Source organism: Gymnoscopelus braueri (genome assembly GCF_963280865.1).
Source record: "Gymnoscopelus braueri genome assembly, chromosome: 5".
NCBI lineage: Eukaryota > Metazoa > Chordata > Actinopteri > Myctophiformes > Myctophidae > Gymnoscopelus > Gymnoscopelus braueri.
In genome coordinates this window covers 37,904,896-38,027,128 of record NC_137606.1, presented here as the reverse complement: position 1 = coordinate 38,027,128, position 122,233 = coordinate 37,904,896, and the positions used below count along the sequence as shown (strand labels likewise).

General features: G+C 41.4%; 4 protein-coding genes across 6 annotated transcripts; all 4 read left to right on the top strand.

Annotated features, from left to right (window-relative positions):
* Positions 1-2,115: 2,115 nt before the first annotated feature.
* On the top strand, positions 2,116-42,393 carry vps53 (VPS53 subunit of GARP complex). 2 transcript variants are annotated; one of them, XM_080429045.1, is made up of 22 exons: positions 2,116-2,249; positions 4,120-4,200; positions 7,239-7,288; positions 7,391-7,457; positions 16,000-16,086; positions 16,720-16,835; positions 17,264-17,383; positions 20,620-20,698; positions 20,921-21,064; positions 22,374-22,516; positions 24,294-24,438; positions 25,278-25,373; positions 25,944-26,038; positions 27,537-27,779; positions 30,572-30,719; positions 32,089-32,171; positions 32,341-32,419; positions 33,276-33,424; positions 34,201-34,270; positions 34,456-34,593; positions 40,248-40,352; positions 40,649-42,393. In XM_080429045.1, the coding sequence occupies exons 1-22, from the start codon at positions 2,163-2,165 to the stop codon at positions 40,817-40,819; spliced, it is 2,496 nt and encodes an 831-aa protein (XP_080285171.1). In that variant the 5' UTR covers positions 2,116-2,162; the 3' UTR covers positions 40,820-42,393. The 2 variants fall into 2 exon arrangements, with proteins under 2 accessions (XP_080285171.1, XP_080285170.1); XM_080429044.1 differs by having other exon boundaries at positions 25,275-25,373.
* Positions 42,394-42,486: 93 nt separating this feature from the next.
* Positions 42,487-46,372, top strand: rflnb (refilin B). 2 transcript variants are annotated; one of them, XM_080429060.1, is made up of 3 exons: positions 42,487-43,238; positions 44,803-44,897; positions 45,059-46,372. In XM_080429060.1, exons 1-3 carry the CDS (start codon positions 43,059-43,061, stop codon positions 45,375-45,377), a joined length of 594 nt encoding a protein of 197 aa, XP_080285186.1. In that variant the 5' UTR covers positions 42,487-43,058; the 3' UTR covers positions 45,378-46,372. The 2 variants fall into 2 exon arrangements, with proteins under 2 accessions (XP_080285186.1, XP_080285187.1); XM_080429061.1 differs by having other exon boundaries at positions 42,493-43,238; positions 44,836-44,897.
* A 2,610-nt stretch (positions 46,373-48,982) lies between these two features.
* Positions 48,983-74,945, top strand: dus4l (dihydrouridine synthase 4-like). Its single transcript, XM_080429213.1, has 14 exons — positions 48,983-49,281; positions 49,817-49,938; positions 50,064-50,181; positions 50,851-50,973; positions 51,365-51,591; positions 51,736-51,987; positions 54,169-54,257; positions 65,997-66,103; positions 68,259-68,359; positions 70,122-70,269; positions 70,732-70,867; positions 72,144-72,246; positions 72,484-72,584; positions 73,841-74,945. Exons 1-14 carry the CDS (start codon positions 49,196-49,198, stop codon positions 73,874-73,876), a joined length of 1,749 nt encoding a protein of 582 aa, XP_080285339.1. The 5' UTR covers positions 48,983-49,195; the 3' UTR covers positions 73,877-74,945.
* A 2,719-nt stretch (positions 74,946-77,664) lies between these two features.
* LOC308085897 (alpha-2-macroglobulin-like) lies at positions 77,665-101,472 on the top strand (the record flags this gene model as incomplete). Its single annotated transcript, XM_080429212.1, has 31 exons — positions 77,665-77,697; positions 78,669-78,686; positions 79,124-79,289; positions 80,788-80,861; positions 81,101-81,227; positions 82,561-82,679; positions 85,637-85,693; positions 86,575-86,802; positions 87,281-87,344; positions 87,710-87,855; positions 88,019-88,168; positions 88,382-88,522; positions 88,658-88,751; positions 88,852-89,020; positions 89,898-90,123; positions 90,737-90,863; positions 91,193-91,314; positions 91,450-91,501; positions 92,053-92,136; positions 93,026-93,202; positions 94,567-94,645; positions 94,995-95,151; positions 95,391-95,465; positions 97,025-97,193; positions 97,467-97,657; positions 97,889-98,101; positions 98,235-98,359; positions 98,515-98,605; positions 98,725-98,793; positions 100,435-100,540; positions 101,228-101,472. The coding sequence occupies 31 exons, from the start codon at positions 77,665-77,667 to the stop codon at positions 101,272-101,274; spliced, it is 3,696 nt and encodes a 1,231-aa protein (XP_080285338.1). The 3' UTR covers positions 101,275-101,472.
* Between the last annotated feature and the right edge of the window lie 20,761 nt (positions 101,473-122,233).

Genomic DNA, 122,233 nt, shown 5'->3' with positions numbered 1-122,233 from the left:
ACATCAAATTTCTCTTTTGGGTCTCAAGCTAGAAGGTTTGGGAATCACAGTGTTATAACACCACCATGAGGCTGATTTGTGAACTTTGTGGTGGAGGTTCTTCCTTGGCCTACTGGGAGTGTATTGATTGGTCCAGCAGTGTCCAATATTAGCTGTAGGCCTACACACAGACACACAACACACACACACACACACACACACACGCACACACGCACGCACGCACGCACGCAACGCACGCACGCACGCACGCACGCACGCACGCATGCACGCACGCACGCACGCACGCACGCACGCACGCACGCACGCACGCACACACACATACAACTGATTCCCCTGATATGTAGAAAACAAATCTATCTGGAACTAGTAATCTGTGAATCTGTAATCAGTGTCCATGGTATAAAAAAGGCTAAAGAGCAACTATGTGAGAGTGTCAGATGGCACTGTTGTGCACATAATTAAATAAATGTTTAATTGAACCAAAGTAGTGACTTTACCTTCTTCCACTGTTCATTGATATCATGAGGGTCTGACCATTGTGACCAAGTAGGTTAATGAGAGCACCACCTGTCCTTTTCTTGAAGTAGACTGGAATATTTCAATGGTCTTTGTACGATGTAACTACACTACATCGGCATCCTGTTTTATTTATAAAATAACCCCCTGCATCATAGAATGCTTGTCCTACTCTTAGTGTACTTAATGAACTAAGATCCTACAGTAGGTTTATCAAATACATAAACTCAGGGACAAGAATACCTCAGTGACAAGAATACTGCCTGAAACAAGACTTTTCTATACAGTAGCCTATTGTAGCAACTGTTTAGTATACAGCAAGACAGTTTTAATTCTGTTAAGTGGTATATAGGCTTATTAATTATAACAATGATTTTATAAAACAATTTGATATTGCTCCTGTGTTGACAGACAAACCGAAGGTGGCCTTTTCTGCTGTTTGACTGATTCTGGAACATTTGTTGGACCATTTGTGTCTGCAACTCTGGTCTACACCAAAGCCTTCACTATAGGCAAGACTTACAATCCAATTTACTTTTACAGGGGCCAGTTTCGAATTGCAGCCACCTGTAAGTGCTCTTTTAGAGCGGTTGGATCAGGTTGAAAGCTCTGCTTGACGTCACTGGTTCCTGCTGGCTCTGCAGAGGCTGAGAGAAGTTTTAGTGCTGAAAACATGATGATCCATAAGATCCATAATGGCACAACAAGCTGTCTGCCATGTGCACATACACAAACTTGGTCAGTTAGACTAGGTCATCTCAATCTGCCAGGAACATGTGGAATTTAATACCATCAGTGTTCGGAGTTTTCAACGGATCTATCTCCCATAAGAGGTCATCTGCAGGGACTGCGGTACAGAGGGAATAAAACTTATTTTAATGTAAATTATACAATGTGTTCTATGTTATTTTGAAAATAGTAGATCTACAAGCCACAATGCATCCCAATGCAATGCATTGCTTTGCATTGCGAGCTCGTAGTTTACCTCTGATACCAAAAGTAAAAATACCCATTATGCAGACTGTCCCATTTCAGAGGTTTCAACTGGATAAAAACCTTTTGAAAATAGCAGATCTACAAGCTCACAATGGTCGCGATGTGACACGTTGTGAGCTTGTAGATCTGCTATTTTCAAATATAGGGTTGAAGTGGTTGATGTATGTTTTGTAATAATAATCAAGTTACTAGTAACTAAGGTTTTCTAACAATTGTTGTAGAGTAAAATTACAATATTTACCTCTGAGATGGTAGGCTAGTGGAGTAGAAGTTAAATTATTTAAAATTGGAAATACTCCAGTAAAGTGAAAAAAATACCTAAAAAATGCACTTAAGTACAGTACTTAAGTTACTTTATACCACTGTATAAATACATATGATACACATGATAATACAAAAGAAAACTGTAATTCAACATTTCAACCACCAGATGGCGCACCGTTTCTTTTTGAGTGCAATGTCATTTGATATCCCAGAAGCCTCCTCACCAGGAAGTGGCGTTGCCATGTCTGCTTATTATACGCCACTTTGGGCTTGTTTTTCTAGTTTCCCTAGACCTGGTTGCTTGTTTCTCTCTCAAAACCTGGCAACACCGACCAGGAAGTGGTATCTATGCTGAAGAAGAGGTGGTCGCTCGTTTTGTTTTGAAGATGATGGAGGATGAAGAATTGGAATTAGCTGAGGATCTGGAGGCTATTCTGCATCTGACTCCAGAGGTGCAGCTGGCCATTGAACAGGTATATCTGAGGACATTTACATTCGTGACAGTTAGTTAGCAGCTTATTGGCCATAAAAACAATTAGCCTGACAGACAGACCAGTTATTGCAAATCCACCGACTGGCTGAGAATGGACTACATTATTACACTGTTATTATTATCCACGTATGAAACCATAAACTAGTAATAGCTGCTGGTGGTGTAACGTTATACTTGCTTCACATTCAGAACAAAAGGTCTCATTTCCAGTGGTGGAAAAAGTACTCTAAATTTGTACTTAAGTAAAAGTATCAATACTGCAATGTAGAAATACTCCGTTAAAGTAAAAGTCCAGAATTCAAAATTTACTTGAGTAAAAGTACAAAAGTATTGGTATCAAAATGTACTTAAAGTAGCAAAAGTAGAAAGTACTCATTATGCAGAATGTGCCATTTCAAGTTTTCAAATGTATAAAAATCCTTTGAAAACAATGCTTGTAGATCTTTCATTTTCAAATGGACTAAATGTATATAGGGCTGAAGTGTTTAATGTAGGTTTTGTAATAATAATCAAAATCTACAAAGAATCTAGTAATTAAATGTCAAATAATTGTAGTGGAGTAAAAGTATAATATTTGCCTCTGAGATGAAGTGAAGTAGAAGTGAAAGTTCTGAAAATTGGACTAAAGTTCTGGTAATGTACAAAATACCTCAAAATTGTACTGTAATAAGAAAAATTAAAATTGTATATAAATTGATAAAATTGTACTGTAATAAGTACAGCACTTGAGTAAATGTACTTAGTTACTTTCCACAACTGAAACTAATAATAGCTGCTGTCGGTGTAACATTATACTTCACTTTCAGAAGGTCTCATTTCCGTTTAGTCTTGTGTGATTGTTTTGTGTTTGTTTTGTAATAGAGGTTGTTGGGAGTAATGCAGAGGTGGAAGAAGTATTCAGTCAGACCAACACACGTACCAATATAACAATACCCAATTAAGCATTAACAGCAAAATGTAGCCTACCAACTTATGTATTAATGTAAAGGCAATGGCTTAGTCCCTGCTCTGACTGATAAGAAGTAACTAGTAATTAATTAAAGCTGTCAAATATTATTTTTTTGTAGCAGAAAGTACATTTCCTTCTGAACTGTAGTGGATTGGAAGGATAATGTATTCAAATAAAATGGAAATACTCAAGTGAAGTACCTCAAAATGTACTACACCACTTGAGTAAATGTACTTTAATACTTTCCACCACTGGAGTAATGTCGGATTTGATGTAATACCGGATACTACATGACAATGTAGTGTATTCATTCACTGACAATAATATTGTTTCTTGTAAATAAATGGTAAATACCATGGTGCATTTATATATGTGCCTTTATCTACAATGTGCATTACGTTCACCCATTCACACACACACATTCACACACTGACGGAGGAAACCATGCAAAGCACACAACCTGCTCAGTTCAGTGTCTTGCTCAAGGACACTTCAACACTAACCCAGGGGGAGCCGGGGATCGAACCGGGACCCTTCTGCTGCCCTTGTCTATGTACAACAAGGGTTCCCAAATGTTTCAGGCCACGACCACCCAAAATAATCATATTTTAACTGGGGATCCCCCACCCTGACGAGCACTTGGAATTGTAGGCATTTTACATTCAGTTTGACTCTGTTCCAGATAAATATTGTGAAAATAGCCGAACTACAAGCTCACACTTCGAGGCGTTGTGAGCTTGTAAATCGGCTATTTTCACCCTCCAAAATAATTTGGGGACCCCCCTGGGGGTCCCGACTCCCAGTTTGGGAACCACTGATGTACAAGGTATTGTCAGTTGCTGCTGACACACTTGTTTAAAAGTATGGTATTTTTTCTCTCTCTCTCTCTCTGGGATTACAGGTTTTCCCCAGCCAAGATCCACTGGACAGAGCAGATTTTAATGCTGTGGAATACATCAACACACTGTTCCCCACTGAACAGGTAAGAGAGCAGACAGCCTCTCCTTACTTCCTATCAGTGGTTTTCAACCTTTTTCATATCAAGGACCATTATGTAGTTGGCATTAGAGCCACGGACCATCATTTGATGACATTTAGCCTCTCAGACCCAAAACGTGTTATATTTTGTTATTGTTGGATAAGATTATCTTTATCTCCACAATTCCATCAATGCTGTATTGATGTGGTAGAGAGATAACAGGCAAACGTTGATCAAAGTTACGATTCTTCTATATTCTCTAATTGTATAAACTTCTTAATTAAGTAATGCAGATGTTTAACAATAATTTAACTGTTGAGAGTGTAAAATGAAACCAAATAGACCCGTAAGGGTCCATTTGGTTTAATTTTACAATCTCATCAGTTACAGATCTATAAGGTTCCATTTGGTTCCCTAACTATCCATCTTTTAGCTGGGGACCACCGGGAACCCCCTCAAGGACCACTGCTGGTCCCCGGACCACTGGTTGAAAACCACTGCTTCAGATTACTACTGATTAGGGCCGCAGCAATTAATCGAACAAATCGATTGAATTAATCATAAACAATGATCACCGATTATTGAATACAAACATATTATTAATCGATCCCTACCTTGAGCATGTCATTATAGGAGAAAGGTAAACAATTAAATTCAAAAAGTAATTGATAGAATAATCGCTAAGATGGTGATCAATAGTTGCAGTCCTATGTACTGATTAGTGATTACTATGCCGAATGAACAGAATAAGGCAGTGGTTCTCTTAACCTTTTTCATGTCAAGGACCCCCAAATTGATATGTATTTGGCTGCGTACCCCCATCTGAAAAGGTTTTGTGCCAAGGACCCCCAGAAAAGAAGATTTATTCAAACTTTTCCAAACATTTTCAATATATTTCAAATATTTCCAAAAATTGCAGATGTACAAGCTTGCAGCTTCTAGAGCTGCTATTTTTGAATCGCCAAACATATGGATAAAGTGGTTGAAATGATTGTGATGCTATGTTAACTACTTTAGCTGGGGACCCCCTATTTATTTTTATATAAATGTTTATATTGTAATGTTTTTTTCCTCCTGTTGCATTTAGTGGGTAGCTTGTACAAACAAGACGGTCTAATAACGGCGTGGCTCCCATGTTGTTCTCAGTCAGTCATCTGTGACGCATCTATGATGTATGACTCCAGTTGTCCAATGTTTCAGCCACGATCCGAGCTCCATTGACTTCCATTATAAAATGTAAATATATAAAAATATCAAACATGGAGGTGCTTCGTTGGTCTACTGGCAGTGTTCACAAGACATTTGGCACTGATCAGATGAGCGGAAGATTATTGTCTCTGGACAAACACACCTTCAGGCCTTCTTGTAGACGGCAAGCCTCCTACAGAGCCATGCCGTAAAACAAATCACCAACTCTTTTGGCACTGGTAAAATTGTGATGTGTTTAAGTACTACTTGCTATGGTTCTTACACACCGGGCGTTTGACGAATAAACAATCTGAAAATGCGTTGCCAAACTTTTCACATCAGGCTATTCATTTGGCGATGCCTCATTCATACAGGTCGATGCTTTTATTTGGGGGTGAAAAATCGACCTAATTTAGAAAAAAATATGTTGCTTTATTGCCATTTTCTTTAGGAAGACCATTAGATTAGGACCATCTGGGCAAAATATTTGTTTGAACAACTTGTAAATTTTCTTCATTAGAGAATAGAACACGTTATTTGGTGCAGAAAGGGTTTAGTAATTATTTCCACAATGATTATGAGGTACAGAAAAGATCAGTATCCCTCACTAACACTCAGTACAGGCTTCTACCGCATTACTTACTGGAAGAAAAGTGTACTGTAGTTGTGCTATAACTCCAAGAGAGGGCGCTGTTTACCTTTTTGTTGCACTCATCATTGGTCTCTAGAGTCTAGAAGGGTCACAGTGCATGACTAACTGATGTCTGGTGTATCTGTACTGTATCTATGTAACAATGTGAATAATTCAGCGTTGTTCAGGGCAGGGGCATATATATGACTGAATTAACTCATTTTTTCATTTGTATTGACATATTGTATATTCTTTCTGTGCTCTGTAAGGGAGCATCGTGCTTATTATACTTAGTCGTACAACAAAGTCGCTTGGCAAAAATAGCAGATCTACAAACTCACGCATCGCATTGTGACACATTGTGAGCTTGTAGCTCTAATAATTTCGGTACTCCGTCGTCATACGACAAAGCATAAATGAGGCATTAAGGGATTGACACTAACACCTGCCCGCCTGCCAGGGGCAGGTAAATAAAATGGTAGGGCAGGTGCTATCTGGTTGCCCCACGGGCAGGTGCACATGTTGTCTCTCCAGCTCTTTGTATTAAACAGAAAATGCCTTTTCAAGTCAGGATACCAATTTTATCGAATCAGGACAGAGAACTCAGACAGGATACACATTAAACAAGTGAAATTGGAAGTGATGACACAAAGAAAAGAGCATGTAAAATTGGAACTGGAACATTATAAAAATTAAGCTGATAAATGGGTACTCTCTCCTGATTGGCTGAAATGGTGTCACCTAACTGGACATTTATTTTCTGTCTATCAAAGAGCTGGAGAGACAGAGAGACCCCTGTTACTGAACAAACACTCTATAGCAATGAGTACTATCAGAATATAGAGCTTTAACCCATAACAAAATCCTTTTTGTTTTAACCAAAAAATATCACTTACCCTACCTTCAACCCATAGTCATATTCATAGCTATTTAGATATTTGGCATACATATTGAGGTATGACATTTTTTTATCATGCAGCCCCATAATTCGCAAGTAGAAAGTACAAAAATAAGTGTTTAATTGAATGGTAATTCTAATTTAACCTATAATTTTATAAAGGACGATTTACTTTTCGGGCAAGTGGGCAAGACCTGTGGGCAAGTAGAAAATGACCTGTACTTGCCCGACGGGCAAGCGCCTCTGAGACCTTAGTGTCAACCCTGTAACTTTGGGGGTCATGGGATGTTCACTTACCGACTTTCTTGTTGTGTTTCTCTTCAGTCATTGGCTAATATTGATGACGTGGTGAGCAAGATCCGTATGAAGATTCGGTGAGTAGATGGGTGACTGTCATAGATGCCAGCAATTATTTTCAGCTAATGTGACCAGAACAGTAATTATTCATCATGTCATCGTGTCATCATGTCTGACAGGCGTCTAGATGATAACATCAGGACTGTGGTGAGAGGCCAGACCAATGTGGGCCAGGATGGCAGACAGGTGAGCTGAGCCACTATTCATTACACCATGGATAATGAAATCTTTTTCATTTCAAGGACCCCCCCCCCTCCCCCAGTTTGACATGCTTTAGGCCATGGATCCCCATTTGATACCATTTTTGTTTCTCTGGGACCCCAATCAACACTCGTTTGCAGCCTGGCGGAGATAACAAACTACGCCTACCATACAGTGCTGAAAACATCACGAAAATCATATCACTGTCCCATTATGAACTGACTGTCCTATAGTTTTTTCATTCGTTCTGCAATGTGTGTTTTGTTTTGATTACTGATTGACAAGTACTGATTGCCTCTTGGCAGAGCGGTCAAAATACAAGTGTACCACGCGGGAGACTTGTGTACAAATCCTGAGTAGGACATGAAACTTGATGGATTGCAGCTTAAATGAACACATAATGGCATGCACACAGCAGGAAGGACTTGGTGTGTGGGACTTGACTGCTGTCTGACAGACAACATTAGGACTTATTGATCAACCAGTCAGTGTTAAAAGTGTCATCCTTAAACTTGGATTTGGAGGTATAGTGCTCCTGGATACTCCTGACCCAGACAAGTATGTTCCTCCCCTCATCCTCCTCTTTTCTCCCTCCGTTCTGCTGCCACGGAAAAGGACAGGATGAGTCAGATCCCATCTCCACCATTCAAACTAAACTGCCCTCTTTATGGAAAACGGGGCTGGGAAATGAAATGGATTCCCTTCCCTCAAATGTCGAGGTTCCATTTGAACCTGTGGTTTTGTGTCTTGACATGTTCTCATTTATTTTTTGGTGGAAGCGTGTCAGAAAAGAAAAGCCTTTCCTGATTTTAAGGCAGAGCTTTCGCTCCGTCAGGGGAAGGTGGTTAGACGGAACATGACACCTGATGGGGAGCTGTGTGTGTGTGTGTGTGTGTGTGTGTGTGTGTGTGTGTGTGTGTGTGTGTGTGTGTGTGTGTGTGTGTGTGTGTGTGTGTGTGTGTGTGTGTGTGTGTGTGTGTGTGTGTGTGTGTGTGTGTGTGTGTGTGTGTGTGTGTGTGTGTGTGTGTGTGTGTGTGTGTGTGTGTTCCGACCAGTTTGGCGGATTAGGCGCAAGTTGTCGTCAGTGTGTCTAGTCTGTAGGGCCTTTCTTTTGCAGTCCGCTACTGTTCGGTAGCGGAAACGTTCTAACCCCCTTCCCCCGCGGCTCCACCCCACCTCCAGGCTCATGACATTAAGTGCTCTAACCCTCTTCCCCCGCGGCTCTGCCCCACCTCCAGGCCCATGACATTACACACAATGATATTAAGCTTGCCGTTCCAAATCCCACAGAGCTGGTCCCGACGTTTCTTAAGGGAAAATCCCTCTCTGCAGATGGAAAGGAGGAAATGGATATTCGTCTTTATGAGGAAGACGGCGGCGCAGGATAAGGATGAAAGAGTTCAGTCTACACTACAGCAATTTATCTCGTGTTAACTTATCTTGCTCACTGTGCAAAATCCTCTGGGTAAACCCAGAGATCGGAGCGTGGGTGTGCGCAGAAAATGTGGGTAATAAAAGCTGGTAGACTGGAGAGATAGGAATAAAGAGGTCTGAAGGGATTCCCTGTCGTTTCAGTGTGTTGTGGAGTCTGTCGTCCCACCAGTCATGCTTCAGCAGTGGGCAGGCAGTTCCCACAGAGGAATGCGCTTGTCTGATGTGTGTGGGTAGTGGTAACAGACTGTTGTATTGCGAGTTAAATTGGTTGAACATAAATGTTTCCCCTAGAAATACCAGAATAGACCATGGGTAATGTTTAGTTTGACCTGGGTTTGCTCTTGCTTACATGTACTAGGACCTGTTATTTAGCTACCTCTATGATGATACATGGCCAGATAATGACTTTTCGTTTACTTAAATAATGAGGACTTAAGAAGCCATTGTTGTTGAATTACCTTTTGTTTTTGTTGTAAAAAGTGTATATGGATGGGTGGCTGCAGTGAAAGTATAGGAGAAACGCAGACTACCTGATAGCATCACAGAAAATATATTGAGCACATCTACAGTATACTCATACACACTGCCATCTCTTTGGAGAGAGACCGTTCAATTAACCAGGTATAATGGATAACATTTAAATTTTACACAGTTTATTTGACATCCAGAATGTTACTTTGATCACCCTTTGTCTTAAGTTGTCCTTGTTTTAATTTGGGTGACATTGATGGATTTATGGCATTCTCCTGGTCAAGTTGAGTGTGTTTGGTCCACACACGGTAAATAACTGTGTAGTTAATATGATGACCTTACAAGCAGCTGCCAGTGTACTCTATTCATCCACAGACAAGCCTGTTGTCATAGATACGTGGGTAACACGTCACTCCATGGTACACAGCTGACAGCTCACGGTCATTAAGATCCATAGACTTTAGCCGTAATTTCAGGGTAACAAACACATTTTGAGAAACAACAAGAGAAAACTTGAATAATGGGTTTGCTTCGTGCCTGGTGCTAGTCTGAAAACCACATTTTGGAGGTAAAATTTCATTCATTCTTTAGAGATATGCAGAGTACAAAAAGCCACCAGCATGTTTATGGGTCTTCAAAACCATATAAAACATATTATCCGTCGTTCCAGTCATTCTCTTTCTCTCTGCGCATTGACGCTCCAAAATAAAACCATGCTCTGAAAGTTGCGTCAACAGGTTTTGACGCGTCCACTTGATGCCTCTAGTGTGGCTGCAGCCGTTGTAAACAATGGGTGTGTTTGATGAGTTGACACGCGTCCGTCTCTGACACTTGCTGTGTCAGAGCCTTTACTGTGTTTCACTCCTACTGCTGTTGCTGCTATCTATGAAACCTGAATCAGAGATCAATGAAGGTTTATTTTATCTTAGGCTTATGGTTCATAGCCTACATAGTCTCGTGAGCCAGTCTGTTGCCTGCCACAATTTTCAAATGTTTCCGTCATACAGTCTGGAGCACGGAAGCTCTGAAAACGATGCAAGGATAAAGAGGTAATCTCTCAAGACTTAGGAATGTTCGGAATGTAAACAAAGACATGTGGACCGGAAGTGGAGGGCTGAGGGCGGACCTAACGGCCAACATCCTGTTATCCACATTCTATTGGGAGGTCCCCCCAGAGTCAAATTCAAAAGGAAAAAACAGCAGAGGGCGCTGTTTTTTCCCTTTTTTTTGACTCTGGGTTCCCAGATTGAAGCGGAGGTGGCGCCTTCCCCCCTGCTCCCGTTTCGTCTTAACAGTCACGCAAATGTGATCCTAATATAAATCAAAATGATCCGAAATGGAAATTCTCAAATGAAATTGTAAGATATTTTAAAATATATTTTCGTGAATTGAAATGACGAAGAGCTGACAGCTTCCATTCTCTGCTTTCGGGAGGTGTAAGATCCAGACTATATAGCATTCGGAGATTGTGGAATAATTGTCTGGCTACGCGAGACTACATCCTACACTACAGTATATAGCAGATGGAAAGTGGCATGTAGCATGATTGTACATAAGAAGAATAGCACCAGACATGTTCTCCTCTGGACGATGATCAAATCAAATTGAAAAAATGTTTTTATTTGATTCTGAATCAAAAGTAAATCCTAAATTTGAGAGGAACCAAAACCCATTTATTCTATGGGCGAAAAGTTTTATGAGAGTTTGTTTGAGCTTATAATAGCTTACTACGGAGACAGAATGTCTGTCTCTTGCGTTTAATCCCAAACTGTAAGGTTAGAAACACTAATCTCTCAAGACAAGATTTGAACCAAATGGGTTCCCAGATTGGAAACACTCTGAACACACCATAAAATTTCATTTGCCTTTTGGGAGCTGCAGCAGCACTGTGGTGTGAATGAGTCTGCTAATATGAGGCCATGCCAGGCTTATGCCTGATTTATACTTAGTTGTGCACTGGTGTCATGCACCGGAAATAGCAGATCTGCAAGTTCACAGCGAATTGCATCGTTGTGAGCTTGTAGATCAGCTATTTTTGGTGCGTGACATGGCACGCAAGTATGAATGGGCCATCAGTATGCCTTTCAGTAAAGGGAAGCTCCACCCTTGTTTCTACAATTCTCTAACTGTGTGTGTGTGTGTGTGTGTGTGTGTGTGTGTGTGTGAGTGTGAGAGAACAGATAGCATCTCAAGCATGAGGATGCATGCTGGGCAGTGGTCCCTCGCTGCTGTTCTCAAGGCTAAATGCAGGAAATGAGTGCTAGGAAGCCAGCCATACTGACTTAGCTAGGCCTGCACAAGTGACTGTTTCCTGCCTCTAGTATGAGCACTTTCTTGCACTGAGAGCAATCTCCAAGGTCCTCTGTAAAGATACACAGTCACTCCCTACCTTCCAGGTGTGCTCGGATCAACAAAAAAAAAAACGTTTGGATCGATGAGACCAAGAGGTTGTAATACCTGCCTCCCAAGTTATCCTCTGACACAGCCTTGCCCGATTCTCCAGTTCATCCATTTTCCATCTGTGCAATCAAGTAGAGGTTGTCCAATAATGAACTTGGCATGTTTTTCTTAACCATTCAAATTTGGCTGACAAAATATTATTTCTAAATCAGTCATTCTAAAACTTTTTCATGCCAAGGATCCCCAAAATGATATGTATTTGGCCGCTAAGCCCCCCCCCCCCACCCCCCCATCTGAAAATGCTTTGTGCCAGGGACCCCCAGAAAAGAAGATTGGTGTTAAAAAATTCAAAATTATTCAACATGTTCAAAAACATAAAAAAAATAAGCTGTGAGCTGCTAAGAGCTACTCATAATAGTACGGAGACTACGGACTGACATTTATTTTCCTCTATAGTACGACGGTGTTGCTTGCCATAAAGTACTGATCTACAAGGTAACAACACATCGCATCCCCAACTTGTAGATGAGTTATGTTTGGCAAGCAACACCCTTATGCGATGGAGTATGAATTGATCTTACAACTCCACAGTGCTGCTGTCTCCAAACATATCCTATTGGATGCACGTTTCAGAACAGGGGAAAACGGTGTCAACTGTCCACTAGGCTTGTCACAATTATTACATGATTGCCTAATCGCAATTATTTAGCATAATCATAATCGCTTCCATGTTGAAAATGTTCACATATTTTCAAACATTAAAAAAAAAAATCAAACATTTAAAAAAATGGCTTTTGACAATTAATCGTCAGGTAAAATGTCATAATGGTGACAGCCCTACTGTCCACAATGTATGTTTTTCTGTTCATTTCGCTGTGTACATGGACACATGCTTTTGTGTGTGTGTGCATTTGCTCAGCCGGTGTCCACTTCTGTGTGCTTCTGAGAGGCTTATAAAAGTGGTAAATTCCTGGGGCAGCTGGTGCCGGCTGTTAGCATTCTGTATGAGTGAGTGAGTGAGCAAGAGAAGAAGAAGAACAGGAGAGCCAAACTTATGTCCACACAGCCACCATTTTTGGCCAACTCTTGCCAATTACCGTGGTATGGAAATGTAGTGCCAAAGGTCCTGCTCTGGACCATCAAAGAACAGCTGTGAGAAGATAGGGAAATATTAGAGTAGCACTTAAACTATACAACAATATACTTTGTCGTGCAAAGAATAGTAAAAATAGCAGATTTACAAATTCATGCAGATCAGCTATTTTCCATTTATTTCGCTCATAATGACATGGCCAAAACAGAGACATCAGGTTGAAAGTGGTTAACACTAATAGTGAGAAGGGGTTGTGGTTTAAGGACTTCTACTGTATATGGATAATTGTCTTTATATTTGTGTATACCATATATACGTGCTGTTTTATTACCTTTTAATATTACCAAATATGTTATATGTTATATATGTTATAAGGTATAAACCTGCTAATGAGTCAGCTTTATTGATCCCAGCGACAGCGCTGCTATAGAGCTCAGCCTTGTACTCACTCCATGGCTGTGTCTGACATCTCTCCCTACTCGCTATACAGTGAACTACATAGTGATTACACCATGTTGTAGTATTATACCCTATAGTGGACACATTTTATCCCACAATGCATCTTGAAAAGTATGGTACGACAGATGGGTATGCATTGCGCTGAAATCAGTGGTGTAAAGTAACTAAGTACATTTACTCGAGTACTGTACTTAAGTACAATTTTGAGGTATTTTGACTTTACTGGAGTATTTTCAGTACTTTCACTTATACATCTCAGAGGCAAATATTGTACTTTTACTCCACTACAATTACTTGAAAACTTTAGTTACTAGTTACTTTGCAGATATAAATGATTACATTATGAAACATACATTAACCACTTTAGTCCTATTTTATACAAGCTCACAATGCGTCGCATCAAGACGTGTTGTGAGCTTGTAGATCTGCTATTTTCAAACACTAAAGTACTTTTACTTTTGATACTTTAAGTACATTTTGATGCCAATACTTTTGTACTTTTACTTAAGTAACATTTTGAACACAGACCTTCTACTTGTAACAGAGTATTTTTACATCGCGGTATTGCTACTTTTACTTAAGTAAAATATCTGAGTACTTCTTCCACCACTGGCTGAAATAAAAAAAAGGCAGACATTGAACTGGCATGTTTTAATAGTGCAACAGCAATGAAGTCATGAAATGTGTTTTGTTGAGGTGTTCACTATAGTCTACTACATAGACCTCCCTATAAAGGGAGTAGGGAATGAGTGGGTGATTTCGGACACGCACACAGCACATGTGTCATCTAACAAGCTACCGCTAATCCGCTATCTGATATCTAGCTAGTCTGTCAATTAGTCAGCCAATTAGTTGGAGCTGCTGGTCATGGCTCCCATTCTGGAGCTGAGAATAGGACATTATTGCCGCGGGTCATTTTCCAAATGGTCCCGATGCCAGACGATGAAAACTCGCTCATAATGGAATGTGAGAGTAAACTGTGGGAGAGGTTTCTCATCCCTTGGATCCTTTCAAGGTTTTTGATCGAGTCGTGCTGTGTGATTTCCCACTGCCCTCCGCCCTCTTCTCAGTCTAGGGCTGTCAAAATTGTCAAACAAAATAAGTTAAATGATTCCGTGAACAAGAATTTCAAACATATACCGGACTGGTAGCTAATATTATATGCTGTAAACCTTCATTTAAAGATCTCTCTCTCTCTCTCTGGGACCACGGTTGGTGCTTAGAAACCTGTGTGAGATCAAATTAATAGTACTTTATATCTTATACTGTAGCCTCCTGGGCGTTTATTGGCGTTTTACGGAGAACGGACAATGCATTGCTCCAAGAGAAGTGTTGTGATGGAAACAACCCTTTTCTTTACTTGTAACGAGAAATATAATATTATCTTACCAATCTATTCAGTCAAACTCAGTATAGCCTACAACACTTTTGTAACATTTTTAGTTTAAATAAAATGAAGGTACACAATGTCACGAGAACCTTTTATACTGAGGGACAACTCCATACTGAGTTTTTGATCACTTTCTTCAGTCGAGTCTGGTTGTGAACTTGTCTGCCATCATTACCAAATGGGCATTGCAGCTTGACCTACATTATCATTTTGAATCAATTCGAGCGCTCGGGTGGCGCAGTTTTAAAAGTCCCTGCCCACCACCACGGAGGTTGTGGGTTCAAATCCACGGTGGCATCCGGCTTTGCCGAGCGTCTACACGAACACAATTGGCCCGTGTTCGGGGGAGGGAAGCCGGGCGGGGAGGGTGATGATAATGGTCATTGCACGTACTCCTACGGGCTGGGGCGGCACCTGTCAGTGGGGAGTGTTGGGCGAGAGGAGGATGATGAAGGCTCTATGTCCTCCTGGTGGGGGCTCCTTACTGGCAGGTGAGTCAGTAGGATACGACAGCAGTGACAACACAGAATTGTGTGTGGGGAGGAATACATTGGCATAACGACTAAATTGCGTAGAAAAAGGGGTACAAAATAATTGGCTACTCTAATTTCTTTTTTTAAAGAAGTGATGTGTCATTCATGTGTGCATTATGGATGCCATTGCGTTGTCTGTCTGTCTAACTTGTGCAGTCTGCAAACGGATAGCTCTGTTTCCTCGCAAGGCCAGCTGCTTTGCAAGGTTACAGGGGCCCAGGCCAGGATTGTGCGAAAAGTCGAGGCACAGATTATTTTTGTATTTCTTATTAGAACCTTAATTTTCACATTGGAACGTTCATTGATTTTTTATATTTGATTATATTATGATTGATTATTCATTGACAGTCTTTCTTTTCTCTCTCTCTCTCTCTCTCTCTCTTTCTCTGCTGTTTTTTCAACACTGATAACAACTGGTCACGTTGCTGAGCGGATAGTGTTCATTCATATCAAAGAAAGTAATAGAATTTGGGGCAAAGCAAACAAAGCCGTCCCCATCAATGTGAGGTCGTTCTGTCTGTGTTCTGCTGTGGTGTTCACATTCACAAGAGAGAGACAATATTTCACTTATGAATGCCATCTGGCCTTGTCCTCCTACTCTACTCTTCTCTTTTATCTGTTTCTGTATCATGTTCTCGCCCCTTTTGTCTCTCTCTCTCCCTCTCTCTCTCTCTCGCTCTTGCTCCCTCTCCCTCTCCCTCTCTCTCTTTCTTTATTGGTGTGTACATGTCTGTTTGTTTTGGACAGGCTCTGGAGGAGGCCCAGATAGCCATCCAGCAGCTCTTTGGCAAAATTAAAGACATCAAGGACAAGGCTGAGAAGTCTGAACAAATGGTGAGTGTGCTCAAGTGCATACATCTGTGTATACACACACACACACACACACACACACACACACACACACACACACACACACACACACACACACACACACACACACACACACACACACACACACACACACACACACACACACACACACACACACACACACATCTGCACACACACACACACACCTGCACACACACTACTGTTGCAGTAGGGGGCATTGTTGATTTAAGTTGAGGTAATGCACCTTCCATATGGTGCGTGTGTGAATGGGTGTGTTTGTCTGTTGATAAAGGAAAGAATTTAACAATGCACATTGTTCTCTGCTTTCGTGTGTGTGTGTGAGTTGAGAGCGAGGCAGCAGTAGCACGTGGGCCCCTCCCTCAACAGGCATGCTTGAGCAATTATTTCTCAAACCAATGGGTGTGTTTTTCTCCTATTTCCTTTTCCTCTTTCTCCATCTCTGCCTCCTGTTCATGACTCTGTCTCTCTCTCTTTCCTGTTTATCATCATCTCTCTCGCCTATTCTGTCCGTCCCTCTCCATCTCTTTATCTTTGACCTCCGCCGCCTCCTCCCTTTTGTCCTTTTGACCGCTCACTTTCTCCCCTTTCTCTCCCTGTCTGCGCCTCTCTGGACAGGTCAAGGAGATAACGAGGGACATTAAACAGCTGGACCACGCCAAGCGCCACCTCACCACCTCCATCACCACCCTGAACCACCTGCACATGCTTGCAGGAGGCGTGGACTCCTTAGAGTGGGTACACTTTAGATTAGATTGTCATCTGTGGGGCTAGAGCCCTCTCTGATGCAGGGTTGTGCTTTTAACCACTGAGCTGCATAGGCCGCTTGACCACAACGTGAATTCTTTTGAAGTTATTTTGAAAATAGCTGAGCTAAAAGCTCACATCTCAAGCTTGTAGATCTGCTATTTATGTTTGGCTTATAATGACATGCCCAAAATACAGTGTTGTGATTTAAGTCATACTGTGTAACTTTTTCATATTTTTTTTTTCTTCACAATAACTGTTCCACATAAATTTAGTTTTTTGATTACTTCTCTATTCACGAGTGCCCCCAACACTTGCGCCAAAATGACACAGCCATTGGAAATGTTCTGGAAATGTATTTATTAATACAATTTTAAGTGAAAGCATACCGTTTCTGAAATTGTGTGTATTCCAGGGCCATGACGAGGAAGAGGCAGTATGGTGAGGTTGCCAACCTATTACAGGGAGTGGTGAATGTGCTAGAACACTTCCACAAGTACATGGGCATCCCTCAGATCAGACAGCTCTCTGAGAGGTACAGTAACTAATAAACAACAAAAGCGCCCACACACACACACACACACACACACACACACACACACACACACACACACACACACACACAGGTACTGAAACCACAAAGCCTTTGCGAATGTGGTTACATAACAATCAATCTAAGTTCTATGTCTTACCCGGGATTTGAACCTTGTTCTCCCGAGTGGGAAACCAAGTGGGTTTCCTAAGCATATTTTCTTGTTATAATGTATCAGACAGATTAGTTAAAAAACGATTTATTAATTCAAATAAGTTCCGTATTGCAACATTAAGTGGATTAGTTTACTTGCAGATGATTCCTTCCCATGTCTAATCAGATGCTGCACTAGAGTCCCTGGAGCAGTCGGGGGGGATCAGCGTTTAGCTTAAGGATACTTGAGCAGTTTGCTGGTCATGCTACAGCTACTATTCACAGGCTAGCTTAGCGGCGGCAGTCACACAGCAGCAATATTCTACAACTTGTCATCTGAACAGTGGACAGTTGTATTGGTGCAGTCTTAGACTTATTATATCCTGCATCCTGTTTACACACACACAAATATACTGAATTACGACCTATTTTGCCTTCATATTGTCTGCATTTGTGCAAACATCTCTCTCTCACTCACTCACTCACTCACTCACTCACACACTCACACATTTCTGTGTTAGTGTAAGAAGTATGCAAAAAATGTGCGGTCTTTACAAACCTGTGTGTGCTTGGAACTTGGACTAAAATGCACCAGGTCAGAACACATGCAAGAATCATAACAAAGATTCATATTTAGGGGGTGAGTGTGTCTGAGAGGAAATGCATGTGGTCTGTCCTGGCCTGTGCGTGTGTGTTTGTAACCCTAGGCAGTGGGCAAGAGCATTTGTGTTTACAGCGAATAGAACCTCGCACAAATACTTTGCTTGCAAACATGAACAAAGTGTACTGTTGTATCAGGCTTTCCCACAACTCAAACACCCCCCCCTGCTAATATTTTCCTGATAATACTGGAATCAAATGAGGACAAGCTGGCCAGCTCCATGCGCAGGTTCAGAGCAACTCTGACCCACAAATTCTCCTCTTGTTTTGACTGAGGTGTGGCAGACAGCTCTTTTTTCGAACCACATAACAGCTGCATGGAAGAACTGAGTCCTCTGAAGGAACAGATGATAGGAGAACACGGAACGTTAGGGAGCACAGGGAAGGAAAGCTACGCATGCGACAAGACGGACAGTTGGACAGTAGTTGTAAATATCAAGTATCAAGTGTGTTCAATGAGAAGAAACACGGGGAGGCTGAAACAAATGTATATTTAGTAGGTTGACCTCGATTATTCGAATAGTCGACTAATCAGTCGAGGGGTGTCTGAGTCGACTGCCAATCTCGAATTATGAAGAAAAAAAAATATATATATATATATTTTTTTAATGCATTATTCGACTGAGAGATTGGCCTAGTTTGTTATATTAATTAACTAATAGTTTGCCAAAAATAGGATATACATCATGATTTATTGGGAGAAACCAAGCAAGTATATGTTAAATCAGACACTAAGCACCCCTACAGGCCAAATGGAATGTTCCGCTATTGCATAACATATCTTTTGCATGATTGACTAAGAGATAGATTCAGACTGATTCGACTGCCAATCTCAGTCGAATCATGCAAAAAAAATTGCCATTAGTCGACTAATTGCCAATAGTCGACTGCCAGTCGACTATTGACAATTAGTCGCCAATCAGATTCGACTATACAAATCCTTAGTCGGAGACAGGCCTAATATTTAGTTGCACGCCGTTGTAGCACACCGAAGATATCCGATCTACAAGCTCACAACACGGCGAACGCAGCATGACTATTTTCAGTGCACGACACCGGCACACAACAAAGTATAACTCCGGCTTGACAGCAACATTGCATGGAGACATCAAAAAGCAGACAGAGAGTACAAATAGACAGGCAGACAACAGAGCAGGCAAGATGGAAAAGGTCAGACAGATTGAGTAGACGATTGGAAGGAAGAATGAAAGGTTCAAGGCGAAACCACATTAGAGGGAGAAGGAACAGTAGATAGGGGCAGTAACCTCTGCCAAGCAGTTGGCATCCATCTGCAGAGCTACAGTATCTGCCCGCCCTCTCCTCCTGTTTACTCTGGACACTTCTCCCAGCTCCAGGGACGGGTCCTGGTTTAACCCTGGTCCGGTTGCCAGTTCATGCCTTCATGGGCCTGCAGGCTATAATACTGTAGATACAGTAGGCCTCATCACATGAAAGATATGAGATTGTCGTTGAGTTTTTCTGTCATCTTCAGGGGGTCAGTTGTACGCTTGCTTTCATGCACACAGGAACGCATACGTGCACACTTAAAGAAACACACACACACACACACACACACACACACACACACACGCACACGCACACACACAGATGGTTTCATAGTGAGTGCCATTAATACAGCACCCGGGGAGCAGTTATGTGTTAAGTGTCTTGACACTTTGACACACAGACTTGGGCTGTGGGGGATGAACCAGACGGCCTCTCTGCCCTGCTATGGCTGCCCTCCATGTTTGATTGAGCCCCTTTAAAGCAATCGTTGTTTGTCAGGAGGACCAGTGTTCATTTTGACAGCAGATATCTATTTAGTTTTAGTCATATTTTAGTCATCTGAAATATTTTAGTTTGAGTAATATAATAATAATAAAGATTTTAGTCGTCTAAATCTACAGTTGATTTAGTCAACTAAAATGTATTTTTGGTGGGCCATGATGGCGTCGTGATGCCTGATTTACACTTCGATGTGTGCCGAAAACAGCAGATCTACAAGTTCACGACGCTGTGAGCTTGTAGATCGGCTATTTTCGGAGCGCGACACCTGCACACAACCAAGCATAAAATGACTCGTCTTAGTTCTACTAGATCTCTTCTCCACTAGTCCCTCCCTTACATTTTCGTCTAGTTTGTATTTGTTGACAGAATTGTCAATATAGTTTAGTTTTAATCATTGCTTTAATTTAGTTTTTCAGTCTGTGAAAAAAAGTAGTCGACGAACATTTTCTGTCTGTGTTTATTCGACGAAATTAACATTGGTTCGAACGGCCTAACAAAAATGATCAGTTCTGGATTTGCTTTAATCCTTGAGATCGGCTATTTTTCGCTATAGGTCTTAAAGTGGTCAATTCAGTCTGAGACAACCTAACAGAACCTGTCAGTGAAGGTCAGTCATTTGTTCTCTCTATTCTGTGCAGAGTGAAAGCGGCACAGAGTGAGTTGGGCACTCAAATCCTAGCTGATTTTGAAGAGGCCTTCCCAGCTCAGGGCTCTAAGGTAAATATATCAGACAACAGTGTGATTTCTCTCATGTTTGAAACTTTGATGTTTGTTGGTGTGTTTGAATAAATACACTTCAAATAAAAGACTACAGTACGTCATATGCCATTATAAGCACCATCTAACCAGTGTCGAAACCTCATTTAATCAATTGTGAACGTGGCTTTATTTAACCCATATACCACAGTATTTAACCAGCACAACCTATTACCCCCACAGAGGACAGGTGGTCCCAGTAATGTCCTTAGAGATGCCTGCCTGGTGGCCAACGTGTTGGACCCGCGTATTAAACAAGAGATCGTGAAGAAATTCATCAGGCAGCACCTCTCTGAGTACTTGGTGCTGTTCCAGGAAAACCAGGATGTGAGTGTGGATTGGGAGGGGACACGGCTGCCAGTGTCTAGATCCGTTATGGAGAAAACAGCAGTCGATTATTTTTTTTATCCCACGATTTTGTTACCCCTATTTTTTACACCCAGTGCCAATTGTCTATGTAATATAGGCACTACCTTCCCTCTGCCAACCTAGGGAGGCCAGGGCCGAGCTCATGCCTCCTTCAATGCATGAGAGCCAACTGACCCTCTTGTCACCTGACAGGGGGGAGTTTCCCTGGTTGGACGTAGCGCGTGGAAGGAACACGTTATTCCAACCAGTTCCTTTCCCCTCCATCAGGCGCCTCGGCTGGCCAGGGGGAGGCAGAATTATAGCAGTCGATTATTAACCACATGAACCCTAGCGTCCCTATTCATGTCATGATATGCAGATATTTGGCAAATTTTAGCAGATTTATAAGCTCACAAGATGTCACGGGAAAAAAGGCTATTTTCAGCGAAGAGATTTGGTGTAGAAGGATAAAAGGGAAGGGACCAGAGAAGTATATAGGGTTTAAGTGGTTAATGCAGACACGTTTCCTTCTTGTGATTGCATTTGCTTGTGACCTGTAGTCTATTGATTAATTGAATATATTCATGGAAAGTTGCACATATTTTCAAACTAAGTAAAGTGACTCTACGTGCCACAAGTTTCTTGACTGAAGGTTGTAGTTTCTTTACTGAAGGTCTTGACTGTGTCCTTCCCCTAACCCAGCATGGGTTTGATTTCAGGTAGATGAATAAACTTGATATTATATCAATATCATGATGAGACTAGATATAGTTTTTGGATATCGTTATATGGCTTTTAAATTCATTACAGGGAAATGATGCAACTTTCTGAACTGTCCTTTCTGTTTTAGGTATTATTTTGCCTCATTTACCCCAAATGTTTTGGTCGAGAATATTATATTTATTTATTTTTATTTAATTTTTGATGCAGTTCTGTTCTGTAGCATGTTGATTGTGGTAATCACTGCCATAATACCTGCCTTTATCATAGTAGATATCAAAATTATCGACGCATTGTAAGCTTGTAGATAGGCTATCTTTGCATGACACCTTTGTATGAGGAAGTATAAAACAGGGCTGAAATTGTTATTCAGACTAATAGATTTATCAAAACATCACATTGATATATAAATAATTTAAACTATATAAAAAGAAGCGCTTCTCAATTGTTCGAAAAATTCAAAGAGTAATAATCGAGAAAATAATTGACCGTTGCAGCCCTACTTCATCCTTACTGTTGTGTGCATGAGCTCCATTTGTCTCTTGTGTTGGCCTGCTGTGTTGTCTAGGTGGCGTGGCTGGATAAGATCGATCGTCGCTATGCCTGGATCAAGCGGCAGCTGGTGGATTACGAGGAGAAGTACGGACGTATGTTCCCTGAAGAGTGGTACATGACGGAACGCATTGCTGTGGAGTTCTGCCACATCACCAGGTGCACTCCTCTACAAAGACACGCCTATATTCACTTTTATTCCTAGATATACACAGTGGGTCCCAGTATGATCATTGAGTTTTGTTTCCAAACCCCTTTTTGGATCCCAGCTTTCTGGCCATAGAAGTGTTGTTATTTGGAATTGGAAGTGTTGTCATTTGCCAATAGTGATTAGGCATTCTTTTTTCTAAACCATCTAAATACCATCTAAAGATGGTATTTTTTCTCCCTGTAACATTTTGTATAGATGTAAGTTAATCTAACGGTCTCCTTTTTGCAGTGGTTTACTGCAAGTGGCAAGCTTGCTTGAAACACACATACTGACGGTATAGGAAAAGGGTTTTGTCAATTTGCTTCTTTATGTATTTATTTATTTGGGGGGCAGGCTTGTGCACCCGCTTTTGCCACCAGGCTTGGGCAGACGGCTGTGTTGTTGAAGGACAACGGACGAGCGCTTATGAGAAACAACAAAAATAAAACCTGGCGAAAACAGTTGCGTGCATTAGCGCTTTTGAGGATAAAGGAATTCGCCAGTCTAAATGTCTAGTTTGCTAATTCACAACTACTACTACTACTTTTGTTTTTCTAAATATAAACTTTCACGACAGCCCAAGTACAAATATCATTCAGGAAAAGGCTACTACAGTGAACTGAAGTCAGATTTTGTACAAATGTTCCTATATAAGCGGATTTTCATTATTTCCAAAAAGAACACAAACAGCCAATAGCATATTAAAAGTTATTTAATCTTGAACCTAAACGACGCAGTGACTAGGGGCGTCGCCAAGTTTAAGTTACTACGATCAGGTGGAAAAGCAGGTGTCGCGGCAGGTATGCTTTATTTAGATAGGGTAGCAGAGAGATGGGCGACTTGGGGCAGAGAGAAGGACCAGCCAGGATTGAACCAGGGACATTGCGATTATGAGGTCAATGAACGGCCAGCTACCAGTGCGCCCTGAAAATATGCTGATTGTTTTGCAAGCGAACCGAACTGGCATTGCATACCTGGCATGAGTGTTTGTTCTGTTGCCAACTTTCAATCACCGTTGACCTCCATGAGCAATGACCATGTCTCTGTCTGGTGCCTGCTTTTGTGTGTATTGTATGTGTGAATGCTTTTGTATTTTCAGCATTTGAGAAGAACTTGCTGTCAGATTTTGCTCAGTGACAGGCAAGGCTCTGTGTGCATGTATTTCACACAGCTGTCAATAAAATAAGATTAAAGGATAAGAAGAAGAAAGTCCGCACACTGTTCTCAAGTTCCAAAAAAACTCACTTTTTATTTATGCAACGTTTCGACCTTCTAGGTCTTCATCAGGCAAAATATCAGGAAAATATCATATTTGCCTGATGAAGACCTAGAAGGTCGAAACGTTACGTAAATAAAAAGTGAGTTTTTTTGGAGCTTGAGAACAGTGTGCAGACTTTCTTCTTCTTATCCTTGATTCTTCCCTTGATGTCCAGCACCTGGCCTAAATGCAGGCGTGGGATGTGCACACAATCTTCTCTGTGAATAAAATAAGATTAGAAATGACATAATTTTGTATAATTTCTGTGGCTGTTTCACACACATTTCACCTGCATATCAAGGAACTATTGGAGCATTTTTGGTTAAGTGGACTTCTAACAATATTATAAAATGTACTATGTGGCAATATTCACATTATGTCAAAACTAGCAGCATCAGATTCTGGTGTCACTGTCTTACTGTCTTAAACTTCTGTATGTGTTGTGGTTTTTGCATTTGTATGTGTGTGTGCATGTGTGTATACCTTAGGGTGGAGCTAGCCAAAGTGATGCGGACACGAGCTAAAGAGATTGAGGTGAAGCTGCTTCTTTTTGCCATTCAGAGGACCACAAATTTTGAAGGTCTACTGGCCAAGCGCTTCTCAGGACGCACCCTGAACTCAGACGGACCTGGAGTAAGACACACACACACACACACACACACACACACACACACACACACACACACACACACACACACACACACACACACACACACACGCACACACGCACACACGCTTAAAGTGCAACATGTTTTCTATTTTAAATCCTCAAAACAGTTTCAAGTCTGAAGACCGAACTGAAGTTTCATCATGGAGAATAGTGATAGTGATGAAAGCTGTCCCTGTTAACGGCTTCAGCCTCAGAGCAAAATAGGTCCTTTAGGGTCAGCATGACATACATTTTTGTTGTTATTTTTTTTTTTGGGCAGGGGGGTGATACTTTTACTCTTACTTACGCTTTTTAAAAGCTCTTTGGATGTATTATTTTCTTTTTTATTATTTGTCTATCACCATTACTTTATATTTATACCACATCATGTCCCTCTGTGTCCCTCTCAAAGAGATGGTTGATTTGCAGGCCACAAAAGAATTCGACATGGCTGGTAGTGGCACAAACACGAGCATGGCCATACACATATGCAACACAATGTGCTGTCATAGACAAACTGACATAACAATGTGCATGATGCACATGTAGACATTCAGTCATTGATTTGTTTGATTGGTTTGTTTTACTTGGAGCCAAAACTCCGTCAGAGCCTCCCGAGAAATGTTTCCCATGAACGTAGGGCAGTAGAAAGTAGTGCAACCACAGTTCAACAGAGAACAATGTCATAATGGAAGACAATTTGAAATAACTCGTGGTTCCAAGACTGAGAATTATTTCATTAGTACTGATCCCTCCTGGCGGGAATTTAACTCCTAACCATGGCTGATGATTCCATGCTCTTTCTGTTTTGATTCTTTAGCAGAAGAGGCCGGAGAGCCCTCTAGAATCCACCAACCCCTTCCAGGAAGAGGATCCAGGAGAGGACGCAGGCTCTGAGAAAGATGAGGATCTGGACAGAGTGAGTCATGTAACCTTTGACCTCTGAAACATAAAGGGTCTTTTTAGATCCTGCTTCCTCTCACATGACATGACATCACATGACCTGGTTCAACCTTGGATTGGGAAGATCTCACTGCCAGTGTTGATTGATATTGTTAGATACCAGAATCTCACTGCCAGCGTTGATTCCTATTGATTGATATCAGAATATCTCACTGGCAACGTTGATTCCTATTGGTTGATACCAGAGCAGTGAACTGGTCCATTACTTGGACAATATGCAGTAGACTTTGATTTAGTTTGAGATCATTTGGCACAACAATTGCCATAGAGATTAACATCTTGTTGGTATGGAAAAGCAGGGGTTGGTGTCCTCACTTACTATCGTTTGGCATGCGATTTCCAAGACTCCCTTTTGGTATCGGCTCGTTATCCCTGATCATAATTATAGCGCCGTATGTCGATTTCTGAAAAATAGCACTGTTAACCTATGCACGCAACCTGAACGAGCAATAAATATAATAATATATAGTAACCACTAATAAATACCAGTTGTTTCATTAATTGCTATTTTCCTCCATTTTCCCAGCCCAAGAAGCCCAAAGCTCCAGACAACCCTTTCCACGGCATTGTGTCCAAGTGCTTTGAACCTCACTTATATGTCTACATAGAATCCCAGGATAAGTGAGTAACGCACATGACACGCACACGCACAAACACACACACACACACACACAGACGCACGTGCGCGCACACAGAATATTGAGATAAGTAGAGGTAGACCCCAAATTAAGTGCAGGTTGTGTGTTTAAAGCTGGCATGTACAAGCCCTTTTTCCAGTGCCCCTGCAACAAACCCCCTTCCATTCTCCTTCATTGGCTTTTCTGTGTTTCCATCTCTGTGTGTGTGTGTGTGTGTGTGTGTGTGTGTGTGTGTGTGTGTGTGTGTGTGTGTGCGTGTGTGCGCCTCTGTCTCTCTCCACTGAGGCAGAAATGTTTCCCATTAGCTGCATGACCACAGACGCTGAGAAAGAGGGATAGAAAAATTGCCGTCACAGCAGATCTACGACCCCCCCCACACACAAACACACACACAAATACTCTTTACTCGTTTTGTGCCCTTTCACTTTCTGTCTGTGGTTTTGTTTCATTCCTCTTAACTCCTTGCTTTCATTTACTCGGATTCTGTCTTTTCTTTTATCTCTTGTCCCGTTTGTCCTATCACTTTCTCCTCTTTTCTTCTTTCCCTCTCCCTCATTGCATGCCCTGCTTTTCCTCTTCGTCCCCCGAGTCATCACGGTGGTCTCCCCAGAAATGGTGCGCCACTCTGGGACTGCTCTCTTTTCCATGAAACCTCGGTGTTTGGATCACTGGAGCGTTGACTGTTGTTTATGTGTCCAGGGGCAACAGCAGAGTGGCCGGTTCTTGGGCCCCGACCTCCATTTCAGTTTAGAGACCTTAAAAGAACTCGGGCCAGATCTGCTTGTCCCCAACGGAACAGAACTGAAGAGAACAGTGGCCTGCTTGTTTAGCCTTGGCTGCGGTTCCTAGAGCAGTAGCATTTCAGGCCTGTTGGTACATGAACAACTGACCTGTTGAGTACAGCAGTGATTCTCGATCGTTTCAATTTCAAGGACCCCCACTTTGATATGCATCAGGCCACGGGTTCCCAAACCTTTCAGGCCGCGACCCCCCAAAATAATCAAATGTGAACTGGGGACCCCCCCCCACCCTGACAAGCACTTGGAATAGATTTTTTGATGGTTAGATAATATGATTTGTTCTGATATACATATGATGACATATGACAACTGAATGTCTCTCGGGATTAATCAAGTTTTTCTATCTATGATATTCATTTGGAGGTGCATTGTAGGTCTAGAGATAACAGTGAAACTCTGAAAGAAATAGCCATTCTTGTATGCTCTCTACAGTCTCTAGTTGTATTTACTTGTATATGTAAAATGGTAGCGATTAACTATCAATCATTTAGCTCATTCACCCCCTGGTACCCCCTCAAGGTTCCCTGGGTGTCCCCGAACCCCACATTGGGAACCACTGGACTAGAGTACTGGTTATTACGATGCTTGTTATGATGTAAACATCACCTCTTGTTGCAGCACTGACTGAATCTCTAACCCTAACTTGTGTGCAACCTCTCATGCTCGCCTCTGCTCCTTCAGAAATTTGGGCGAGCTGATTGACCGCTTCGTGGCCGACTTCAGAGCGCAGGGCCCCCCGAAGGCCGGCACGGAGGAGGGCGGCGCGGTCCTGCCCAGCTGTGCCGACCTCTTCGTCTATTACAAGAAGTGCATGGTGCAGTGTTCCCAGCTGAGCACCGGAGAGCCCATGATCGCCCTCACAACCATCTTCCAGAAGTACCTTAGAGAATATGCCTGGAAGATCCTCTCTGGGAACCTTCCCAAGTAAGAAATCATCTATGACAATGGTTCCCAATCATTATCATGTCAAGGCTTATATCGATATTTGGCCACGGACCCCCATTTGAAAAGATTTTGTGCCAGGGACCCCCATGAGAGAAGATTTGTCAAAATCTTTCAAAAATAGCTGGAAAATAAAATAGGGCTTAAGTGTTCCTGTTTCTCATTTTGTGGTGTACCCCCTGGAATGGGGGTTCCAGACCCCACTCTGAGAACCAGCGATCTAGAAGAAGAAATCTAGTGTAGTGCTTATAGTGACTGGTCTTGGTTATTGAGTACCGAAGCTTGATGTCAACTCAAAAACCACTCCTCCTGGGTCACAGAAGTGTTTTCCCATTAACACATTAACTGCCAAGACCGTAGTCCTACGGGCCGTTAAATCCAACTGTTAAGCGCCGAGACCGTAGCCCTACGGGCTGCGGTCTTTTCGCGCATGCGCGGTCCGGGTGCACTTTCGGAATTTTTTTGATCCACTTCCGTTTCCGGTTTGATGACAGGAAATAGAATTATTTGGGATCCGGTTTTGACGCTCACGCCCGCTCCCATTCTACAGACGAAACTGAAACTCAATTCTCTTCCTGTAGTTTTTTCTCCTCGCATTTCACTGTTTAACGTAATCCGCTCTAACTCAAACATGGATGCCCCGTTTGACACGTGGTTTTCACTGGGAGATACAGGGAGATCGCGCGGATGTAAACAGACCGTGTAGCGCTCAATCTTAAGGATTTTAACAAGATCTATGGCGACATGAAAAAAACAAAAAAACAACAAAAACACCTTGGCACTGGTGAGTACATTATGAGATTAGCCCTTGGCAGTGGATGTGTTAAAGAAAATCACATTTTTAAGTCACTTAATATAAAAAGCACACTTAATATAAGAACTGTGTTCCAAAACAAAAAGAAAAGAAAAAGAAAAGTATTCATTTATCCAAAGAGTAAGAAAATAAAGGGCCGCCTACAAATCGACTACAATTTCAGGCATAGAAATGACCTAACGACTACATCTTCCATCACAGATGCCGCCGCCCCCCGGCACCACCAACGTACATTATCAGAGTCACGTCGAGTTGCATTGGATTTTTTCTTTCTGTAGGAGAGTAGCATTGTCAGTTCTCAGTTGTTTCATCAAACACACTAAATAACACATACCAAATAACAAATGTCACAAAATCGAAGGAATCTCAGGAATGTTTTTGACAGAGCGTGACATGCTTCAGTGGGGACAGTGAATTACGTGATTTCCTAATGTACTTTTTCTATGATACTTCCGGGGTCACGGCTGAATTAATTCAATTTTCACCAAACACAGACTGTATCAACTGTATTTATTTATTATTAGTTATTTTTTTGGAACAGTTCTTATGATCATCAAAACGTTGATGGGATTTTTGAATCTGAAACACTTCTGTGTGGGCTTGGTTTTGACATCAGGACTTTGGTACTCCATTATCCAGTTGAGCATCAGCAATTTCCACCAAATTGTCACGTATTCAGGACACTAGAGACTTATTACTAGCATTTTCAGCATTCCTTATGTGGGTGCTGCTAGCAGAAAATTAGTCCATTAACTTGCAGTGAGCAGGACCAGTTGATTTTAGTGATTAAGTGACAAGCCACTTTCAGCTGCTGGAACTCATTCCCTAAATGACACAAAATACTATAATAGTGTAAACTTGTATTTCTACATGGATGAGGATGGTGAGACTTTACAGTACATTTGGATAAATGTAAGCTTTCAAAACAAAAACATATATTGGTGGAAAATGATTAAAAAGCAAGATGATGGAAGAGAAAGGGAAACAAGTCAGAACCGGCATAGAAATTATTTCTCGCTACCCTTCATTCAAGCTCAGCCGCTGGGCTTTTCCAAGAAATCATTTGATAAACGCTTACTCGATAACAGTCCCTGTAAATATTCTGCTGTCCATCAAAACTAGTTTGTTTTCTCTGGAATGGCCATTTATTCTCCAATTGACTTTTGACAAACGAGCAGCACACTGCACCCACATGTTTTTACTCTCCTCCGTGGAGATGGATGTTTTATTTGGATCTGGAGATGTTTACGATGCATAATACCAATAGCACACATCTCTGTCCCATCAGCCACACGAGAAGCCCTGACTGTGATGTGGGTGTATATACTGTCTCACATGCACATGCTGGAAGATCACATGCATGTCAGGTGGAAACCTTTCATGTCCAAAACCTTAGAAATGGGAAAAATCAATGTAGTTATTATTTAGTCAGAATACTTTTCAATGGTTAAATATTCATAAAACCCACAGAAAGACTTTCACAACCTTCAAAAGTAGCGAACATTGCCAATCTACAAGTATCCAACGCCAATGTGGCGCGTTGTGAGCTTTTGCGCGATACTTGTGTATGACGACGAAGCTCACAACACATTGCACGTCTTTTCACCGCAAGACACATGATGTTGAAAATGGGGCTTGAGGGCTTAATGATGATACGTTGGCACAGCAATCTCAGTCTCCTGTCTGCTTGTTGCCTGGTTGTCTTAATTATGTGCAAATAGATTGATGTCTCACAGTTTAAATGGGTAGTAGTTATCAGTTGGGAGACTGGCAAAAGGAAGGGGTTGTGCTTCTAGAGCACAGTGCCAGTATCTGCATATCTTGTCTGCATCCCAACACCACCTCCAATTATTGTTCCTCATCTTCTCGCTCTTCCTCTTTCTCACACTCTTGTCTTTCTTGCTTTCTTTTTTATTTCGTCCTCCTCTCTCTCTCTCACTTTGTCTCTCACTCTCTCTAGGACCAGTTGTAACAGTGGAGGTCTTACCATCAGCAGTCTTCTGAAGGAGAAGGAAGGCTCTGAAGCAGCCAAGTTCACCGTGGATGAGCTGTGTCTCATCTGTAGCATCCTCAGCACTGCTGAGTACTGTCTGGCCACCACGCAACAGGCACGTGCGCACACACAGACACACACACACACACACACACACACAGACAGACACAGACACACACACACACACACACACACACACACACATACACTCACACGCACACATACGTCACACATGCATGTATGCACGCAATCATGCAAGGGTTTTTACTGAATATTTCATTATTCAACTATTGGACTATTTAAACCACTATTTGACACTGTACATCAACGACAAATATTATAATATATATTATTGATAAATCAGTGGCAATATATCTACAGCAGATATGCAGCAGCGGGCTATTAATTTAAATCCAATTAGAGATTAATGAACACTCAGGATGTTGCAGTGGATGCACCAGATGCCTGTTAGACATCTCAAAGTGATACTTTCACATTGTGATATGAGGTCTGTTATTTATCTTGGCAAAATGTTTATTTTGGCCAATGATTGCGAACGCGGAAGGAGGCGCGGCAAAGCCGCGCCTCCGCCCAAGTGCAGCTTACTATGAAACCCTGCTCGGCTTGTGTGTGTCTCTGTCCGTGTGTGTCGTCTCTGTGGTGCACTGCCTGTGTGCAGCCGCGCCCCCATGTGACTCACGCTCTCATTGGCTCGCGCCCCCATGTGACTCGAAACTCTGTGCATAGGAGAACCATATCCCCCCCATTAACTTCAATACGAGGCAAAGGCAGTCACGTGACTTTCTCTCTACGCTCTCCCCATCACGGTGAAATAACACGGATTACAAGTCCGTAAATACACAACATAACAATTTAAAAAAGACAAACAAAATAAATAGGGCTGCGTTCGCTTCCCGCGTTCACGCGTCTTACTTGTGATAATAATTAAGCTTCAGTGTGGAAAATAAAATAAAAAATACCAAGGGGAGAAGACCCTCCTTTTATTAAGAAAATGTGAACTGTGTTTAGACTCCATCAAACCCAAAGAGATGAATCTTACTTTACAAAGAATAAATCTATAACTCTGTGACCGCTGCAGTTTATGCACAGGAAGATAATAGTAGTTATCTGTCATGCTACACATAGTTGTGAGTAAATAGTTTATTTTCAAGGTGGAGGAAGTGGAATGTTTGGTCAGTGTGTTTCATCAGAATGTTTTGTAACTCACAATGACGTGTTAGATGATTTCAACACTGAACAAACACACACACACACACACACCCCCACACACACACACACACACAAGCAAACAAGCAAAAAAACAAACAAACAAACAAACAAACAATGCCTTAGTCATGACAACTAGGATAATTCAAAGCACAAATGACTATAGCGCTGCACTGAACTCTCAGTGTTTTTTCAACTGTTATAAAATATTCCATAAGAAAATAAATCTGATATGTGTGTATGTATGTGTTTCATAGCTGGAAGAGAAGCTGAGAGAGAAGGTAGATAAAGTCCTGGTGGAGAGAATCAATCTCACTGGGGAGATGGATACATTCAGCACGTAAGCCACACTCAATTAAGTACCGAAAGGAAAATCACCCATGTATTTATATATATAGTTTACTGCTTTCCTGGACTTTGCCAAGTTGGCTGAAGGGTTTACACACTAATATGAAAACCTGAAGTCTTGTAGTAATGTCTGCACTGGATGTATATCTTGTTGCTTTCAGTGTGATTTCCAACAGTATCCAGCTACTGGTTCATGATCTGGACGCTGCTTGCGACCCTGCTCTTACTGCTATGAGCAAGGTAGGAGACACACACACACACACACACACACACACACACACACACACACACACACACACACACACACACACACACACACACACACACACACACACACACAAATGGTTGTTCCAAACCTTTTCAACATTATGGGTCTGATAATGTTGCCAGTATTGCGGACAAATAAAAGCTAGATGGTTTATTTGTCAAATATGTCTGCCTACAAAGGTGTTTGTAATGGTTGTATGAACGATTGAACATTATGTTCTCTAGGAGTCATTGTGATACAGAGACGGCAGCTCCACTGCTGTTAAATGCTCTCATCTCTCATAAGTCAAAGTAATGGGTTTTGTAGGTAATTATCTCAAAATGATTTGGTGATATCAGTTGACATCAGATATTTCTATTAGTCATAACACGCACACACACATTATTACGCCTAAAAAGACATAATAGGGTTTAATAGAGAAGTGTGGCTTTCCTGTGGATCTCTCATGTCAGTTTGTTGACGTCCTGTCCTTTTTCGATGCGCTTGACCCCTGGGAGATGGATTGCTGAGGTGGAGTGCAACACCTACCATTGGCTCCCAGTACTTACTGCACAACCAAGGTGTGCTACTCATAAGCTGAGTTGGCAATGCCCGGGATCAAACCCAAATCCTTGAAGTCCAAAGGCGAGCTCTACCGACTGAGCTAACCGGCACAAATAGTTTGCGAGTTATTCTCCGACACCTTTTTGGATTGTTTATTCGTCGCACTTCATCAGGACCTTTTTAAATGATTAACTTGAATTGTTACATTCAGGGTTAAATAAACTCTGAGGGTTTTGCTGTATATGCTGCAGTGTGTAATGTTTGGTCTTTGCGGTGTACATCCAGATGCCGTGGCAGAGTGTGGAACACGTGGGCGACCAGAGTCCATACGTCACATCGGTCATCATGCACATTAAGCAGAATGTGCCCATCATCAGGGACAACCTGGCCTCCACGCGCAAATACTTCACTCAGTTCTGCATCAAATTTACAAAGTACGAACGTGCACACACACACACACACACACACACACACACACACACACACACACACACACACACACACACACACACTGTATACAGGAATACATGTACTTGTATTGCATCAGGAGTTTAATCCACTTAATTTTATGCTTTGTCATACAATGGTGTTGCACAGAAATAGCAGATCTACAAACCCCATGTGTGGAAACTCATTAGAAAAGACATTACACACAAACTAGGACTGGGTGATATTGACTAAATAAAATGTAATTTGACCGATTACATTGATCAGAATAATGTGAGGATATTTTATCAAACACAAATAAATAATCATAATAATATAATAGTGGTCTGTCTCAGTAAATTTGCACATACGTTAAATGTATTCTCTGCATTTAACCCATCCTAACTATTTGGAGCCAAGCACAGTTAGGGGTTAAGTAGTCTCGTGTGGCCAGACTGTTGCCGAGAGTTGTAGTTCCAGACTCTATAGCATTCAGAGATTGTGGAATAATTGTCTGGCTACGCGAGACTAGGGGTTAAGTGTCTTCCTCAGGGACACTTGAACAGATAGACTGGGGCTTGGGGGGGCTGAACCGAGGGCCGTTTCTCAGACAGCCTCAGTCTCTACCCATTCAGCTATGGCCACCCACCAACATCACAATAGTTGAATGACCGGTATATTGATCAATCCCTCGAGGCCTAATACAAACTACAAACACACTCGCATACACACTGTGTAAAGTGCATGAAGCTGATGGTGTCTCTCTTTCTCTCTCTCCCACTAGCTCCTTCATTCCTAAATTCATCAACCACTTGTTTAGATGTAAGCCTATCAGCATGGTAGGAGCTGAACAGGTAAGATCGGTTTCTGTTCATCATCCTTCAGAGGTTGACATACTGTATGTGCAGCGTTAATATCACATTCTGCACTCAGAACATGTATATGGTATTCTCATGATGCCTTACTAAACCTTAACCAACATCATGCCAAGGCAAAGCATTAATGGAGTTCTTGTTGTTGTGTGTCCAACCTCAACCAGCTCCTCCTAGACACCCACTCCCTGAAGACAGTCCTGCTGGACCTGCCTTCTATAGGTTCCCAGGTGCTCCGCAAGGCGCCCGCCAGCTATACCAAGATAGTGGTGAAAGGCATGACCCGTGCAGAGATGATCCTCAAGGTCAGAACCACCCCAGTAGACTGTGGTTGAACCCAATGTTACTTTTGTCGACTAAAACTATGACGAAGAATGTTCGTCAACTACATTTTTTCACTGACTAAAACTACATAAAAACTAAGCTATGATGACTAAAACTATGACTAAATATACGGACAACTCCGTCCAAAAATAAAAGCTAGACTAAAATGTTAGGGAAGGACTAGTGGAGAAGAGATCCAGTATAACTAAGACAAGTAATGTTATGCTTGGTTGCGTGCGGGTGTCGCGCTTTGAAAATAGCAGATCTACAAGCTCACAACGTGCCGCAGCTAAGATAAATCGGGCATTACAACACCATCAAGGCCTGCCCAAAATACATTGTAGTCGACTAAATCAACTGTAGATTTAGTTGACTAAAATCTTATATTTAATCAACTAAAACTAGACTAAAACTAAAATATTTCAGATGACTGAAATTGTACTAAAACTAAATTGTATTCAGAAGACTATGACTAAAACTAAAAATGTGTTTTCAAAATGAACACTGGTTGAACCAAGAACCTCCATGTCATAAATTGATATCATCGCTGTTAGTGTAGGGTGGAAATCTGTCCAAAACGGTTACTTTTCAGGAAATGGGAAAATAAAGTTTTGATAGTTTATTTCGATACTGTTATCTAACTTTTTTTGCTGGTTCATCGTTTAGGCTGAAGCGCAAAGCTTATTTAAAAAGAACCTGTGTTCCATGATGTAGTTATTATTTAGTCACAAGCTCCTGTTAATGCATTTCATTGGTTAAATATTTATAAAACACACAGAAACACTTAACTACTTTCAACCTGGCATGTCATTACAGATCTTCAAGCTCACAACACATTGTGAGCCTGAAGATCGTCTATTTTCACAGCTTTTTCACAACTGACTGTCATATTATGACAATGTATAAAATATAGGGCATGAATTTATGGGGGGGGGAAATATCTGACATATAGAGACATACAAAGCCCCTGTTACTCGGTCATTATGTTACTTCCTTTACCCCTAGAATAAGGGTCGTAACAGCCCGACAGTAACTATATACATGTGAGGCAGGGTGTGGCTGTTCAAGAGCAAGCGTGTGTCTGTGTGTGTGTGTGTGTGTGTGTGTGTGTGTGTGTGTGTGTGTGTGTATGTGTCTGTCATTGTGTGTCATCAAGTCAACCGTCTTTGGTTAGATGAAAAGAAAAAACAATTTTAACTCACTCTCTGGCCTCTAGTTTGAGGGTAGTTAACTGGCACGCTCTGCCCATAACTACCCGGTATAGTGTTTTCTCTGAGTTCCATACAGGCGCTAAGAAAATCTCCCATCAGCGCAAAGAAGTAGCTATTATGAGCCTAAACCGTTGCTGTGGATGTATGTGGCTTTCCTGATGTGGGTGTGTCAGCAATATTCCACTGATAATGTGAAACTTTGACTAATGACAGCTTTATCTTACCAGCAAACAAATATTATGACCCTCTTCCCCATTTTTGGAGCATCGCGTTCGTAGATACGATAAAATGTAGATATACTACTACTCGTATATTAAAAAAAAACAGTAAAAGTGTTATTTTGGTGAATTGTCTTGTTTTAGTAGGCCCTATTTTTAGTTGTTAGCAGCTGTTAGCTGTAACAATTCTGCTGCTATGTGACTTAAGAACCCATGAATTGCACTGCTGATAAACATATTTTTACTACCATAATTTATTTTCAGGTTCCTTTTCAAATATCACTCCTTAATTATGTATATGTAGATGGTTAAATAGTGGGAAACCAAGTGCAAATCTGAAATAGAATTAACCTAAACTAATTTCATTTTCAGAACTTCCAAGCAATTGTTAAAATACTGTGGATAGAACAGGTTATCATTTTAATTCATTTTGGGGAAGAGTAATCTTTTAATTGGTCCTTAACCTCACTGAGAATAGCATTTTATGTTCCTATAAACAAATACACCTCACATTAGGAAAGGTCTGGAAAATGAGTTGAGGTTAAGCACCTACGCAGTAAAACCCTCAGTGTTCATTTAGTCATTTGTAACTGAGTGAATCAGTTTGTACACTTGCAGAGTTAAACTTGCACTGAGGATTTTACTGTGTATTTGATTTAAATGAGTGAGTCAGGACAAGGAAGAACATGCACACGTTCTCATGCACAGCGAGTGGTCCAGCTTCAGTGGGAAGGTGTGAGGGGGAAGGGGATGCAGCCATCTATTCACAGTTATGTACCCATACAAACCGTAGGAAACATTAGCGTGCGTCGCTTATCTGTGTTTGGCCTCGTTTGTTGTTTGTTCATTAAAGAAGGGAAACAGAATTTGAATGCAGCCTTGCCCTAGGTTTACCCCATGGGACGCTAGTGGATAGTGGTATGTGGCTGCCATAGCTTAACCCCACCCTGATCACCCCTCCCTGGAGCTTATACTGTACAGATGCTTGTATGGAAACACACATATATATATAGATAGACAGACAGACTCACACAGCACACACCCGCCTGTCTTTGGCTTGTCCTTAGGTTCCCTGTAGTGTAGAGTCCTCCTCCTTTCCTTTTCCTGTTTTTTGTTGTGAGGCAGCCTTGATGTTAGTAGCGGCATAACCTTTTTGAGAGGTAGCCCATAGTTTTCACTGAACAGGCCCTATAGTCTTTACCGCTAGGCGTCGGTGAGTGCCTTTTCCTTCAGAAATGGCTGGGAGTTTAAAGATGCTGAAATAGTATTGGCATGAATTTTCAGTTGAGTGGTTACGTATCAATCCAGTACTTTTAACTTATTGAAGTTCAAGTCATTGTGCACTCAATAAGTCACTCTCGCAGTCAGATCTGTTCTGATCATGATGCTACCCCTGCCCTGCCTCCACTACCAAATGTAACTCCATACTCGATGGATCAGGAATTGTATCCTCATCTCTATTTAGTAATGAAAGATTCAAGTGGAGAAGAGATGGTTAAAGGAATTTTCAAATCATTGCTGCAGAGGCTTGGAGCTCATTTCTTGATGCTAGACCACTTGAGTTTCGTTGGTTGTATGGCTGAGATAAAATAAAGCCATCGCTGTTGTCCGATGTAAATACTACGTAATAATTCTTTATATAGCAAGTTCTAGTTGAGTTTTCTAGATGCATAATTTAGACTTGCTGCCATTCTCATATATTTGTTAAATACAGGACAGAATGAAAAATGTCACAAGAAGAAAAGACGTATATTAAGCTTCATTATTTAAGAAATATATGTAATTGTACCATGACTATAATTATACAATGAACAAGCAAACAAGTAAATATAAAACACACATAAACTGAATCTACAAACTCTTCAATTAGAGCTTGTAGCTATTTTTGAAATAAAAAAAATCGGCTGCATAATTGCCAATACCAAACATAATAATAATAATACAAATAATGTCCCCTGGAGGAATGCCTTCAATGAATTTGCAAGCTTTCCCTTTGGCCTGCCATACATTGAAGGGAACTTCACTTTGTACAATACATCAGCGCCAGCCCACTGATTCTGAATACAAACGCCAAGTGATCGTCTCTGCTGGGATGTTCTCAGTGCCGAACTGGCTACTACTACACAAACGCGATTGACACAGGATTCCAAGGCATGAAGCTTGTCATGAACTTGAACAGTTTCACAGCTCACACATAAGCACGGCCCATTAAGCTTTAAAATAAAACATAAGTGACATTATTGCTTTTGGATATCGCTCCTACAGATTTTGTCCAAACCTCACGCAAATCGGTACACAGTATCTATATAGTCATGTGATCAACACGGATCTGTCCGATTCTCTATATTCTATCCTGATTGGCTAAGATTGGCTTCCAAAGTTTGCAGGATTGGTTCGTTTTGAACAAAATCTTGTTTTACTATCAGTCTTTAGACAGGCTTTTTTTTTAAATTAAATGCATGTTATACAATTAACTCAATATATTTCACACCACAGCAAAATATAGCTAATGGGATGAAATTCCTGCTCTTTGGGATTTTGAATGGTAGTTTTCCCTTGCAGTTAGTTGCCACACACTGTTGGTTAAATTTAGTAAAATTTATGCATTGTTGATATATTGTCATCATATGTCCCTTTTCCACAAATGTACTCATGCATTATGATTTTACAACTAATTATGTCTTTACATTTCATGTTACTCTGTATCTAAGGAAAATGTGCTTGTTTTTCAAGTCTGAGATACTTACTGACAACATTTTGAGTTTTCCTAATAAGTGAGATACTCCGAATGTTTATATCCATGCAGTTGTCATCAAAAGGCCTAGTTTGGATGATAAACACAGTAATGAGCTGTCTCCTGTACGATCAAAAGCATAGATGTGTTCAGGGTGCATAGGTTTGTTTCTGTCTGTCTGATTACAGGGTCATTTAGACTGCCTCGCATGACCCCTGCGACAAGTGACGAAATGCAGAATTTTTGACAAGTAAAAGAGTTGTGCGATGAAGCATAAATTAGCCTTAAGGAGGCCTCTCTTGGCCAGTGTGAGGCCCGTGAGACGTGGCTGTTTTCCACGCTCTCCCAGCCCTGCCCACCACAGCCCCAGCCCTCTCCCACCTCTGAAGCTCTCTCTTCTTAGGACTGTTGGAAAGGCAACCTATTCCCCACCCTTGGTTCAGCCTGCACATTTTTTCCCCCTCGAGCTGCTCTTTCTGTCTCTGCTCTTGTGTTTTCTTGCTTTCCCTCTCTTTCTCTCTCATTTTTAAGCCTATCTCATTCTTTAGTTCTCCCCCCTTTCTGTCCCCTTTTTTTTTTTTTTTTTTTTTACGAGGCAGCTAACTACAACAAGGTCTCCCTGCAGGCCTTTCCCCTTGGCCTTGCTCCAGGACAGTTGCTAAGTAAATCACTCAGTCGACAGCAATAGGAAGGAACCAAAGAATTCCACACAATCCTGAGCCTTCCCTCTCCTCTCCCTGTGGTCTTTACTCCTTATTCATAGTTTCTCGTCCCCCTCTGTCCCTATGCTGTACAATCTGAAGTATCATTTTAACCCTGAGAGTGTAAAAATTGACCCGTAAGGGTCCTCCGCATTTGTAGTGCAAAAAGAGAGTAGTATGATCCATCCCACAACATGGGGGTGGTTCCAACATCTTTCCACCTCCAACGGTATCTGTCAACCATGTGTTGGTTTGTCTGCTTTGTTGCGGCTGGGAGCTCTCTCTCCACTCTGTGCTACCCGATCCACGTTTTCCACATTTCACTCTGTTCTTGCGGTGGGGGGTGGGGGGTTGTTCCACATTTCTAACTTTCTTGTCTGGTCTCAACTAAGGTCATTTTTTGCCCAGACTCTCTCATTATAGACCCAAAAGAATTACCGGTGAGGCTAATTCTTATCCACTCATGCATGGAGTAATTGACTTGTAAAAAAAGAATAAGGGGGTCCTAAATATAGCTCCATAGTCTTGGCTTTTTGTTTTCAGCTTTAACCACTTGCACACTGTATGTTATACCTCCATGCTCTCCCACCCCCTCTTCCTATTTGGTCCTTGCCTCAGCCCCATGTGGGATCATTTAAAGATCTCTTTGGTCGTCCCATGATGGTTCACAGGAAGGGTGGGGGGCTTATGGTTGCTCACATTAAACCCAAGTATTAGAAAATGTTCATGTATTAGGCATACTGATGTATTGGTTTCTTGTTCCTTTTTCAGGTGGTGATGGCCCCACATGAACCTCCGGTGGTGTTTGTTGATAACTACATCAAGCTTCTGGCCGATGGTAACCCTGAGACCTTCCAGAAGATCCTGGACATGAAGGTTAGTTGGTTTGGTTAGATATTCTTTCTCGCTCCTGCTCTCTACAATGTTTAGTGATGTTTTCCAGTCCCTCTGTGTATGTATTACGTAGCTGCCTATCATTGTGTTATACTTGTGTAACTTTTTGTGCAAGTTACTTATTGTCGATTGATTTTATCAGTGGCTTGTTGCACCTCTTAACTGGATGTTTCATGAACTTCTTTAGTAATGTTAGTTCTGCAAATGTTTTATGTTGCAACTGTGTGTGTGCGTGTGTGTGTGTGTGTGTGTGTGTGTGTGTGTGTGTGTGTGTGTAGGGTTTGAAGCGCAGTGAACAGAGCAGCATGCTGGACCTGTTCAGACAGAGGCTACCCACCCCTCCGTCCGGGGCCGATGGCGGCCCCTCTCTTTCGTTCAGCACCCCGACCCCTGAGCAAGAGTCCTCGCGCATCCGCAAACTAGAGAAGCTAATCAAGAAAAGACTTTGAACAACCACACAGTGAACAGAAAGCTCAGTGGCCGCAAGCTGGAACAGTCCTTCCTCTGTCTGGCTCCAGTTATTCATCACCAAAGCTTTGTGCCACCCCGTTCAGAGTATTGTATAAAGAGGAAAAATATGTCATCTTTCTTACCAATATTCATATGAACCCTAGTCACAGTTGGAACAAACATGAAGGAACTTCCTTATCTGAAACATGCTGTTGGTACTTGTGTAATTTATCACCTTTCTTTTTCATGACACTAATGCCTTTGCCCCTTATCAGTACTTCTGAGCAGTCATATCTGCTCTGCTCATATACTGAAGAACAGAACCTAGCTCTGAAGCCAGATTTATACTTCACAACGAGTCGCAGACTCGCAGCGCAACGTGTTATGAGCTTGTAGATCTGCGTGCGATGAAGTATATCAAGCCCTTGAAGTACTGTACAGGACAGCTAAAGCCTGAGCTTTTGTCACATTGTAAAATCTGCTGTACTTCATGCATTCAATACATTGCAGCACAAAGCATTTGCACTTGGAAGACTGAATGAAGAGCAATCTAAATATGGTTCTTCTGAGAGCTCGTCTGGCCCATATCCCAGTAAGAATGATGACAGAAGACAGAGTTGACCTTAATGAAGGTGAATGTGCTCTGAATCTCCCCGTGAGTCTCTATCTATGGTTACTTTGGTCTCTCTTTGCTATGTTTATGTCAAGGAAGGACATACAGTTTGCATGTCAATCTACATCATTAAAGGTGGACATATTCCATAGGAGTGGGTAGTGGGTGAATGATGTTCCACAATGCAACTCTGTCTCCTGGTCCATGGTTCCAAGCCCCTGGGTCTGGGACCAGAAGGATCTATGGATTTCCTGCCTGCTCAGTTAGACATGATGACATTATTTTGTCTTGGCTTTTGAAACTCCCCCAGGTTGATTTAGAAATTAGAACCATCCAGCCAAAGTCTTTTAACTTGGGCCCTTTCTTATGAATGACATGTATCTGTGTTTGTTTTGTGTCTGTATCTCGCAAGTATTGCCAGATAATCTGTAATGACATCTTAATGGTTTGCTGTATCTTAAATTGATGGGCAGGGGCCTCCTTGTTTCATTGTTTTTAAAAAAAGGAAGAGGTATACCTGTCTTGTTGCTATATTTAATCAACCCTGCTGATGTGGCGCACCTTCAGAATTCACTGTAATTTGATTAAGATCATCTGGTTTGGTCAAGAAATTAAATAAGTAGGCCTATAAAGAAGTCACAGAAAAACATGATGGGCCTAATAGGTTATATCTTGTAGCTTGTCTGGCCAGTTTATCAAGCTTTTCCTGTGCCTTCAATGTGAGGCAGGATGGTGTCATTTTGTCATCATACTTGATGTTTTTAAGGATTGCGTGGTTCTGTAGCTTGGAGTGCCTCTTACTTTTTTAAGTCGATTTATCAAATTAATATATAATGCTATAATTGCATTCGATGTACACATTCCTGCTATCGGCTGAAATATTAAGTAACATGTGTTTCTTTTCTTTTCTGAATGTGGCAATTGCTGAGAAACACTATTAAAGTTTTGCTGTATGTCGTCTCTGGTGCGCCGCCGATTTTATTGTATTTGTTTACTTGGTAGTTGCGCACGTTTTCTAAAATGACATGAATGTAGGCTATTTAAACGGAGGCTGGGACAATTCCTTTGTTGTGATCTCCCCCCACCCCAATCAGCTGCGAGGAAAGGACTTTAAAGGCGTTCCTTCTCCCATTTTTCCTGCAAAACAATGAGACCTTTTCAGGGAGGAGAAATGTGAAGACAAGCAGCAGGCGGGACAACCTCAGATGCCTTCTCCGATGACACGCCTACAGAATTAATGAACGTTGGCATCTTCAGAGCTGCAGTCCTCGCTCTCAGCTCCGTGTTGATGTGATTTCAGTGCAGCATATTACCGCTGCTGGAGGTTTGATGAGACTGAAGCACGTGGTTTTGGTGTTTAAATGTTTTGCAGAAACTGGATTATTAGTGACAGCTGGAAATAACGTTGCAAACCGGTGTGGGTGAAGTTAGCTCGTCGTTGCAGAATAGCTGCAGTGCGTGGTCTTGTGGCGTTAGCGCGACCGATAGGGCCCCGTGGGACCCCCGTATGCGCAGAACCAAAACTAAACCAGTTTTAAAGTGCAGCCTGCGGGAGGAAATTGCAAACATTTCGAAATCCAAGGCTTGTGTTGGTTTGGCAACTTTCCGCCTCTTTTTAAATAGAAATGGTGGGCAGGTTAAACTTGCCAAATGTATGCGAAGACGACCCGCTGGACATGAGCTGCAAAGCCGAGCGGTTACTGGACAGCCCGGACTCCGGACTGCCTCCCAGCCCCAGTCCCAGCGCCTCATCCTGGCTGCTGCCTGTGGGCCAAACGGAGAGGGACGATCCAAGGGCTTCCCTGGTAGGTCATCGCGGTTCTGACTACATTGTGATAAAGCAAACACGAGAACGTGTTTCTCTGTATCTCTTATGGTGAGTTGGGGTATAGCGTAGCCCCATTTGGAACCTCTCCCTCCGCGATGATGTTCCGTGGCGTAGGGTGCAGGCAGAGTGCGACACCGGCGAAAATTGGCCAATTATTGTTGATTCTTAATTTTACGCACATCGTATCCAAAAGGTAAAGGTATCCCCCTTGCTCTCAGATGTTATACATTTTAGCGGTCAAGAAATGTTTTACCGACGGATTGAAACGAGCGTTTAAATTGCTTTTTTAGTCGGCATGTGCCATGTTTTCCCAATGCAACCTTAACGGAAGCAGTACTGCGCATGCGGACAGGGATTGACTGACTAAAAAACGATTTAAACGCTTGTTTCAACCCGTTGGTAAAACTTTCTTGACCGCTAAAATGTAAAACATCTGAGAGCAGGGGGTATGACCTTTTTACTTTTTGGATACGATGAGCGGAAAAAGGTAAGAATCAACCATATTGGCCGGTGTCGCACTCTGCTGCCACCCGACGCAGTGGGAACCTCATCTCAATCGCCAGAGGCGAACGGCCTTTTTGCATGTAGTTGAAGCGCAAGGGGGCGGGGGGGAGAGAGTCAGCGCACTGAAGTCAAGGCACAGACTACTGTGTTGTTGACAGACAACGGATGCACGCTTATGAGAAACAACACAAATAAAACCTGGCAAAACAGTTGCGTGCATTAGCGCAAGATGAGGGTAAAGGAAACATTCAGTCTAAATGTCCAGTAATTCGCACGCGAAAAGGAAACATTAATGTCCAGTTTGCTAATCCACAACTACTGTGCCAGATAATCACCAAGAGAGTTAAAAAAGAAAAAACGTTTCAGTCCGACTCCGACTTCACTGTAGCCTAGTAGCCTTTTCATAAATTATATTTGTATTAGGCTATCCTGAGAGTTTATAATATTTAGAGAAATGTAAAGTTTCAAATACAAAAGTATTGGTAGTAGTTGCTGGACATTTAGACTGAATGTTTCATTTATCCTCATCTTGCGCTATTATGCACGCAACTGTTTTGTCAGGTTTTATTTGTGTTGTTTCTCATAAGCGTGCATCCGTTGTCCGTCAACAACACAGTAGTCTGTGCCTTGACTTCAGTGCGCTGACTCTCTCCCCACCTGCCCCCCGCCCCCTTGCGCTTCAACTACATGCAAAAAGGCCGTTCGCATCTCGATAGAGAGGGAGAGGTTCTGACTACATTGTGATAAAGCAAACACGAGAACGTGTTTGTCTCTGTATCTCTTCTGCAGAGTTGGCGTATATAGCGTTACAACGCTATGATATGATAGTATAGTGTGATGTGTTTTGCTGATTTGCAGAGGCAAAGTTAGATAATGATGTTAAACGTGTTAGAACTTTTGTGAGATGGGCTGCTATGGTAAACACTACAGCGTAGTCTACTACTGTACGTGTGGTCACGTGACGTCAGTGGCTACTATACCATTTCGGTCCAATTAAGTTGCAGCTCTTGTGACTGTGGGCTGACTTTGCATGGCAGGTTACAATTGTACCTATCGGATCTTCCCCCCAGCTGCACCCGTTGTCCTATGGAGAGGGTATAGCACTGGATCCATTACCTCCCAAGGAAATAAGGTAGGTCTGGTTTTTATTAGCCTACTGACCTGGATGATGAACAAGGTTGTTGTATTGCATAATATGATATCATACTGGCAGCACCCAGTGTCACTGTTTTTCTTTCACATGGGCTATGACAACTAAAATTGGGGCTTATATCTCCTCCCCACCCCCTGCAGATATACCTCTTCAGTGCACTATGACTCAAAGCGCCATTTCATCCAAGATGTGACCCTGCAACCAAGAGGCCAGAGCCTGGAGCACTGCAGCCAGACTGTAATGACCCTGCCTCACAGCACCTGGCGCCGCTACAAGACACAGCTGGTCTTCCAGCCCTGTCAGCGGGCCCAGCGCTTTCAAAGTACCACCATTGTCTATCCCAAGCAAACCCGAGCCGCCTTCACCACAGAGCTGAGCTACGACTGCCGCCGGCTAGCCAAACGTTTCCTCTCCAGTGTGGAGCTAGAAACGGCCAAATGCACGAACCTACCTCAGTGAAGGAACATGGACGGGTTATTGCAGGGATTCCCATGGCTCCTAATGACCCCTAAGGTGAACTGCCATGGACAAGTGTTGTGGTTTTTTTTATTTTTAGAGCCATGTTGCTTTTTTTATCCTTTATGTTCCAAGAGACGGGGAGACAGACCTTCAGTGCTTGGATTTAAAATTACATCAATGAGTCAGTCATCAAATCTCAATTTGTAACTGGTTGCAATGGCTTTTAGATGTGTCCATGTTGGATTTGTTGTAATAACATAATGACAGTATGTAGATTGAACTCAAGGATGGGTAGGCGGAAATCCTTAGACTTTATGCAAATTGCAAAATCCCTCCACTTTAGTAGTAAATGTCACCTAATGAATCAATGATTTATAATAATAATAATAATGAATGCTGAATGGCTGAGACACAATCTCAGTTCATGCTATGTAGAAGTGGAAGACAGATAGTGGTTTATGTAGGATATAATGTAACTAGTATGTAAGGGCACAGAAGAATGATGTTGACTGATGTTTTAGAGGTTAGTTGTGATGCCAACCTAGTTTTCATAAAGTGAGTTAGGTTTGCTATACATCTTAGCCACAAAATGGCTCATCCCAAATCACATGGTGTTTTCTGTTACATTCATGGAAGCTATTTCTCTCCTTAACTTAATTCTTATTATTCATTGTTAAAGGGTTACAGACTGAAGTGAAATGTTTATACATACCCTGTACGTTGGTAGATTACCCCAATTCTACTGCTTGAATGTTTAAATTGTCATAAACTCAATTAGACAGAACATGATACTGATAACTAGATTGTAATTTAAGCGTATCAATGAGATGTCTTATTGAAGACAACAGGCTCCAACATGCTATCACCACATTTAAATTGACTTGATATAGTTACATTTGATATATTTATTGTCTGTCTTTTGTTATGCCTTAGTGTGGTTTTTACTTTATTTACAAATTTTAGTACCAGTTGGAAATAAACTATTTGCAATATTATGTGACTTGTTTTTTTTTTTTTTTATGTGCAGCATTCGTGGTCTTATGTTAGAACATTAATTAACCATGTAATTCAGGTAATACATTTGTCAATGGGAAGTAATTGGTTTACTGAAAACTAAATTGTGGCCATTTATTGAGTTGACAAAAGACAGGGAGCAGCACTGTTCTTTTAGTAAACCGTAATAATGTAAGTGGCTATAATTTGTCTAACCTATGCTTTTATATGGTCTCAAAATCCTGAATGGTGTTTAGCTAATGGTGTGTGTGTGTGTGTTGCCATTGTAAATCAACGCTGTGCAACCCTAGCTTGTGTCTCCATCTACTGTCCACAGGTGGAGAACTACAAGTGAGGCTGAGGAGAAAATGTCATTGGAGACTGGAGTAAGGTCTTATTGGATGCTGCTGCTTTTTGTAATGTTACTACCTCAGTTTTCTTCTTGATTATGTAAGCATCGGCCCCACATTTTTATTCCGATGTAATGCAATAGTTCATATTTCAGATAAAAGTTTAAAACGTGTTAATTGCTGTAATTATCAACCGCCAGCCTAAAGATTACAGACGACATGACATCATCCTCGAAGATGAGAAGGTCTACAGAGAACAGGTCTGGTATGAACTACACAGGATACTCTTTAAAGGTAGGGTAAGTGATATTTTTGGGTTAAAACAAAAAGTATTTTGTTAAAAGGTTAAAATACTATATTCTGATTGTAATCATTGCTATAGAGTGTTTTTTCAGTAACAGATGTCTCCCTGTCTCTCCAGCTCTTTAATAAACAGAAAATACATTTTTCGGTAGGTGTCAAAATCTCAGCCAATCAGGAGAAAGTACCCATTTTTAAGCTTAATTTGTGTGTTCCAGTTCCAATTTTGCATGCTCATTTCTTATTGTCATCACTTCCAATTTCACTTGTTTAATCTGTATCCTGATTGAGTTCTCTGTCCTGGTTGGATAAAATTGGAAATGAAACTGAAACTGAAACGAAAATGCATTTTCTGTTTAATAAAGAGGTGGAGAGACAAGTAGACTCCTAATACTGAACAAACACTCTATAGCAATGAGTACTATCAGAATATAGAGCCATTTAACGATTATTTTAACCAACGCAAATCACTTACCCTACCTTTAACTTCTGCAGGTGCACCATCCTGACTGGCTCGCTGCATCACTGCCTGATGGGATGGAAGATGCTCAAAATAAAGGGTCGACAGAGAGCGGTTCAAACTACACCCAGAGGAGTAGGGTGAAGTTGAAGACCCGTCATTTTAGGGGCAAGGCTACTTGTAAAGCTTTTGAGGGTACAAAGGCCAAATGCCAGGGCAGGAAGGCCAATACATAACTATCAGTGAAATAACTAAATCATTTTTTTTCCCACAAAATAATGTATTTGTGTTTAAATTGCCAAGTCAAAAGTTCACATCGCTCAGCCCTGGACTAATCAGCCTCCGGACTTGAGGATGGGGAGAATAATACAAAAATAAACCCATTAATACCGGGAAATCATCCGTGTCGTTTTAGATTTTAGTGTTGGCTATTAAAAAATAGTAGATCTACAAGCTAACAGCTTGTCACTTTGTGCTATGCTGCTATTTTTGAACATTTTTGGAAAATCTTGAAAGTGTTTGATCATTTTGAATGTTCAATACTTTTGAATTAAGAAAAAGTGTGAGCTCTACTGTAACTATGCTATAAGGCATTTGTAGAATCTGCCTCAGGTCTTAATGGGTAAAAAAAAAGACTGGTCTAAAACATAAAAAGGTAGAGCAGAAAATAGTAAAGTCAGTTGGGGACAGTGCAGGTCCCAAATGCAGTGCATGGCCTCGGGCCATATTTTTCAAAGGACAAACTGATGGGCCACGGCAGCAATGACCTTCATGGTCAGTCTGCATTTGAAAATAAATGGAAGTTTAAGTAAACTATTTCAACACAGGAACTTGTGGAAACCGGAAGCGGATGTGAGGCTACTTCCTGTGTCCGTAGACCAAATGGTTCCGGTACTTCCTGTACAGCGCAATGTCTGCATCCTGCTGGAACCGGCTGGAACACGTCTTCCAGCGTTGCCAATCGCCATGTCTGCTTATTATAAGCAACTTTGGGCTTCTTTTTCTGTAAAGTTGCTTGTAATATTCGTGGTTGCGGTTTTTTGGGCTTGTTTTCCTAATTTTGTTAAACCAGCGGTTCTTAAACATTTTAGATTTTGTGACAGGGACCCCCCCCCATGCAAGATTTGTGTTGTTAAAATGTTTCCAAAATGTTCTAAAATAACACATTTTCCCCCCTTTTTTTAAAAGTTTTTTTAGTAGCAGATCTACAGACGCTATTTTCAAATAGTCGATGTATGTATGTATGTATGTATGTATGTATATATATATATATATATATATATATATATATATATATATATATATATATATATATATATATATATATATATATATATATTAGGTTTAAAGTGCCCTAGCCATGGTTCACATGACGCTTGTATACAAGCATGACAGTATGTTTCAGGGCTAAAAGTGCCCATGCTTCTTTTGGGCTTGTTTTCATCTGGGTGCTTGTTTCTTTCTCTAAACCTGGCAACACTGCACACATCACCCACCACGTTTAGTCGTCCTCATGTCCATACCGCAGGTTCCTTGAAGTTTGTTTCACACAGATTGTTTTTATTTGCATCCTGTGTGTCCTCACCTATCAAGCCATGAAACAGTATAAAACGGTACATACCCTGAAAACAACAGAACCCCCTAAATAAAACGGACATCTAGATTCTAAAGGTAGTTAGCACTTTGAGCTAACTGTTAGCCAACACTGTAGTAAAATGAACACATCCAGTAGTAGCATCATGGACATGTTCGACACGGGAAAAGTCCTTAAAATATGTGCTCCAATGGTACGATATTCAAAGTAAGTATGGTTCTAATCTTAACCTTTTGATAGTATTAACTAAACGAGTACATTACAGTACAAAACAATTCATTATTATTAATTTGACAGGAAATACTCAGTGGTGGAAAAGGTACTGACATTTTGTACTTAAGTAAAAGTATCAATACTGCAATGTAGAAATATTCTGTTACAAGTGAAAGTCCTGAATTCTAAATTAACTTCAAAATATACTCCAAGTACCACAACTAAAAGTATTAGTTATGCAGAATGTCCCGTCTGAAATGTGTGAAAGTCTTTTGAAGATAGTAGATACAAGCTCAAATAGCTTGTATATATATTATTTTTTTTCATCTAAGTTTTCAAATAATTAGTGGAGTAAAAGTATAATATTTGTCTCTGAGATGTAGTGCAGTAGAAGTAAACGTATAGAACATTCCTCAAATTTGTACTCTTAAGTACAGTACTTGAGTACATGTACTTAGTTACCTTACACCCCTGAAATACTGTACGTGAATGCAAGTTGTAGTTTATGGTGCCTCTGTTTTGTCCTCAGGTTGGCATTCAGATCCTTGGTGAGGAAATATGATTGTGACATTTGCTTCACTCCAATGATAGTGGCTGCAGATTTTATGCGATCTGTCAAAGCCAGGGACAGTGAATTCACCACCAATGAAGGTAAGGCATTGCAGCTCATGAGATTTATGTATGTATTGTTGAGGTTTTGCCCCATTGCAACAATTCTGTGCAATGTTCTATCCATCCATAATGTTGACCCCTCCTCTTCCTGTCTCTGACATCAGCTGACCGGCCCCTGATAGTGCAGTTTGCTTCCAGTGATGCCCAGACCCTGGCTGATGCAGCCTGTGTGGTTGCACCTTTCTCAGATGGAGTTGACCTCAACTGTGGCTGTCCCCAGAGGTGCACCTATAATCATAAGTCCTGATCTGCTGTGGCCTCCAATATTGGATTATTTTATTTATTTTACATTTGAAGAATGCTTAAACCATGTGGATCTCGAGATCCACATGCGAATAGAGTTAGACTATCTATGACATCAGTCATCTATGAAATGTCTATGACGTATGACTCATAATTTGGGCAAGGTTTCAGCCCAATCAGTGCCCTAAATATAAGAGCTAAATATTTCCAAAAAATAATTAAGGTACTTTTGTGGCCTACCGGCAGTGTGCATGATAAATTTGGTGCTGATCTATCCAGCTGTTTACAAGATTAGCTCTGGACAGACGGACCCTAACCTGACACCGTCAAATGGAAGAAGCTTGCGACACACATTTGTTTCACAGCCTACTTCCCATCTGAGACTTCGGTCGCAGAATCGATGACAGACAGTTTTTCTTTTTTTCAAGCTACTAGGCAGCTGATTGGATGATCCCGCCCCTAGCAGCCGCTGATTGGTTCGGACACACAGTGTTCGGGCATGCTTACTCCCTGCGCAATCCCAGACCTCCCTGAAATCAAATGCAAATGAGATTTCCGGAGGGAGGGGGTTTACCAGGCTAGACGGACCCCAGATGGATTAAAATGTCATGGGCCCATAAATGATGTATGTTTTTTTTTAATGTTTAGGTGGGCCATGTCAGAGGGATATGGTGCATGCCTTATAAACAAGCCTGAATTGGTGAAAGACATGGTCAGACTGGTCCGAAACCAAGTGGACAATCCCAACTATACAGCTTCCATCAAAATAAGGTACAGTATAGAGTGGAAAACAGTCCCCACATTTGCTCATTTGGCTGAATCACTGTTATATAATTCCACGTTGCTTCTGTGTCAGCTCTGGCAGAATATACCATAGTACAGCCTTCTTGGTGACAATACTTAAATGAATAAAATGTTATTTTAAAAGTAGGGTATGTGAATAAAATAACACATCTGCAGTGGTTGGTGGTGGTCTAGACATGCATACCCTGGTGTCATGTAGGACACCCCTGGTCAAGCAGGGATTGTCTGAGTGGTAGAAATTTGGTCTCATGCCATGCGAGAGACTGGGGTTTGAATCCCAGTATGCCAATATGTCACCAGTAGGACATACAAGTTACATATTGCAGCTTTAAAATATCTCTCAAAAACTCATTCACAGAATTCACAAGGACTTGAGACAAACAGTCGATCTGTGCCAGAAGGCAGAGGCAGCTGGTGTGTCCTGGATCACAGTGCATGGCCGCACGGCAGACGAACGCCACCAGCCTGTCCACCACGATGCCATAAAGACCATTAAAGACAGCATATCCGTCCCTGTGATCGCCAACGGAGATATCAAGTTCCTCCGTGACGTAGAGTCTATCCACAAGCTCACAGGTGTCGATGGTAAGTGTGTGAGTTTGTGATGCTTTTATCAGTTTAATCAGTTTCATGTCTTACTATGATGTTTGCAGTAGAAAAACAACACATTGAAAATGTTGTCTTCTTCGTATCTCTCCTCTTGCTTTTGTTGGATGGGTTGCTTTCAAGGTGTAATGGCTGCACGGGGCTTACTATCAAACCCTGCGATGTTTTCGGGGTATGAAGAAACACCTTTGGAGTGTGTGTGGGACTGGGTGGACTTTGCTTTGGAGCAGGGCACCCCCTTCACCTGCTTCCACCAACATCTTATCTACATGCTGGAAAGAGTTAGCTCTCAGCCTGAGAGAAAAGTTTTCAATTCCCTGTCCAGTACCGCGGCTGTCATTAACTATCTCCACAACACATATGGATCTTTAGAGAGTTTACGCACATGAATGTATAATAGTGTTTTTTTGTGTTGAGTTTTTTATCATGTGTATATACTGTATTTTGAAGGTAAATTAAATGGGGTTATTTTCCATACAATTGCTTGTCTTTATATTCATTCCTCTTGATTTTCTCCCCATAAGATGTGTGTGACTTAAGCAGTTAGTTGTACGAGCCCTTGTCTTATTGGATCTTGTTTATTAGATACACTTATTTGTTTAAGCTCTTGCTCATTCGATTTTCCTATTTATCTCATCTGTTTAAGAAAGTTAGTAGGTAGCTGATATATTGCACTTTTGCACTTTTTTTTACATATAATGCACTTATTGTGAGTCACTTTGGATAAAAGTATCTGCTAAATGACTGTAATGTAATGTAATAAGATGCCTGTGACAATCAAAACACTGAAACACCTGTAATTCATCAAGCTTATTTTGTTGCTGTCGGGCAACAACCTTGTACATCCAAAACCATTACTTCAGAAAATAGAAAAAGAACCTGTGTTCCAATAGTCACAAGTTCTTGTTCATACTTTTGATTGTTACATCTTCATAAAGACAGACACCACCTCTATTCATTATAGTTAAATTGTTTAGAAAATTATGAAAATGAATCTACAAGCTCACAATGCATCATGTGTTGTGAGCTTGTAGATCAGCTATTTTCACTAGTCCTCAGCATTCTTGATTAACCTGTCTCTCTTCCAGTTTCCTAGCAACAAAGAATAGACCTGCTTCTACTAACCAGTCAATGGTACACTTGGTAAACAGCTGGTTCCAAAATAGGTAGATTAGCAGCCACGATAATATAAAATGTGCATACCGGTATACAAAATACACAATCCAACGCAATCTAGCAAGAAGGATCTGGTCAAACATACAGTAATTTATGTGTAGTCTCTTCCTCATTGATATTTATGTATACAGTCATCAAATGGTGCTTATACATGTCGACAAAGTCAATTGCGCGTTGTACTAGTGATACCAGTAAATATATGTAGATCGGCTATTTTAGTTCCTTTTTTTTATATGGCTTAAGTGGTTAATTTTTGATGCAAGTTTGGGGCCCAGAATGTCAAGCTATTTCTCCTTTTGACTTGTTCCAACGTTTCTCAGTCGAAGGACCCCCTTGCTGAGAGAGAGATGAAGCAGGGACCCCCACTACATATTGAATTAGATTGTGTTGCAGATTATATTTTTTCTTAGATTTCATTGATACTGTAGGTTCATAGACTTGTTCCAATATGTTGGATTCATGTTAATCATGTATTTTTAGACGGGTAACCTTTGAAACCCTCAATATTTAGTCAACTTGACCGTTGGCTTTTTCTTTTTCCCTCTACACCAATTCTCCGGAAATAGCCGATCTACAAGCTCACAACGCCTATAGCAGCGCGAGGCATTGTGAGTTGTGGATCTGCTATTTTTGTCTAATGTTCCCCATCACACAAAGATTTGGTGGACCCCCTGTAGTTACTCTGAGGACCCCCTTTTGAAGACCCATGGCCATGGCTTAGGCTTAGGCTATACACACAGTGTGGGAACCCCTGCATGGCCTGCAATTTGTATCATAACTGTGGTTGACCACGAGGTGGCAGTAGAGACGAGCCAATGATTTGATTTGCCAGCCAAGAAGCAGGAAGAAGTACTGGTCTAGGGCGGAAATTAGTGTTGCCATGTCCGCTTATTATAAGCGACTTTGGACTTGTTTTTCTGTACAGTTGCGGGTTGCGGTTTTTGGGCTAGTTTGGGCTTGCTTATTAGTGTAGTTGCTTATTTGGGCTTGTTTCAAACTTTTTTTTTTTAAACCAGTGATTCTCAAATATTTTCATGTCAAGGACCCCCATTTGAAAACATTTTGTGCCAGGGACCCCCATAGGCCTACACAGGCCGCCTACAACATTGTGGTGTTAAAATGTTTCAAAAAATATTCAAAATGTTAAGTTTTTTTTGTTGTTGAAAATAGCAAATATACAAGTTGTGAACTTGTAGATCGTCTATTTTCAAATAGTCGATGCTATGTTTAAACTGCAAGGGGATTTTCCTCCGAGGTGGAAAGACTGGTGACGCGAGGTTACCTTTGGGCTAACCTCGCATCACCAGTCTTTCCACCATCTACCTTTGGGCTTGTTTTCATAGAGCTGGTTGCTTGTTTCTCTCGCAAAACCTGGCAATACTGGCGGAAATAGGAAGAGTCAAACTTTAACGTTTCAATCAACTTTTGCTGCTGCGGTCCAATTCATCTTTAAAGCTCCTTTACTGAAGGTAACATTTACACATATTAGTTATTATTATTATTATACATTATTAACATTTACATATATAACATTAACATTTATATATTTAACATTTACACATCTCACTGTAAAGTAGCGCTTTCGTCTGTCTTTGTGCACGAATTAACTTCATATTTGGACAGCTTAATTTAAAGTATGGGAGCTGTTTAGCCTGTGGTGGAAGAAGTACTGATGTTTTTTACTTAAGTAAAAGTATCAATACCGCAGTGCAGAAATACTCCGTTACAAGTACAAGTCTGGCGTTCAGAATGTATACTTGTGTAAAAGTACAAATTAAGTATTATTGGTATCAAAATGTACCAAAAGTAAAAGATCTAAATCTTCAAAGTAACTAGTAAATTAAGTTTTCAAATAATTGTAGTGGAGCAAAAGTATAATATTTCGATCTGAGATCAAGTAAAGTACAAATACCTCATAATTGTACTTAAGTAAATCTGTACTTGGTTACTTTCCACCGCTGATGCTAGGCTAGCTTTAACATGGGGCTAACGTTGAATGGCACTCATACCCTCGTTTTAACTGCAGTGTTTGGGTTTGAAGATGATAAACAATGTGAACTGACATTATTCACATTGTTATAAGGTTGTATTCTATGAATGTAGGGCTTCATGTTGTCACGTTTACTGTGATGGCCATGATGTCACAGTAACGTTGTCTAATTTATTTAGAAAAATATACATGATTCATGGCTTAAAGCAGGGGTCTTCAACGTTCAGGTCAAGGACCCCTTAGCTGAGAGAGGGATGAAGCAGGGGCCAGTACATATTGTATAAAACTGTGTTGCAGATTAAGCTTTTTTTAATAGATTTCATCCGTGTTTATTGGATTCATGTTAATGTGTATTTTCAGACATTTAACCACTTAAACCCTCAATGCTTAGAAAACTTGACCTTTCACTCTGTACTTCGTCTAGTCTGGTCTTGTTTTTCCCTCTACAGTCTACACACCAAACCCCTTTGCCGAAAATAGCCGATCTACAAGCTCACAAAGCCTCACATGTGAGCTTGTAGATCTGCTATTTTTGGCTCAAGTTCCCCTCAGAATAGGTAGTTTCAGAATAAGTAGTTAATGAAAAAATAATAACAATCATATCACTCAAAGATTTGGTGACCCCCCTGTAGTAACCACCCTAGGGGTCCCTGACCCCCTGTTGAAGACCCCCGACTTAAATGTATAATTTAGTAAAGTAAATACTTCAGGCTTTATACTCTGTAGTAAGGCAGTGTGGCTAGCTGATTTTTCAAGCCCAACATTCAAGAGGTTTTATTCGTCACAAGCTCAGACATGTAGGCTATGTGCAGTGAACAACATGAAAGTAATACAACATAAGTAAGGTATTACAAGTTAGGCTATAATGCAAATAAGCCTTGACGCTAACTAGAAATAAACTGAACAATTTAAATAACCTGATGGGAATATAGGCCTATATACTGTACAATCTGCATCTTTGGATATATCTATTTTTCAGCCAAAAATAAACTATACAGAATATTGATTGAATATAGAAAATAGAATTATGATAATGATAAATAAATTGGCAATGAATGATATAGAGTTAATGCAGCATAAGAATGATCAAAGTATATACATAATGCTAATAGCAGTAAATATTATGTGGTCAACTATAACAAGTATAGGTTTTAGACTTTATTGTCCTCAGGGGGAAAGTCCTTTCCACGTCACACAATAACACAATAAAAGTGATACAGCAATAATAACAACATACAATGACAGACAGAAGTTACACATTGAGGTTCTTGTTCATAGATCTGATAAGTAGGGTTGTCACGATTATGAAATTGTGCTTGACGATTGCATTTAACAATTTAACCCAATAAGACCTGAGGCCGATTCTACAAATCGATGGCCAAAACGCAACATCTGAAAAATTAACATTGTTGGGAAAATGAAAAAGAAAACTACAAAATGTTGTATCTTTTTTGCACAATGCTATCTTTTTATGATACCCATCACATAATTCACAGTTTCTGGATTTCTGGATTATATTACAATATGATATGTTAATTACACTGATCTCATATTGCAAATGCAGATGGGAGGTTTTTCCCCACTTTTCCTGGATAATTCTGCAGATAGGAGCTTTTGCACTGTGATGTTAAGTGATTGCATAACTAAATAATGATAAATAGTACAGGCTGTAAATACATACATTTACAGCTGCAAACAGTTGCATCAGTGGTGGGGTCTAGGTTTGTTTTCTGAGGTATACAATAATCATTCCCTGCACGAGATGCGCCTGGTCGTGGGTATACGCTAGCGCATTTTCAATGGATGAAATGGTTAGTAGACTATACTTTTTCCAAAAACAACAACAATTAGGTGGACTACAAAACAACTGGCCCAGGCACCCCTCGACAGAATCCCCCCATACCCTCAACTCCACCACCTGAAATACCCCCCCACTCCCACAACCCCAATTCCCCCCAACCAGCACAACACACACCCCAAACCCCACCCACCCAAACCCTCATGCCCTCCAACTGCCCTAACTCATACAACTGGATCACCAACCTTGTGTCCGGTGTGGATAGTGGAATAGTATGCCCCCAGTAATTGCATCCTTTCTCCCCAAAAGTCTGACTTTGCATTTTCAACATTAGCAGTTGTTTTTTTCTCTTTTCTGCAGCCTACATTGTAAAATCCTCATTGTTGATTTAACTCTAATAAGTGTTCTGTACACATGACATGATGGGTCCATTTGGTTCCATTTGTACACTCATTTGAATCAAATTAACACTATGACTTTTACTGTGTATGAATTCATAACTTACAGACTAAATGCAAGTACAAGTATTTTAACTCGATTGAGTTGAAATTTATTTTTTGGGGGTAATAGAGGGGGGTGGGGGGCGAAAAATCTCGCCTGCCCAAAATGTAAATCCTGGGGACGCCACTGACATGAGTTGCAGGAGATTTTTAGTAGGCCTATTGCACAACCGCTCACAGCATGTTGTTAGCTTGTAGATCAGTAATTTTCTTAATGACATGCCCAAAATTGGGATGTCAGGGTTAAAGTGGTAGCTATACTTTCAAAAACCTGGAGACTGGGAAGTTATCCACTGTATACTGGCAGGTGGCATTCCTGAGACAGGCATTAAATGTGGCATGGTCCGACCGTCCAAGTATATTCCATGTTTGGGATTTCAATAATTGGGTCTTATCAGTACAGAGCTTTAGCACAGTACAGTGCTTTCATCTTACATCGCAGAAACAAAAAGGCCATACTTGAGGACAAGAAGAGATTACGTTCTTCCAGCTAAACTAGTTTTTTGTGTGTCAACTTTAAGAGTTGTGGTTTCCATTAAGGTGAACAGGTACTGTACTAGCTAACTTGATGACAAAGTCATGAAGGGCATGGCAGGATTGAAAGGAATGCAGTGTCATAATAGTTTGATGCAAAGGTGCCTAACTTTGATCAGAGGTGAGGAGGTCTGATGGTGAGGCTCTGGATCAAGGGTTTCCATGGATTATGATTGTGGAGTGTTACTACGGTTATTATTAGCATTATTGGACACTTTGAAACGCTTTCTCTCAACTGACATAAATGAACTTTACTTGTCCAGTTCTGCCCTTCTTTGCCTCGGTGCTCCTTCTCAACTTCTGTTTTTGCTCTTTTCCTGCACAATTTTTCACATGTGGTCACTCACATTACCGTTGACTTTAATTGTTTCATTGTCTGGGAGACTGGCACACCTCACACACTCTATTAATCCATTGTCTTCAAAAATATAAATACTAGTATCCCACAAGGATTGAACGGATGTTTTGACATTTTCAGGGAATCTTGTTGTCTTGTTGTCCTCATATGATGCAATCAAGTACGGGTACAACATACAATACCACAAGTCTCGTGCAACATATTAATGAGAATGTCATCCTGAGTCACCAACATTATTTAAAAAAAAAAATTAAGATTCATTTGTGTATTTTAGAATATGTTTTTACATTATAATGAAACATATGTAGGCTATATATAGTTTTCTTTAAAAACAAAACGGGAAAAAAGAGTGCCATGGACATAGACAAGTCTTGCCACGGACATGTTTGTCTATGTACGGATATGTTGATGATCCTGCAAACTTTGGAAGCCAACCTTAGCCAATCAGGATGGAATATGGGAAATCGGACAGATCCGTGTTGATCACATGACTATAGAGATACTGTGTACCGATTTGAATGACGTTTGGATAAAATCTGTAGGAATAATGTGGGTTTTGCACAAATCGGCTTCCAGTTCCTGGTGGCGCTATAACAGGCCCATGTGAAAAATTTGGGGCAGAGGTTCTGAATTGGCATCGAGGGACTGTGTGTGCACAGTTTCGCAGCGAGCGGGCCAACGGTCACACGGACAGGACACACACACTGACGGACACACGGACGGACACACGGACGGAAGGACGGACAGGGGGTAAAACATACTCTCTCGCCATGCCTTTCGGCCTGGCGGAGACGATAACACTCCACAATCATAATCCATGGTAACCCTCCATCCACAGCCTAGGATCTCCTCCAACCTAAAAGTTAGCTCACGTCTGATCAAAGTTAGGTGCCTTCGCATTAAACTATTGTGACACTGCATTCAATTACAATCCTGGCATGCCCTTCATTAATCACTCATCATGTAGGCCTACATATCTTTTTTGTCTTTCAAGTTTCCTTGTTCCTTGTTGGCATTTTATCCTTGATGTTTCCGTGAGAAGCATTTAACATGTAATTATTATGTCTAATAAAATCAAAAACCAATCAAGTGTAGCGTAGGGTGTGTCTTTTTCCATTGTACATGTGCATGCCTTGGACATTCTTATCAACAGAGAATACCTGATCACCTTAATGGAATCCATTAGCTACCATACCTTGCCAAACCGAAAGCTGGTAGAACTTGATCTCCTTCTGTCCTCAAGTAACACTGTCTTTTGAAAAGCCAGCAATCTCTATATTAGCTATATGATGTATAATACGCACCCACTCACCTTTGAAGCTAAGTGGCCCTTTTGAGCTTGAAGCACTGTCTGTACTGATGAGACTCAACTATTATTATCCAAAATAATTTGGATTTCATTTGTTGGTCGTTAAGTGGCTCAGTAGTTAATGCAGACATACTATTGTTTTAAAATGTGCAGCACATTGGAATAGACCCTATGACGCATTAGGAGTCCATTAGTATACATTTAGGGCTAAGCCACTGTGTTTTTGGTAAGATGATTATTTTGCATGTCCGTGGCAAAAATGAAATATTAATGAAAATGTCCATCACAAGCTGCCATGGTGATGACCCCTGCTCCCACCTCGTTATCCTTGCAGCTGCAAACAACTTTATTTGAGACAGGCAGCAAGCATGTTGCTCTTTCATTGCCACACTTATTTCAGACTGTGTCGTCCCAGTGCCAGGAAAAAGGTGCATTTTTCCTCCGTTTGTTTTTTAACATTGAAGTGAATGGAGCAGTAATGTTTTGGATAGCGTTATCTCCTAGTTCCTTTGAGATAAACAATTTTTTTTATTTAAAAAATAAATTTGAAGCTGAAGCTGTCTAATGAAATTAGTTGCTTTACCCTCATCTTAAAGTTAACGTGTTAGGCTGTTTGTGGTATGATGCAAGGTTAACAGGATAGCTGGGCACCTTGATGTATAATTGGTTATTTTGTCCAACATGTTAAAAAATAAAATATTTGGAAAATGTTTTAAAGTAAAGTGTACATGATTAAAATATGCTTAAACATTCGGCAATTAAGGTCTAATATTTCTACAATTGCTACAAATTGCTACAAAACCTGTATCCAGTCATTTTGGGGCATAAACAAGAAGTTAAAATTAAAATTAAGTCTGATAATGATGTACCATGCATGTTCACATCATGTATACTGTACATTACTTAAGACCATTTTTCAAATATGTATATATTAAAAATGTTGGACAAAATAGCCAATTTTACATCGAGGTGCCCATACAGTATGTCCCTAGTGCCCACCTATCCTGCATCCAATGCAGGAGGCAGAGGAGAGGGTAATGGCAGTAATGACATGGGCCATGTTATTGTGGAACATCTTGCTCCATTAGGATAAGACATCCAACATACTACGTTTCTGGTGTGAAATAGCATGAGGGACACCCACAAAAAGACCACCCCAAAAATTGGCGTGCGCATATGTGCCCTTTCGTGGACATTTTGAGCACCTGCCCCTTCAGCACTCTGCACGGCGCTGCAATGGACCAAAAACAACACAGGATCAAATAAACACACTCAAGCCCAGAGTACCACCAAGGCTTGTGAAAAAAAAGTAATAACTTACTTTTGGAAAAAAGTAAAAGTAATATTATTACTCAAAACGTGAAAGTAATTAGTTACTTTACTAGTTACTGGAAAAAAGTAATAATATTACTTTAAGTTACATATTACTTTAGTTACTTTCCAACACTGTAAGCAAGGAGGAAAGACGGATGCCTTGACCCTAGAATCACCACAGCCAGGGAGGAGATGAGCGCAGCACACAGGGACTTTGTCGCTGACCAAAAAGGAGAGGGTCTGAGGGACGAATATAAGCGGAGGAAGGAGGAGCTATATCAAGTGTATGCAACTGGAACAACGGGAGCTGACCCAAAAGATCAGGGACATTAAAGAGGTGCATGTTAACCAGAAACATGGCAAGAGCTGGAAGCTCATCAATGACATTTCTGGCAGAAGCTCTTCTCAGACTTCCAAGATCTGGGGAGAAAGTGCAGAGGAACGAGTTGAAACATGGTACCAGCACTTCAAAACACTCCTAGGAAATCCTCCTTCAACCGAAGAAGAGGATGATCCGATGCTCCTGTCTTCCATGACCTTCCCAAACCAGACGGTTCACCATGGATGAGTACCAGAGGGCCAAGGCTACTATCAAGTGAGGCAAAAGCTGCGGGGAAGATGGAGTGACAGCAGAGGTTCTGATGTATGTGCCCATAGACAACGTTGTGTTGGATTTTATCAAGCACAAACGTCTAGCAAGCTGCCGAAGCTGTGGAGCAAAATGATCATCAATCCAGTACCAAAGTCAGGCGAACTCACCAAGGCATTAGCCTGAGCTCACAAGTTGCCAAGACGGCTAACAGGAAGATCCTCAACCGTCTTAGACCCATCTTAGACCCTGTAATGAGAAACTCGGGCAAATACTGGTGCTGAGGAGGATACTGGAAGGAGTAAGGAGCGGAATCTTTCAGTGGTGAGATCCCCTTCATGACTTCCAAAAGGCTTTTGGCACCATCCACCGGGGGAATCTGATGAACATTCTCAGGGCCTATGGAGTTCCTGAGAAGATGGTTCAGATGATGGAGACAAGCTAATTGAGGCAGTCCAGGACTTCTAATAACCTGGGCCTGGACTGCTTCAATGGAACAGGACCTGAAGGTCCGGGGGGCACTTGACTGGAATGCCTTGCATGGGATGAGGAGAGTGTGGAAATCAGACATGGGAGAATACCTCAAGAGGCGGCTGTTCGTATAGCTACAGTGGAGTCAGTACTGCTGTATGGGGCTGAGACATGGACCGTCACAGCACAACAGGAAAGGGCCTTGGATGGAGTCTACACAAGAATGCTATGAATGGCACTAGGAGTCACATGGACGGACCACATCAAAAATGTGGTCCTCTACAGGAACCTACCATGGGTCACAAACAAAGTCAGAGAGAGAAGGATGAGGCAGGGCACTGCGTCAGCGACCCATAACTAGTGGCAAGCAAACTAACACTATGAGAGCCAACCCAGGGCAAAGCCAGGAGAGACAAGAAGTGCACCACCTACGTTAGGGATGGGTATTGGCAACAATCTCACGATACGATACGTATCACGATACTTGGGTCACGATACGATTATATTGCGATACGCATCACGATACTTGGGTCGTATCACGATATTGCGATATATTGCGATATATTGTGATATATTGCGATATATTGCGATATATTGCGATATATACATAAATCACAACTACATATTGTTTATATATACACTACATATTGAGTAGCTGCAGATCTGTGATAGGTTCTTTGAATGTTTTTCATAAAGCCTGTATCTGAAAAAGCAAAAAAAAAAAAAAAAAAAAAAAAAAAGTTTTTTTTATTTTTTATTTTTTTATCGCGATATCGATACTGGAGTATCGATACAGTATCGCGAAATAAAATATCGCGATATATCGTGATATCGATAATATTGCCCATCCCTAACCTACGTAGATGCACTTCAGCGTAACAGCTTAGCCAACAATACTGTAGAGCTCAATACCCTGATGCTAGATAGGAGAGTGTGGAGGGCAGCGATTCAGGAGTCCCAAGTTGGTGTTGGCTAGACCACACTCACACATCGCATCGCAAAGACCATATTCTATATGATCTGGCCTAACTGACCCATGCCCCCCTCAACATAATCCCCCCCATACACTCTACCCCCAACTCGACCACCTGCAATACTCCCCCACTCCCACAACCCGCATCGCAAAGAAAAATAAATAAATGAAGCATAGCGTTAGTTCATACAGGACACGGACGTCGTGCACGCCAAAGCTGTAACCAGCTTTCTATTCCCCATTCATTACGTCACACACTCATTATCCAATCACAGCTCACGCATGAGCAAAGAGGATCCTTTAAATACGGCTTCTATTCTCTAGGTCTTTCTTGGTTGCTGAACTAATGTATTTTGCTAGCTCCTCCTCCACCCCAGCCTCCACCTTTTGATTAGAGTCTGGCTTAGGCTCAAATACTTGTGGTTATCATGTATATCTGCTTGTTTAGAGTATTGCATATAGGCTCAAATACTTGTGTATCATGTATATCTGCTAATTCTAACTAATATGTCAATGTACTGCTATTGTTGTCATTGTATCCCTATGGGGATTTGTATAAGCTTGCTCTGAATATATGCTTAGCAAGCTGCTTCGACAAAATTCAGTGAATATTCTCCCGAGAGCCGGGAGCTTTAATGCCAAGCTTAATTGTTTCCATTTGTGTCAATAAATGGTGAACTGAATCTACTAAGACGAGAGTGTTTCTGATTGAACTGGCCTATGCCCCCCTCAACATAATCCCCCCCATACCCTATACAACTCCACCTACTGCAATACTCCCCCACTCCCACAACCCCCCCCCCCAACTGCCAGCCCACACCTCTCCACCTCCCTAACTCAAAACCCCATCCCACTTCAGGAGTCCTGAGTTGGTGTTGGCTAGACCACACTTTCGCATCACAAAGACCCTATCCTGTATGATCCGGCCTAACTGGCCTATGCCCCACTCAACATAATCCCCCCCATACCCTCTACCCCCCAACTCCACCACCTGCAATACTCCCCCACTCCCACCAACCCCATACGCCCCAACTGCCAGCCCACACCTCACAACCCCCATAACTCAAAACCCCATACCCTCATACCCCCAAATCCCACCCAACCCATTACCCCCACTCCCAGAACCCCGGCCCCCATGCCCCCAACCAGCACACCACAACCCCCAAACTCCACCCACCCAAACCCTCATGCACCCCCCACCCCATACCCCCCCCAACCACCACCCACACCTCCCACACCCTATAACTCCAAACCCCATCCCACCCCCATACCCTCATACCCCCCAACCAACACACCACAATATTTTAACAGGGTTGTTGGCTGCCACGGTGTTCACGTGTGATTTTGATCTGCAATTAATAAAAAATCACGACAATGACGTTCACATTTAAGCAGCAATGACAACCTCTAACCACAAGTTCAAAATGTTCAATGCCAAAACCTCCTATCTATACCTAAAAATGACCTCCTATCTACATAGATGCACATATGAGGTTTTTACCTAGAAATAGTTAGGTTTACAAACAAACATTATTTTTGTTAAATAGTGCTTTTTTGGGCGGTGAAACCGCCCCTATATGTGAGGTTTGGACATCGACCACCCATTGCACCCCCCAACCCTGCGCTGTGATTGGCCACCAGTGTACCCCCCTAACCCTGCACCGTGATTGGCCAATCACAGTCTATTCAGGACTGTGATTGGCTAGTGAAACATGACACATGTGCATAGCCCTATAAATAGGACTATGCACTTAAAAAAAACACATTTATGTTTTTTTTTTAGTTAGGGGTGTACTAGCCTGAGGCTACGAGCTCAATCCATGGTCTTGAAGGGCGGATCCAAAGACAGCCGCCCGGATTTGTGCGTGGCTTCCTATTGCTTCACCAATCTATGTCCCCGCCTCCCCTCCCCTCCCCCCCTCGGCCTGTGCACGGAGCACGCTGATGTCACCAAATTTAGAGCGACGCCCCTCTGCACTCTGATTGGTTAGGAGATAACAAGGTCCAAGACCATCGTTCCTGCATGGCTCCCCCAGGCTTTTTTTCTTTTGTAACAAAAAAAAAAGCCTGGGTTTCCGAGGCTAGGGGTGTACAAGTTAGGGGTGTCACACTTCCATCACTGTGATGACCACTGTGACCACACCGCCCACTTCACACTGGGTGTGATTTTTATGCTCATTTTGAGATCAAGACATTCTACAGTACTGTATCAAGTATTACCATTACATTTTTTTATCAACTCACACTCTTGGTGTGATAAATGTATCACCACCTGACACTAATCATTAGCAATCAACAACCATCGAAATGTCTTCTAAATCACAACAGTATTCTGAGAAACCTATGTTTCCATATCAGTGGTTCTCAAACTTTTTCATGTCAAGGACCCTCAAAATCATATGTATTTGACCACGGACCCCCATCTCAAAATATTTTGTTCCAGGGACCCCCCCAGAAGCAAAGATTTGAGTTAAAAATGTTTGCTTTAAAAGTAGCCGTAGAATACGACTCTGGTAGATTGAAAATGTCATATTCTACGGTTACTTTAAAAGAATATATATATATTCAAAGATTTGCCCACATGAGCTTGTAGATTTGCTAAAATTTCCACTATTTTAGAAAATGTTTGGAAAATGTAAAGCATTTTCAACATGGAAATGATTGCAAAAAATAATTATGTGATAATTGTGACGGGCCTACTGATAAGTTGAAATTAAAAATGTAAAAGTCTTTGTGGTGGCTTCATTATGATGATGATGATGATGATCATTGCTTCATCTGCTGAGTGCTGACATGTTTTTGGTAGCACTGTTGACCGAATTTGTTCTGTTAAACAGCTCCAGTTGCAATACATTCATACAGATTGTCAATAAAAGAAGCAAAAAAAAAATACATTACATCAAGAACCCCCCTCTCCCCCCAACGCTTCGATATTGATCTGTTTTACTCCAGTGTTAACAAACCACTACTTTAATGTAAATAAATATATTACAGCTTCAAAATACAGCAAATACAGTTAAAATACATAGTTGATCTGTTGTCTAATGTTAGAGTTGAGTCAATCACATAGAGATATAAAACCATTGACATTTTGTAGCGTGGGGCTACACATTTTATGTTCGTATCACTGATTGGGCCTTTAATATATGAACTTTGCACAGAGTGACTAAGAAGCTTAAGTCAAAATATTTGAGTCAACAGAGGCTATATTGTTGAGTTAGAGTAGACGACTAGACTATATCGGTGATATCCACTTGTAGGGCAATTGATCTAGCTTTGGGCTCAGTTTGTTGCTTTATTCAGCTCTAAAATTAACCTAGACAGTTGTTTGTTTTAGTTTGAGTAACATCTGTAATGTATGGTTTTCTCCAGAAGGTGTCATTGGAGATGGGTTTACAATGGACTGCGGTTGCCTTCTTCCTTTATGTGGAAATCGCCATTCTCCTCATCCTCTGTCTGCCATTCATCTCAGCCAGAAGGTAGGCGTGTGTGTGTTTGTGTGCTGTTCACATTTCATGTAATATGTACAGTGTTGGGCAAGTTACTTTATTTTAGTAATATATTACTATTACTTATTACCTTCATTTTAAAGTAATACATTTAGTTACATATTAATGTCTGAGCAACAGTAATATATTAATATTACATATTACTTTTTAGTTACTTAAAAAAAAAAGAAGCTACAATTGAACAATTAAATAATGTAGATTTTGTATTATTATTATTAGCCCACAAATTATTTTTGGGACACAGAGATGGCAGATGGGCAGGCATTTACATTATAATGTAGGATTATGAATTACATTAATGAATCAATTTGACTTAAATTAATCAATTTATTAATAGACATACCTTTAAAAGTTAAAAAAATTGACTAGACAGTTAGAGTTAAGACTCATTTATATGGTCTACAAAGAACTCAGCCAGGCGCGTATCGTCATTGGGGCCAACGAGGCCATGGCCCGGTCTGTAAACCCAGCTTGTCCCTGTGTAGGGGCAAGATCCAGGGGAAAAAAAACTAAAAATCAACATTAGCAGCCCCTCACCCTATTCTGTTGTAGCCGACCACAGAAAGTTGCCTTTGTTTTCAAGTGGGGCTCATTTGCATTCGGCCGAATTGTTAATGAGTGGCCATTAAAAACTAGCCTGGTAAACCCCCTCCCTCCGGAAATCTCATTTGCATTTGATTTCAGGGAGGTCTGGGATTGCGCAGGGAGTAAGCATGCCCGAACACTGCGTGTTCGAACCAATCAGCGGCTGCTAGGGGCGGGATCATCCAATCAGCTGCCTAGTAGCTTGAAAAAAAGAAAAACTGTCTGTCATCGATTCTGCGACCGAAGTCTCAGATGGGAAGTAGGCTGTGAAACAAATGTGTGTCGCAAGCTTCTTCCATTTGACGGTGTCAGGTTAATTAAAAACCAGTTTAGCCGTCAAACCGGTTCTGGCCCGGTCAACGTTAGACTCCACCAAACGCCACTGATACTCAGCTCTATACAATTATATTTATACCGTAGGCTACTCTTTAAATAAAAAAATCCTCATTTTATTTGACCTTTAAGAGAAGACTGCGCTAGCCATTTATCCCCAATCCAATATAATATATTATATCTCCCTGTCTGCTGTGTTGCCTGGTCTGATTATTATAAGCCACATTGGGCTTGTTTTTCTGAAGTTGCTTGTAAATAATGGTAGAACGGTTGTTAGCTTGTAGGTCGTCTATTTTCAAATAGCCAACATATATAAATATGCACATTGTTTAATGGACGACATATATATAGGTTTGAAGTGCTCATGTGGCCTATTATAGTCGCTTCTTTTGGCCTTGTTTTCATAGACCTAGTTGCTTATTCCTCTCGCACAATCTGGCAACACTGCTCACGTTCCGACAGAGTCTGACATGAACTCTGCAGCCGCACCATGGGGATTTTACATTGAGCACACACACCCGATGTTTGGCTTCTAACTTAGCTCTGGACTTTAATTGCCTTTCAATAAAACCACATTTGATAGACATAAATATCACCTACATGTTACTGATTAGAGATTATTTTATATTTTTGTAATCAGTTCATTATTTCCTGCGTAATCGATGAATAAAACTGACGTGTGTAAATTGGAACATTGCATTGTGTGATGCTTAACTTGCCTTCTTTAAATAAATTAAATAGACTACCATCTTATATAAACACAATTGGCACAAGGAATTGACACTCTCCCTTCAATTCTAGTAAAATTAGAATCACAGAGATTTGTTGACAATGATAGCTGTAGAGAGAGGTGCGTGCTTAGTTTTAACAGGGATTTTTCTGTAGGCTGCGGCTTTGTGGGTGGATAAAAAAAAACACCTTCACTTTGGTGGGTAACGCACAAAGTAACGTAGTAACGTAGTGTCATTTTAATAATATATTACAGCTTCTCCTTGTAGTAATGCGCTATATTACCTGTTACCGCAATTCGGTAATATATTACGTAACAGCGTTACATTACTAACGCACGTTACCCAACACTGAATATGTAGGAGCAATAATGCAAATTACATGATTTATGTTTTTAACTTTGTTAATAAATGTGGTTTAAAATGCAGAATGTATGAGGTCTGTTTATCCTTTTTTTGCTGTTGCTTCCCCATTGAAGATGGCAGAGTATATTCCAACTAAGTATTTGGAACAGCGTCGCTAGGTTCTGGAACCGGGTGTTTCTCACCATGATCATAGTCCTCGTTGTCCTCTTCCTCGGTAAGTTTAACATCAGCATTCTGCTGCACTGTATTTCTTACAACTTTTCTCATACTCAAGTGGAAGGGTTTTTCATCCACACTCCACAGTTGGATCAGATTAAACATGAACAAGAACTGCTAGAGGACAACCACAAGCCATTTGGATCGCAAATTAGTTTCATGCCTGAGAATGAGGCTTCAACCTCACCCTGGGATCAGAGCAAGACATTGACTAATTTCATAACAGAACAAATATCTCTGTGGTTAATGATCCCCTCAAATCGAGATGTGAAAAGCAGGGACGTGCAGAGAATGTTAGAGGGGCAGGGCTGAAGTTTCCAAAAGGGCACTTTTGGTGAAAATACAGAAAATAGCCGATCTCCAAGCTCACAACGCGTCGCAGCTTTGAGATTGGCTATTTTCGGTGCATTGCATGATGCCGCACTCAACTAAAGCTTTCAAGATTCAAGCCAATACTGGAGATGCAATTCTTTCAACATAAAATGCTTGCATTCAACTTCAGGAGAGTTTGGAAAAGGCAATTCTCTTGAACGCTGCATTCAGGTACGGCAGGGCTACTCAACTTAAGATGGCTCAGGGGCCACTCAGCAAAATACCAAAAGTCCAAGGGGCCGCAAGCTAAAAATGACGGTCCTATTTTGGATTTTTCGATTTTGTAACACACACTACACATTGTTATTGTTATAACAAAATGTACATTTTGACATCATATTCTTTGCACTGTACCTGTTCATTTTGTGTGTATGTCCAGTGGCATCAGTTCAGCAAAAGCTAAGGTATGGCAAGGTTAGGGTTGCCAACTCCCAGAGATTTAAATAAGGGACACATATCCTGGGCGCGCGGCAAAGCAAAAAAAATTGGGGGGTCAAACCCCCCCCCCGAAAAACGAAATGCATAGAAAACTATGCATTATACCTGTAACAATTGACGCACCTGTATGTATGTCTGTTTGTTTGTTTTTTTTTAGCAACCCACATATTTGAACGGAAATGTATATTTTTATCCTGTACTTAAAAAAAATAATTGATGTCTATGTGTGCACGTGCCTGGTGAAAAGCCACATTTGAACGTTGAACCATATGGATGTGGACTAGTCAGTCTGATCACTCAACATCACAGGACTGTCCTACAGTGTGCAAAACTAGGTTTGCACACTGTAGCTCAATGTATTGGCACATTCACAAGTGATGTTTCGAGCTAATGCCCTTCAGACCTCAGACAGCTTGAAATGTCACTTGTTGCTGTGCAAATAAATTGCATAATAGTAGTGATGCGTGGGTTGATCTATAACCCGCAGCTTGACCTGAGGGTTCGGCTAAGCTTCGCTAGAAATTATCACAGGTGGGTCAACATGCGAAAAAGGGAAGCCTTGCGAAAAAGGGAAGCCTTTGGATGGCAGCAGTAGCCCGACCAAAAATATGAACGTTGTTTTATCCTCAGGAACGATTAAATCACGATTATTCTTACCCATCCCTAATAAGAATGGTACGGGTATTAAATAATGTGTGGGCCTTCTTTCATGTTTTCACTGCTGTACTCTATTGGTCCAGCACCTGCTTTAAACATTTGAATGTGCGCAAATACTAGGCATTGTTTTTTCTACATAATTATTATGATAAAAGCAATCATGGAAATAGGCTTTGTGCTGATTTGCATGGATGCACACAGTGACAGCACAAAGGATACGTTGTAAAACACTGTACTGTAGGAAGAAAAAGGAGTTGGTTGTGACTTTCTTACTACTTCGTTCTTCCCTTCAGATGCCGTGCGTGAGGTACGGAAATATTCGGCTGCAGAACATGGGAAGGATGCCAAGCTGCACCCCAACATGTTTGACCACCTCCACATGAAGCTCTTCAGAGCACAGAGGAACCTATACATATCTGGCTTCTCCCTCTTCCTCTGGCTGTAAGTGTTATACCATCATCAAGTTGGCAACAGATACATTGATACATAGATTGATGGTTGTCCTACATTACCTCCAATTAAAGTGAACTGTGTATGGCACACGCTTATTTGACGTCACTGGTGCAAACATCAAGGTTCTTCTGTAAGTAGAATCTAGGGTTAGACTGATATTTCTTTCATTTCAGGGCTGAAACCCAATTATAAGCAATCAGAGTGAGCTTACCCACTATTTAGTATGGATATTGAATTACAGTTATTATGAAAATCATAATATAACATATTTAAAAATTACAATGAAACAAAACTGTATTTAAATGAATATACTTTTAATAAATTGAATTTCTGAAACAGCATATGAACTAAATGAATGTTCATTAATCTACAAAGTACATGGGCACAAGGGAGCAGATAAATTAAAAAAAAGTGTTTTGTTTTATGATCACATCCCTTCCTTTCCTGCAGGGTAATGAGACGAGTGGTCACTCTGATTAACCAACTGGCAACAGCGTCTGGTACCACCGCCGCTCTTCAGATGCAGGCGGACAGCGCCAACCAGACTGCCAAGAAATACACAGAGGACAATGAGCTGCTAAAAAAGGTAGTTTGATGGCAGGATATGATCATAAAGGTTTTGGGGCAATGGGGCATTATTAATGGTGCTGGTGCAGTACCAGCATTGATCTTCAATATAACATATTGTATATCCTGTCCGGCAGGAACCAGCTCCAAAATGTTCATTTTTCAGGAAATGACAAAAACTAAAAAAAGTGGAGTTAGGAGGTTTTGTTTTTCATTGATAAGAACAGCTGAATAGACCTCCAAGCTCACAATGAGGTTGGAGGTCAAAAGGGGGCGGAGCCTGGAGCAAAACCAGCTAACTCCACCCCCCTTTGGATGAGTTAGCTGGTTTTGCTGAAAGTTTGAGGATCCAATGGAGTTAGCTGGTTTTGTCAGAAGCGCGTTTTAATACTTTTCATTGGTTCAATATTTTTTTATCAACACACAGACGTAAAGGGTGTTCAATAGCACTGATTTATGGAAAAAAATACAAAAGTGTCAAAATGGAGTTAGCTGTTTTCTGCCGACAGCAACGATGTATTTATTAGTATTTATTTAGTTTTTATTGTTTTTTTCAGTTGTATAATACTAACCATGAACGGATGTGATATTGCTATTCATTGCTGTCGGGCAGAAACCTTGGCTTTCCACAGTTCAACTTTTTATTAATTTTTATAAAGTAATGCCCTACTTCATCATACAAGTGTCATACAAAAGTAGTGAAAATAGCACATCTACAAGCTCACAAGGTGTTGCGATGCGTTGTGAGCATGTAGATAGGCTATTTTCACGATTTTATATTTTTTAAATGGTAATAATAAAGGAACTGTTTTGTCACGTGATAAATTACGTGATATCAGATCAGTGCATAGACTTGCATAGCTCTCAGATACCTGCATTTTAGACCGGATCGGAGGCATATCCGATACTGGTATCCGAACAATTCTACATATTTGTAAAAGATCTATTTGCATTGACTCCCTAAAATTTTATTATCTTTTTTCATAACTTTATTTCTTTTTTTAACTTACTTAGGTTTTTTTCTTTTACTTATTTTCATCTCAAAACTCTTTAACTTTTCCCAGCAAGACTTCTTTGAAACTTCTCTGTAGTGGCCCACCTTGTACTTTTTCCATTTTCTTTTTTTGTTTGTGTTTACTATACTGTATATTTTGTAAAGTGCTTCGAGATCTATTATTATTAGCATTTCACATATACGAATTTGGACCATGTTGTAGAAAAGATATTGAAGAGAAAAGAGCCCATCTACTTGGTGGATGGTATACTGCATGATTTGTCATCCTCATGTATTTCAGACTCTGATGGATGGGAAAGGTGACAAGGTCACAGCAGAGGGGATGGAACTGTTAAGAAAGGAGGTGAAGAACCTGAAAGGAGAGCTTATAACAGCAGGGGATGGTTAGTTGACATGTCTTCATACACATGCATGCCAGTCATTTGCTTACTCTGCTGTCATTATAGGTGAACATCCAGCTCTACCAGCTGCCAATGGTTGTGAGCTTGTAGATCAGCTATATTCGGCAAAGAGATTTGGTGCTTCTATGTCAAACGTAAAAAAAAAGTAAATTAATCATAATCAATCCACTGGAGCCTATAAATAATAATAATTCTGGTTTGAATGTGTTCCCTCTCAAGCCCTGAAGACGTCCCAGTCAGAGGTGGGAGCAATGAAGAGTCAGACAGACGGTCTGACTAAGGAGTATGATAGACTGCTTAAAGAACACCAGGAGCTCCAGGTGATAAGATTTTCTCACTTACCACAACTCAAGACGAGGTATACTCAATCCTGGGTCAACCTTACCGGGTGATCTTGACGGGCGTGTGCCCGAAAAGGGTGCCCACCAATGCTCTGACCCACTGTTTCCCAAACAGTGGGTCAGAACCCATATGTGGGTCGCGGACCAATGTTTATGGGTCGCAGGTCGCAAGTAATTACCCTTTTATTTTTTGTTTCTTACATTTTTATTTTTTGTTTCTTACATTATTATTTCAAGAGATTTTCTTTTTTAAATCCCCAAAAATCTAAATCAAAGTTAGGAACAAATGCAAAACGTTTTTGAAAAGAATTCCATAATAATAATAAAAACATGTTGTGAGCTTGTAGATCGGCTATTTTCTCTAGTTTGGGTCCCAGGGTGACATCAGATTTCTCTTTTGGGTTTCGAGCTAAAAAGTTTGGGAACCACTGCTCTAACCCAGGGGGTTTCAACTGATTATGAACCCGGGACGGTAACACTTGCTGTGCATCTCATGTTTATAATGCATTATAATCTCCTTATAACATGATTATAGTTATTATATTGTAGTTATACAAACTCAAATACTCATAACCCTTTATAACACTGTTTCTCAACCAATGGTCCATGGACATATGTTCTTAATTGAATTATTGAGAGCGATTTACTTACTGTACTCGATTAAGAGCATCTGGTAAATGCCAAAATTTTTAATTGAGTAAATTATTTGTAGATTTTGAAACGTGTTATTGAAATACTGTACATTTTTATTGTATGGGTGAAAAGGATAAAATAATGCAGGCATGTTTACTCCTTATGTTATCAGGTATACCTATGGACAGCCTGTGCCTGGTAAGGCAGAAGTGGAGCTGTGCCGGCCACTATAGCGAAATATGTTGTAATTGTAATTGTTGAGATTTTGGAGAACGGAACCAGAATTCAGTGGAGTTGATAATCAGATAATCAGACGAGTAGCTTTTACAACACTAAAACCTATTAGGTTATGACTAGCCAGTCACTTCTGACAAACCCAGATTACGATGTCAGAATAGTACAATTCGTAATACATCAGTACAGTTAACGATGGAAATTAGCTTCTAACTAAATCTGTTCAATTGATTCACTTCTTGTACATGTATTGAATGTTCATTAACGTGCACTGTCCCGTAAATAAACAAGTAAAGTTTGTTATGGAGGCTTACCTGTCCTACATGTTATTATAATATCTCATGAACACTTCATTGTTTTTTGCCCAGAATCTTCAGGATGGTGGAGATAAAAAAGAAGACTGACGTTCTCTGGGTTGAGAGTTTATTCTAGCAACACAGCCTGGATGCCAGTACCACCACACCACACAACTGCACCTTAATATTAGCACATTGTGCCACAGTGCATGTCACAAGAAACATGACTTTCTGCTTAAAATGTACATAATTTCATCAGCCATCATGACAGCTTTGACATGTTATGTGAACAGGACTGGCCTGGATTGAATTACCATTTTAAATGGATTTGCTTGCTCAAAGCAATCAAGAGGAGGTTTCAATCAATTATAGGTCTAATCATAAAGCACTTCCGATGTAGATAATTGACCAGGACGTGTGTTGTACTGCTGTTTGTATTGTTGCTAATTTCTGGACAGTTGCATGGTTCAGAAACGTCAGAACACGGGTACTCTGGTACTCGAACATTGTGGTGAGCGGCTATGAATGTACACTGCAATAGTTTCATAAGAATGCATGTTGCGGTCAGCTTGATTGTATCTTTGTCAAACTCAAAGTGTGTTCTGTACTTCACATGAGCGTGTTTTAGTTAGTTACTGTGGCAGGGTTATTTAAGTCATATATTCACACATTTACTTTCATACTACTTCATACATTATTCTGTCCATTCCAGATGTCCATTCCCGATATTGTGTGTATATTTGAATATATTTTTAAGTAGAATGTCAACTGTCTCAATCCCAATAAGAATTTAGGATTTGCAAAGAAAGTTATAGATATTTAAAATGTGTAACTCAGAATGATGCTCCACTTCAGGAAAGTGGGTTTCTGTCTAGTCATCTAGTCGAATGGTAATCTATGGAAGATAGTACAGGATATGCTGTACTGAATTGAAGGCATACAATTGTCAACATACTTTGTTCCTGAGACTTTTTATTGTGAGAGAAATATGGTGATCACTGGAGAGTTCAGTGTTCTTTGCTACTCGATAACATTGTTCCTTGTTGACCTTGTCTTGCTTCATTGAGTTGTATGATTATAAGTTTACAAGTGTGACACATTATAGGTATAAACCACAGATTCAAGTGCCTTTTATATTACCTGCTTGTGTGTAATAAAGTTATATTTCAATACTGAACCACTGTGATATATTTAAAATAAGTTTTCATGAGGACTGCAATTAATCAAACCATGAGGGTGATACAACTTGATTTTCTTTCATAACGTTTAAAATATAGTTTTTACAAAAAACTAAGTCAAGTAAATAAAACTACTCTCAATGTGTGTCCTTGAGGGTGTTCCAGGTTTTTTTCTATCCATTCTATTCACACAGGCACACAGCAAATGAGGTGCATTTAGGTTAACAGTGTTTAAAGCAACCCCCTTTAATCAGTTATGGATATTTGAGGATATCAGGCCACACTGAGGTTTACTTTACTTACTAGACAACTGTTCTTTTGCCCTGTGGGTTGGTCGTATTTGAAGCTGTTTGTGTGGCCAGCTCAAACATACTTATGCAGAGTAAAGGTCAATGTTGCAGAATATTGTCCTGAATTCAACCAACCAGTGATAATGCTGCTTGATGAAAGTGACCCCAATGCTCGTAACAATGGTCCTTTAATCATGACAATCACGTCCATTTCAGGCAGGTTTTGATTGACTCTGAACACAAAAGTAGGCTGATAACCATGTTGGATGGGCACATTGTACTTACAGTGTTCTATAGCAGGGGTTTTCAACTGGTGGTCTGTGGAGGTATTGCATGTGGTCCCTGATCATGCAATCAGTAATGTAGTGAAGAACTTCACAGTCCCTTGCGAAGTTCTGGATGAGTTGTCAGGCAGAGCTTGAAAGCAAAATGTATTTTACCTTTTGTAACTACTCTGTGACAGTAGTATTTTCATGCTGGCATACCAAAAGAATATGTACAGGGCAAGGTTCGAGCCAGAAAATGACATGAGACTCTATAGCCAAGAAGAGACAGACATGGACCACCCGTAATCATGTCATGTCAATCAGTACATGTCACTGTTGACTTGTTGGAACATCCACCTGCCGTCTTTACTGTACAAACTTGGTTTTGTAAACATTTGTGCAAAATTAAGCGGGCTTTCAATCCAGTTTGTCCAGTAATTTACCCTCAAAGCACAGACTGAAGTCTATGAATGATCAACTTATACCTGGAACACAGCATCGGGTTTTGCACCTTGTCCCTCTTCCCTCTGTGTGTGATGGGAGGCGGCTTAGACATAGCAGTATCTATTTAATAGAGATGATCACTGAGTCTATCCCCCCTCAGTCATGGCTCTCTCTAGGGTTCAGACGTGGACATGGATTCTATCTGCCTGTTTAACCTGGATTTGTATCAGTCAAGCAGCAGCAAGACCGTAAGTCTAGCTCCATTGCTCACATCAGCTTTAAAACAATAACAGCATGTAAAATGTAGGTGTGCAGTATCACTGGATTTGAATGCCTGTTGGCTTGGATATTTTGACATTAAATGTTAAATATTAATTTTTTCTTTGTATTATAGGCAATACATGGTGGCCATTCCTGCAGTTATGGAGGCAGGCTCTGAGGCCAAGTTCTGTGTGGATTTTCTGAAGCCCAATGAGACTTTGACCATGACCATTGTGCTGATACATGACACGAACAGAACAATCCTCCAGAAGACCTCTGACAAACCATTCCACCACTGTGGATTATTCCAGGTCGTCTGCTTAGTTTTGCTCAGAAATTCCCAATTCAACATCAGAAACACATGTCGTCACCTTGCTAAACTAATGGCCTAAGTCATTTTTTAAAGTTGTTCAGAAAAAACTGATCCAAACCAAACTATATATTTCTTAATCATTTCACCCAAAACGTTTATAACAAAGTATGACTATTAACATAAAAATAACACTGTCTGTCAGTTATGTAACATAAGAGATTTGAATAGGTTTAAATAGGATTAAACCCGACTTAGGCCAAACGATTTGATGATTTTCTCCATACTTAGGCCACAAAAACAGGTGACTTAGGCCCAAAAAATTGCCTATATTGGCCTAAGTCACACTGGGGAGATAGGCCATTATACTAAAAGGGGCGGGAATAGCATGATCCTTTTCAATTAGGAGATAGGTGAATTTACCAGAGGTGGCCAGTGTCGTGAGGAGCTGACTTGGGCAAAAATATAATTTTCCTCAAAAAATGACTTAGGCCATTAGTTTAGCAAGGTAACAATGTTATTTTCAACTGCAGTATGTGTGCACATGCACCACTGCAACTGGTTACGTTTCATTGAGTCAACTTTGTGGTTCAATATTAGTGGATTCTGCATTATAACACATACAGTATGAGCTCTGGATGACGTCTTAAGGGATTTGAGGTATCAATATTTATCTGTTAATGTATCCATCACAGGCTCCAGCAGTGAAGAATCAACTGGTGCTGAGTCTTGAGGTGGTGGTGCAAGGTCAAACATTCCTATCTAGAGAAGTCAGGAAAATCATGTTCAAATCCTACAAACCCATGACATTCATCCAAACAGATAAACCAATCTACCTCCCTGGACAAACAGGTAACACTGTCTTTGATAGTATGACATCTTTAATATAACATGGATGAAACGAGGCCAACAACTAGCTCAGATTTTACATAATGTATTTGGATAATACATACAGGAACATTTAATAATGGACGTGCACATAAACCGTCTTGTAAGTTTGAAAGGAATGACATCAGTTTAGAGTCAACAGCAGTCTGTCCCATTTACCATTCATGCATGCTATTCATTCCTATCGATTCCTGTGTCGTAGATGTTCTTTATCTAATGTTTAATGGCATGTATTGCAGTGAAATTCAGAGTCGTTACCATGGACACCAAGTTCACACCTATCAATGAGATGGTGAGTGATAGCTACTCAAATCACATCCACAGTATGAGCATCATTATACAGAGAAGGAATATACGTATATATATATATATATATATTATACACCATAGCAGTATGCGTAGATAATGACCCCATCAGGAACTCCAATAACATGGAACTAGATTTTTTTTATACCGGTTTCAAGGGGCAGTGACCTGTTCTACACCTACAAAGTACAAGGTTGTTTTTGGTTAGTTTTTATACTATATGGGATAACACACAAAACCAGTTCCCCAGGAAATGGATTAGCCACCATAAGAAATATTGTGTGATCACTGAGTGAGTGAGTGAGTATGCACTGTAAATGTAACTTCATAGATGTTTGGAACAGCTAACCCTCAGTGATCATAAAGCTGATAGTAACTTATAGTAAGTAACGGCAGATGAACCCAACCTGCAGCAGTGTGCTCTTTGACATTGCTCTTATGTTTAACTTGGTTTAACAAACAGATCAATGTGGAGCCTCCCTGTTGAAGGTCTTACATGTGCATAAAATAAACCCACACAAAATACACATACAAATACACCGCCTAATACTGTACATCAAAATGTATTAGGACTTTGGAGCTGATCTTAAGAAAGAATCTTAAGAAATACATTTATTTTTCGTTTAAAATAGTCTTCAACACCCCCAAAGAAAATGGTTAGGGTTAGATTAATGCAGTATCTCTTATAATAAGATACATTTTAATTAGAATATATCATTATAATTCTATTTTATAAATATACAATTCCAAGTTTGTTTTCAGCAGATTAACACATTTTAGTTAGAACATATATCACTGCATTATCCATTATACTCACCATATCAAACCGAGTGTGTATACTGTATGAATGTGAATATGTTATGTCCATAGAGTACTTTGTTTGTATGTGATAGTGAGACTGATTCAGAGAATAGTTTTCTATTTAACAGATATCCCTTTTTCTTCTTTTCCTTGCAGTACAATATTGAAATTGAGGTAAGACTCACTGTAACAGTAACATGTTCATATCCACACCGAGAGTTAATGGTGAATGTTATCATGTTATCCACCTGAGAATCGTTTATTCTACAAAGATTCTGATTATTTTCTTACTACATAGTGATGCAGTTGCATAATATGCAACTATGGTATATATGCATGTTTTTCATTCAAGAATCACAATTCACTTCAGACATATACTTTAAACAACTATATACTGTACAACACTGGTTTGCGACCTAAACCTGGATCATTACATGTTCTGATTTGCTTCTCCATTGCTTATTGAAATTTTGTGATGTGATTCTGATTAATGTTATTACATTCTAAAGTTTTGCAGGACCCTATACATAAAATATTTTGACTTGCTTTTGGGTTCTGAACCACCTCCTGTCTTGTCTTCTCCTCTCCTCCCCAAATTGATGTTTGAACAGGATGCTAATCACAATCGGATTGGACAGTGGGTGAACGAAACAACTAATGGAAAGATTCTGCAGCTTTCTTACTCATTGAACCCTGAGGCACGTGAAGGAACCTACAAAGTTACTGTTCATGATGATGACAGGGAAATTGATCATTACTTCAAGGTGGAGAAATACGGTAAGTGAGGTTGATTGAGGTTGTTCGTTTGGGAGACATCATCTCTGAGTGGCCAAACTTTAAGCCTCCAATTACAGTTATTGTTATATATTTTGAACAATATGCAGGAAGACCATGTATTTCAACAATCCAAAATGGATTTTCAAGTGTATTTTTTTATATTCTGAAACACATCTCACCTAACATTCTTCTTAAGCATATTATGTGAAAATATGTCTATATTTATTTGTCTTGTGGGTCATATTTACCTTTTGTGTCATGACAATAAACAAACAGTGTTAACAATTGTATTTTTTTCCCAGTTTTGCCCAAATTTGATGTAAAGGTTGAAGTACATGACGAGATAAGCATTCAACAAGAGGAATTCACAGCTGAAGTGTGTGCAACGTAAGTGCTCTATGATACACCAACTTCTCTTAGCTTAAATGTACTATAAATGTTTGGCTATTCTGTCTTGAGAGTTTTACATCAAACATTGAGAAATGGCCATATATACTTTAGACTAGATATGGGGGAAGATATATTTTGTTGATGTATTACCTCATGTTTACCTTGCCACAATTTAGGCATTTAGCAGACGCTCTTAATTGAATTATTGAGAGCGATTTACTTACTGTACTCGATTAAGAGCATCTGGTAAATGCCTAAATTGTAAATTGAGTAAATTATTTGTAGATTTTGAAACGTGTTATTGAAATACTGTACATTTTTATTGTATGGGTGAAAAGGATAAAATAATGCAGGCATGTTTACTCCTTATGTTATCAGGTATACCTATGGACAGCCTGTGCCTGGTAAGGCAGAAGTGGAGCTGTGCCGGCCACTACAGCGAAATATGTACATCGAACTTACCCCAGAACATCCAAAGGGTGTTCCTGACATTATTGCACCCTGTCATAAAGAGAGTAAACAGGTGACGTAAGGATAATTCCTTTAGGATAATTCCTTTTAACAGGTCGTTCATGAAAGTCCTTGCGGTCTTGTTTCCAATGAGAACCTGTGAGCAATTGGGGTTAAGAGTCTTGCTCAGGGACAAATTTCATATCATCGGCACATATGCTGGGATAGCCTGGAATCGAACCTGGGGCAACCAGGGCCAGCTGGTTCCCTAGGCGGGCTCACTAACCACTCAGCTATGGCCGCCCCTAACGTGACATGATGTTATTCCACTATTCCACATCCTTTGCAGTAACATTTTTTTACACACAGATGGTGTGTGTGTGTGTTTGTACTGTGTGTGTGTGTGTGTGTGTGTGTGTGTGTGTGTGTGTGTGTGTGTGTGTGTGTGTGTGTGTGTGTGTGTGTGTGTGTGTGTGTGTGTGTGTGTGTGTGTTGCGTGCGTGCGTGCGTGCGTGCGTGAGATTATCTTACAAGTATAAGTATACCATGGCCATTGTCTAGTCATGGCCTCGTCTCTGGTACTATGTCGAAGAGGCCGGCTTCTGAGGGTGGTCTGTATAAGTGGCAGGTGGTAATTGCATGTTGGCAATCTGCTCAGGCTCGCCACACTCGCATGCTGGACTGTTTGCCAAGTCCCACTTCTTCATGGACGATTTGAAGCAGTCGACCCCAGTGCGTAGGCCGTGGTAGGTCTTCACGCCATCCCCCGGGTCCCAGATGTAGTGATGGATTTATGTGGGCACGGCTGTCTCCCACTCCTGCGTCCAAAATGCCGGCAGCTATGCGTTAATACACATCTCTTGTGCCGCCTTATTGTAGGGATGGCGGGACTTGAGTCTGCTTGAAGGCGCCACTGTCGCTGTGGTGTCATGCAGGATGTGCCAGTTTTGTTTCTGGGCTTTCCTTGCCAGGGCGAGGGTAACAGCCTCTCGTCAGAGGCTGGCCAGGGCTATTCCCACCAGGACTGGCAGATGAAACACAGGAGTGGGCTTCAGGCAACCAGCTATGATCTGGAGGACGCTGTTGATGGCTCCCCAGGTTGATGCTTATTTTCTCGCGGTTGGCTGTAATGCCCTCTACGCTGGACTTGCTGATGGGACTTTCCCAAGGCCTCCAGTTTATTCAAAACGCTGCTGCTAGACTTGTGACAGGCACTAAGTTGAGGGGGGGGGGGGTCGGCTTCCGACATCCCATTATTCCAACCGTTAGGTTAGTGTGAGGTTAGGGTTAGGTTGAGGGATCACATCTCACCAGTCCTTGTCTCTCCCCATTGGCTTCCTGTGAGTGACATTTAAGATCCTCATGTTTGTTTTCAAAGCTCTGACCAGCCTATATTGTGGATCTCTTAGACCAATCTGCCAGCTCAAGGTCACTTAGATCGAACAATCAGATGCATTTGAGGACTTCACGGTCCAGCTCAGTAAGGATGGGTGACCGTGCCTTCGCTGTGTTGGCACCAGAGTTGTGGAACAAACTCCCTCTTAGCATTAAGTCTACCTCCACATTAGGGACTTTTAAAAGCTTGCTAAAGACCCATCTATTTACCGTAGAGGACGATTAGTTCTCAAGGGTTGGATTGGGGGTAAGTCCCTGTGACATACAGTAGTAGCATCATGTCCAGGGGGTGTACTTGTACAAGCTGCCTCACGCTACAGAAACAGAAGATAGGCTCCTGAGTCCTGCCCCATGGGCCTCATGGCTCGGCAAGGCTTACTACTATTACTACTACTACTACTACTACTACTACTACTACGATTAGTTCACTTGTTGTTGTTGTTGTTGTTGTTGTTGTTGTTTGGCTTGCTATTAATTATCTCACTTATTGAGTGATTTAATTCTTTCTTTGTATGCTGTACAGACGGACAAGACAGGCTGTGCCACCTTTACTTTCAAAATGTCAACTTTCAGCAAACCTGCCCAAAAGCTTCTGAATGATGAATTGCATCTCAATGCTAAAATAGAGGAAGATGGAACAGGCAAGTCTTCACACTGTTGGACCAATTTCAAGCAAAGCAATGAGATTCAGTGGCTCATCATCAGTGTTGTGAAATGTTTCACACAAAGTGACATGGAGGGTTTTTCTCCACAGGTATTACACAGCCACAAGGGAAAGTGATCTCTCTCTCTTATGTTATTGGAAAACTTTCCATTATTGAAACACCCAAGGTGTATGAGGCCCAATCAGTGATTGAAGGAAAAGTAAGTCCAAAAATATATGGTTTTACATTTATTGCTTCAGTACAGTTCTACACATCTGACATAGGCCGTATGCATTCTGTATAATGTTATTTTGTATTTCCAACTCTCAAGGTCAAGGCACTTTACTTGAATAGCACACCCATTCCTGACATGTTGGTGTACATGTTTGGAGGTGAAAGATGGTCACCGATTAACATAGTGAACGTCACGACTGACAGCGACGGTGTGGCCAGTTTCTCATTCGACACGTCCAAATCTGAAAGGGACGCCCTGGGGGACATCCACCTCAAAGTAAGTCAGAGTTAGTGTTCAACCACCTGCAACAGATAGGAGCAGCACAGTGGAATCTCCTGTGCTGTAAAGTGTTAATTAACTCATGGATAAATTAACACTGAGGATTTAACTCTGTAGCTGGAGGCGAATGCCAAACCTTTATTGGAATCTTCACAGATACTAAGGCGGGAATATGCCGTTTTCAATACACGATAGTGCACTTGGTGATACAAGCGTGAAATTTGGCACAGATGTCCTTCATATGACCCTAATTGATAATCAACCTCTGGCCACGCAAAAATCTAAGATTTCAAGATGGCCACCACCAGTTTTCAAAATGGTTGCAACTGGGCCAATGTTTTGGACTATATCACTTTGCTGGGGCTTATTTTAATATATGAGAATATGTTCTGGAGGTATTTCTACCAAGTACGATAAAAAATAACATTAGGTTCCAATATGGCGGCATGTTTTCCAATATGGCTGCCGATAAATTGCAGAAATGTGCATCTGCTTATGGTTTATCCACATGAGCTTGTAGTACATGTATTTGTATTAATTACCATACACAGAATCCATTTATGGAACATTTGAAAGTGATTTATTAGCTTGGTAAAGCTTAGTGCTTACTTTTTGTTTTGTTATAAGTCATTATAAACACATTCTCATTTACAATGGTGGCATGGGCAAGTGACAGGCCAGTGTACTAGCAACTGCAACCACAGAGGGGTGTGCAGATAAGTCCAAACTTAAAGCATTTGCAGTGTCCAGAACATGCTTTTTTACATCCACATCGTGTCAGCTTCTGGCATAATTTGGCAAACAGGACTGCACAAGAGTGACTGGCCCCATATATGTCCTACTTGGAATGCACTTCACTTGCATTCACTTCCTTGTAGGAACTACTTCTATGAAGTTCTATCGTACATGAGTACTATGAACTCCTCAATGACTTGCATATGTTTATCATTTATTGCAACAGGTGTTGAACCTAATTTGGAGAAGTTGTCTGCCATGCTGACCTTTTTCCCTTTCCATGGAAGGACGAAACTGTGTGGCATCCCCTGAATGCATGAAAGAAGCAAAGACTTGATGACTTTGATTCAATAGCTGATGCAATTTCATGAACGGGGATGCATCTGAGATCCTTCCCTCCTTCCAAAAGCAATCCACAGCTAATGCAAGCCAAGTCTTTGAACAAGTGAAACTGTCAACAATGTCAGTATCTGAGGCAGAGCTGCAGAGGATAGCATCTGACACATCATGATTCGCAGCTCAGATACTGACGTTGTTGTCATAGCAGTTGCACTTGTTCATATTAAGTAAGTCTGAGACTTATTGTCAGTATCAGCTGAGAACGCAGGGGTCTTATAGACCCCCTGGTATTGCTGAGGTGGAGCGCCACACTCACCGTACCTACTCATACACTGATCCTGACCGAACCCATGACCATGTGATCCGAAGGTGAAAGCTCTACCGACTGAGCTACCCAGACACAAAGACTTGGCTTGAAAAAGCTGTCGAAGGACCTCAGATGGATCCCCCTTCATGAAAATGCATCAGCTATTGGATCAAAGTCATCAGGTCTTTGCTTCTTTCATGCGTTCAGCAGATGCCATACAGTTTTGTCCTTCCACGGAAAGAGAAAAAGGTCAGCACCTGTTTGAGAAAATATCCCTATATATATATACGTTTTTGTATTTATTGGTGAACATATTGAAAAGTCTGTTGCCCTAGGTCATTAAAAAGCTATGTATGGTAATTAATACAAATACATGTGCTACAAGCTCATGTGAATGTACATTTATGCAATTTATCGGCAGCCATATTGGAAAATATGCCGCCATATTGGAACCTAATATTATTATTTTTATCTTACTTGGTAGAAATACCATCAGAACATATTCTCCTATATTAAAATAAGGGGGAAATCAAAGATTTACAGCCCCAGCAAAGTGATATAGTCCAAAACATTGGCCCAGTTGCAGCCATTTTGAAAACTGGTGGTGGCCATCTTGAAATCTTAGGATTTTTGCGTGGCCAGAGGTTGATTATCAATTAGGGTCATATGAAGGACATCTGTGCCAAATTTCACGCTTGTATCACCAAGTGCACTATGGTATCAAATTCCCGCCTTACTAAGACAGTAGATGACCAGGCAACAGATAACAGACGGACGGAGAAAATAGACTCGATAACTGACAGAATTTTATCTCCACCAAGTAGCAGCTTAGGACATGCAGGCAGAAGACTTGACGAACAAGCAACACTACCTAAGGCTAAGGTTAAATAACACATACATGTAAACAGTCAGTGGTTGAGGAGACCAGAGAGAGCATGACAGGGAACCTTATTCTTGACACAGACAGAGCATGGAGCAACAACAGACTTGGAGGTCGTTCTTCATGATGGGACATTTCTTTTGCAATGTGGTGTGTGATAGGCACCAGTAGTCCACTGTACAAGAGAGTATGTATGAGTCAGGAATACAGACAATTTGGGGGACCATTACTTTCAAGTTGTGGTGGTATCAAATGGCCACAACCAGGCAAGAGGCAGTGGGTTGGTCAGACTCACGACTGACTTTGGTTAAAGAAAACTGACGGGAGAGGTCATCAGGCTAAATATTTTTGAACCAGGATGTAAGACGAAGTTAAAGCAGTTGAAAAATAGTGCCTATCAAGCTTGGTGAGAGTTCAATCATCTCTTGATGTACAACCAGTTTTTATATATTTTTTTGACTTTTTCTGCCTTAATTGATAGGGAAGTAGGCTGACAGGAAATGGGGATAGAGATGGGGAGTGACACACAGCAACGGTCATCGGGATCGGGAGTTGAACCTGCAACACTCTGTCGGGCTGAATTACCAGCCTATCTGGTATGCGCCCGCCTGGACCGCTAGGCCAGCGGGCGGCCCATGACGTTTCATAGAATGGTTGCATAGCTCCCTCCAACCAGTGCTTCCACTCGTCCAGGACCATGCCTCACCGCAAGGAGCTCCTGGTTATCAGTGTGACAGTTTTTCTCTGCTGGTGAGAGCTGCCAAAAGAAAAATATGCAAGTGTGAAGTTTCAAATTTGGAGCAAAATTGGGCACCCACTCACACCCCAACTGACATTCACAAGAAAAGTCTGCCCTATATTATCGGACGTGAAACGGCAAAGTGGCCAGACCAGCTGCATTACATACAGTACATAACCGTTGTTAATTCTCCACTGACGTTCAGTGGGTAGTGACCCCAACTTTATCTAAGGGCTGTGTTAAATACACAGAGGCTAATGGGGCACTTGTACAGTAAATAATTAACACAGCCTGGTGAGGATAATGACCACAAACAAAGTATATGACATACAGTAGGATCAGAAGGAACGATCATGGGACAAGATAATTAGTAGAGTTCATCCTTGTTGAGCATATAACATTTCATGGTGATCTGCCCATTAGATTTATAAATATTGTGTGTGTGGGGTGTGCTAGAGTTTCATTGATATCCGGTTTATGTTAGGTTTTGAGATATCTTGTATGCAAGTGGAGATGTTGGTCTAATGGTGGTGCTATAGGAAAGGCCATTTTGGTCACCGAATCGGTAGGGGGACATCCTCTGGGATTCATGAACATGCACAGACAATTTTATGGCAATCCAGTCAGTAGTTGTTGAGATATGTTGTTTGGGACCGGACCAAAGGGTTGAATGGATGGCTATTGGCTGGAATGATGGACGGACGTAAAGACGGACAGATGGACAAACCGACATAACCATTGTGAGAAATCACTAGTGTTGCCCTAAATGTTTCACAAATATTTGATTGATTGAAATCTTTATTTATTCTTGAAAGAGCATTGTGGTTTGCCCTCATTTGCAATGCTGTCAAGATTACACACACAACAATCGGTTATTTTTTTTGTGATCAAGGCTAGCGGTACACCAGCGATAGAATACCCTGGATACAGAACACCATACTATGAGGAAGGGCAACATCTACTGTCCATGGTCCAGGAAGCCACAGTTGATACCAAGACAGTGAGCTCACTGGAGGTGAAGAAGACAGAGAACCCCCTGGTCTGCAATGGAGTAAACCACATCACCATCCACTACACTGTAGTTGGAGAGACTGCAGGCCCCGTGGACCTGATGTACCTGGTGAGAGACACACACACACACACACACACACACACATACACACACACACACACACACACACACACACACACACACACACACACACACACACACACACTGTGTGTGACTGTCGATGTAGTCTACCTATTGACATCTAGAAACAGGGAAGTCTGCTTTCAACATACATTCTTTACACTGGTTTCACTTGTAATCAGTTGGCATTATGGAATATTCAAATTCAATCTTGTAATTGGATTACTTTGCAATATTTGTATTAACTTGTCTCTAAGCTGTAGAATGTAAAGTTAACAGAAATATGAATTACATGATGACCATCACCCAATGTTTCATTTCAATTCCTTTTACATGTCATCTATTACTTCTGAACCATGTGTATCTGTAAAATGTCATTGATATTGGCACTGTGCTGATGTCATGAACGCTTCCATTCTATTTTCTCCTCTCTTCTCCTCATCATTCTCTAAATGTGTCTCTCCAGATTTTATCCAGAGCAGCAATTATCAAGAAAGGACTTGTAAGCGTTCAAGTGCTGGAGTCTCCAGGTACGTAAACAATCAGCATTAAAGACAACAGCACTGATTATCTACGTCCAGTGTTTAAAGTTACAATAAATAAACACAATTCAAATAAAAAAAGCATTCTAGCTTTTGATACATGGACGAATAAGTAAGAAGTAACCATGCCACCATTTACAACAATGATAAAAAGGTTTATTGAACACCTCAAAAAAGGTGACAGGTCATTCAGCTTCAGAAAAGTTTGTTTCTCTCCGCATAAGCTGCAGTCAATTACATTCTTAATCAGTTAAGAGACTAGAGCTTCTCTTCTCTTCTCTTCTCTTCTCTTCTCTTCTCTTCTCTTCTCTTCTCTTCTCTTCTCTTCTCTTTAAACTGCTGTGTGGTTCCAGTCACCGAGGGTGAGATCTCCTTCAAGTTGGAGGTCACCCCAGAAATGGCTCCATTGCTCCAGGTGCTTGTGTACACTGTCCTCCCTAGTGAGACGGTCATTGCTCACAGCGCAGACTTCACCACAGAGAAATGCTTCCGTAATAAGGTCAGTTCAAGTCTGGCATCTGCTCTCTTTTGTGCCAATGTTCATGTGATCTTAAGGATTACAGTAACATTGCCAGAAGAAGTATTACATTTTAGTGGGGCTATCGTGAGTCATTACAGGTGTCAAGGTCTGTATTCATGGTGATGTTTTGTTCACATGTCAGGTGTTTCTGGAGTTCTCTCCATCCACGGCGATCCCCGGAGAGAAGAATACACTGCAGGTGTCAGCCATGCCAGGCTCGCTGTGTGGTGTCAGTGCCATCGACCAGAGTGTTCGCATCAAGGAGCCAGGAAAGCAGCTCAATGCAGACAAGGTAAGACCTTCCACGTATCTGGCTTGTATCATCATCACTTACAGTAATCTGCTTATCTCCATTTTTGTGCTCAAACTGCCATGAAAATGTACCCTTGGGGATGAATACAGTTTTATCTGATCCTGATATATCTTGGGTTATCTATCGTCATCACTACAATCATCATCTGTACCTTCATGTTTTTGATGCTAAGCTCTTTTCTTATCTTAACAGATATTTGACCTGTTGCCAGTCAAGAAAGCAGAATATATGCCATATGAACTTGAAGATGATGTACAGTGTTTGCCTGTGAGATCAAAAAGATATGTTATACATGGACGTGATAATCACAAGGATGCACTCACAGTCTTTAAGGTATTTCTATGACTCAATTTCAACTTAAATTGTCAAAAGGATAAATCTTTGCTTTTCATTTCATCATCAGTTCAACTGCCACTATAGGATACCGACTACTTTGTACTTGTATTAATCTAAATATAATTTATCTAGAATCTGGGACTGAAGTTGGCAACAAATTTGCTTGTAAAATTACCTTCCTGCGTCCTGTTCAAAGGAAGAGAGTACCACTATGGTGACCATGGAAGTAAGTTCCAGACAAGTATACTTAACCAGCGTGAATTCATTTGATTTCAGTCTGTTTTCATTGTCTGAATTCTGGGTGAATATGTTGCGTTTATTTCCAGTTGGCTACCGAACCTACAGCAATAGGTACTCTCCCCCAGTAGCAGTAGAGATGAACATGGTTGGAAGTGCTGGTCCAGGTAGTGCAGATGTTGATTCAGCTCCGCCGCCCATACAGACAATCCGCTCCTTCTTCCCAGAGACATGGATATGGGACCTGGTGGAGGTGGGGTGAGTGCACAGAGCTACAACATGAACCTTACACATTCTATTCTTAAAAAGGAAGAGGAGATCCGAGCACTCAAAAGATGTGGAGGAGAGGAAGTAAAGGCATTTCATCCTATATTGAAATTGGCTGAAGGGAGGGCCGTTAGTTCCTCCCCACACACACCTCCCCCGAACACGCGGCAATTGTGTTCGCATAGACGCCCGGCAAAGCCAGATGCACCACGATGGTTTCGAACCAACAACCTCAGTGGTGGTGGGCAGGGACTTTACCACTGCGCCATCCGAGCACCTACCATAGTATTCTTCTAGTGCCATTTTATTGTATTCCAGACAAATTCTAACTCGGCAGAGAGTGGAATGAACCTTCTATTGAAATGTAATTTTTAAGGTGAGTGCCTTGTCCATTGTCTACCTCTCCAGATGGAGAGAGGTAATTGCAACCATATCTGAACTACAATGAAGATGGCGGTTATTTATATAGTTTTAACATACTACAAGAGGGGGCACGGTGGCACAGTCTGTAGAGCTGTTGCCTCACAGCAAGAAGCTCCTGGGTTTGATTCCTGCCAGGGACGCTGGGGGCGTGTCCTCTCCTCCGCGTCATCAGTGCGCATACCCTAGGTGGGGTTGGCAAAAGGGCCTTTCTGTGTGGAGTTTGCATGTTCTCCCTGTGTCCCCTAGGGTAGGTACCCTCACAAAAACCTGCAGTAATCCTGGTCTCTATACTACCCTGGTTAACATATTTGTTTTATCTGTAGTCATTTTATACACCTCCAGCAGATTCCTCAGAGGAACCATTATGCCAGCTCTGACTGGCTAGCATACTGTAGGCCTACATGAGGTCCAGTTTCAACTGTCTATCCATCATACTTTCATTCAGGAATTCAGGAAAAGAGGACGTGTCCCTCACTGTCCCAGACACCATCACCACATGGGAGACGGAGGCTTTCTGCTTGTCCTCAAGCGGCTTCGGTCTTGCTCCTCCCAAGGAGCTCAATGTCTTCCAGCCCTTCTTCCTGGAACTCAGCCTGCCTTACTCCATCGTCAGGGGAGAGAGATTTGTACTGAAGGCTACTGTCTTCAATTACCAGTCCAGCTGCATCATGGTACTCTGTCTGTCTGTCCGTCCGTCCGTCCGTCCGTCCGTCTGCCATCATACACAAATGTATTTACCTACTGTATAAACCTTTATTCCAGGTTCAAGGTGTTCATTGTCACACACAATAAAGTTGGTGGCAGAATTATAGGTAGTAAAATTCTTGTACTTCAAGCTTCATCAACAGTATTGATCACCAAAAAAAAGAAAGAAAGATAGGTAAAAGATACTTACAAACAAGTTGACTAGCCAGTGCTGTGTAAGTCGTGGGCTGGAACTATCTTCATTCCGGCCTAGCAGAGATATTAACAATTCTGTACAGGCTATATATTATTACACACACATGTAAATGTACATAGTTTCAAGTTGTGGTGGACGGTGTCTGTGGCTGGCGCAAGGGAGGGTAAGGGAGAGGGAAGGTTTGAGAGGGAGAGAGACCCTAATTCACCCATGCAATAACCCGGCCAGTGCTGAACATGCATGCACCAGCATCTGAACACGCTGAAAACGTTAAAGATGCTTGCCCACAGCAACGCTGTTAACTCTGCACTTTGCTTTGCGGCTTGTGTGTGTGTATTTGTTTTGTTCCTCCATTCAATCCAACCATTGACTCTCTTCCTCAGGTGAGTGTGACTCCCAGCCCCTCATCAGATTACACTCTCACACCCATCCCTAATGAAGAGTACTCCTCCTGTGTCTGTGCCAACGGACGCAAGACCTTCCACTGGACTATGGATGCCTCTGTCCTAGGTGAGACCTGAACTCTACCTTTATATGGTACCACAGTTTAGAATTTCTTTAGCTTCATGTTCTTTGGGACATGCTATAGTACATCATCAAACATGACGCAAGTACAACAGCTTCCAGTAATTCAACAGCATCCAGTTCAAGGTCAAAGTCTTTACAAGATGATGATGACCTTGATTTATGAACTATTTATGAACTATCATTTATAATAGCGTAGGTGAAGAAAGACAAAAAAAAATCACTAGAAAAGCCTTTGCCCGCCATGGGTGATCCAGTAATTGTCAGAGATGTTGACAAGGCATTACTTGACTGTTGTTTGTGGATGTTTCCAGAGGTTGTCAATGTGACTGTGAGTGCTGAGGCAGTAGCATCCCACGCATCATGTGGCAACGAGATAGTCAACGTGCCAGAGAGAGGTCGCATCGATGTTGTCACACGCTCTCTGATAATCAAGGTAGGGTACCGAGTTGTGATATTTTCTTTTAGTTTTTGTTACTGTTTTAGGTTCAATTAGCTTTCTTAAATAATAATATTTTTTATAGGTATTTGGCCAATGACTGAAAAAAGGTCTGCTTTTTACCCCTTTCAGGCAGAGGGAACAGAAGTGACTAAGGCCTACAACTGGTTGCTGTGTCCCAAAGGTGAGTGTGGAGTGTATGGTACATGAAGGGTGTTCAATTATTTTCAACATGGAGGCCAAACAGAAAATAAATAACACAGAGGTGGACACAGAGGTGGACGCTTCAGGCAAAGAAAACGTAACACACCTAAAAGCTCCACTAGCAGAGTCTTTGTGTCTTCTTAAACCCTACTGGAAATTTGCAATTAATTATAATTTGCTATTTGCAATTGCTGTGGTGGTGATGCTAGAGGAAAAGCCTTGGGGACACCGAAATCGGTAGGGTTAATCCTGGAATATGACTGTTAATTATGAGATTTCTTTTGTGAAACATTTGAGATTGTGTCAGTCCATTCAAACTACTTGTTCTACTGTAGTGTAGCTAGTAGGGGTTATACACTGTTCCTCTTGAATATACTGACATCGTTATAGTGATGTTAGGGCACATCTTCTATTAAACAAAAACATAAAAGTCACTACTTCTCTCTTCAATGGCGTAATTGCCAGAGTTTATGTGACTACGGTGATTGTTTGATGTCTCTGTTACTCATGTTCATGTTTTTCTCTGTCTAGGAGAGACTTTGACAGAGGACATCCAGCTACAACTCCCTGACAATGTGATTTTGGGATCTGCCCGTTCTTCTGTATCCGTCCTGGGTAAATAGACTTGTATTTTCTGTTCTTTTGTATTTAGTGCATTTTGTCTTTATCACAAACTACAGTGGGGAAAGACAGGATATAGGAGATAATCTATGATGCAGTTTACAAGCAACATTCAAACCCATGCCATTGCAATTGGGTCTCAGCTTCCCTACTGTCTGTCATACGCTGTCTCCCTTTCATTCCTCCTTGTCTCTCTTTTTCACATCTTTCTGCTGTCTGTTTATCCTACACTGTCTCTTTCACAGCTTCCTGCTCTCAGCTTTCCTGCTGTCTGTGTCTCCTACACTGTCTATTTTACAGTTTCCTGCTGTCTGTCTCAACAAACTATTCTTAATTTTTAGCAGTTTCAGTTGTCGTATATGATGAGGCATTAAACTGCGTTTAGCAGGCTTGTAGTTGTAATGAAATGGAGGAGAAGAAGAGAGACGTCAAGGTTTCCCAGTTCCATGTTCATTTATTCAGCATTCATTCAAGTACAGCATCATATAATCCAGGGCAGAGAGCCCTCTCCTGCAGCCCCTCTGGGCACAAGCATCTCAAACAAACATCTTACACAGTTCTTATAGTAGACCATTTACCAAAGATGCCATTCTAAATAGCCATATAAGGTATGAACTAAAGATAAGAGCAACGCAAACATAGGTACACAGGCTCAGCTGTTAGATTGACAGCTGTTGCTGCGTTAGAATTAGCACATTCACACATTCACCAGGCATTCACCAGTCACACACACTCATGATTACTCCTCTGACTTTAGCAAGGTAACATTTCACAGTTCCATCTAGTTTAGATTAATATAGTATCATTTCTTAATATGTTTTGACTTGCACACTGTTCAGATACCACACAGTCTAACAGACTCTCTCTCTCTCTTTGACGACAGGAGACATCCTGGGCCGTGCCATGAAGAACCTGGATGGACTGCTTAGGATGCCGTATGGATGTGGGGAACAGAATTTGGCGCTCTTAGCTCCCAACATCTACATCCTGGAATACCTGAAGAACACAAACCAGCTGACACCGGCCATCAAGGAGAAGGCCATACCCTTCCTGGTCAGCGGTGAGTCCAACTGTTGAATTGTTTAAATTGTATTATGGAAAAATATTTCAACTGTGAAATTACTTCGAGGGTGTGATGTCAGCAATCCTTCTCCAACATTATATTTAGCATTGATCACCCTCCAACACACCTGTACCAATGTTGTGTTTTCTTCTGTATTTTACATGATATCATAATAACCATGAACTTTGTAAATACATCAAAGATGCGATTATAATCCATTTCTAATGGATAAAGCCTTGGCCTGGAAGAGAGGTCATCAGGTGGTCCCCAACCTTATTGGAGTGTTTCAACCACAACACTCTCCAGTTGGCGGGTCAGCAGTGATTGGCCAAATCACTGCCCCTCTCATCCAGGCTTCCAGCTATTATCCTCTCTTTTATGCCAGAGCCAACAGGAGGTTCTCTCTGCCGCTTCTCCCAATCTACGAACGTCTGTTTTCCTCAAGTGGCCTCTCAGTCCGACTTTTGTCATCATATCCCACACTGATTGAGCTGGGAATCCTCGACATCCCACTTCAACTGTCATCAGCCATGCTGTCTTCCCCTTGTCCCGGCAGTCCTGGACAAGTTGTTGGTACTTGGTTTACTTTATCTCTGCCGCTTCCTCGCAGCCCTCCTCCCACGGGACCGTTAGTTCCACCAGGATGATTTCCTTTCCCTCTGGAGACCACATAATTATGTCTGGTCTCAGAGTGGTGGACAGTACCGCCTCTGGGAAGTGGAGCCTCCTCCCCAGGTTGACCTCCATCCCCCAACCCTGGGCTGACTGCATGAGATTTAGCTTGGCTTGGCTTTGGACGACTGGTCTATGACCCTCTTTTACAAAGGCGATGGTGCTCTGCAGTGGCCTTGTTTTGGTTGGATGTTTCTTTCTCCTCTCTTGCTCCAAGATGTCTGCGAGCAGTGCCAACACCTTGTCATGGCGCCACCTATATCTCCCCTGGGTCAATGCTGTTTTGTACCCTGAAAGAATGTGCAATGGTTCCTTTACCGCCATGGATTTAGCTCTTCTTCCTCAAGGTTACGGACTTTGTCCTGGATCATGGTCAACTTTTCTCTGGGAGTGGACTTTGACCACTGCTGGAAATAATGTAATTTCTAATATCATGTGGAGTAAGCAGGATGTAAATCTGATTAAATCAGGGCTCAGCTCAAGTGAATCATGTAATGACAATGGCAAAACAATATTACTTTTGTTAATTTAATGTGAGTGAGTTGTTGTAGCTTCTTTCTTATTTTTTTAATTGGGGGGGGGGTGCATTTGGGGGCCTCATATTAGCTCTTGAAACGGGCCCCCAGATCACTAAGGCAGCCCCTGTTTATAATAATAACAATTAACAAATGAATAAACTATGTGCACAGGCTATCAGAGGCAGCTAAACTACAAGCATGATGATGGTGCCTACAGCACATTTGGAGCTGGACAAGAAGGGAACACTTGGTAAGAATAAACTTATTATAATTATAAAAAAATATATATACTTTTTATTTTGTGTGTGTGTGTGTGTGTGTGTGTGTGTGTGTGTGTGTGTGTATGTGTGTGTGTGTGTGTGTGTGTGTGTGTGTGTGTGTGTGTGTGTGTGTGTGTGTGTGTCTGTGTGTGTCTGTGTGTGTGTACAGTATGTAATATATATTTGGGCATAATCCACCTGCCCACCACAGACAGATAAGGCTGATAGGCAGCGGATATACAAGAGATATATGATTGAAGTATGGGATGTCCATGAAAACACTGCTAACGTGAACAAAAGAATCAGTAAATGTTGAGTTATTTTTTTTCCCATCATCAGGTTGACTGCATTTGTCCTGAGAGCGTTTGTCCAAGCAAAGTCTTTCGTCTTCATCGACGAGTCGAACATAGAACAACCAAAGACCTGGCTGGAGAGTAAACAGAAGAGCAATGGCTGTTTTGAACAATCTGGAAGACTCTTCAACAACAGAATGAAGGTATGAGAGAGGAGAGATTGACTGAGTAAAGAAGTACAGCATATCACCTTTATCATCTTTATATCATACGTTTCTAAAATCTATTTCAAAGATTATTATTGGTGTGTGTGTGTGTGTGTGTGTGTGTGTGTGTGTGTGTGTGTGTGTGTGTGTGTGTGTGTGTGTGTGTGCGTGCGTGCGTGCGTGCGTGCGTGCGTGCGTGCGTGCGTGCGTGCGTGTTTGATGTTTCCTTTCTTCAGGGTGGAGTGTCGGATGAAGTGACTCTCAGTGCTTACATCACTGCCTCGTTACTGGAGATGAAATTGTTACCTTCAGTGAGTCGCCTTTCCAGCATTTTCATCATTCAGGTGGAATGGAGCTATTAAAGTGGAGAGATGAGGAAGAATGTTCACTGTATAAATCCTATATTAAAATTGCCTAGAGGGTGGGCTGGCAGGTGGGTGGACGTCACAAACTTGGTACCAACACTGGTCAGGGGTCTGCCATCACCATAGCCGCACCATTTCTCCACCCCCTCTGGGTTCCTTTTGGCTGGGGTTTAAACAGCCATAACTCCAGTTCCCAGCATGCTAAAGGCCCCAAACATGGTAGGTGCTCTTAGACGGCCAATAGGGATAAGCTGTAATTGATTAAGCCCCGCCCGCCCCCCTCTGTGTTCTTATTGGCTGGGCTTTAAACAGCCATAACTCCAGTTAGCTCCAAACGTGACCACAGACCTTCCTACTTCGGCTTTGTGGGATTGCCTTGAAACTTCACCCACACACTCTCTGAGGGGTGTGGAGTTCAATGGTGCAACCCGGAAGTGCACCTACCTCTCGAACGCAAGTATGACAGGTATGACAGTGGACCTGGGTGCTGCAAGTTCATGACTGCTCGGCAGCAGTGCTATAGCAGTGTTTAACACTTCAAATGGCCATACTTCGGTGACCATTGCTCTTATCAGCGCAACATAGTATTAGGACTAGGTTTGAAGGCCGCGTAGCTGCCTGAAAATCTAGTTACTATAAAGAGCATTAAGATAACAAATAAATTATCTGATTTATCTGATGACCTCTCTTCCAAAAAGGAGCGCGGTGGCGCAGTCGGTAGCGCTGTCGCCTCACAGCTAGAAGGTCCTGGGTTCGATTCCCGCCGGGGACGCTGTGGGCACTGGGGGCGTGTCTTCTCCTCCGCGTCATCAGCGCCCATACCCTAGGTGGGGTTGGCGAAAGGGCCTACTCTGTGTGGAGTTTGCATGTTCTCCCCGTGTCTCCTAGGGTAGTTAATACCCTCACAAAAAACATGTAGTAATCCTGGTCGCTATACCGCCTCCCCCATGACAGCCGGGGCGCCTGATGGAGGGGAAAGGGAACTGGTTGGAATAACGTGTTCCTTCCACGCGCTACGTCTAACCAGGGAAACTCCCCCCTGTCAGGTGACAAGAAGGTCAGTTGGCTCTCATGCATTGAAGGCAGCATGAGCTCGGCCCTGGCCTCCCTGGCTGTGGGGGACCGGTGTAGTGCTGGTGTAGGGCTAAGATAACAAATAAAAAAATCTTTAGAAAAGAGAACCCTGAAGCGGCCATATGCTACAGACTGTCTGTAAGCAAGATCAATTCAGGTTCTTCCCATGTTCTTCATCCCATGTTTCAGCCTCTCCCCAGCTCAGACAGATGTTATTGGGTCCTATGTAGGTACAAGCACTCATTTCATCCTCTCTCAATCCAACTACCTAATAAATCTGCCATTTTGTTATTTTCCAAGTGTGGTATTGTGTTTCTGTATTTGTTTGTATTCATGTATTTTGACTACTCCCATGAAGCACATTTGCCAAGAGCTTGGCAATAGCTTGTATGGTTATCCTGGATGTAAAGCCTGTTTGTGTCTCTCTGTAGGATCGTGTGGTGAAACGTAGTCTGTCTTGTCTGAGGGAGGCCATCGATGAGTCCATGAAGACCAACACCTACACTACAGCTCTGCTGGCCTACGTCTTCTCTCTGGCGGGAGACACGGAGACACGCTCAATACTCCTACAACACCTGGACAAGATTGCTTCACAAGATGGTGGGATAGAAAGACATATACATACGTTTAGATCGCATTAAATAAAGCTAGCTTGTTAGCTAAAAGATTTTCATTTCATTTTAATTTGCATTATTTGCTCTTCTCAATGTATTTTTTGTTTCATAGTTTTAAGTATCTGACCTTAGTTTACTTTAAATTATACTTTAAATTAAATATTACTAGTAGCAACAAATACTTCTGTATTGTTACTGTGCATAAAAGTTGATTTGATGAATGGTTGTTTTGTTTTTGTGTGTCTTGGTGGTTCCCCAGGAGGTTTCCTCCACTGGTCTCAGACCTCGGACGACACATCAGCCTCTCTGTCCGTAGAGATCAGCTCCTACGTGCTGCTGGCCAAGCTTGCCAGCCCTGAACCTACCGCTGCAGACCTGGGTTATGCTGCTCGCATCGTGAGGTGGTTGGCCCGTCAACAGAACTCCTACGGTGGCTTCTCCTCCACACAGGTACTGTACTGCTCAATTATCAACCTCAAACAATAAATGTTTATCTGCCTCACATGTGTCAAAAGAATAGGTTTTGTGTACTGTGGTAGACTGTATAGTCTCAAGGCTCTATGGTCTGTCTTGATTATATTCTGTTGCATGTGATCATCACCAGACAGCACAGTTTTACAGCTGGTCAACAAGCTCTGTACATGGCAGATTGATGTCAAAGGTGGTTTGTGTGCTTTGTAGGACACAGTAGTGGCTCTTCAGGCCCTGGCTCGCTACTCTACTCTGGTCTTCACCCAAGAGGGCTCCAGCACTGTGACGGTCAAATCCGCCAAGGGTGACGATGTCTTCCATGTGGATCAGAGCAACAGACTGCTTTACCAGGAGAGGTCGCTGCAGAATGTGATGGGAAAGTACAGCCTGGAGGTTAAGGGCACTGCATGTGTCTCAGCGCAGGTCAGCTCCTATCTGTTCTATAAATACTACTTAGAACTTACAGTATTCTTCATGCCTTGTAGTTGTAATGATGTAAGAACAGGGCTCTTTACTCTTCATGATTGTACAAATCAAACTCTACTTGTTTCCTCAGATGTCTCTTAACTACAACATCCCAACACCAGTTGTGGAAAGCAGTTTGTCCATCAAGGTCACACCTGAGGCCGACTGCAGCAGCAACTCTCTGAGACGGAAATTGACTCTGAAACTACAAAGCCTGTAAGGATAACCTCACCTGTATAGACAGAACTACAGCCATGCCAATGATACATTTCATTTACAACAAAATCAATGTGCTGCACAGAAAAAAAAAGAAGAAAAAAAAAGATAGATAGATAATGTGAAATATATTTTCAAATATTTTATACCTACAGATATACTGGAAATGAAATAACTACAAACATGGTGTTAGTTGATGTAACGATGCTTTCTGGATTCGTCCCAGACCCAGAGTCTTTGAAAAAGGTGAGTTATTGTACACTTTTTTGACTGAGTGAGAAAACCTTTTAACTGTATTTTGTAGACGTTAACATTCGATCACAGAATTCACAGATAACCAGTTTAATATGCTGGTTTCTTCACAGCTGAAAAAGGCGCTGCTGGTGGATCGTGTAGAGCAAAAGGACGACCACGTCATTATGTATTTCAAAGAGGTGAGAGACCAGTTCACACCAGATTATGTTCAATACAAATCAGACCACCTTTAACCCCAAGGGTAACATTTTTACCTTACAGGTAATTTACACTCTGAGTTGAATTAACACTTTACACTTTTTATGTTTTTATAACAGATATGTTTACTATCACTATAAAGTGTTTTTCAATACATTTCACACTATTAACAAGCCAACACACCAACAATACACAATTGGCAAAATGACTAACTAAATTACTGCAAGAGAACAACACAGTGATATTGTGCTTATTGAGTTTTGGAAATGTGCCTACAAAACTGTAAAAGTTGCTAGGTTCATAGCAATTGTAAAAATAAAAAAATAACTAGAAAAAGTGCTCCTCGGAGCACAGGTCTCCGCCAGGTCAGGTATGTTATTGGGGCCTCCTGGTGGCGCTATAATAGGCCAATGTGAAAAGGGTGTCATTTCTTCTTAGGCTTTTCACGGCAATCAGACACTGCTTTCATGATTCGAGGCTTTTGTTCCAAAAATTTGTTTTGCTAAATTAGACCTGCTGGTGGCGCTATAACAGGCCAATGTGAAAAGGGTGCCATTTCTTCCTCGGCCTAGTGGGAATGTGCGTGTGAAATGCCAATCCTGCAAACTTTGGAAGCCAACCTTAGCCAATGAGGATGGAATATGGAAAATCGGACAGATCCGTGTTGATTACATGACTATAGAAATACTGTGTACCGATTAACCGATTTGCATGACGTTTGGATAAAATCTGTAGGAGTAAATGGGTTTTGCACAAATCGGCCTCCTGGTGGCGCTATAACAGGGCTATGTGAAAAAAATGGGGCAGAGGTTCTGAATTGGCATCCAGGGAGTGTGTGTGCACAGTTTCGGAGCGAGTGCACATGGGCCAACGGTGTCGGAGATTAGCCGCTCGCAGACGGACGGACACACGGACTGACACACGGACAGATGGACGGACGGATAGGGGGTAAAACATACTCTCGCCAGGCCGTAAGACAATAAAGGAAAAAACAGTAGTCCGGTAGTAAGAAGGGATGATACAGGGAGTGAAGGGAGTCAACAGGGAGTCCCTGGTCTGGAATTCCGTCCTAAGACTGCAAGAGACCAGTTCAACTTGTAGCTAGTCTATTGCTTCATGTTGATGGACATGATGTATGGTTTTGGAAATTGGTAGAGACAAATTCCAAAATAGAAAGGGTTTATAATGAATAATTGTATATTCTACCAGGAAGATGGTTGCATCCTGCTACAATAAAAAAACAGCAGATGTGGACTGGGTAGTAAACAAGCAGTACCAGGAGGTCCTGCTAGCAAAACCAGCAATACTAGGGGAATACTCCTGGATAGAAAACCAGCATATGGGTCCTATTAGGAAAAAACATCATTACTAGGGTTCCAGGTAAGAAATTAAACAAAAAAGGCGTGCTAGGTGTCTTGGTAGGATAGAAAACTAACTGAAGGGCTATTATGATAGACTATCAGCAGTCATTGGAGTCCTGGTAGGATAGAAAGGACCAAGGATTACGGTTTAATGGGAACCACTGGAAGTACAATGAGAGAAAATATATTAAAGTAAATACATTTAATTAAGCATATACTGTATAGGAACATACTCTTGATAATCTACATTTCTGCCAACAGTTAATAAAAGGCATACCCAGCAACCACGTCTTAGAGCTCATACAGGAAGTCCCAGTTCAGAACCTGAAGCCAGCACTGGTCAAGATCTATGATTACTACCAGCCAAGTGAGTACATGTACAGTGCACAACCTTTCCTATGGCTATCTGTAGAAACCTTAAAATGTAAAACTACCCGCACACTTTTGGGCTCCAGTTGCAAAAAAAAAACGAAATGTTTTTATTGCACCTGTGTGCTGCTGTAACGTTTCAGCACTGTCTGACACTGTCTGATGAAGAGCACAAGCACAAAACGTCACAGCAACATTTTGAGTTTACACTCTTCGCAAGCTAGAAACGTCACAGCAGCACTCAGGTGCAATAAAAACGTTTTTTTGCAACTGATGCCCAACAGTAGGTAGGTTCAACATAGAGCAATGTGTTTTATTTTCCTATGTTGGGACACTTCGGCATGCATTAATACACTTACCATGAGCACTGACCAAAGAAAACAGGAAAAAGAAAGAAGGGGGTCTGTGTTTATATTACATTACATTACATTAAAACTTGAGGGAAAAAAGCAAAAAAAAGTTTTGTTGTCTTGGTAACGGCTTTCTAATTGATAATAATTATAAAGAAAAATCTGATAATGTTTTTTTTTATGCCTGGCATTGCTGGGGTTATTGCTCAGTGTTTTCAGATTTCTGTACCCAGCATTGGTCAGGTTATTTCGTCCAATTAAAGAATTGCACTGAAATGTTTTATTTATTATCCTGTTGCTCCAAACACACTAACAGGTGTCTTTGTTTCACGCAGGTGACAACAAGGAGACAGAATACAGCTATGCTTGTGATACACAGTAATGGCCAATTGGCCTTGCATGATGTCACATAGCCAGCAGTTCAGCAGTATAACGCTTCTCATCGTCACCATGTGAAAGATCTATCCATTTACAAATACATTTCTCATTGTATTCCTGCTCTTTATGTGAAGTGAGGATTGGAGGAGATTATTGAGAGATTTGTACAAGTGTATCTAAACTAATCTAAAACTATCACTAGATGTCCGTCGATTGCCTATTCAGAAGTAATATTTGTGTATTGTTCCTTGTTGACCTTGCCTTCCTTTATTGAGTGTTATGGTTTATAATAAGTGTGCATGTGTGAGATTATATTATAGGTGCAGATAACCTGTGTGTGTAATAAAGTTACGTTTCAATACGGTACCACTGTGTAAGGACTGTAATTATTCAAATGATGATGCCCACATATAACATTTGAACGGGGTATATAAATGGGTTTTCTTTCACAACATTTAAAATACTCTATTTTACTCAAATAAAACTAAACTAAAAAGTACTATGTTCGGCAAAGAGATTTGGTATAGAGGGAAAAAAGGAGGGCACCAAGTCAAGTACAGTACTGGAAGACCCTGGTCAACAAATTATAATATGGTTAAAGTGGTTAAGCATGTCATCACTCACTGTGTGTCTCTCTTATCCCAGGACCCTTACAATTCTAAGGGGCTGAGTCAGCTGAGGCATTTTTTTCCCCGGCTGAAAATGGCAAAGCGCTCGTCTAAAAATGCCTGTGTTGAAAATATTTCAGCTCAAGCTTCAGCAGCTTCAAGCAGAGAAAAACGCTCCCATTGTAAACGATCCAGAACATATACTGCATTCCCCGCTCTTGGAGGACACAGCATCTAACCTTTCACCCCTGTTTGATCCAAGTGGGGAAATATTTGCTTAACAGAGTTTTAAAGCAACCCCTTTAATCAGCTATGGATATTTGAGGACGTTATCAGGCCTGAGGTTTACACTGAGGTTTACTCTACTTACTAGACAACTGTTCTTTTGCCCTGTGGGTGGGTTGTATTTGAAGCTGTTTGTGTTGTCAGTTCAAACATACTCAGGGTAAAGGGCAACGTTGCAGAATATTGTCCTAAATTCAACCAACCATTGTTAATGTATTATATTATAATACTGTGACTCTAATTCTTTATGAGCATGTTGTAAATAGTGTACATAAAAACGGTAAAAGCACTCATTCCTAAGTGTGGTCTCCCTCATTTGCTCCTCAAATGCTCCACATCCTGTTACTTTAATTTATATTACAAACTCCACCCTGTAAGGGTTTTCTAACAGTTAGTTTTTGACAAAATCTCTGGGAATAGTAGAAAAAGAGTTGATATAAATATTGGTCATTTGCCAACACATTAGTTTGTGAAATAAATGGGTTATATTTCACAGATAGTTATACAATTCTTATAATATATTAAAATACAATCATCCTTAACCTTCAAGTTAAATTCATTATTTCCGTGGACTTAAAAATATTTTTTTTTTACTTTTTAATGCCTTCCTGCCCTGGCATTTGGCCTTTGTGCCCTCCAAAAAATTACAACACCAAAGGCCAAGTGGCCTTGCCCCTAAAATGACGAAATTCCAGGCCTGGTAGCACGTCTGTCTCAGGACAGAATAGCTGGGTTTCTGTCATGCGTAAAATCTCTTCGCCTGGGGCGTCGGGTCGCATACAGAACCTGCATGCAGGCAGCGGGTCTCATGGCTTCGGCCGTGCACCTAGTCCGGTTGGGCAGATTCCACATTCCACCTTTTCAGAGGTCCCACACATCCACGGTTGTCGGAAGGTGGTCGTGTCACCACATTGTGTGGAGAGTCACTCCGACCATGGTCACAGGCAACCTTTCTGTCCGAAGGGGTCAGAATAGGCGCTGTGCTGAATTGGAAGGTCGTTACCACGGACGCCAGCCTTTCAGGCTGGGGTGCGGTCCACGACGGCTACTCAGAGGTGGGACTCCGTTCTGAAGGAGGCCCACATCAATTTCCTGGAGTTGTTAGCGGTCTTCCTCGCTCTCAAACACTTCGAGAGCCACATCCTGGGGTGTCATGTCCTGGTCAGAACGGACAATACCACAACGATGTGTTATGTCAACAAACAAGGAGGCTTGGGTTCCCTTGTGTTGGACAGACTAGCTCGCACCCTGACGCTGTGGTGCGACTCGCGCCTGGCGTCAGTTCGAGCATCTCATGTACCGGGCCTCCTCAACCGCGGGGCGGACCTGCTGTCCAGAGGGGGGCTCCGGTACGGGGAATGGTCACTCCTCCCACGGGTTGCGGACATGATCTGGGCCCGGTTCGGCCGGGCCCAGATCGATTTGTTTGCATCCAGAGAGAACACGAAGTGCTCTCGGTTCTTCTCGATAGGGCACAAGGTCATCTCCATGGGAGAGGATGCCTTGGCACACGAGTGGCCGAACGTACTACTGTATGCTTTTCCGCCTCTGGAGTTGATCCCTCCGACGTTGGAGAGAGTCAGACTCCAGGGCCTGTCAGTACTGTTATTAGCCCCGGCGTGGGGTATGTGGAGGTCAGAGATTACTCCCCTCCTTTACGGCAAGCCGTGGCCCCTCCCTCCGTTCAGAGACCTGCTGAGACAGGGAGGGAACGAGGTGTTCCACGAGAACCCACAGGGACTAGACCTGTGGGTCTGGCCCGTGAAAGGACGAGCCTGAGCTCGCAGGGGTTGCCTCCTGATGTGGTAGCAACCATTCAGGGGGCTAGGGCTGTCTCCACAAGACTACAGTATGACATCAGGTGGAACATGTTTGTGTCTTGGTGCTCAGAACAGTCGCCGTCAGTGGTGGCTTTCCAGGCGCCTGTGAGCAGCATCCTGATTTTCCTGCAAGACAGGTTGAATCAGGACTTAGCCCTTTCCACCATCAAGGTGTACCTGGCAGCCATTTCCGCTTGTCACGAGGGGTTCGATGGCAAGACGGTAGGCCATCACCCACTGGTGCGCAGTTTTATGAACGGCGCCAGGCGGGCCAAGCCGGTCAACAGGCCTCTGTTCCCGAAATAGGACTTTACGGTGGTACTGGATGCACTCTGCCGTCCTCCTTTTGAACCTTTTGAGTCTGCGGATCTGAGAATCGTGAGTCTCAAAACGGTCCTCCTGGTGGCCCTGTGTACAGCCAACCGAGTTGGTGATATACAGGCACTTTCGGTGAGTCCAGAGTGCATGTGGTTTTCAGACGACGGCAAGAGGGTTTTACTGAAACCCAACTTGGCGTTTGTGTCTAAGACTGGTGTGGTGGCTAGGGCCCCGGTTGTACTGGGGGCCTTCCACCCTCCACCATTCACGTCTGTAGATGACAAAAGGTTGCACTGTCTCTGTCCAGTAAGGGCGTTGAAGCGTTACTGTCAGATGACAGCAGCCAGCCGTGGGTCGTCTCAGCTGTTTGTCTCCTTTTGCCGGTCTGGCCAGAGGAAGGCGGTGGCTAAACCGACCTTGGCCAAATGGATCGTGGAAACAATCAGGTTGGCCTATGAGAGTAGTGGCTCTGTAGTCCCAGAGGGACTAAGGGCTCATTCTACTCGGAGTGTTGCTGCATCGTGGGCCCTTTACAGGGGGGTGTCGATGCAGGAAATATGCTCAGCGGCAAACTGGTCGTCTCCTTCGACCTTTGCGGCCTTTTACAGCCTGGATGTGGCAGCATCTGAGATGGCGCACACAATCTTGGGTTTGGCTGCTGGATCAAGCCAGGAGAGGAGGGGGCAAGTCTAAGGGTGCCTCTCTTCCTGCTTGTTCTTCTTAAGCCTCCCCTGGACCAGCTAGGCTGAGGTCCAGGGGAGAGGAGGCCCTGTTATCACTTCAGTATGAATGGGACTTGTCTGTCCATTAGCTGAAATGAGGTGGACGGTAGGTCGGTCAGGGCCTTACCTTCGGGTACCTTTTTCTGCATCCTGGCATGAGGGTCTCGCCGGAGTGGCGGGACTGGGTGCCAGGGGCATGCAGATGGGTTGGGTCAGGAGTTGGATCAAGGGGAGTTTGTGTCCCATAAGTAATTATATTACGAGAGGAGAGACATAATAACTAGAGGTTACGTAGGTAACCCCAGTTTTATTATCTCCGTAAGTAATATAATTACCTAATACCCCTTTCTGTGCGCATTCAGCGTGCAGAGAGAAGATATTAGAGGGCGTACCCTGTTACGCGAGGGGTTTTATACTCCTTCCGGACTACCGGTTTCGCGGAACATGACCCTATCCAATAAAATTGTTGCGGGAGTCCATGTGTTTTGCTCTGTGCATCGCCAGGGGGCGCTGATATCCCACAAGTAATTATATTACTTACGGAGATAATAAAACTGGGGTTACCTACGTAACCTCTAGTTATTTTTAAGATTTTGATTATTATTACAAAACATACCGTAACCACTTCAGCCCTACATACATTTCGGCCATTTGAAAATAGCCGATCACAAGCTCACAATGCGTATCGATGCGACACATTGTGAGCTTGTAGATCTGCTATTTTCCAAAGATATTTATACATTTGAAAACTTGAAATGGGACAGTCTGCATAATGAGTACTTTCACTTTTGGTACTTATTTAAGTATATTTTGATGTCAATACTTTTGTACTTTTACTCAGGTAGATTTTGAATGCCGAATGTTTACTACACAGAGTATATTGCAGCATTGATACTTTTACTTAAGTAAAAAAGTGAGTACTTTTTCCACCACTGCATACTGTAAGTAAGTGAATGAATGAATAAATTAATAAAAGTATGAGGCAACACCGAACACATACATTTTGATAGTAATGTTGAATACACCTGGCTTCAAACTGTGTGCAAGTGACAGCCTTCACTACAGAAAACTGGTACCAACATCAAAGTAAAAGTACTAAATTGTTTGAAAATAGCCGATCTACAAGCTCACAACGTGTCGCGATGCGACTCGTTGTGAGCTTGTAGATCGGCTATTTTCAAATAGCCTATGTATAAAATAGGGCTAATGTGGTTAATGTATGTTTCATAACATAATAATATCTGCAAAGTAACTAGTAACTAAAGTTTTCAAATAATTGTGGTGGAGTAAAAGTACAATATTTGCCTCTGAGATGTAGTGGAGTAGAAGTAAAAGTATAGACAATTGGAAATACTCCAGTAAAGTAAAAGTACCTCAAAATTGTACTCAAGTACAGTACTTGAGTAAATGCACTTAGTTACTGTACACCACCGACGGTCAGAGACGTGAGAATGAGAATTATTGGAGAGGCGTCATTGGCTGGAATGACATCTTGGGAAACGTCAGTCAAGGTCATCTTGGATCAATCATCCTCCAACTAACAATGATACTGTTAGTTTGATGTCTTTTAACCATTCAACAACAATTGTAGGACTTACATGTATTTGTGAAAGAAGAGAGAGCATTAGATCACAATTTCCTACACAGTATGGCCCAATGAACTTTATTAATCCAATAACATAGAAAACAAGAAAACAATTGCTCTGTATAAACATTACACACAACAGGCATTCTTTTTCATGCGCTTAATTTGACCATAAATATATCATTTTCCAACTGTTGTTTGTCATGATACATTCACACAGACTAAATAATATGTTGCACAACGATGAAGCAACACAAAATGTATTCGGAAAAAGGTTAAAAATAATAATAATAATTAGCTCCCCTCTGAGTTTTTGTTGGTAAATTAATATCCTACTTCGTCCAACAAGAGAGTCATGCAAAAGTAGCATAAATAGCTACAAGCTAACAAGGTGTCCCATCGTGACGCATTGTGCGCAATAATACTAATAAAAGAAAAACCTGCTCAACACTCTCCTGTTTAGACAGGTGTTTACTCAGTTATTGTTTGAGTGTTTTTTTTAAACCTGCTGAATAACTTTGTGACTGTTACGGTCTGTGAAAGACAGTGGTGTAAAGTAACTAAGTACATTTACTCAAGTACTGTACTTACTGTAAGTTAAAAAAATGGTACGTTTTACTTTACTGGAGTATTTCCAAATGTCAGTACTTTTACTTCTACTCCATCTCAGAGGCAAATATTATACTTTTACTCTACTACAATTATTTGAAAACTTTAGTTACTAGTTACTTTGTATATTTAGATTATTACTACAAAACATACATTAACACAGCCCTACTGTACATACATTTCAGCCATTTGAAAATAGACGATCTACAAGCTCACAATGCGCAAGGCACACTGTTGCTCCAATCTGCACCAAACCTGACACAACCACTGTTCAGGGGTCTGCCATGACAATTGTCACACCAAGAAACCTAAATTGCACACATATGGGGCACGACATCAGTGTTACAGCAGTGTCTAACATTTCAAATGGCCATAACTCGGCGACCATTGCTCTGATCAGCGCAATATAGGACTGGAAAAATCTAACATATCAAATTGACTTACTTCACTTCTTGTTTTGTTGTTCTTGTACTTGTGTATATTATCTTTAAACTGTAAATATACGTTGAATCAAACGAGTTATGAATGCTTTCACAAGGACACAAAAATGCTTCTACTGATTTCACGCATGATAACTTCAAATGCTGCTTTGAATATTTCTATGCGTATCATCGCAATTACAACGAGGGAGATGACTGATAAGGAAAACCCCAAAACAACACCAAAATTAATACCAACACAATTAAAAACAAAAACACCAACAACAAATAACCCCCACACAAAAACCTGAACAAATGAATCTGTACCACGGAAATAATACCACGCGTCACCAATAACAACAACAAAGACACCAATAGCCACACCACCAACAACAAAACTACATACACCAACAAAAACAAAATAAATCACGCCACCACCAGAAATAGTATGAAGAAGATTAAGGCCTATAAGAACACCAATACCGACAAAAAAAACAGCAACACCAGTAACAATATCAACAACACCACAACCAGCAGCACAACCCAAAACAACACAACAGACATCAACAAACAAAACATTATAAGTTGGATGACTGACAACATCCAACTGCTCCAGAGTAACAAACCCTAACCAACCAGCAGAAACAATAATAACAACAACAACAGCACCATAAAGAACATCAGTGATGTTTCTTGAAAATGAAATCTCCCCACATGTAGAATCACTTAAATGATTTCCTGGTGTTATTAGATGAAGTCCAATGGATTCACAGCTGGAATATCAGAGAAGACATATTGATTAGAACGCGTTCATTTGATGAATTGTATGATGAAGATTGGACTTGACTCTTCTGTAAATGACACTTACTCTGTGTGTTGTTGACAAGTTGTAAATGTACCATCTGAATATGTATCACCAGTACAGTCAGCACACACAGTATCTGCAGTATCTGTAGATGATGTTCCTGTAGTAAAACAAAACAACACAACACAGAGTCACAACACAAGATGCAAGGACAACATACTTCAATACATATTCCAGTTCATATTTGCAAGGGAAAATACAGTAGTAACCCTATAGTGAACCCTATAGTGTCCCTATTCTGGGCATGGAGCCAACATTTGCTGAAAATAGTAGATCTACAAGCTTGGTAGATCTGCTATTCTCAGCTATTATTTTCTTCTTGGGATTTACTGAAGGGAATTCCTGTGTTAGGATAAATCAGCTTATTAAATCCTATCCTCCTATATTTCAAAATCAGTTAAAGTACACTAACCTCTTTGAACAATATATTGACCAGGAATGCAGCTGTTGTGTTTCTGTGCGTTACATCCATCCTTTGTAGGGAGTACACAGTAGAATCCCTCTGGTGGTTCAAAAACTGCATCTGATACTGTAGCAGGCTTATTCATTTTCAAACCCAAAGGACCTGTCAATTAAATTGAGTAGAGATTACAGACTGTATATCAGTATGTTGACAGGGGTTGTTAATTATATTTGTTGTAAACTTCCTCTAAAACACAGTAAAAATGCTGTTTATGCCATTCTAATGATGGAATATTATTGTATGCTTTATGATCGATAGGTTTTTAGCAATAACAGGCAAGTATGGGAAATGGGTTTATCGACATTAGGCATTTCTAAGGTTTCATATAGACCAGGGGTTTTCAACCGGTGGTCCACGGACCACTGGTGGTCCGCGGAGGTATTGCAGGTGGTCCCTGGCCATGCGTTAAAAAAAAAAGATAAACATTTTTTTTGTACTTTTTAATAACTTACAGGAGTTCTTACTGTATGGTGTGTGTGTGTGTGATATGAAATGTGAGCTTATCATAATCACAGTAATCCTTAATCATATTCCATCATATTCATTCAAAATCACTGTATTTTATTAGATATTATATTGATATTATAGCTATTTTCTCCAGCTGTGGGGTGGTTCTATGATGGTCCCACCACGCACAATAGTGGTGGTCCCCAGGTTGCTCGTAGTCAGGATGGTGGTCCCTGGGTCAAAATCAGTTGAAAACCCCTGATATAGACCATCAAACATATTACTTTACATAAAAACTTGAGTGTAAACAAAACATCACCATCAGTAGTAGGAGCAACTTGGGAATACAATGATGATGGTTCTGGTTGGGTTGTTGCTGTAGCTTGGTCAGACACAGCTTGAGTAGAATGACCTAAGCAATAAAAAAAATATCAAAATATGAAAAAATATGACATGCTGTATATCATCAATTGGCACACATGACATAAAATGGCGCTAAATCTAACACAAATGGGGGGTAGCGACAAAATCGAAGGAATCCATGGGGGGGGGGGGTGATTGTACGACCTATGGTGGTGCAGGCCAAAATGTGGAGCAACCTCTTACAGCGCCACCATGAGGCTGATTTGTAGGTTCTTCCCCATGACCCACTGAGAGTGTGAGTGCAAAGTTTCACCCCAATTGGACTCTGCACTCATGATTTGTGGCATCTTGTGCAAACTCTCCCGCTTTGCCCCATTTTGAAATCCAATCGTAGCCAATTGGACTGGAATCAGAAGAATCTGACAGCTACATATCAGAACCAGGCATTTCAGTCACAACCAGCAACCCAAGTGGTCCGACTAGGATCTCCTTCTGGAGATGAGAGAGGCCAAGACCAGGTAGCCGCGGTAGGACAGTAATACAGAAAAAAAGACATCAATAGAATCTCACCAAGATCATTGAACTCCTTACATCTCTTTCTCAGCTCCATTTCACTCTCTCTTTCCTTCAGTTGAACTGTGAGCTTCTCCACTTGGTTGTTCAGATCCTGCTGGTCCTGGGTCAGCTTCTGTTGCTTACTCTTGTTTTCCTCAATCTCTTTGGTGGTGCTCTGCAGTTCTCCCTCTTTCTCTCTCAATTTCTGACGCATGCCATGCAGCTGGCTCTCTTTTTTCAACAACAGATACAACATGTTTATAAGTGTAGATGAAACACAGAGGTTAGGGATGTCCATATATGTCCATAAACACAGCGCTCTACTGGCACGTAACAATATTAGAACAGAACAGCGGAGCATGTGAGTTATTATTTGATGGTGACAAAAAAAGAAAGGTTGTTACTGCCGTGGTTTAATGAAAACTGTGACAACTGGGATGTCAAGAGTTATAAACAAAAAGATAAAAGCAGCCTGGTATAGCGCCACCATGAGAGTCTTCCATGGCCTATTAGCAGTGTACACGAAAGGTTTGATGCTGATCGTCCAGCGGCTTCTGAGTTTGCTGTGCCCACACAGATAAACACTCAATAATAAGTAGGCCTGTCACAATTATTACATTATCGTCTAATCGCAATTATTTGAGATAATCGCAAAATCGATCGCAAATATATTTTAAAAAAGCAGAAATAGCAAAATTATTCAATTGCAATAATTTATTTGTATTTAAGTTATTTTTCATATCTGCCCTGTGCAATGTTTTATTACAAAGCCTAAAAGGCATTAAGAAATTATTTTTTTATTCATATGTTCCAATATTCAATGCCAAACACACAATTAAATCGTTAATCACAATTATTTGAGTGACAATTAATCGTCAATTTAAATGTATAATCGTGACGGCCCTAATAATAATGTGTCAATTTATGGCAATAGAAATATCACTGACATACATCAGAAGAAAAACCGGGAAAGCATCTGTGATTAGATTTTTGCGTTGGCTATTCAAATATAGCAGATATACAAGCAGTATACAAGAGATATATTTGTGCCGCGCTGCGAGCTTGTACATCTGCTATTTTTGGACATATTTGAAAATTGTGTGTGTGTGTGTGTGTGTGTGTGTGTGTGTGTGTGTGTGTGTGTGTGTGTGTGTGTGTGTGTGTGTGTGTGTGTGTGTGTGTGTGTGTGCGCGTGTGTTATAGTTGGTTTATGAATTAGTAGATTCATACCCCATACTGTAAGTTTACCGCACAATTCGCTGTGGGTTTCTTGCACAGTCCCACCCATTCATCATAATGCATGTTTCTGTCTCTGTCTATGACAACATTTGCATGTCTCCCTCTGTTATTCACGACAGCTGTAGTTAATGCCCAACTAGGTTGAACAAGACCTTAGCTAGATGGGACTACACCCCTATCTGGTACAGTATATACTGTATACACCTGATGTAAAGTAACTAAGTACATGTACTCAAGTACTGTACTTAAGTACAATTTTGAGGTATTTTTTACTACTGGAGTATTTCCAATTTTCGGTACTTAAACTTCTAGTCCACTACATCTCAGAGGCAAATATTATACTTTTACTCCACAACAATTATTTGAAAACTTTAGTTACTAGTAGTCTGTAGATTTTGATTATTATTACGAAACATACATTAACCACTTCAGCCCTATGCATACTTAGGTTATTTGAAAATAGCCGATCTACAAGCTCACAACGTGTCGCTTTGCGACGCTTTGTGAGCAGCTATTTTCAAAGCATTTGAAAGAAACTTGTGAAATGGGACATTCTGCAAAATGAGTACTTATACTTTCAGTACTTAAGTATGATAATGCGAATGCTTTTATACTTTTACTTAAGTACATTTTGAATACCGGACTTTTACTTGTAACGGTGTATTACATTGCAGTATTGATACTTTTACTTAAGTACAAAATGTGAGTACTTTTTCCACCACTGGTATACACACTACCACGGGAATATATGCATATTAATGTATCTATAACCTTTATGTACTCACCAAGGACTCGCTGGTAGTCAACTGGTTCAAGGTAGTCTGCGGCTACAGACGTACACATCACAAGCAGTGCCAGCACCATGAGCCAGGTGTAGAAGCTGCCTCTTCCAGAACCAGACTCTAAAAAAGAGACAAGAAAACAATTGAAGAAAAATTGTTGTGTTATTTATATTCCCTCTTGAGACTTGTCAATTCAGACCTTTAAAACATTGGTTCTCAAAGTGGGGTCCGGGGACCCCCAGGGGTCCTTGAGGGAGTTCCAGGGGGTCCCCAGCTAAATGATGGCTAGTTAGGAACCAAATGGACCCTTATGGGTCTGTAACTCTGAGAGTGTGCAAATGGAACCAAATTTGGTTCCATTTGTACACTCTCAGAGTTAAATTAACATTGATTTTACAATATAAATTGTGGTCCCAGAGATAGAAATGTCATTAAATGGGGGTCCGTAGCTTAACGCATGTCAAACTGGGGGGTCCTTGAAATTAAAATGGCTGAGAATCACTGCTAGAATGATAGTGTTAAAATCACAAAACATTATTATGAGTAAAATGGCAGAATATAAGAAACAGCTGAAAGAACTACGGGGTAATGATGAACATAATATCGTCCTACTGTTCCATTTACTACATTGCTTCAGACTTAATATGCCTGTACGTCATTTGTTCCTTTGTTACAGATCAGAAATAGATATCTGACTTGAGGGAAGAAAGAAAGCAAGAAAGAAAGAAAGAAAGAAAGAAAGAAAGAAAGAAAGAAAGAAAGAAAGAAAGAAAGAAAGAAAGAAAAGCATGCTGCTGAAGTAGAGGTGTGTTGAATGTATACAGAATGTCACAGGGAAATTGGCATTCGTTGGGAAATTGGAAAGGTATGCTTGTTTTTAGGCGCGGGGCTTCGGCGCGAGGCGGGGCTTTGATGCGAGGCGGGGCTTTGATGCGAGGCGGAGAAGGAGGAGGAGGAACGCTGAGGTATGCGAGGAGGAGCGCTGAGGAGCGCTGAAAATGAAATGGATAATATGAGAGAAATATTCTATGACAGGTTGGATAATGAAGCGGTTAGCCAAACTGAGCAGAGTAACGCTGTATTTTTAACTCGAGAGACGGAGAAAGACATTATCGCTACGCTCGAGAGACCGCAGAATACATGCCAGAAGGACTATAGGTTGAAAAAAATATACCATTTAATTTACTTTGGCGGCACAAAGAAGATGGTCCAGGTGTACGGAGTACGGTGTGGACACTGTACTTGTGGCCAAAGAGGACTTATTTGACAGAATACACAAAGCCCACATCAGAACTGGACACAGTGGTCGTGACATTCTGCACAAGAAGCTGCGTCGGTCATACTACAATGTCACCCTGAGGAGTGTCAGTGTTTATTTGCGGTTGTGTGAGGCATGTCAACTAAAACAAAAAAAAGTTAAAAAGGGTATCGAATAAACAAAATCCAATAAAAACAATAAAACAAGAGTTTGTACAACTAGTTAACAACAAGTAGGCAAGGTGAGGAGGAAGGGAAGTGTTTCCTGAAGAGGTGGATTTTCAGCCTGCGGCGAAAGATGGGCAGTGACTCTGCTGTCCTGACATCAGTGGGGAGTTCATTCCACCACTGTGGGGCCAGAACAGAAAAAAGTCGTGACCGTGTAGATCGGCCAGAAGGACCCTTGAGCGACGAGGCAATCAGTCGCCCCGAGGTGGCCGACCGAAGTGGTCGGGCAGGGGTGTAAGCATCGACCATAACCCGGAGGAAAGAAGGAGCTGTTCCTTTCACTGCCCTATAGGCTAGCACCAGGTTTTTAAACTGGATGCGAGCCGCTACGTGGAGCCAGTGTAGAGAACGGAGAAGGATAGTTGTGTGGGAGAACTTGGGGCGGTTGAACACCAGACGAGCCGCAGCTTTCTGAACAAGCTCCAGAGGTCTGATGGCAGATGCCGGAGCACCAGCAAGGAGGGAGTTGCAGTAGTCCAGGAGGGAGATGACAAGAGCCTGGATGAGCACCTGGGCTGCCTTCTCCGTGAGGAAGGGGCAAATCCTCCTAATGTTGTAGAGGAGGAATCTGCAGGACCGTGTCACTGATGCAATGTTTGCCGAGAACGACAGTTGATCGTCCAGGGTCACACCCAGATTCTTCGCAGTCCGAGTTGACGTCACCACAGCATTATCAATGGTGATGGCCATGTCTCGGTGCGGACAGCCCTTCCCCGGGAGGAACATCAGCTCGGTCTTGTCCAGGTTGAGCTTCAGGTGGTGCGTCGACATCCACTCTGAGATGTCAGCCAGACAAGCAGCAATGCGTGCCTCCACTTGTGTGTCAGAGGGGGGGAATGAGAGGATCAGCTGGGTGTCATCGGCATAGCAGTGGTAGGAAAAGGAGAAAGCTTGAGTAGAGTCCTTTATAATCATTGCAGATGTGCATTGCAGATGTGCCCACAGACACAGAGGTGTCTTTGCGTCAGGCAGCCACTGCCCTGTCAGAGGGTAATGGACAAGGTTTCCAGAAGTGTAACTGCAGGCAAACCAATTGTTGCACCACTAAAAGATGCAACTGCAAAGCAAAGGGGCTGCTGTGCAATAGCAAATGCCATGACGCAACCTCCTGCTCCAATAAGAAGGTTATGACATAGCATCATTGAACATGTAGGCTTACCTGTATTTATAAATATTTATTTTGGACTGTTTGCACTTTACAGCATGGATTATTTTGCTTTATTTATTTAGTTGATGAGTTGTTTAATTTAAAGGATGAATTATTACATTTATGCAATTGTTTACAGCATGGATGACTTTTATTTATTTAGTTGATGAATTATTTGATTTAATGGATGAATTTGGTGGTATTTCCATAAATGAGCTGCATGGATCCAGGTGTTGCTGTACTCTGTCATGGCAAATTAATTTAATGCTTTCCTATGGATTTCGACCTGAATTTCATTTAATGCAGCTGTTTACAGCATGTGAATTTGATTTCATGGATGCATTTATAACATTTATGCAGTTGTTTACAGAATACATATTTTTATTGAATGAATTTGATTTAATGGATTCATTCTTTGAATGCTCATTAATGAGCTGTTGCAGAAATAAACATTTCCAATTCCATGAAACTGTTATTGTCTCCGCCAGGCCGAAAGGCATGGCGAGAGAGTATGTTTTACCCCCTGTCCGTCCGTACGTCCGTCCGTCCGTACGTCCGTCCTGTCCGTCCGTTAGCAGCTAATCTCTGGCACCGTTGGCCCGGCCGCTGCGAAACTGTGCACGCACACTCCCTGGATGCCAACTCAGAACCTCTGGCCCAAATTTTTCAGATTGGCCTGTTATAGCGCCACCAGGAGGCCGATATGTGCAAAACACATTTATTGATACTACTCCTACAGATTTTGTCCAAACATCACACAAATCGGTACACAGTATCTCTATAGTCATGTGATCAACACGGATTTATCCGATTTCCCATATTCCATCCTGATTGCCTAAGATTGGCTTCCAAAGTTTGCAGGATTGTTCCGTTTTGAACAAAATGCCTCAAATCATGAACGCAGCTTGTGATTTCCGTGAAATTTCACACGCACATTTCTATTAGGCCGACGAAGAAATGCCATCCTTTTCACATTGGCCTGTTATAGCGCCACCAGCAGGTCTAATTTTGCAAACATATTTTTGGAACAAAATGCCTCAAATCATGAATGCAGTGTCCGATTGCAGTGAAAAGCCCTTGAACAAATGGCACCCTTTTCACATTGGCCTATTATAGCACCACCAGGAGGCCACAATAACGTACCTGACCTGGCGGAGACCTGTGCTCCGAGGAGCACTTTTTCTAGTCTTATTATATGTTGTGATTGATTAATTAATTCATGTGTAATTCATTTATAACATTAAAACGAAATGAAGACCGGGGAATTTAATTTAATTCATGTGTGGGGAAAACATTTGACGGCGTCCCCGGCTCGCCAGCTCTAGAGCACTATAATGGAGAGAGTAATGACACTAGCGTCGACTCCCTAAGCATATTTGCCCCCGCCCGTGACGTCACAAGCGATACCTACTTTGTATAATCCCTCCCGTTTTTCAGTTCCAACATTTCAAATTATTTTTATTATTATTTTTTTCCACACAGAACCAGGAGATAACATGCATACAAACTGGCTGGCTCAGTAGCGCCACGTGCCAAATAAAGACAATGTGGTATTGCAGGTGAAAGTGCTTTATAAGCCAGAGAGAGGTTAGTTGGAATGAGTATATCTGAGGCTTGATTTAGGCTCAAACCTTTTGAAAAACGTTTGAGGGACATAAACAATATGATATTAAATATGTTTTTTTTTTTAATTCATGGTGTATATCCTTTAATGTGAAACCATAATACAGGTCATGTTGTTTTTGTCACCTACAAGTTAAATCATTATGGATATATAATCATTATGTGCTCTCTGAGTATACTAAGCACACTGAGTTTTTATTTAGCTGTTCCTGAATCACTTTGGATAAAATGCATTATGTAAATGTAGGGATTGTGTTGGATAGAATCTTACCAAGATTGTGTTGCTGTCCCTCGGTCTTCTCCATCTCTTTGGTGGTGTTCTGCAGTTCTCCCTCTTTCTCTCTAATTTTCTGACTCATGTCATCCAGCTGGCTCTTTTTTTAATAGAACTAATGGAACATACAGTTTATGCTTCAGTTAGGATGAAACTTATACATTTTAACATCCTCAATGAATCTCCTGTGTTTTCACTTCACTGTAAAATGGTTGTCTATAAGCTCGTATAAATGCTGTCTCTCTGTCTAAGAGTTTTAATTAGGGGACCAAGCACAGAGTGCATAGGTACCCTATTGTATTTGTTCGTTTTATTCATCTGCTTCCGAGGCTTTTTGCAGCTGTGGCATAACCGCACATTCACTTTTTGGGCGGTGAAACCGCCCCTATAAGTGAGATTTGGAAAAATGTACATTTTCCTGCGCTGTGATCTGGGCCCAGGAAATTTGTACAATTATCCTGCGCTGTGATTGGCCAATCACAGTCTATTCAGGACTGTGATTGGCCAGTGTCACATGACACATGTGCATAGCCCTATATAAGAAACCATAACTTGAAAAAAACCAAAATTTGGTTTTTTTCAAGTTATGGTTTCGTCCATCATAAAGAGTGTTTCAATAAATGTATTTATCTTTTGTACATGATTGGTTGACTCCATTCAGTATTGTGATTAGCTAGCAAGACACCGCCCACTTCACACAGGGTGTGATTTTTTAAGGTTTCGAGGCCTATCAGGCTCGAAGCCTTATTACGTCTCTACACTTTCGCTATTCTTCTTCCGCCACTTTTTGCAGTTCTGGCCGAACCGTGCACACTAGTGATGTGCGGGTCGGGTTTTTTCATGACCCGCCCCGCCCCGCCCCGCCACGGAACCCAACCCACCTCAACCCGCCCGCGAACCCATATATAAATCTATGGCTCAACCCGCCCCGCAACCCGCGGTAAAAAAAAACCTCACAACTATTGGCCAAAGGGTGCCGCTATTTCACTCAATTGACTTTGAACAGATACAACTCATGCCCTGTTTGACCTACAGCCATGAAACTTTGATACACACATGCGTCTCCTCATGCCTAACAACTTTCATACTCTGACTTTTGACCTCTGACCTTTGGATTTCCCACCATTTTGAATTATATGAAAAACAGTAAAAATCTATCTCCCCCTGGGATCTTTGAGCAATCTGCACGAAACATTTTACACATGAACTTTGGACCTATGCCGACAGACGTGAGCAGGCGGATTTTCTATAAGTGAAAACGTTAAGCTTTTATAAGCCAATGAACTTTGCAGTTTTATCAAAATTATTTGTCTGCCCCTAACACATACATGCAGACTCACATTTGTTTGAAACTTTGCAGTAATGTAGAGGGTCATTCCAAGTATCACTGAAACCAATCTTACTCCAATTGGTCAAAGGGGGGCTTTATAGCAATCTTTTGAAAATGCACACTTTAAACAGGCAAAAGTCATGCCTCGTTTGGCCGACAGCCGTGAAACTTGCTTACACATGTGCCTTGACTCATGAGGAACACATCTATCACTTTGACCAGTAAGCTCCGCCCTTCGATTTTCCGCCATATTGAGCAGTTTGAAAAACATTTAAACCGAGGATTTCTGAGCAATTTGCGTGAAACTGTGTCAAATGTGTGGACTCCTTTTTCACCCATTTAGGTCTGTTGGTCCAATGGCTTGATTGCTTAATCATCTGCCTTGAAACCACAGGGTCGCAGGTTCGAGTCCCACCTCTTGCAGACTTCATCTCAATTGCATTGCACACAACATGACTGTACAAATGAATAAATGTGCAATTGTTAAATGAAACGCTTATTTGAGAGTAGTTATTTTCAATGTATGATGTACTTCATTCCCCCTTTTGTTTTGTTTTGTTGGATTCTCCTTTTTCACTGACCAAATCAGTGGATTGAATGGCTCGATCAGTAAAGTGTTAGCCTCATGTTCCGAAGGTCCCCGGTTCAAACCCCACTCATTACAGTTTACATTTAAATTGCATTGTACAAAACATGACCCTGTTAATCCTGATCTAGCTTGTAGATCGACTATTTTCACTAGATTCCATTCCGAGGAGACAAAAAAAATCTTTATTGGTAAATGTTTTGTGAACCAGTGATCTAGAGTAGTTAGCGAAACAGAGGCTTGGTTCATAATGGACGGAAAAACATATAGATATCAACAGACACCATCAGGGAGGCCATATCTCTAGCTCAATGAGAAGAGAGGCAGCCTGTGAATCCATAGGTCGCTGGTTCGATCCCTGAGTCCTTCCTCATGCAGGCTTCATCTCAATTGCATTGCACACAACATGACTGTATCAATGAATAAATGTGCAATTGTTAAATATAACATGAAAGGCTTATTTGAGGGTAGTTATTTTCAATGTATGACGTACTTCATTCCCCCTTTTGTTTTGTTGGATTCTCCTTTCTCACTGACTAAGGCCGTGGATTGAATAGCTCAATCAGTAAAATGTTAGCCTCTTGTTCCGAAAATCCCCGGTTCAAACCTCATTCATTACAGATTACATTTATATTGCATTGTACAAAACATGTGCAATTTTTAAAAAATAACATGAAATGCTTTTTTGAGAGTAGTTGTTTTTTATGTATGACATACTTTCTTGTGAAAATAGCCGATCTACAATCTCACAACTTTTCAGATAGCAACGCGTTGTGAGCTTGTAGATCGACTATCTCTCTCTCTCTCTCTCTCTCTCTCTCTCTCTCTCTCTCTCTCTCTCTCTCTCTCTCTCTCTCTATCTCTCTCTAACTGCCTCTCTTATTATCACCATTGAATGGCATCGAAAGGGACCGAACTGCTTTGATGAAAATGGGTGACGTTGGTCTCCAATTGAACACTGGTTGTGTTGGACTCCACAATCCTCTGGAGGGCGCTACACGGCACAAGTAGCACAAACAGAGGTCCCAAAGTCCTTGTAGATCCCAGTTACTGAGGCTTGATCCTCACTTCCACACTCACTGTGGTGCTGGGTAGTAAACAGGACTTAAAAATGGTGAATTTAGACCTGAGAGATAGAACACTCTGTGATTAACTCGACTCCCAATTTTCTCTCTGTGCGTGACAGTTTTATTCTCAGGGAATCTCAAGTCCCGCCCCCTGGCACATTTTGCATAACCAGGAGGGCCGGATTAAAGAGGCGGGGTCATCTTTTTAACTCTCTTCTCTGCATTAAATGTAAGTATTTTTTTCTCACAAGTAATTTCAGCTATCTTATTTGTTAGTTTCAATATGTATTGTGTGTTGAGTACTGACATTTAATAATTTTGTATTTGCAACTGTAGCCTATTCATTTTTTGTATTTTTTTTATGTGGACCCCAGGAAGAATAGCTGGTTGCTATGGCACCAGCTAATGGGGATCAACCTATTCAATCCGGGACGCATCTCTGTCATTTTAGATTTCTTTGGCTTTTGAAAAATAGCAGATCTACAAGCTCATAGGGTGGCTCGAGTGCCTTGCTATGAGCTTGTAGATATGCTATTTTTGCAAAAAAGAAGAGAAAAAAAAGTGCAAATCTTTGAATATATATACTTTTAAAGCAAACATTTGTAACTCAAATCTTTGCTTCTGGAGGTCCCTGGAACAACATATTTTACAAATCTTCGCTTTAAAAATATATATTTAAAGATTTGCACACATTCTTACGAATATTAAAACAATTGCAGATCTACAAGCTCACATCGCGACACTCGGTGCCGCGCTATGATGATTTGATGATTTGTATAGCCAAACAGAAACAAATCCAAAAATGACACAGATTCACACAAATATCAAAATAGGTTGAGCTTGGTGAAGTGGTCCTTTAAGTATAGGACTTCCTCCACCACTGGTAGCACGTAAGCTCCCTCTTTAGAGGGGCTCCACTCTGGAACAAAGGGGCATTGTCTTCTGAACTCCATTGATTGATTATGCTTGATTGACGATTGATGATGTCAGCAGAGGACAGCCAGCCTTTGATTTGCATGATCAAATTGATACAGGTCCTGGGGTAACTACTTGTAAATTGTTTGGTTTACATCACTGGTTCTCAAAGTCCTACATGAAGCTAAATTAGTTAATATAGGATCAAAATCAGTTGAAGCACTTCAACCCTCTTTTATACATTGTCTGTGTTAAAAAAAGAGAAGTCTTGAGAAAAGGTGAAACATTTAGAATGTTTTTGAAAATGTATTAGAAAGAAATAAACACAAATACAACAAATCTCATTTCCATTTGATTTCAGGAGTGAGTCTGGCCTGATCGCCCATTCTGCAATATTGGCTGTGTACACCAAATGGACGAGCCTATCAGCGTCGTCGCTCATCGTTCTGTGATTGACAGCGACAGTTGGCCAAGGTGGCAAGTTCGAGTGAGCCCGAATGAAGCCGAGTGCAGCCTGAGTGCAGCCGACAAAAGACGAACGGCAGCCATTGTTGTTTGTGCGAGTGCCGGCTTCACTTCTTACTTTCGTTTATAAAACACTCTCAAACTTCTTTTTTGAGGCACGTAATTTACTTATAAGATATCGTTTGGATAGAATTTAGTTGTTTGACTTCATATATGTGGTCAATTAATCATGACAGAGCCTATTTAAAAATAAAAATTCAGAGAACCGGCAGGGGCGGGTAGTGACACGCATGTATCCGAATAAGGCAACCTATTTTGGGCATGGCCATCTCAAAAGTCCCGTTGCGTCACAATAGTCGCGGAGGTGGTAAAAATGCACTGCAATTGGCTGAAGGGGAAAAACGATCATTGGCTGAAGGGGTTGTCAGTCAACGGTATTACTCGCGCCCAACTCCAGCCCACAGCCAATATTGCAGAATGGGAGATCAGGCCAGACTCACTCCTGAAATCAAATGGAAATGAGATTTCCAGAGGGAGGGTTTACCAGGCTAGTGGAAATGTACGTGTGAAATCTCACGGAAATCGCAAGCTGCGTTCATGATTTGAGGCATTTTGTTGAAAACGGAGCAATCATGCAAACTTTGGAAGCCAACCTTAGCCAATCAGGATGGAATATGGGAAATTGGACAGATCCGTGTTGATCACATGACTATAGAGATACTGTGTACTGATTTGCGTGATGTTTGGATAAAATCTGTAGGAGTACTTTCACAAAATGTGTTATATCGGCCTCCTGGTGGCGCTATAACGGGCCCATTTGAAAAATGTGGGGCAGAGGTTCTGCTCTGGCATCCAGGGAGTGTGTGTGCACAGTTTCGCTGCAATCAAGCCAACGGTGCCAGAGATTAGCTGTACATAAAATGACAGAATGACGGACGGACGGACGGACGGACGGACAGGGGGTAAAACATACTCTCTCGCCATGCCTTTC

Bases quoted from the DNA above. Each gene is read 5' to 3' on its own strand.
- vps53 (XM_080429044.1), top strand. From the start codon at position 2,163: ATGATGGAGGATGAAGAATTGGAATTAGCTGAGGATCTGGAGGCTATT. The intron at 7,458-15,999 runs GTGAGCTGAGCC...TGTTTTGGACAG, and splicing joins TGGGCCAGGATGGCAGACAG to GCTCTGGAGGAGGCCCAGAT. The intron at 20,699-20,920 runs GTAAATATATCA...TTACCCCCACAG, and splicing joins TCCCAGCTCAGGGCTCTAAG to AGGACAGGTGGTCCCAGTAA.
- dus4l (XM_080429213.1), top strand. From the start codon at position 49,196: ATGAACACATCCAGTAGTAGCATCATGGACATGTTCGACACGGGAAAA. The intron at 50,974-51,364 runs GTACAGTATAGA...ACTCATTCACAG, and splicing joins ACAGCTTCCATCAAAATAAG to AATTCACAAGGACTTGAGAC. The intron at 70,270-70,731 runs GTAAGTGTTATA...CCTTTCCTGCAG, and splicing joins TTCTCCCTCTTCCTCTGGCT to GGTAATGAGACGAGTGGTCA.
- rflnb (XM_080429060.1), top strand. From the start codon at position 43,059: ATGGTGGGCAGGTTAAACTTGCCAAATGTATGCGAAGACGACCCGCTG. The intron at 43,239-44,802 runs GTAGGTCATCGC...TTTGCATGGCAG, and splicing joins ACGATCCAAGGGCTTCCCTG to GTTACAATTGTACCTATCGG. The intron at 44,898-45,058 runs GTAGGTCTGGTT...CACCCCCTGCAG, and splicing joins TTACCTCCCAAGGAAATAAG to ATATACCTCTTCAGTGCACT.